This window comes from Arabidopsis lyrata (genome assembly GCF_000004255.2).
Source record: "Arabidopsis lyrata subsp. lyrata unplaced genomic scaffold ARALYscaffold_7, whole genome shotgun sequence".
NCBI classification, from domain to species: Eukaryota; Viridiplantae; Streptophyta; class Magnoliopsida; order Brassicales; family Brassicaceae; genus Arabidopsis; species Arabidopsis lyrata.
The window spans coordinates 20,460,477-20,578,142 of NW_003302549.1; the positions used below are offsets into that span (position 1 = coordinate 20,460,477).

Consider the following 117,666-nt stretch of genomic DNA (forward strand, 5'->3'; position numbering starts at 1 on the left):
TACCAGCATCGACCTCGGTATTTTGCGAGTATCACAAAAGTAAAGCCCACGCAACCGAGGAATGTCGCTACTTGCAAGGCCTGCTTATGGCAAAGTATAAAAGCGGGGGAATCGCCATCGAGTGCGACCGCGTCGCAGAGAACAAAAATCAACGACAAGATTACGCTCAAGCCGAGGAAGCTAAGACGCAAACCGAACCGACTAACGATTCGGCCAAAAGACAACGTACCGGAAAGGCCATCGCCGACGCACCCGTAGTAGTCCGACAGGTTCGGATGATCATGGGAGGGTTACAACGCTGCAACGACTCGGTCCGTTCGATTAAGCAATACCGAAAGAAAGCCGAGCTAGCAGAAACTTGGTCGTCGACATCCGGGCCGCTCATCGAGCATAAGGATGCACCAATCATTTTCACAGGAGACGATCTGAAAGGAGTCGACACGCCGCATAACGACCCGTTGGTCGTCGAGTTAATTGTTGGAGACAGCCGCATAACAAGAGTCCTGATCGATACCGGGAGCTCGGTGGATCTTATATTTAAGGACGTCCTCGCTGTCATGGGTATAACGGATCGTCAAATAAAACCCGTCTCGCGACCCTTGGCCGGGTTCGACGGTGACTTCGTAATGACCATCGGGACGATAAAGCTACCAGTATTTGTCGGCGGAACCATAGCATGGGTCAAATTCGTCATACTTGATAAACCAGCCATCTATAACATTATCCTCGGGACGCCTTGGATCCACCAAATACAGGCTATTCCGTCAACTTATCACCAATGCGTAAAATTCCCGATCCACGATGGAGTCTTCACCCTAAGGGGAAACCAGCAGATCGCTCGAACATGCTTCCTCATCGAACATTAAAACCGAACCGCTAAGAAGTTATAGCAATTAACGATCCCAGCGGCACCCGTGAAGGACGACGAGAAGCCAAGCAAGTCCTTCGAAGAACCCCAGCTTTGTCGAACCGAGCAAGTTAATATCGATGAAACCGATGCAACCAGATGCGTAGCTATCGGGGCGGAGATCGGGGTCGGCCTAAAAGAACAGCTCGTCACGTTCCTTAAGCAGAATGCGACGACTTTTGCATGGAGAATCGAGGATATGCCAGGAATAGACCCGGCGATCGTTTCCCACGAGCTAAATGTCGCCCCAACATTCAAACCCGTTAAGCAAAAGCGTCAGAAGTTAGGCCCCGAGCGAGCTAAAGCTGTAAATGACAAGGTAGACAAATTGCTCAGCGCCGGCTCGATCACCGAGGTAAAGTACCCAGAGTGGCTGGCTAACCCAGTCGTGGTCAAAAAGAAGAATGGGAAGTGGCGCGTATGCGTTGACTTTACAGATTTAAACAAAGCATGCCCAAAAGACAGCTACCCGCTCCCACACATTGACCGCCTCGTCGAAGCCACGGCAGGGAACGACCTCCTCTCGTTCATGGATGCCTTCTCAGGCTACAATCAAATCCTCATGCATAAGGACGATCAGGAGAAGACATCGTTCATTACCGACCGAGGAATGTACTGCTATAAGGTCATGCCCTTCGGGCTGAAAAACGCCGGCGCCACTTACCAGCGACTGGTAAACAAAATGTTCGCCGAGCAGCTCGGTAGGACTGTCGAAGTTTATATCGACGACATGCTAGTAAAATCCCTTAAAGCTTCGGATCATGTACAGCATCTTCGGCAATGCTTCGACGTCCTGAACGGCTACAAGATGAAATTGAATCCGGCGAAATGCACTTTTGGAGTAACTTCCGGCGAATTTCTTGGATACGTCGTCACCCAAAGAGGAATAGAGGCAAATCCCAAGCATATACGAGCATTCCTTGAACTCCCCTCGCCAAAAAATGCAAAAGAGGTCTGAAAGACCCCGATCCGGACTGCCTAAGTCCGGAGAGGTTCTCTCCGACCAAATCATTAAGTGATCCGATCCTTAGTCAAATTTTAGGGCCATTTTCTTAAGACAATCCGTTTTACGATATTCTGAGATTCATTACTTAGAGTCAATATGCGATAATAGAGTAAACAAAGAATCGGATACTTTATTAGATACTTAAAAGGATTCGATACAACTTAAGAGTTTGCATATAAGCTATTACAAGTCATATAATCGATCCTATTCTACCCGATTCATCACCACCCATCTTCCCGGCCTTGAGTCCCTCACGCCTAAGCCAAGTCCTTCCCACGATCACCATCCTTTCCTGAAAGTCAAAGAGGCATAAGTATCCGTTTTACTTATTATATGCAAGTCCATGCAATGCTCTCTAGGCCTTTTAACCACCCGGAACGAAGAACAGATCGGAGAGTGGAAGTATGCGCATCAGTTCGGCCGATTCACGGTAGATCTTCACAGATCCGCCGATCCTCCGCCGAGCCGCATCCCCATTTCAACCGATCCGCCATTCGAACCAAGTTTATGCATGATATGAATGATTCCCCGATACTACAATATCACCCTAATCATTCCGGACTTTTTCTAAGTCATCGGAACAATCCCTAGGCTAGATCGTACGTATCAAATCTCCTTAGGTTCGGACACAAAGTCTAGAACCGTCTCACCTTCGATCGCACCGATCGTAACTCTCTCTTAAGTGTTTTCTCTCAAAATGTTCTCCGAGAGTTTCTGTATTTTTCCCTAAGTTTTTCGTGTCTGAAATCGTCCCAAACGCCTTGTATTTATAGAGTTTCGTTCAGAAACCGTTTCTCTAACCGTTCTCTAGAAGGCGCCCATTCGGTCCATAACCGCCCGTTGGTAACCGTCATCCGTAACCGCCCAACCGCTCTTCCGTAACCGCCCAACCGTCCTTCCGTAACCGCCTAACCGTCCAACCGTCGGACAGTTACCCAAGCTTAGCTGAGCTACCCGGCAGCTGGTCGAGCTAGCTGAGCTACTCGACAGTTACCCGAGCTTAGCTAAGCTACCCGGAAGTACTTCGAGCTTAGTTGAGCTATACGGGAGCTGGTTTGGCTACTTAACGTTCATTATTGTCCTTATCCGAGCTGATGGGCAGCTCCAATCTAGACTTGTCCGAGTTTCTCCTCCTTTTCTCGGACCAAGTCTCATCCGACGATCCTATTGAGGATCGCGGGCGTTACAAGTCTCCCCCCCTTGAATGGGATTCGTCCCCGAATCCGACTCAAGTTGATCTTTACCCATCTCTCTAAACCACTTAGGAAAATCAGCCATCATTTTATTTTCGGTTTCCCAAGTAGTTTCTTTGCGGCCTCCACAATCCCATAACACTTTTATCATGCTTATCTTTTTCCGCCTTGTCCCCTTTTCCATTCGATCAACGATCCGAATTGGATTTGCTTCCACCGTTAAGTTTTCTTTTAACTCCGAAGGAACATCTTCTACTCGCTCCTCGTGTTCACTTAGGCATTTCCTTAGTTGTGAAACGTGGAAAACCTTGTGAAACGCATCTAACTTTGGCGGAAGTTTGAGTTTGTAGGCCACAGCCCCTACTCGTTCGATCACCTTGTATGGGCCAACGTACCTTGGACTCAACTTTTTCCTTGTTGAAAATCGTCCCTTGCCCTTATACGTTACGGCCTTAAGATACACCAAGTCTCCTACTTGGAATTCCAACTCCTTACGACGCTTATCCGCATAGCTTTTCTGTCGATCTTGTGCTTCCTTTAGTTTGATCTTTAGGAACTTCATCTTTTCGGTGGTTTCATCCATAATCTTCGGACCGAACAACATGCGTTCGCCTACTGGTGTCCAACATAGCGGTGTCCGACATGCCCGTCCGTATAACGCCTCGTAAGGTGACATACCAATACTAGCTTGATAGCTATTGTTATAGGCAAATTCCACCAACCTTAAGTACTTCTCCCAATTCCCACCCCAATCTAAGACACATGCACGCAACATGTCCTCAAGGGTTTGAATCGTCCGTTCAGATTGCCCATCCGTTTGCGGGTGGTAAGCAGTACTTAAGTTCACCCTCGTTCCTAAGGCTTTTTGAAAAGCCTTCCAGAAATGCGATGTGAACCGTGTATCACGATCCGACACAATGCTTACCGGCACTCCGTGTAATCGTACTATCTCCTCGATATACCTTGCGGCTATATCTTCGGCTCCATCCGTTTCGGAAATTACTATGAAGTGTGCGGACTTCGTCAATCTGTCCACCACCACCCAAACCGCATTGTGCTTAGACTTTATCCCTGTCGGCAACCCGGTAACAAAGTCCATCGTGACATGGTCCCATTTCCATTCGGGCATAGGTAAGTTTTGTACTAACCCACTTGGTACTTGATGTTCCGCCTTGACAAGTTGGTACGTCGAACACTTGGCAACCCATTCGGCTACATCCTTCTTCATTCCCACCCAATGGTAATACCTTTTTAGGTCTCGGTACATCTTATTGGACCCGGGGTGAATCGAGAACTTTGATTGGTGCGCTTCTTTAAGGATTTCCCCCTTCAAACCTTTGTCATTCGGCACACATACACGACCGTTCACCACTATGGTACCATTGTTCGATGTTTGGTACTCCGTTTTATTGTTCTTTGCCCAAGTTTTCAACTCCGCGTCCTTCTCTTGGGCCAAACGAATTCTACTAAGTAGATCGGCTTGATCAGCCGCACCTAAACCCAATGGTTCAAGATCCTTGGATAACGCATTCACATGCAATGTCCCCATCATGTTAACCAAGTCCACTTGGTTTTTCTCCGCTTCTACGTCGAAACGTCTCCTACTTAAGGCATCGGCGACTTGATTTGCCTTTCCCGGATGATAGGCAATATCTAAGTCATAATCCGCCACAAATTCCATCCACCTTCTTTGCCTTAGATTCAACTCCGGCTGAGTGAATATGTACTTAAGACTCTTGTGGTCCGTGAAGATTTGGACTTTGGCTCCATAAAGATATGATCGCCAAATCTTCAAGGCAAACACCACCGCGGCCATCTCCAAGTCATGCGTAGGGTAATTCCCTTCGTGTTTACGCAATTGCCTTGAAGCATAAGCGATTACACTACCCTTTTGCATCAATACGCATCCTAGTCCCATGATCGATGCATCCGTATAGACCATGTAAGGTTCACCTTCTTCCGGCAATACCAATACCGGAGCGCTTGTTAACATAGCCTTCAACTCGGAGAAACTCTTCTCACATTCCTCCGACCATTGAAACTTAGTATCTTTCCCGGTTAGTTGAGTCATCGGTTGGGACATACTCGCAAAGCCTTTTACGAACCTTCGGTAATATCCTGCCAACCCGAGAAAACTCCTAATCTCCGTGGCATTCCTTGGTCGTGGCCAATCCTTGATGGATTTGATTTTCTCCGGATCTACGGACACTCCTTGTTCCGATACTATGTGTCCGAGGAATCCGATACTCCTTTGCCAAAATGAGCATTTGCTTAACTTTGCAAATAACTTCTGTTCCCTTAACCGTTCTAGCACCGCCCTTAGATGATTTTGATGAGTTTTCCAATCCTTGGAATAGACAAGTATGTCATCGATGAAGATGATCACAAACTCATCTAAGAATTCTCGGAAAACACTATTCATCATCTTCATAAAGGCTGCCGATGCATTGGTTAGTCCGAATGGCATCACTACGAACTCATAGTGGGCATATCTCGTCCGGAAGGCCGTCTTCCGAATATCAGATGGTTCTATCGGAATTTGATGGTATCCCGACGCCAAGTCTATCTTTGAGAACCACCTAGCGCCTCCGAGTTGGTCCAACAGCTCATCTATCCGGGGTAATGGATATTTGTTCTTAATCGTAACTTTATTCAATCCCCGATAGTCAATGCATAGCCTAAAGCTACCATCCTTTTTCTTTACAAACAAGACCGGTGCACCCCATGGTGAACTACTTGGTCTAATAAATCCTTTATCCAACAACTCCTCCAATTGTTTCTTTAGCTCCGCCATTTCTGCCGGTGCCATCCGGTATGAAGCTTTAGATATAGGAGTTGTTCCCGCTTCGAGTTCAATGGTGAATGGATCAGACCGGTCGGGTGGCAAGCCACTCACGGCCTCAAACACATCCGAGAACTCTTTTGCGATCGGAATATCTTTCAACTCCGCATTTGCTCCAACTTCGTGGGTTGTGATCGTGGCTATGTATGCCTCACACCCTTTCTCAAGCATCCTTTCCGCTTGGATTGCCGAGATTACTAAACTTCCCGAAGTTGTCCTTATTCCTTGGAATTTCAACATTCCTTCCTCCCTCTCAAATTGAATCCGTCCTCGGTGACAATCTATGTGTGCCTTATACTTTCCCAACCAGTCCATACCCAAAATAACATCGTGTTTCTTGAGTTGGACGACGATTAGGTCCGTTGGCATATTTACACCGCTGACTACAACCGAGATTTCCCGAACAACACCGGACGGATACATTACTTGTCCGCCGGCTGCTCTAACCATTCCATATTCGGTGTTTGGTTCTTTCTTGAACCCACCTTTTTCAACCATCTCGGAACTCACAAAACAATGTGTAGCTCCAGAATCAAATAAGGTGTGTGTTTCTACATCACCTATACACAAGGTCCCTACACATTCCCCTAGAATGCTAAGTACCCCAATCCGTTTATGCATGATGCGATGCAATTTACGAATTAACATAAAGATCACAAGGACTTACCAGTGATCGCCCTGAAGTTTCCGGCATTGTTAGCATCTTCCGACAGTTCGTAAACTCGTGGTGCTATGGCCTGCCTCTTAGGCGGAGGCGGTAATCCGTTTCCGCTCCGGTTCGCCTTTTGTGCGGCTTGCTTTTCCACTTCCAGCTTCGGACACTCCCTCTTAAAGTGTCCCGCTTTCCCACAATGGTAACAAGTCCTTGGTTCTTCAGCGAGATCTTTTGGTCGCCCCAAATCCATCCTTGGACAGTTTTGAATCCCGTGGTCCTTACTTCCACACCGGCCACATGCACCAATGGCCTTCCAGCAAATCCCACCATGATTCTTTCCACAAGTCAAGCATTCTCCGCGCTTAGCTCCCGACTTAGTGTCATCCACCTTGTCCCATTTCCTCTTCTTATCCGCAGACTTGCTTGGTTGGCTAGAACGATTCGGAAACTTCTCACGATTCACGAGTTTTTCTTCCTCAATTCCGATTTCGATCATAGCCGCCCTTTCCACCAATTCGGAGACCGAATTAAAGGTACGGATTAAGCAATGGTTACGGATCTCCACCCTTAACCCGCGGATGAAACGGCGCACTTGAGACTGCTCATCCTCGAGCTCTCTTCCCACGTATCGCCTAAGGCGATTGAACTCTTCATCGTATTCTCGCACCGTTCGGTTGCCTTGTATCAAATCCAAGTAGGCACACTCAAGCCGATCCCATGCCTCCGGAGGGAAAAACTTCTTGTTAAACTCCTCCTCAAAGTCCGAAAAGGTTTGGATTTAATCACCCTTACGTTTCTCCACGGTCAGCCACCAGTTATGCGCGTCTCCTTCCAAGAAGTGAATCGCAATGTCCTTCCGGTAATCCTCCGGGCACCGAGTGGAGTTAAAGTTTCTTTTGAGCCGAGTCCTCCACTCATCCGCCACGATCGGGTCGGAACTCCCCGTGAAGTGACTTGTTCCCAACTTCGAGACGTGCTGAAGTAAACTCAAGTAGTCTCCCCTCTTCCTTGAAGAGTTCGTAGGCAGATTGACCTCAACAATCCCCACATCTACATCCGCATCTACGTCCGTTTTGTTCTCCTTCACTTGCACCACAGGATCCGGTACAAGTGCCTTAGTCAATGCGGCCATTTGTACCATCATAGCCTTCATCGTTTCCCATTGCTCTTGGGCAGATGGAAGTGTGTTCGGATTCTCCTTCCCATCCGTTGCACAACTGTTCTCCGGAGTTTGATGAACCGAAGACTTTTGTCCAGCCACAGGTCCGGCCGGAATTGCCCCATCAAGCGTTGCTTCGACACTTGTTTCCTTGGTAACTTGTGTCTCCTCGGCAACCAACGTCTCCTCTACGACGTCCTTACCCTTATCCTTATCCTTCTTACTCTTTCCCGTTTTGTTGCTCTTACCCATCTACGAATAACTTCAAAGTTAGTTACGGTAAGTCATAGTAATTCGCAAGAGAGTAAGAAACAACTACCGTGAGGACTCATAAGCCGATGAGTGGTGATTCCCAAAACCCGCACTAATGGTCCTAGAACCAAGCATGCTCTGATACCAACTTGAAAGACCCCGATCCGGACTGCCTAAGTCCGGAGAGGTTCTCTCCGACCAAATCATTAAGTGATCCGATCCTTAGTCAAATTTTAGGGCCATTTTCTTAAGACAATCCGTTTTACGATATTCTGAGATTCATTACTTAGAGTCAATATGCGATAATAGAGTAAACAAAGAATCGGATACTTTATTAGATACTTAAAAGGATTCGATACAACTTAAGAGTTTGCATATAAGCTATTACAAGTCATATAATCGATCCTATTCTACCCGATTCATCACCACCCATCTTCCCGGCCTTGAGTCCCTCACGCCTAAGCCAAGTCCTTCCCACGATCACCATCCTTTCCTGAAAGTCAAAGAGGCATAAGTATCCGTTTTACTTATTATATGCAAGTCCATGCAATGCTCTCTAGGCCTTTTAACCACCCGGAACGAAGAACAGATCGGAGAGTGGAAGTATGCGCATCAGTTCGGCCGATTCACGGTAGATCTTCACAGATCCGCCGATCCTCCGCCGAGCCGCATCCCCATTTCAACCGATCCGCCATTCGAACCAAGTTTATGCATGATATGAATGATTCCCCGATACTACAATATCACCCTAATCATTCCGGACTTTTTCTAAGTCATCGGAACAATCCCTAGGCTAGATCGTACGTATCAAATCTCCTTAGGTTCGGACACAAAGTCTAGAACCGTCTCACCTTCGATCGCACCGATCGTAACTCTCTCTTAAGTGTTTTCTCTCAAAATGTTCTCCGAGAGTTTCTGTATTTTTCCCTAAGTTTTTCGTGTCTGAAATCGTCCCAAATGCCTTGTATTTATAGAGTTTCGTTCAGAAACCGTTTCTCTAACCGTTCTCTAGAAGGCGCCCATTCGGTCCATAACCGCCCGTTGGTAACCGTCATCCGTAACCGCCCAACCGCTCTTCCGTAACCGCCCAACCGTCCTTCCGTAACCGTCTAACCGTCCAACCGTCGGACAGTTACCCAAGCTTAGCTGAGCTACCCGGCAGCTGGTCGAGCTAGCTGAGCTACTCGACAGTTACCCGAGCTTAGCTAAGCTACCCGGAAGTACTTCGAGCTTAGTTGAGCTATACGGGAGCTGGTTTGGCTACTTAACGTTCATTATTGTCCTTATCCGAGCTGATGGGCAGCTCCAATCTAGACTTGTCCGAGTTTCTCCTCCTTTTCTCGGACCAAGTCTCATCCGACGATCCTATTGAGGATCGCGGGCGTTACAAGGTCCAACGTCTGACAGGCCGAATCGCCGCGTTGAACTGATTTATAGCAAGATCCACGGACAAATACCTACCGTTCTACAACCTGTTAAAACGAAGAGAAAGGTTTGGATGGGACGAGGCGAGTGAGAAGGCTTTTGCCAAACTCAAGAGATATCTTACGACCCCCCCGGTCCTAGCCAAACCAGAAGGCGGCGAAACACTTTTTCTCTATATCGCAGTTTCCAGCTCGGTAGTCAGTGGCGTGCTTATCAGAGATGACCGCGGCGATCAGAAACCGATTTTTTACATTAGCAAATCTCTAATAGAAGCCGAGACACGTTACCCCACCATGGAAAAAGTGGCTCTGGCTGTCGTAACATCAGCAAGAAAATTAAGGCCTTATTTCCAGTCTCATGCAATTGCCGTCCTGACAGACCAACCGCTACGCACCGCCCTCCATAGCCCGAGCCAATCCGGAAGAATGGCGAAATGGGCAGTCGAACTCAGCGAGTACGATATCGATTACAGATCGCGCCCCGCGATGAAGTCCCAGGTTCTCGAAGACTTCCTTGTCGAACTGCCACCCGCCGCCTCCAGCAGCGACACTTGCACCAAAGATGACCCATGGACAATATACGCGGACGGCTCGTCTTCCTCGCATGGGTCCGCAGTCGGAATTCGGCTCGTCTCGCCAACAGGTGAGATACTAGAACAGTCCTTTCGCCTCCGATTTAACGCAACAAACAACGCGGCAGAGTACGAAGCGCTAATCGCCGGTCTCCGCCTCGCTAGCGGAATGAAGATAAAATGGGTCCGAGCCTACGTCGACTCGCAACTCGTCGTTAGTCAGTTCGCAGGAGAATACGAAACCAAAAGCGACACCATGGGCTCCTACCTCAAAATCGTCAAGCAACTTTCACAACAGTTCGAAAGCTTCGAGCTCAACAAGATTCCACGTGGGGATAATGCACCAGCGGATGCTCTGGCCGCGCTCGCATCAACGTCAGATCCCATCCTACGTCGGATTATCCCAGTCGAAAGCATCGACCAGCCAAGTATCGACCCGATCGACACGGTTAACTTTGTCGCAGCTTACTCCGACCCCGACCGTACAGATCCGACCGATTGGAGAGTTGAAATACGCGATTTTCTCGCGGATGGGACGATCTCGACAGACAAGTGGGCAGCGCGTCGCTTACGCATAAAGGCAACTAAATACACGCTAATGGAGAATCTCATCCTAAAGCTTAGTGCAACAGGAGCCTGGCTAAGCTGTCTACACAGCAAAGACGCCGTCGAAATTATGAAGGAAACACACATGGGAGCCGGGGGCAGCCACTCTGGAGGACGAGCTCTGGCCCTCCAGATCAAAAAGTTAGGCTTCTATTGGCCGACCATGATATCCGATTGCAAAGATTTCACGGCCAAATGCGAACAATGCCAGCGACACGCACCCACAATACATCAGCCAACAGAACAATTGAAAGTAGGTATCTCGCCATATCCATTCATGCGATGGTCCATGGATATCATCGGACCATTGCCGGCTTCTAGGCAAAAGCGATTCATGCTCATAATGACGGACTACTTTACAAAGTGGGTAGAAGCCGAATCTTACGCAACAATTCGTGCGAACGACGTACAAAATTTCGTATGGAAATTCGTCATCTGCAGGCACGGGTTACCATATGAGATCGTCACCGACAACGGCTCGCAGTTCATTTCACTGACTTTCGAGAATTTCTGCGCAAGTTGGAAAATCCGTCTTAACAAGTCAATGCCCCGATACCCTCAAAGCAACGGGCAAGCCGAGGCAACGAACAAAACAATCCTCGCCAGACTCAAGAAACGACTAGACGAAAAGAAAAGCACCTGGGCCGACGAACTCGACGGAGTGCTTTGGTCATATCGGACGACACCTCGCAGCGCAACCGAACAAACCCCGTTCGCACTAGCCTACGGAGTGGAAGCGATGGCACCCGCCGAAGTCGGCTATACCAGCCTCAGACGATCCCTGATGGTCAAAAACCCTGACTTAAACAACCAGAGAATGCTCGAATGTCTCGACGACCTCGAGGAGACGCGCAACAAAGCTCTCTGCCGATTTGAAAACTACCAGCGTGCCGCGGCAAAATATTACAACAAGAAGGTACATAACCGACACTTCGACGTCGGCGATCTCGTACTCCGAAAGGTCTTCGAAAATACGGCCGAACTCAACGCTGGCAAACTAGGCGCCAATTGGGAAGGTCCCTACCAAATTTCAAGAATCGTGCGACCTGGAGACTACGAACTGCTCACAATGGACGGCACAGAAGTACCGCGCACATGGAACTCTATGCATCTTAAGCGTTTCTACTACTAACGAGCCTAATGCTCTTCAAAAAAAAAAAAAAAAAAAAAGAAAAGGTAGCTCGGCCTTACCGATGCCTCTCTATGTAAAGCGAACTACGATCGGCTTGATCCCTCCGATCAGAGGGTACGTACGCAGCCCCGTTTACGGGGCGCAGCTGCAATATTAATAATATTTATATTTTTTATATCTAAGTATAAAAACGAATCGAAAAAGTACATCGACGCCCTGGCCCGGTATTCGATCGAATACGTTCAACCGAGAATGCACACCCTTGCTTAAGTCTGCCAAAATCGGTAAAACGATCTTGGATAAAACCTACACTTAAGGGTTTGAAAGCCGAGCCCTGCACTCGCACCGTTTTGACGAGCAGATAACATAAGCCAAGGCCAAACTTGTATTTCTGTAATCGCCAAAACCAAAACAGGATAAGCCGATCAGCGCGCGTCGCACCTCACCATGTCTCGAGTCCGTCTCGAATAATCTAATAATCAAAAGCCGAAGTCTAACTTCGCAAAATCAAAAGCCGAAGTCTAACTTCGCAAAATCAAAAGCCGAAGTCTAACTTCGCAAAATCAAAAGCCAAAGTCTAACTTCGCAAAATCAAAAGCCGAAGTCTAACTTCGCAAAATCAAAAGCCGAAGTCTAACTTTGCACTTTAATTACACCCTTAACCTGCAAGGATTAAAATTCGATCCCGCACGAACTAAACGACAATCGAACAAATCAAAAACGTATAAAAAAAAAAAAAATCATCTGAAACAAAGCCATCAGCTGTGGCAACCATTAAAGCCGAATAAACGGCGAACGAGTTCAAGACAAAACAAAAGGCCAACATAAGCGGCAGAAAAGTTTTTAGAATAATAAAACCGACGCAGCGGCTGGGTTAAAAGAAAGGAGCCGCGCACCCATCATCCGACAATGTCAACTTCCTCCTCCTGTTGACCCTCTTGAACAGCAGCAACCTCAACCCCTTGATTTTGAATAACCCCCGCTTGCAGTGTAGACGCTACACCAGCAGGCTGGTCCACCGTCTGATCGTTGCCCCGATCACCATCTCCCTCCTGCTCACTTGGGTCCGAGGCCTGAAAACTTGGAGGAGTGACAGGCGGGACGTCGAATAAAGTACGCACGTCAAAGTCACCATCCATGAGATCGGTGATGTTGAAAGCCCTAACAGAAGTCTCAAGCTCGGCAACAGCAGTTACTAGCTGAGACATTACAGACGGGGACTTGATGACGATCTCGCCGCTCTCCTCAAGCGCCCTCAGCAGACAAACGTTCCCTAACGCATGGTTGTACTCCAGAAGCTTGGGCTGCACAGCGCTCGTATCCTCGACATGAGCCCTGATTCGGGTCAAGCGAGTATCAACGAGCTGCGCTAGCTTAGCCAAGCCACGACTCCGAAGGTAATGACCATACTCCTCCCTTCGCTCTCGGAGTCTCTTCTTCTCAGCCCGGACGTAGGAGACCAAGTCATTATACTGGCCCTTGACGCTCTCCACCTCAGCAATAAGACGATCGCGATCTTCAGTAAGGCACGTGCGGTGATGAGTAACTTTGGCAACCTCGCGCTGGAGACTTCCGATCTGGTCCTTAGCTGTCACCAGCTCCTGAGCTACGCGCTCGGACTTCTCCCTCTCCGCGGCAAGGGCCGCCTCGTAATCACCAGAGTAGGGATGATCAGCAGGCAGTCTTCGAAGTCGGCGTTCATACAAGTGAACCAAACGGTTCATCGCCGAAGTCGCCTAAATAAACGAATACGAGCTCTTGTAAAACCCCAGATAAATAGGTAAAACATGAAAGAAAAGGACCATTATGCGCACCTCACAGGAGCGACGAGCCGCCTCGGTATAGGCCTCCCTCTCCTTGAGATCTTCGATCAAGGGAAAAGTCCCCGGACCATGACCGACCTCGCGGAAGAGCTCCGCACAGGCTAAGGCGTTAGACGTAAAGGGCACATACCGCTCAACGTACCGATATGACCAACGATGATCAGCGACCCGAGATCGTTTCGCACCAGGAGTCGAACGATCCTCTCCGGCACTCGCCGCCCTCTTCCGACCAACAGGAGTCAAGTCCGAAGGAACGACCAGCGTACCAGGTCCCGTTGTCATCGGAGCGACCGCCTGCGAACCAACCAGTGCAGGAGGGGGTACCTGAAGGGCCTCAGTAGCCTGAGAAGCAAGGCGCGCAGCCGCTGCCTCCCTCTTCTTCTCTTTCTCAGACCGAGGACTTAGCGGCCTGGAACTCCCTGCGGCATGGGTATGACGCCCTCCTCGATCCAAAAGGCTCCTCCGACGAGCTTCCTCGATCTGTTCACCCTCTGAGTTGGACAGCTTTTCAGGTTTGCGAGCCGGCCTCTTATCAAATTTCTTCGACAGATCAGGAATGACAGTAAGATCCACCTTGCCCATCGCTACCAAAGAAACGAACCGGAATAAGGAAAACGATCCCAAAAAATGAGTTCGGAATATGAAAGAGTACCTAATTGGGAGGGACGGGTTCGTCTAGCAGGTGCACGGCGAGGCTGATTTGATCTTCGCGGGCGACGACAAGAAACCTTTTTGGTAACGGGCCAGACGTATGGTCCAACTGCTCGAATCTTCACAATATCCACGTGAAGTTGCTCCGGGTACGAATTCAAAAACTTTGGATAATGTTCTGCAAAAAGCAGAAAATAAAATTAATAAAAATATCGACGCGACCTCGGTAGTTGGTAAAAATTGACCGGCTCGCGCTACCGGGTGAAAGTTTCCACTCCGTATAATTCGGAAGTCGAGGATCCTCAACGGAATCCCGTGATATCTTGACGAAGAAGTAATGCGCCGACCAGGCATTGGTTTTGCTCTTTGCCTCCTCAACCAACTTCGGAGTTCCGGAGGACTGAACGTAAAACAAACCCGGCTTCTTCTTCCCGAAACTTTTGAATTGGGTCGTCTCTTCGTAATGGGCACAAGTGACCTTCACTCCACACCGAAGCCCAAGACGAAGAAGACTGATCCCATTCCGGATCGCTGCAACCGACAATTGCGAGAAGGCCATTTTACGGTTTGACGCATACTCGAGCAGGAACTTCGGAAGCGGGAAAAAGAGGCCGCACTCAGTAAAGAACTTCTCGTACACACAGATATAACCCTCCGGAGCGGTCCATGGTCTCTCAAAAGTATCTGGAACCCAAGCCTCAATTAGAGATGACGCGCCGACCGCCAGAAGAGTATCCCTCATAGTGATCGACGTCGTCAAAGTCGGACCGAAATAATCAGGCACGAAAGGAGCCGGTCCCGCCACACCATAAGGCATAGGCTCCGGCTCGTCGTATAGCTCCAGTTCATCTGGCTTGACCTCCCAAACATCCTCGTCTTCTAAACGAGGGATGACGAACTCAGTCCGCATCGAGCTCATCCTAACAGCATCCCTCTGAGAAGACGAGTCGCGACGTCGGAGTTCGGAGGCGGCCGCTCGAGAATCGGCCGTAGAAGAAAACGGCGAAGTCGGGATGCCCCGCGTCTCGTCATCTAGAGACTCGACCAAGAACCGGTCAGCATTAAGCGAGCGGGTCGTAGAACCATCAGAAGTATGGGAGCGAAAGTAGTCAGAAACCGAGTCAAAACTCATACCGGAAGACATCGTAATCAGAAAAGAGCTAGTAAACGACGAGCTAAAAGCTAGAGAGAAGGGAGAGAAGAGAGAGGGAGTATACCTTCGCGGATGGAGAGAAATGAATAGAGAGCAGCGGAAGCCCCTCTATTTATAGGAGAAGGGGGCGGTTCGATTAAGGGTAACAATTAGGTCTACGAAGCGACATAATCATTACCCTAACTCCTGACACGCGCGACGCTTCGATCTCTTCGCATCGAAAACGCCAGCCGACGACTCACAAGCGAGCGTTCCTCCCACGCGCACCTCGGAACTCAGCGACCAGACGATCCGTATTCCGCGACCTCCCACGCTTCAATCAAAGCCCAGAAACAAACCCGACCCATGAAATAGTGGGCCAGGATTGGGGGGCAACTGTTAAGGGAGAAAATGGGCCTTCAGCCCATTTGCCAGTAAAAGCCCGAAAGTATAAACGAAACCTTCTGGAAGGCCCGAGGAAAGGTGTCCGGCCCGGCCCAATCGCAATCACCGCCATCACTATGCCACGTAGGCGCACGGAGGGGTAAAATCGTGAAGATACGTCCCGGGATGCCCTACACTGTTCACTATAAATAGGGGATGTGGAGTCCTGTCACATCCATCCAATTTTTCCGCTGACACGCAGAGAGTACACTTAGGTCATCACAAGGTCTTCAGCTCGCTCCGCCAACAAAGATCCCATCTCGCGCTACTCTCAGATCGCTCGACCAAAGGATCCGACCCGAACTTACCTCAGTCCGTCGCTTGTACTTAGATCGTCATCTGTAACCCTTAATACAATATCAATTGAGCTCGTCCTATTAAGAAGATTCTCTTTACTTCCTTTGAGACCCAAACTTCCGTACTAGTGTGATTTCGTGCACCAACAATATGTATGTGATATAAATAATTGAGATAAATACTATAAAAAATGTAATCAAAATAACATGATTTATATTGAAAACAAGACGATAGAAAGAGGGTTTTTAGAGTCGAGACAAAAGTCTATTTCTTTGATTCAATAATTGTCATATAGTGTGACAGTTTAGATAGTGATTTTAATCCCAAGATATAACTACATGGTTATCCTGTCTAGCACCTCCCAAAATCATAAACTGGTGAACATGATATGTAGCTAGAAATGAGCAATTTTCTGCTAGGAAAAACAAGTCTAGTATTGAGGAGCTTATATGAAAAAATATAAAACCTCGTGGTCTTGCCTTTTTAGCGAGACAATCAACACAGACATTGTTTCAATGTGAAATAGAAGTCAAAGAAAAGGGAGAAAAACCTAGTTTTGAAATACTGAAATATTCAAACTCCGAAGCAAACGCAGACCACTCATCAGGACCTGAGTCAACTCATTGCAATATGTCTAAAAAGCAACATTAGTAATTAATAAGGAAATGAGGGATCACATCGCCCATAGAAGAACTTCAAATTCTCTGTGAAGGAGGGATAAACATTGGCGAAATCTCTTTAGTGCAAGATTAGAGAAATGGCTAATAGAGCCAACAATCCATAAAATTCGGCATACGGAGGCTGAATCTGCCCAAGATTTGTCAACCTGGCAAATTAGAGTTTCAGAGTCGAGAGATCTTACTCCTAAATTGGTGTGAACCGGTTGAAGAAGCAAGGATCAATTCCCGGGCTCTTGCCACCCGGAAGGACTCTGCTTTTTTGCAAGCGAGTTGGATCGTATATGCAGGATGGAAATTATTGTGCTCAAAAACTTTTGAGTTGTGTGCCTTCCAGATAAACCACATGATCTAGGAAAAATCCCTAATTGTCTCTTCTCTTCCGCCTAGCTCCTTCACTCTCTCGTATATAGGATCTAAATTTGCAAAAAGCGAGGAAACAGGGAAGACGCCTGAAATAAAAGGAATATGGGATAGAGACCAAACCTGAAAGGCTGGGGGCATTCAAATAACATTTGATCAATAGTCTCATCACACATCCCACACCGGGATATGTAGCACTCTTAAATAAATAAAAAAACATAAGAGACATGCAAATATATAGGATTTAGATTTTAGGGCTTTAGTTTATGACGAATATAGAATGAGAGGACGAAGAGACTTATCACGAAAATCATGGAGTTATGGGAATATTCTGCATTATATCTGTTATTTTCGAAAGAGGAGTTGATTTTAGTTTGAGTCATTCAAATGCAAAAGATTCAAAATAATTTGGTCGAAAAAGATATATTACTGGATTGAAATGCAAAAGATTCAAAAGCATCTGGTCAAAAAAGATAGATTATTGAGCCAAAGTATATTGAGCCAAATGCAAAAGATTAGAAAGCATCTACCGAACCCAAGTTCAAAACTAGTTTCCGCTTGGTATATGTGCGTAGGTGGTTTTGATTGGATGGGCCTTCTCTGATATCAATAACCCAAGGCTTTTTAGTAGATACTAGATTTCTTTTTTCTATGTTTCTAATAGGAGACAAATGGTATTATCCATTTTTTTTTTGGAACAATCAACTTTAGACATTTTAAGTTTGGATAGTGATTATTGATTATGTTTGGAACATGGTTATTATATTTCTAGTACGTAGAGTTGATCTCCTCACAGAGTAAACTTGTTTAACTCACTTTTTCCTCCTTTTTCTCCAGTATAGTAAGACAATGTACAATGCAAAAACTTATTCAACACCCTCCACCTCAACTTTTAACACTCCACATCAACTTAAGGAGGTGGTTGAGATGAATATGGAATCATGGATCCATAATATGGATTATAGTTTGGAACAAATGAGGGCATAGAAAAATTTGGTGGAAAACCATAATTTGGGACATTTTGAGATTGGTTGAAAGATGGATTTTGAAATTGATAATTGTTGGGATTTGGATTGGGAAAAGGGTAACTAGTAGAATTTTGCGTAGGATTATTGTTGGAATTTGGATAGGGAAAAGGAAAATTAGTAGAATTTTGCATAGGATTATTATTAGAATCCATTTCAAAAAAAAATTAAGGATATAACCAAGAGTTTATGGGAGAAGAATAAGAAAATTATGGTAGAAATTGTGTGTTTTTTTTATGTGTCCAAATGAAATGAACCAAGTCTCTATTTATAGAGTTTAAAAAGTTATAAATTTTCATATAAATATATATATTTTTTTAAAGTTCGTTTGGTATGTAATAATTGATTGTAAATAGATAATATGAAATACAAATCTCCAAAATCTCAATATTCAATGAAAATATAGCAAGTGTCAACATCTCAATAATTTTTTTCTTTTTTCGAAAAATAAAATAAAAAAGGTTTTAGAGAGTACACTCTCCTTTCTCCGAGTTTGAAACACACCTCCCACTCACTTACTTATTGACACGTGGCATGCACGGACCCAAAAAATTTATTTTCAACATGTTGAATCCACGTAAGGTTTTTAAATTATTCAACAGATGCAATGTGGAGATTCAACAGTTGAATAAATAATTCAACACCTGCATTGTAGATAGTCTAAGTCTCAAGAGTTGTGGTTTAAAGTTTGTTCGTTAGTGATTTTTTTAAAAAGAAACGTTTTGGCAAAACCGGATGAATAACACATTGTCCTATCCTGTGTGGCGGGGCAATGTGTTATTCATCCGTGGAAATGATTGTCAGTACACTGTGATCGATTGGACAAATCACGGGGAAATATCACTTGGAAATTTGAAAGATCAGTAAACAAGCTTTTAAATACTCCGAAAGTAACGAACCTTTTGTCTGATAAGGATAGGCCCACGGGTCGAGATAGGACTAATTGATAGGTGGTATAAAAGTCGAACCCAATCGAGCGTGGAGTCAAGATGACTCACACTTTGGGGATGATGGTCTTAAGATGCAACGAGGACGTCACGATCTATTAGTGGGGGTGATTGTAATACCTCTCGATTTCAAAAATTATGATGGAACATGAGAAGAGGTTAAAATAATTGATTTGGCCATAAAAGAACACTTATCTTTTCGGTCAACCATCCTGAGAGAACTCCACATTTAACTTTGTATTGGAGCGATTTCAGGATGGATGGCCTACCTGGAAATGATTATCGGTATCGTATGAGTGAGGAAATAATACGGAAAAAAATCATGTGGTGTTTTGTAAGATCGGTAAATGATTTTTAAAGTTATGGAGGTAATTAACTGGCCGTCAGAAAAAAGAAGGACCCATGGGCCGAGAGAGGACGTAGGACCTATGAAAGGTGGTAGTTGAAACGTTACATGAATGATGGAGAACTTTGCTGCCTTTTATTAGAAGGACATCTTCCTTCAAACCCTTTTCTTTAAAATATCCGATTTGGTTTTGGACCGCTTCTGGCTAAGAGCCAAAACTTGACCATCACTAGTATCTTGGCAAGATGCTCTTCTTCCAATCACGTTTCTATTGTTAACTTGAGCGTTAAAGAGTCTTCGGGAAGACACACACTATTTTGTATTCTCGAGGGTCTCTTGACCATGTTAATAATGTATGTATATATATATATAGTTTGGAAGCTCAAAAGTAACTAGTACAATGACAGGAGGATGATCCAAAAATATGAAGCACATGTTCGCTCTCAGTAGACAAGAATTACGCCTTGTGCTCTTCAGTTGTTCCCAACATACGAAATTTCATAGTGACAAACAAATTCAACTGTCCGAAAGGATCTAGATTTATCGTCAAGACAATTTCTATTTATGTTAGGATATGTGAAAATAATTGTTTTTGGAGTTGTATTAAGAAATCAAGTTTCCCCTAGGTGTGTTTCCAATGAATTTATTTATCAAATCAAACTTTTCTTTGTATAGTTTTTTTTTTTTTTAAATTAGGAGTTGATTGGTGTGTAAATTGTGGGATTGTATTTAGTTGTGCTGCTTGAAAGCCTTTTTCACCCAATCAAATTTTTTGGACTTTTTAAATTTTTAATACTAAGTCTTAAAAATTGAAAATGCTTTATTTCTCTTTGTTTTTTTTTTCCTGTTATATTCTTAAAATCATTAAAAAAAAACTTTTGAATTGATTGCTAAAGACTTTAAAGGGGTTTACATTAAAAATTGTTTTAGAGAATTTAACTTTACATTAATAGGTGTGACTTATAAATTTAAATTCTTATTTTGTTGGATATAAAGAAATAAAGATGATGTGAACAAAAAAAAAAGTTAGATAGTTCGAATTTTACTACTTTAGCAATAAAAAAGTCCTAAGAGTCATATTTGGTAAAAATCCAGTCAAAGATATACATTTATGAATTGTCACAATTAACACGCAAATAACCCCTTAGTTTAAACTTTTCTTTGAAAGATTATTAATTGCAGTTAGTGAGAATTTATTTTACAATTTATCAATCCCTCTCTCGTCATCTACATATAGAGTCAATCTTTCTCGGAAAAATTAGGGTAGTAAGTAGTCATGGATAAACATGATTTACACTCTATTTCTAAAAAAAGGCGGATAAATGATGTGGTAACCGAAGATATCCCAAATCTCAAAGGTGAGCGAGGTTCTAAGGTTGTCGAATCCACCTTTCAGACAACAAAATGTGCGGACAATATAGTCTACAAATTATACTTCAAGGGTTTGGTGAGTGATGAAACGTCGTCAGACAAAGAAATGATTGTGAAGGTTGGATTTAGGGTCGCAATATACGACGAGACGGATAACTTATTCCATGGAATAAATAAATCACTTAATGACGCCGTGATTAACCGTAAAGAAGCAGATATTCTAGCACTGATTACTGGATTAGATGAATCAATTCATTGTGGGATTAAAAATGTCGTGATTTGTTGCGATGACTGTCAAATTTACCAAATCGTAAGTTTTTATTTTCTTCGCTATTTTTTTAGTTAATTTTATTAAACCATGTGGTGATACTTTGACTTAGATAATGCAAAAGATATTTTTTTTTGAATTTGAGTAGTGTTGTGATAGTAATAATGATGTGGTGCAAAATAGAAATGGCCTCGAATTTTATTTAGATATTGAATTTTTTTTCTGGTACAATTTGAATTCTCATTGGACTTTTTACCATTTTTTGTTTGTACCGGTAACTTTCCTATCACCTCCAAACCCTTGTCCACCACTAATTTTTTTGTCGTCAAATGCCAATTGGTGTCATTAGTATTATTCTTAGTCATTGCATTTGGAAATTGGTAGTGTTAATTGGAAGTTGTAGTCCCAAACAATTGATCGTAATGAGAAATAGATGGGTTTATTAACTAATGCTTGGCTTGACTCTGAACTTTGACTGCAGATAATCGGTAGAGAGAAGCCTCAGCAGAAGATTGTTCATCTTTTGGAAGAAGTCCAACGCCTTAGAGAGAAACTAGCCTCTACTGGAACTGTTGTGGTTGCGCGAGATGATGTTAACTTTGCTCTTAGACTTGCAATAGACGCACTGGTTTCTGAAAGCAGCAGTAGTAGTGATGATGGAGAAAAAACTTGTGCCATTTGTATTGAAGAAACCGATGCTGAGCACATGTTCTTTACCGACAAATGCCTTCACCGTCATTGCTTTTCTTGCGTGAATAAGAATGTGGAAGTGAAACTGCTTAGCAGAACAGTGCCCACATGCCTTGAATCTGGATGCAAATCTGAGCTCACTCTTGAAAGTTGTAGCCAGGTTTTGACACCAAAGCTGATTGAGATGTGGAAACGTAAGATGAAAGAAGACTTAATTCCCCATGCAGAGAAAATCTATTGCCCATATCCACGCTGCTCAGTGTTGATGTCCAAAACCGAGCTTTCAAGTGAAGCCGAACAATCCAATGTCCGGGCATGTATCAAATGCTATGGACTCTTCTGCATTGACTGCAAAGTACCATCGCATTCTGATTTGTCCTGTGCTGAGTACAAGAGACTTCACCCTGAACCTCCATTTGATGACATGGAGCTTAAGTGTCTGGCAAACGATCAAATGTGGCGTCAATGTACCGAGTGTAAGCACATGATTGAACTTTCTGATGGTTGCAACCACATTACCTGCAGGTAAATATATTGAATTCGATTAAGCTACTTCATATGAATAGCTTTATTTCACAATGTATGTGTGTTCATTGTGTAGATGTGGATATGAGTTTTGCTACAGATGTGGGCACGGGTGGACTAAGTACCAATGTCCTTCCGGTTGCCCGCTTATGGGCGATGATGGAGATGAAGCTGAATATGATTTTGATGATGATAATGAGGAGGACGACAATGATGACGATGAAGATGAAGCTGAATATGATTTTGATAATGATGATGAAGAGGAGGACGACAATGATGAAGATGAAATTGATTTTGATGACTATGATGATGAAGATGAAGCTGAATATGATTTTGATGATGATTATGAAGACGATGATGATGAAGATTATGAAGAGGATGACGATGACGATGATGGTGGCTCAACATACAGCTTCGAAGAGCTTTGAAGAGAGATTTTGTGAATCATCGAGTCCAATATATGTTGTCCCAAAGAGATTGAAATATGTCAAATGAGCAGAGAGATAAGAGCAGATAAACTCCCAAACAATTTTTAGTTTTAAATTATTTTTGTAATGTTCTATATTATTATTATTTAAGTTTAATACAGTTTGAAGGTAATTTACATATATTGATCCTAAGCCAGTTTATAGTGCAGTAATCGACAACGAAAAACAGAGTCGGGTACGCAGATATATCATAACCAAACTATTAAACCTTTGAAGGTAGATTATAAGTGAACATACAGATTAGTATATAACAAACCTTTCTCTTATGAATTTTGCCAACAGCCCTCTCTCTTCTGAAATCTGCTTTAACCTACATGTTCAGTACAGAGGATACACTTAGCATTTTGTTACAATCGAAACGACAAACCAGACGAAGCAATGAGATCTCTGAGACATACAAACCATAAATGCAGACCTTATCCTCTCATGAATCATTCTTGGTTATGTATGGACCTCCTCAAAGCATCAAACCAGAGATATAACACAATGTAATTGAAGCCTGATTAAGGTAAAAATGTTATCCAATCTCTCAAGCTATGTACAGGTCGAGTAACGCGATAAAAAACTTTGGTCTCCCCGCCATGATGTTTCAGACTGGTTCTGTTTAGGTGCTTTTTTGCCTCAACGTCTTGTTAGGTTAAGCAAAGTCTTCCATTGTTGACACGGTTAGATGACAACTGACAAGTTCTTATCGAATTATCCAACTTCGGCCACAAATCTTTTTAATACCATTCTCGTTCATTTTGTCCCTAAGATGAGCAAGATCCGCCCACCGGTCTAAAGCTGCATATATATTTGACAGAAGCACGTAACTACCGGCACTTTGTGGTTCAAGCTCAAAGAGTTGCCTTGCAACTACCTCTGCTATCTCAGTATTCCCATGTAGACTACAACCACCCAAAAGCGAACCCCAAGCACTAGCATGAGCTTCAAAGGGCATGGATTTGATAAGCTCATAAGCCTCTTTAAGCTTTCCTGTCCGACTAAGAAGATTCACAATGCATGAATAATGATCAGGAGATGCCAAAATTGAATACTCCTTTCGCATTAACTCGAAATACCTTAAGCCCTCCTCAACAAGCCTGGACTGGCTACAAACTTTCAATATTACTGTGAAGGCAACTTCATCGGGAACAATACCTTCGTCTACCATTTTCTCAAACAGTCGAACAGCTTCACTTCCACACCCATGAATAGCCATTCCTTCCATCATCGAACAATATGAAACAAGATCTCGCTGAGGCATCTCTTCAAACAACTTAGCTGCTCTGTCCATGTGGCCACACTTGGCATTCATGTCTATCAAAGCAGGTATAACATAATGACTAGAAAATTTATTCATGCTTTGGTGCAGATAAGAATCAACCTTTTCACATAATTCAAAACAACCCATCTGAGAACAAGCTGACATCAAACCCACCATTATAAACTCATCAGGTTTAACATTCTTCGCACACATTTCGCTAAAAACCTTAAAGGCCTCATTCGGCTGACCGTTCTGTGCATAACCCAATATTAAAGCTGACCATGCCCTAACATCAACACCCCTAGCATTCTCAAACAAATCCCTCGCAGAAACCATATCACCACCTTTAGCATATCCATCAATCATAGAAGTATACGAAATAATATCTCTCTTAGGCATTTCATCAAACAACTTCCTAGCATTAACCAAATCTCCCGATTTCACCAACCCATCAACCAAAGCATTCCAAGTTCCCAAATTACGCTCAGGCATAAGATCAAACATCCTCTTCGCTTCCTCCAACTCCCCAGATTTCACATACGCAACAATCAAAGCCGTCCAAGAAACAACATTTCTCTCAGGCATTTCACCAAACACCTTACGTGCACTACACAAATCCTTACATTTACCATAAAAATCAACAAAACTTGTACCCAAAACAACATCTTTATCAAACCCAATTCTCAAAACCAACCCATGAACCGTTGAACCAACACGAAACTCTGCATTATTAGAACAAACTTTCATAACCAAAGGAAAAGTATACTCATCAGGTCTCGCAAAACCTGTTCTCATCATACGCATTAGAAGCGAAACCGTCTCAAAGAAGAGAAACTTATTCGAGTACCCTTTGATCAAATGATTCCAAAGATACGTTCCAGGGTAAGGAACACGTTCAAAAACAGAGGAAGAGTAAGAGAGAGATGAAGAAGACGAAGAGATAAAGATTGAGATAAGATTCTGGTCTTGTTCAAGACCTTTGCGGATGATTCGGGCATGGATTTGATTAAGATGAATCTCAGATTTGCAGAGCTTTAAGAGTGTTTCGAGTGAGAGCAAAGAAGGATGAGATAATCTCTGGATCATTCGGGATCAAATGTGGCTACGAGGAAACATATGTATGTGTGTAAATGTGTATGCTTTTGTCATAACATGAATATTGGTGGATTCGAATTTGTTAAAGGTTTCTATGAGAAGATGAAACCTTGGAGGAGAAGGGTTTAAGGGTTTATAGATGGCAGCTTGAGGTTTTATTGGCATTTAAAAGAAAACAAAATCAATTTAAATCCGATTGTTAATTTTTTAGGAGGGGACAATATCCATTTCTCGGTTTGAAATTTTTGGTTATCGAGGGTTTTTAGCATGAATCAATTACCATTCGGTTTAGTTTGGTATAATATTTTATGGCATTTTAAATTTTTTTTTATTATATAGCCTATATATGAAATAGAAAAAGACTAGAGAAAATCTCTTTTGGTTTATTCTTGTTGATGAAGTTTTGGGCCATGTGTGTCTTGGATTTCCCCTCGCCGGATCTCCTACTAAAGTCAGTAACAACACACAAAAAGCAGAGTGAATATTTCCGGTGTAAAAGCGTCAGTTCTCTCTCGGTTTTTCATCCTATAGTCCCAAAAGGAAAACATGATTAATATTCGACAATTTGATCTCTATATAAACCTTTATTCGATCCGAGATTATATGGTTTCCTTCACAAGCTTTAGCCTGTCTTTTGTGAACGAAGATCGATTTCAGTACGCCTAATTTCTTCCTTGAGCTCTGGTAAAGAAATAGGACTTGCCTTTGAGTTAAGCGTTGTCTCTTTGTTTGCTAATAAAGCTGAGAGATGCTTAAGACACGAAAGGTATTCAGACTTTACTTCAAAAGAATCTTGCAGCTGAGTTCCATAACCAAACTGCACATAAGAAAGGGAAGGAAAAACACGGAATCAGTGTCCAACAGTTTCTTTGCCCGCTCTATCAAAATCCTTTTTTGTTAGTGACGGATTCTTTGGGGCAGCAAAAGAACAAGGAGATACTAGATTCTAATGAAAGCTGCGATAAAGAAGTAATCTTTAATTAGTTAATTAGTTAGTTAAGAGTGAAAGATTATTATAAATAGTAGATCATCCAGAGTTTTGTTGGGGATTCTCTCGAATAATCTCAAGGTTTTAGGTTCATAAAACAGATTCATATTTGGAGAAGCTATTACTTGTTTACCTCTTTGTAAGCTGTAACACATTGGAGAAGTGAATCTTCAGCTGCATGCAGATTTTCTTCCTGGAATGTCAAGAATCAACAGGTTTGTTCTTTAGCGTAAAGCATCAATACGAAGTCAAGTCAGTGTTCATCATCGAGTCAAGTACATAGAACCTGACGAAATGAGCAGAAAGTTTGTGTCTACATCTATATAAATTACATTTGACGGCAATGAACTCTCGCATTGAAGGACTAACCTTTGGCTCCTGGATCTCATTTTTGCTCATCTCCAAAGCTGCAAGACTCTCAAGAGATTGCAGCTGCAAACAAATAGAAAAGGTCCCAAATGAATAGTTCTTAAGAAAATCAAACACAAATATACGTATAAGTATTGCTTCTATCGAGACTTACCAGTATGACTAACGCCGCATGTTCATAATTCCTAAGAGTTACACTGGATTTTTCGTGTTTCTGCGCTTTGATCTTTTGATTTTTAAGCTTAAGCAGAACGTCTTTCGCTATCCTGGTTTACACCGCAGATATTCTTTTTGTTACATTCTTATACATGATAATTCTTTTACGCTAAGTTTAAAAAAATCAAAGATCAACCATCAGTTTAAGCTAAGCAAAGAGAGGTAGTACAGAAAGATATATAGATACCAACCTAGCTGAGTTTTCAAGATAATTCTTTGCTTTTTCTAATTTGGATAGAGCTTCACTCTTATCAGTTCTTCTCATCTGACTAGCCTGGAGCATAAATGTCTTTGCGATGTGCAGAAAGTTTCCACCTATCTATCAATCCCGGAGAGGACAGAAGATGAATACTCACTCTATATCCAATATACAGATGAACTTTTTAAACAAGAGAGTGAACCTGGATATGTCCTTCTGGAAGTAATTTTTTTTGGGCATTGAGACACCTAACAGGAAAATCATCATAGAGTTAGTTATATACATTTCAGAATCGTCATATTACTCTGATAACTCAATTAAGAGTTTATGAAATCACTTTTCAAAAAGTTCTAGAGCTTCTCCCAGCTGCCCAGATAATCGTAAAGTGAGAGCTAATGCTTCAGCTGCAGTTATTGCCTCCATTGAGTTCCATCCCTGTCATAGATTTTAGCCATTAAGAACTATAAACTAGAATCATAAAAACACAGCTAAAAATGATAAGAGATTTTATACCAATGTTGTTTAGCATAGTTTTGACTACTGGATTGCTACTAGCTACATCTATGTAAGTGATCTCCTCAACTTATGGTTGATGCGTAATAAGCAGTTCAAAAGTATAACTAAGCGCGTTTTAACTACAAAACTATCTTCCCAATTATCGACCTCTCTAACTGCACAATATCTGAAACATTTAAACTTGCCCATTCCACCATGCAGATATTAGGAAGCTAGAACATATTCCTTCAGTACTAGATTAGAGTGTTGGAATTTGCAAGGACAAAAGAAGGATACAGCAAAACTGAAGGATTGCAAGGTGTTAAATTGTTGGAAGAGACTCTTAAAAGAGACAGCTAAAAGAAAGTTAAATAAGAAAAACCCACACCTTTGATAATTCCATCATGTGCAATAATTTCCTTTGAAGCTTTTCAGCCTCGGCTAGATGATTGGATCGTATATAAATCTGAAACAACAAACGAGAATGTAAACTAACAGAATTTCAAAACCAAATAACAGAACAAAAGAGATGTTGAGAATTGTGAGTTGTATAACCAAAATTTTTTTTCGGTTTTTATCCGGAATGGATCTGGTTTAGTTTATGCTGTATAAAAATAGAAGGCGACATCCAAATTACAAGCGTAGTTTAAGGCAAGAAAACCTGTGAAAGATATCTCAGTCTCCTGATATATGTCATGGACTCTCCTTGACCACCTTCCTACATCACAAAACCAAAAATACAATAAAGAAACATCCAATTGACAAATCAAACGTCAAGATGGCACATATATCAGTTATCATTAAGATAGCGACATGCCTCAAGTATTTTAAGAGAATCCAGAATAAGAGCTTCCGCATCTGTATCTTTTCCTTGCATGTGTAATACCTGTCGATTATCGGATCATATGTTTGAAAGAAATTGAAAATGATAGATTCAAATCACACTTCATGAGAGCATGGACATGTCATATTAGATGCATTTTATCACATGTCTGACTGGGCGAGAGGCTATTATAAAGTTCAGGGGGACAATATGATATGCAAGAATCTTTAGAAAAGAAGTGTACCATTCATTACAAGTTTAAATAGCTCATGAAGATTAACAAAATCAAGAAAAATGAAACATGAGAGTACCGTTCCAAGATGATACATTGTCTCTGCATAATCCGGATGATTATACCCCAGGACTCGTCCTTTCAACTATATGGGAATCAAAAGAAACGATAAGAAGAGAACTACATACTAACAATTGCTAAGTGTGAATTGAAAATAAATAAAGATTAATCACCACATCCATACCTTTAAAGCACGCTGCACAGGGAGAGATCAGCAAAAACATTAAGAATAAATTGTTAGCATCACAGAATGTAAATATTTATCATTCAAATTTGGTGGCAGCATATCAATAGATTAAAGATAATATAAAAACAGGCAAACAACAAGAATTAACAAGCAGAAAAGTACATTTTCTGTGGAATGTGAATATTGTAATCTCATGGTCAATTTAGGATCCACCTTTCAGAAAGAAAAAAAAAAAAAGGTAAAAACACACAAATTTAAGATCTAAACTTTATTTGGACCAATTTTGTGATTCTAGCATCTAGACTTTGATATGTAACATCCCGTTTTATCATGACAACTTCAGTTGCGTATACATAGCCAGCAACATTCATGACTCCATTCATCAAAAAAAATTATGTAAGAAAGAACAGCAAACACAAACCTCCTAATCTCCAATACCAACACTACAGCCACCCAGATAGCCTAGAAAGGGACTATTCATGACCAATCCATATTTGGTGCCTTGTTTTACAAAACAGTAATTGTGATTACCTCATAGCAGGCACAAGCTTTCTCAAGTTTTCGCTGGACAAGATAGAGTTGTCCAAGGTTGTGGAGAGTAGCACCAACACTGCATTGTTAAGAATATGGTTGAATGAATGAAGGAACATAATAAGGGTGTCAAATCCGTCACTAAAAATGTATAAAATATAACACAATTCCTGATATTTCCAAACACCGCATGACTTTCAATCTAGCCAGTGGGATTTTCATAAAGATCACTAAGAAGGCCAAACAAAAAATGAACGTAAAGACTTTTAGGGATTTTAAAATTTTCATGTCAGGGAGAGGCATAAAGGGAAAAGTAAGCAATCTAACAGGGGCATATAACTAAAATGTACCAGAAAACTCAGCCATTTTCCAGAAATGTGATGGGTTCTCATATAAACAATGAGATTGATGATAAATATATGAAGTTTCAGAACAATAGTACTAGTCAGGTAGCTTCAAAACTTAAAAGTAAGACTTTACAATATGTGTGCTGAAGTTCAAGCGAATGACAATAATTTAATTAAGTATCAACTCAAAAGATAATAATGATTTCTCACCGCACATCTTCAGGACCATAGAAATCCTCTAAGATACTAACAGCTTCCAAGTATAAGGGCTCTGCTTTGTCGAATTCTTTCTTGACTCTATATAACTCTGCCTTACATAGAGGAAGGAACAGATAGAGCAATAAGTCTAAGCAAACAAGATATAACGTGTTAAAAAGCAGAGAACTATAAGAATGAACATTTTGGGAAGAGATGACTCTCCCAAATAAGAATGGAACTTCTCAGAAAGAAATTGATAATGAAACCATTGTGCTAAAATACATATATCAACATACAGAGAAATTGTAAATTAACAAGGATATGTCTATATTCCTCAGCCAGAAAATAGTAAAACTGTTAAACACTTATCCTTAGAGGACCATACTCAAGATGCTGGTATGAAATGAACAAGCAACAAGCACTATGATCCAAAGAACTAAACATAGAAACTATAAAAGCTGAATAAAGCCCACAGAGACCAACCAGATTGTTGCAAGCAGATGCAACATGTGGATCCTTCTCTCCAAAACCTTCCTTAGCTTCCTGTATTGCCGAACCGAAAAGCCTCTCAGCTGGCTCCAGTTTCCCCTATAAAAAAGAACAAATTATCTAGCAGCACAACCTATACCTTGTTCAAAGTAAAAGAAAAAAAAAACACATATTAAGCTTCATTTATCTCAAACATCAACCTGAAAGAAATAATCTCTTCCACTATCAGTAAACACCCTCCACTTAGATGTATGTATATTCGATACAACGGAACCGTCCTCAATTTTTTCTAGCCCACTCTCATCCATAATATCTCCAGATTTTGACTTCATAGACTCATCCTCTGCCAATACAGTGTTCCCACAAAACCCAAGGATTGCTAGGAACCATATCAAATACAAACACAAGAGTTATAAATTAGAATCATAACGTCACAAAGACATCAACATTGAGCATATATACACACCAGCTTGACCAGAAAAGATAATCCAAAGCCGCGGTTCCAAGAGATTCAAATTCGTTCTATGTCCTCCATAATCATTCTGATATGAAATCCGTGGCTTCCCTGCAATGGAATCGGTGAATTCTTAAGACTATCGAAGATCCAAGTCGAATTATTGCAGGAAAAATGGTCTAAAGAGTTACCGGAGAGTGAATTAGCGAAAGTGGTGCAGATCGGATTCCGGGAAGAAGAAAAGGAACGTGAAGTCCGATGAGTTCCTCTGAGAAGAGTCGACAAAATTCGAAGCAGAGACATTTGGGTTTTTCTTCTTCACTTTTTGTTAGACGCGAAGAATCCTTAAACCCTTGAGAATATAGTGAAGTTGCGCACCAGGTGTTCGACGAAATCATTGGTTAATAGAATTTGCATCTTGGTTTGGTTCTTCAATGGTCCAAATTAACCTGAACCGGAATAACTAAAATGGATTTAACTTGTTTTATATCATGAATTTTAATAAAATATTAATCCAAGCTCAAATGGCATTTGACAAATGCTCAATATCCATTCTCATCTAAACAGATGTTGATTTCATTCATATTAAGAGAAATATACCAAACAATGGGATATTTCATTACTTTCTTTAGTTTATGGAGATAGATTTGAATTTTATTGCTCTTTTACTTGTTTTTTTTTTTAATTTTATTTTTGTACGCTGATGATGCTAAATGAAATTTATGGCATTTCTTTGTCGTGTTCTAAAAAGGATCAAGAATGATGAAACTACAAAAAAAAAAATTATAAATTCCTCGAAAGAGCATTAATGTGATAAAAGGTTGGAGGAGCCCTATTTGTTTCATCATTTTAGATTTGCATTGAAATGGTCCTTTTAGATGATTCATTTGGATGATGCATTTGGATGATGCATTTGAATGATGTTTGTTTTAATATTTGTTATTTCATTCAAATGGATCTTTTTTTGTTTGATCATTTTGTAATTCATCCTAAATCTCATATAGACCAAAATGACTAAAATACCCATGCTTTCATTTTGACAAATAATCACATATAAAAACTAAATAAATTATTATTTTAACATATAAAAATAAATTTTATTTATAGTTATTAAAATATATACAAAATAATTATACAAGTTTGGCCGGAAAACATGATTTTGCGGGTTTTGGCAAAAGATATAATTTTTCTGTTTCGGCGGAAAAATATGTTTTTAGTGATTATTAACGAAAAAATTAATATGATAAGAAATATGATTTGCCGTTGGCGGAAAATATAACTTTGCAGTTTTGGGGGAAAATATGATTTTACGGTTTTGGCGGGAAAATATGATTTTATGGTTTTGGCTGAAAAATGTAATTTTGCAGATTTGGAGGAAAACATGGTTTTGCGGTTTTGGTGGAAAAACATAATTTTGCAGTTTTGGCGGGAAAATATGATTTTACGGTTTTTTCGGAGAAAAATGATTTTATGGTTTTGGCTGAAAAATGTAATTTTGCAGTTTTGGCGGGAATATATGATTTTACAGTTTTGGTGGAATAGCGCTTTCTCTAATTTTACATCAAAAATTATGATTTTACGGTTTTTGGCAGAAAAACGCAATTCCACGATTTTACGATTTTGACGTAAAATAATAATCCGTGATTTCATGATTTTTAGAGTATTTTTGGTTCCAATATGTAATTTTAAAAATATTAAATAAGAAATCTATAGAAAATAATATTATTTAAAATATGATTGTATAAGAGGATATATCTGTCTTTTGTTCTTTTTGAATGAATCATCTACATCCAAATGGTTCAATCAAGTTCATCCAAATGAATTTCATAAATTTGCCTAAATTTAGAAACTCATTCAGATGGATCATCTAGATGATCCATCCCAATGCTTATTAAATTGTCAAAAACAAACATCATTTTTCATCTCCATCTAGATGGATCATTTGGATGGAAATCAAACAGGACCTAAATTACCACGAAAGATTTTAGTCAATTAAAGACAATAATCAGCATAGTTTTAAGTCTCTCCCAAACAAAAGAAGCCAAAGGATCACAGAAAGTCAAACCTGCAAAAAAAAAATGCATACACATAAGATTAACATTCATATTTTACAACTTCGGTAATGGATAATGAAATAAATATTTAGGAGTTAACATACCGCCATATGAACAAACTCTGCACCAAGTCGAGTTTACGACGAATGTATACACATCCGCCGTTTTTACCCCAACATGAACCAAACGAGTCTTGGCATTCCCAGCACTGAACGCCATCAATCGTCACCGGACTAAGCACCAAGAGGAAGTGGCCATAACCTAATAGGTTTGCAGTTGCAATCTCATCCGCAGTGGGTTGGTATATTCCTCCCTGTGAAAAACATTAGAGTAAATATTCTCTCTAATATTTTAAATAATTCAATTTTGTTTCAAAATACCTTTCCAGTTAGAGTTGGGTAGCTCTCAGTCCATGGAACTCTGATGGTTACTCGTGCAATTTCAGTGATCTTCAAAAATATCACTAGCAAACTCCTCACCATATTGAGCTACATAGTCTTTCCAGGTCCTCTGGACATCGGGATGTTAATTAAAAAACACACCACATGAGTGACAAGACATGCACTAAATAAAAAACAAAACATGAGTGACAAACAAGAATATAATACTATTGAATTTTAATTACCTCCGGTGTTTGTTGTCCTGGGCGGTCAAGGGCATATGTCAATGGACAGACAGAATCTAGAACAGTGCCACGTTTGGTGAGATAATATTTTGCAAAATAGCTACCATGAATCGAACCTTCGTACTCCCGGTAACGTCTCAGCAGCATATTGATTAGCTCTTGAATAGAGAGGTGCTCATCCAGACGAATCTTTCCCGCCAACAATTGGTGTATCAAAGCCACCGCCCAACACACGTCACATTGTTGGCACGCGTATGGCGGAAGGATATGAGGAGATTTAGTCCTCCAAGTTGCCATAGGAATCAAAATGATCAAGATAAAAGTGAATAAAAACAAGATACATTGCTTAGAATCAGATATCAGATGGGTACATAAAGACGTCTCATTTAAGATCAAGATAAAAGTCAATAAGAATAAGATACATTACTTAGAATCAGATATCAGATGGGTACATAAGACGTTTCATTTGACTTCTTATTAGCACTAGGCGTTCGGTTTTCTCGAGTTAATCGGTTCGGTTTATTCAGTTTTTCAATTTTTCAGTTAGCTAAAAAACCTATTGAATTAGACTGGTTCGGTTATCTGCTTTAGAATGTGTTCCGAATTTAACCGAATGCTTTTCTATAAATAAACCGAATTAACCCAAAATACAAATAATGGGCCCAAAGCCCATTAACAATTAGGGTTTACCATGAAGTGCTTGACGGCGAGGCTGCGACCGTTGGATACTTGGATCTCCTTGTCCGATGAGGCTTCCCACGAGATCTGCCAAAATAGATAACAATGCAACACTTCAAAACTGGAAAATTTCAGTTCTAAATTTCATGCTTCTAAATTATCATAGAAAGAAATATTGTTGATGGAGTTGTTTTTAGGGTTTAATAAATAAATATGTACTTAGATTTCATCGCATGAGCTTCGTCTTGACTCTTGAGCAAAACTACGAAGGAAATAGCATATGTCTGTTTGCAAATCTCAATCTACAAGATCCACGTCGACTTCATTTCCAAATCTGAATCTCAATTTTTTTTTTTTTTTTTTTTCCGTTTTACGGGAAGCATGATCCGTTCGTGGTAAGAATCTGAGCTTCTCACGACTAGATTCACTGGCCTAGTTGCAATTGGGTCATGTGACCGTTAAGTTGGAGTTTTTGGGCTATCTTACTTTCAAGTGAGGATATATAAACATTTCAAGCATAGGTGCACCCAAAAAAAAAAAAAAAAACATTTAAAGCATCATTTAAGAATCTCTAGATCATTTCTCATTGTCAATTTGTCATGTAATGTGGAATTGTATTATCTACGGAAGATCGTAGAACTAATGGGCAGTTGTGTTTCCCAAGAGAGAGAATTCTATTCGGTAGTCTTCTTATTCAGCTTCTTCATAATTTGAAGCATGGAGGGTGGAGCACCACCTAAAAATAAACCACGAAATGAATTATTGAGAGGTTTTACTCACTACAAGAAAAATCTACATTATTAGCATGAGAGAAGAGCTATAATATGTCATTAATAGCGTTTTCATAAACGCTGTTTCTGCCCCAGTTATTATAGACCCCCACATACGATAGCGGTTGTCGATATGCTATGAAATGTCGATCTATTATAGTGCTAATCGAATGCTATTATATACTTTATTGTAACACACATTTAATGTTGTATTATATAGTATTGTAGCATTTGTTTTTTGTTTTATAAATTTAATTTGATTTATATATAATTTGTATATTTGATCCCTGTTTTGCAATATTTATTCAATTGGATTTATATAATTTTTTTTTTATTGCATAAATTATCAAAAACATTCATTATACAAAACATACATAACCTGTATTACATACAATAAAATAACTAATCTTCATAGCCTAAAGTCTTGGATCATACAAAAGAATAAGCCTTTGTTGTAGAAGCTTTCTTACTTGTAGCGAAGCTACTCTTTTCAGTTGCTCATTTTGCCTTTCCTGATTCGTCAATGACACCTGAAATAACTTACACGAACAAACTAGTTTGCAGAATAAACTCAAAAAATAAGATTAGTTTGCAGAATAAGCTCACATTAGATAAAAACAAGACAAAAAAAATAGACCTACAAAACTCTACAATATAGACATGTATCCCTAACCACCTAATCTTCATAAGTCTAACACTCACAAAGTTCTCTCTTTTATGACGTTCACATCAGAAGTATCAATTACCAAGAAACTAAAAGATCAAAAGCTGAGTTGCAGAGTAAGGAATGTAGAAACATCGAAAAGTATGGTACCATTTGGCACGAGCAGTGACCATGACGGCCATGGGCTGTGCCTCTCTACATGACCCTTCAGTGGCAATCTTTTGAAGGCCGAACAACTCCATCTTAGCTTCAGCACCAATTTCTTCCACTTTCCCGGATTCTTACAAAAGTTTTCCAGCAGCTGCAAAGGCTTTCTCAAGTTCACTCCTCTCAATTCCTTCCCAATCATCATCGTCTTCTTCAATAGTCAACTCTGTTTTCTCTTCATTCTCTGCTTCAGTTTCACTCTCCTCCACCGTATTACTACTCTCTTCAATCCTAAGCTCCTCAGATTCAGCGACTACGACATCTCTACCACCTTCTTTCCTTTCCGTCGCTGTATTACTACTCTCTTCAACCCTAAGCTCCTCAGATTTAAACTGGAGAACTATGAAGCAGAGATATATACACCATTGTGTTATACCAAAAATGAACATGAAATAAAAGTCATGTTCGCAAGTGGAGTTGCAGTAAAACAAATTAAACACAATTGTATCATACTCAGATCTTAAATTGCATTAGATAAAGAAAAACATAAGCAATCACCTCCAATTCAGCTTCAAGCTCCTCTTCTCATGTCCAGTTGCAATGGGCATTACATCCTCTAACTTCTTCTCTACAGGAGTCTCTACTCCAAAATGCGAGTCCATGTGAGCCTTAACTTATTGCCGATGCTGAAGAAAATAAGGGAATCCAAAGAAGAGAAGAAGACAGAAGCTGCAGCAAATAAGGACAACGAAACCCAAGAATCTGAAGAGAGAAGACACAAACAGAATTTCAAATGCTTGACTCCAAATACAACATATACAACTTTCTCTTTAGTGTATGCGGTTCCCTTCACATATTCCCATCAGGAAATCATATGAAAGGAAAAACCTCTTAACACTAAACCAACATTCTGATTCAAAAAATCAAACGCAAAGAGAAGAAAATTCAAAAGAGAAAACGCAGTGAGCTTATGTTAAACACGTTCCATAACACAATTAAGAATCTTTGGATCCAGAAAAACTCAATTGAGGCGTTACATGAGAAACCAAAACACATTCCCTGCTCATACACAATCTTTCATAATTAAGAGTACCTTTTGGTTTTTAAGCCTCCAATTTCCAAATTTTTTTAAGAAAACTAAAAACCCTAAAGTAACCAATTGAGATAGATTACCATTTTGAAAGGAGTATGAAGGCAAAGAAGAAGAAGAGTCATTGAATTTGTGCTTCTCGAAGTAATCCCTCTGGCGGAGTTAGTTAACCAAGAGCTTCGTCATTGGTTTCAAGGAGAAGCCATGCCGTTTCACTGCAAAACCGACGAGCACCGAAGAAAAAGAGAGGAAGCGATGATTGGAGTTGACCGCCATTGGAGGAGAAGCTAAGCTCTCGTTCGTCACAAATCGAAGAAAGAGAGGGAGATCTGAGATCGGAGAGAGAAGTGGGAAGATTGAATGGTGGAGGAGTAGATCGAAGATAAAGAGGCTGAGGCTGAAGGGTAATGACGGAATCGACGCGAATTGAGGCCGGCGACGAGCTTCATGGTGGAGTCGGAGTCGAAAAGGAAGAGACCTAGCTTTTGATTTGGGAGATTTTTTTTTTTTGTAAATATTTGTTAGGTTTTGTCGTGAATAGAAGGAAAGTTTTGTTGGCTTAAAATGTTTTGGATCTGAAACATATGGAGGTTAAGTGAATTTTTTCGTCTAAGTATCGGCGGAATAAGTGATTTCATATTCCCGCTTAGTGATTTTTTATCCTAGCGTTTTCTCGGTGCTATGATATAGTAATCAAAATAAAAAAAATAATCTTTCATAGCAGTTACGAAAAATGAGCTATGCTTAGATGCTATCAATGTGAATATTTCTTGTAGTGACTTTGTTACCAAAGAATCAATGGGCAAAGTCATATACTGGATGTTGGGAAATTTCTTTTGGAGGCGCTTGGCGGCGTGACACAGCCAACTATAATGTTCCATCCTCCCACGTCAAATGATAGCTTTCCTGTAAAAAAAACTCATCATCGCCTTTCCAGGATCAATGTAGTCTCTAGTAAACGGTATCTCCTTAGCGAATACACGCCATCCTCCCTCGACGGCACTTCCACTAAGTTTCAACTGTTGGTTGATATTTACATGTTTATTTATATAAACATTATATTTATGTAAATACCCCTCTACTTGTGAAAATAACATCACGTCTCTTTGAACGTATGTGACTATTAGAAAAGAAACGATTGATCTAAGAGAAGCATCTCTTAGATCAAGCACCGCTTGGATTAATATTTAAAGAGATGTCACGATACAGAGAAAGGGAGAGTGAGAGACGCACAAGATAGAGAGAGGGAAGAACAATACAGAGAGATTAAGGAGAGACAAAGATTGAGATTGATTCTAATCTTCTCCTTCTCCAAATCAATTTCTGAGAATCTCAAAGTAGATTTGCTAGGGTCTCTGTAGAGGTGTGAATACAGAGATCGATTGTTGTATCCTGCAAGATAGACGCCAACAAGAAAGCTACTAACACCACCGTAGGGGCGAAATTCTGTCTTAGGAGATTGCTTATTGCAAGCCTCAATCAAACCAAAACTTTGTTCTTACGTTGAAGCAGAGAAGAGATCGACGGTGTACATAATCGTGTACGTATTTCAGGTTTTAGTTCTCTACTTGTTACTTATTTAATTAAGTGTATGTATTGTGTGTACGTATTGTGATCTGCATCTATATTCCTGAGACAACAAAGGTCCAACATTCTAAGACATAAATTTACATTCTCTCTCTTTGTTGTCTTGAATTGATAGATGGATTAATCTGGTGGGAATGTGAAAAATCACATTGAGAAGCCTTTTGTTTTCAAAGGAATTGATTTCAAAAGATGGCAGCAAAAGATGATGTTTTATCTTACGACTTTGAATCTGGCACAATGCTTGACTTCTGAGGAACCGGAATTACCTGTTGAAGGAGACATTCCGGATGACGTCATGAAAGCATCAGAGGCATGGTCACAGAATGAGTTTTTGTGCAAAAACTACATTCTTAATGCCCTGGATGATTCTCTCTATGATGTTTATCAAATATTCCAAACTCCAAAAGAGTTGTGGGAATCGTTAGAGAAGAAATACAAGTCAGAAGTGGCAAGTGTTAAGAAATTCATCGTTGGAAAATTCTTGAATTTCAAGATGAGTGACACCATCTCTGTGGCGAAACAAGTGGAAGAAATCCAGATTTTTGCTCATGAATTTAAAGATGAAGATATGGGGCTGAATGAGGCTTTTCTCGTTGCTTCGATCATTGAAAAATTGCCTCCAACATGGAAGGATTTCAAGATCTATCTAAAGCATCTTCATGAAGACATGAGTCTTGAGCAATTAATTCTCAAACTTCGTGTCGAAGAGGAGAATTGTAAGAATGAGAAATCTGAGTTTTCTTCTATGGAAGCAAAGGCCAATGTAATTGAGGGAAACAGTTCCAAATTCAAAGGCTTCAAGAGGAACAAGAACGGTAAGAAACCGTTCATTCCACCAAAGGGTTCTAACTTCAAGAACAAGCCACAAGGCGCTTGTGGGGTGTGTGGAAAGCCTGGACATAGGGCCAAGGATTGCCGCCATAAGAAGGAAGGGACATCGGTTGGAGACGCAAGTAATGCGAATCTTGTCGAAAATCAGTTTGTTACGGTCGTTTCCGAAGCAAACATGATGACAAACTCCAATGATTGGTGGGTTGACACTGGTGCTACAAAGCATGTGTGTTCTGATGCGAGTATGTTCTCTATGTACGTACATGGCTCTGAGGGAGAAAAGCTATACATGGGAAACGCAAGTACCGCGAAGATAGAAGGGAAAGGTAAAGTGGTCTTAAAACTCTAAAGCCCAAAAGCCCACTAAGTACAATATAGGCCGTCATAAGGAGAATCTCAAAGAACATGGACATGGGCCTTCTAGGATATGGATTAGGCCCACTACATCTGGGAAAGAACTTGCACTGATGAACGTGCTCCATGTTCCTGAGATTCGAAAGAATCTGATTTCGGGTTCCCTTCTTAGCAACAAAGGATTCAAGATGGTATTTGAATCTGATAAGGTTGTACTCACTAAAGGTGGGATGTATGTGGGAAAAGGCTACTTATGTGATGGTCTTTTCAAACTAAATGTTGTACCAATCGTTAATAAAAACGTAGGCAATAGCGCTACTTCTGTTTATTTGCTTGATTCAAATGACTTATGGCATGCAAGATTGGGACATGTCAATTATCATTCTTTGAATAGAATGATGAATTTAGGATTGTTACCGAAGAACAATCTTAAGAATCTTGAAAGAAGCAAATGTGAAGTTTGTGTAGAATCAAAATATTCACGGCATTCTTACAAATATGTGGAGAAGTCAAATGTATTATTTGGTTTAATACATAGTGACTTGTGTGATTTTCAATCAACTCCAACTCGTGGAGGAAAGAATTATTATATTTCTTTCATTGATGATTACAGTAAGTTTTGCCAAATCTATTTGATTAAGACTAAAGATGACTCATCTTAGATGAGGCTTTGGATATGTTTAAGAAATTCAAAGCTGAAGTTGAAAATCAATTAGATAAGAGAATAAAGATTCTTCGATCAGATCGTGGTGGAGAATACTTGTCGAATGAATTCTCTGATTTTTGTTCTACACATGGAATCATTCATCAAACTACGACACCTTATACTCCAATGCAAAACGGAGTTGCCGAGAGGAAGAATAGAACTCTTAAAGAGATGATGAATTCTATGTTAAACGATTCGGGTGCACCATCTAACTTATGGGGTGAAGCCATTCTCACGGCTAATTCAATCTTGAATAAGATTCCTCATAAGAAGTGTGATAAAACTCCATATGAGATGTGGAAAGATAAGACTCCTTCATATAAAAATATGAAAGTGTGGGGTTGTCTTGCTAAGGTTCAAGTACCTTTACCAAAATGAACTATTATAGGACCAAAAACGGTGGATTGCGTTTACATCGGTCCTGCGGAGAATAGTGCAGCTTATAGATTTATAGTTTATAAATCTGATAATTCTGAGGTAAAGGTAAATACGATCATTGAATCAAATGAAGCTGAGTTCTTTGAAGATGTATTTCCATACAAAGAGCCTGGAAAACCATGTACCAAACGGGTACGTGATGACAATGATCGTGTACGTATTCAAGAAGAGGAATATGAACCAAGAAGAAGTAAAAGAGCAAGAGTTGCTAAAGATTTTGGCACAGACTTTATGACGTATTTGAGTGAATATGAACCTCAAACGTATAAGGCTGCAATGGAATCATTGGAAGCATCTTATTGGAAAGAGACTATTCAAAGTAAAGTTGACTCCATTTTGAGTAATCATACATGGGAATTGGTTGATTTACCACCTGGTAATAAACTAATTGGACATAAATGAATATTCACAAAGAAGTTGAGACCGGATGGTACGATTGAGAAATATAAAGCAAGACTAGTGGCAAAAGGATTTCGTCAAAAGGAAGGTCTTGATTTCTTTGATACCTATTCACCGGTGACGAGAATCACTTCGATTAGATTCCTAATTGCAGTTTCGGCCATATATGATCTAGAGATTCATCAAATGGATGTTAAAACAGCATTCCTAAATGGTGAACTAGATGAAGAAATATTTATGGAACAATCTGAAGGCTTTATAGTCGAAGGGAAAGAGAAGAAAGTTTGTAAGCTTAAGAAGTCTTTGTATGGACTTAAGCAAGCGCCAAAACAATGGCATGAGAAGTTTGATAATACAATGAGGTCGTATGGTTTTAAAATAAATGAGTGTGACAAGTGTGTCTACATTAAGGAAACCAAGAAGGATAAGATCATTGTATGTCTATATGTGGATGATATGTTGATAATGGGAACAAGTAGAGACATTATCAATACCACAAAGAAGATGTTGAGTGACAATTTCGAAATGAAAGACATGGGATTGGCTGATGTAATTCTTGGAATTAGAATTAAGCGAGAGCCAAATGGGTATTCACTTACTCAATCTCATTATGTGGAGAAAGTCCTAAAGAAGTTTGGTCACTATGATGATAGACCAGTAGTTACTCCGTTTGATCCGACGTGTAAGCTTTCAAAGAATGAAGGAGAAAGTGTGTCTCAGTTGGAGTACACACAAATTCTTGGAAGTATCATGTACATTACTAATTGTACGAGACAAGATTTGGCTTACTCATTGAGTCGATTAAGTCGATATGCAAGTAATCCAAATGGAGAACATTGGAATGCTTTGGTTAGAGTATTGAGATACTTAAAGCATACAATGAATTATGGTCTATATTACACTAAACTCCTCCGGTGTTGGAAGGCTATAGTGATGCCAATTGGATCTCTGAAAGTACGGATAGTAAGTCCACAAGTGGTTATGTGTTTACACTTGGTGGTGGTGCTGTGTCTTGGAAATCATCTAAACAGACGTGTATAGCACGTTCTACAATGGAATCGGAATTTATCGCACTAGATAGTGCTGCAGAAGAAGCCGAATGGCTAAGGAATTTTCTTGAGGATATTCCACTATGGCCAAAGCCGGTGACTGCACTATGTATCCGTTGTGACAATATGGCTGCCTTGAATATAGCACGAAATAAGAATTTCAATGGCAAGTCAAGGCATATTCGAAGGAGACATGCCACAATACGACAATTGCTTTCCAATGGGGTGATAGCATTGGATTATATTAGATCAAAGGAAAACTTGGCTGATCCTTTGACTAAAGGCCTACCGAAAGAGCAAGTCGTATTCACTTCGAGGGGAATTGGTTTAAAGCCAACACAATGAGTCAGCACTTGGTGGAAACCTTACCTAGCAACATTGGAGATCCCATGGCTTAGGTTCAAAAGGCAAACTGGCTGAGGAAGACTCAAGAGAGTAATACACATTTCTAATTCCTATGAAGTTAAATGTGTATCCATTGATGATTAAGAGCTGAATATTTATTCTTAATAACATTAATATCTTGTGTTTACAAGTGGGATAGAATGGACTATTCTTAATTAATGTTACCTATATGAGAGTGGTGTCGCGGTCGCACCTATGAGAATTGAGATGGCTAAATTCTCTAGAGCTCTCACGACCAAAATGAACACAACCGTATAAACATGACCAAAATGAACACAACCGTATAAACATGAAATGAGCTGATGATATATGTGTTTCACTTATTGTCTCGATTTACTATCAAACGTGGTTAGTTCAAGACAAGAGTTCACTACCTACAACGTAAATCTGGTAAGTGTTAACTAGGTAAGGTTCAAGTCCAAAAGACACCTTTACCGATGCGTATTGATTCTATTTTCTTAGATATTGTGGAGCTTATTTTCTATTCAAATGTGGGGTATGGTTGAGTTTGAATAGAAAATGTGGGGTATTGTTGGTTGATATTTACATATTTATATTTACATGTTTATTTATATAAACATTGTATTTATGTAAATACCCCTCTACTTGTGAAAATAACACCACGTCTCTTTGAACGTATGTGACTATTAGAAAAGCAACGATTGATCTAAGAGAAGCATCTCTTAGATCAAGCACCGCTTGGATTAATATTTAAAGAGATGTCACGATACAGAGAAAGGGAGAGTGAGAGACGCACAAGATAGAGAGAGGGAAGAACAATACAGAGAGATTAAGGAGAGACAGAGATTGAGATTGATTCTAATCTTCTCCTTCTCCAAATCAATTTCTGAGAATCTCAAAGTAGATTTGCATGCTAGGGTCTCTGTAGAGGTGTGAATACAGAGATCGATTGTTGTATCCTGTAAGATAGACGCCCACAAGAAAGCTACTAACACCACCGTAGGGGCGAAATTCTGTCTTAGGAGATTGCTTATTGCAAGCCTCAATCAAACCAAAACGTTGTTCTTACGTTGAAGCAGAGAAGAGATCGACGGTGTACATACTCGTGTACGTATTTCAGGTTTCGGTTCTCCACTTGTTACTTATTTAATTAAGTGTACGTATTGTGTGTATGTATTGTGATCTGCATCTATATTCCTGAGACAACAGAGGTCCAACATCAACGCCTTCTCTACGGCACCTTTTGTGGAAAATTCAACCAAGGCAAAGCTGTGAAACAACAAAAACAATTTGTTAGCATTTTTAAAATTATAAAATCTATTGAATTAGCCACAAACAAACCAACCTCTTGAGGATACCCTTTTGAAATTTTCTGGGAATATAAATATGTGAGTGATAACGAAAATCAGATGATAAAGAACAAAATGGATTCGAAAGATATAGATTGATAACTTGATACGCGGCACAAACTTCTCATCTACAAGAGTCTCAAGAGAGAAGCTCCAGCAATACGATGAGGAATAGCTTGAGAATTACAGAGAATTCTCAAGAACAAACAGAGAACAAAATAAAGAAGAAGATCACAATCTCAGATTTTAGCATAATGAAGAAGATGACACTCGTTTGCTTTAAAGGAGAAGAACAGCTCCAATCGTTTCCCTCCACGTGTACTGCAGCTCATTACTCCTCACGTGCCACACGTGCCAGTTTCGTTACTTCATTTCTTCATACTTCTTTGAGTATTATGACTATCTATGCTCAGACAACCAAATAATTAAGTATGTATGCATGCTTTTTTTTTAATTAAGTGAATAAGAGAGAGATTGATGTTTTGACAGTTTTACCCTTTTCTGCTACATCTAATTATTTGTCTTTCTCTTTCATGTTTTATGGATCTTCAACATTATTTCCAGAGATTTTTCGTTGTTATTTCCAATCATCATCTCTCTTCCAAACCCTCCTCTTTCTTTGTTGTCACCTCTATTTCTTTACAAACGGTTTCTAAATCTAACTCTCCATTTGGCTCATCAACTTTATCGTTTTTATATGCAACACACAATGATCACTAAATAAATTACAAAAAGAGATACAAAGATAAGAAAAGGATAGAGAGTACTTACACAAGTTTAGAATTGATTAAACTTTTAATTTGAAGAATTTCGGGATGAAAAGTATGGAAAGGACGAAGAGAAAGAGGTGGGAAAAGAAGAATTTTGGGATGGAGTTGCAGGTGACAATGGAAGAAGAAGAAACAAATTTCGGGAGACATGATGACGGAGGAGGATACTTGAGAAGAGAAGAAGATTTTTTTTTTAACGTTCACGATAACACATAAGTTAACTGTGATAAACAAATTATCATGATAAATAAATATGCTAATGTATAAGTTAGCGGTAATAAATAAATTATTAAAATAAATAAACATGTTATTATATAAGTTAGTTGATAACAATCATATGATAAATATTTTAGTACGATAAATATAAGTTAACCATATAACTTTTAAAGTTACCGTGATACAATATGAATTATATTAATAACTAAATAAATAATCATTAAAATCACTATCTTTTTATTGCCTTTCCTGATGAATAATGTTTTCGATGTTGGTTGAACAATGTTTTTACTTTTTAGTTATCGCGATACAATTTGACTTACATTGTTAATAAAATAGATAACCACAAAAATCATTGTTTTCTTATTCGTTTCGATGATGAACAGTGTTTCCGACAACAATAATAATGTTATTTTTACTGTTAGAACTACACTGTTTATCCTGTTATTATTTTTGTTAGCGCTCACAAATAACTGAGGATGGTTTTGGTATTAATTGGGTCAAAGGAAAGAGAACTAATAAAAAAATATGCATGTATAAATTTTTAATTTTTCAGTCCTCTATGCATATAAATTAATATAGCCCTACTTCTTTTCCTATATCAGTGAGATTTTTCCGCATGAAGAGAAATGTTTTTTCAACGCGAGCTTGAGATCATACTCATAGAGCCAAGTATCATATCCCTCAACGCGGATCCTGCTAAAGATACTACCATAACATTTTTGATGATTTAGCTAGCATGAGATATTATTATCAACAACATCGACGAAAAATACATCTCGAATCAATTTACCGGTCTTTTGGAATGTCTGATGCATCACTACCCTTCGATTCAAACCCCTCAGGTACGTACAAAAAGGAAATTCTACTACTTCAAATATTGTTCTTCTTTCTTGTGACGATACAATTCATAGAGAAACAGAGTGCGTAATAAAAAGAAATCCATAAGGAGAAGAAGATTACTTTCATGGTGGATTCGGATTCGCCCATGGTGAAGTTGAGAGGAGCGACTGCTAGGGTTTCCGACCCTCGAAATATATTTAATATCAATGTCCAAATTATCTGACCGATTAATACCGATTTTAAACTCCTTAACTGGTAAACCGATTTGATTCACCGATTTTACTAAAATCGGGATGCCTAGACCGTGTTTTTGAACATTGCTTTTCCTTATTATTTTATATGAACCACAAACCCAAGTAAAATTTGGTTATTATTTGGTGAATGCATTTGTAGAATAAATCAGCCATTTCCAGATAATGCTTTATTCATAAATAATACACAGAAAGGTTTTCAATGGATGGGAAGTAAATAAAAAGCAGAATAAGCAGAGCAAAGCTTTGACTTATTCTGAAACATTGCTTGATAGAAAACACAAACTTTGAATCTTACAAGAAACACAATTAAGTGAAATTCAAGATTTTCTTGATCTTGATCATCAAGGATTCCAGAGGATTGTGGTCTCTGCAATCATGGAAGTGACAATGTAAGGGTCCATGTTCGAAGCTGGCCTCCTGTCCTCAAAGTATCCTTTCCCTTCTTTCTCGGTATCACGTCCTACACGGATCGATGCTCCACGGTTCGCAACACCCTAAATTCAAAAGAATCACAATCACAGGTCGGCTTTTTACTATTCGAAAAACCGCAAAGATGTTAGTTAGTTTACCCAAAGGAAAGTGTTGATGTCAGCAGTCTCATGGTGTCCGGTGAGACGACGCTCATTGCCTTCACCGTAAGCCGCAATGTGTTCTTTGTGTCTCAGTCCCAATTTATCGATTGCCTTCTTGATAATCTCGTAACCGCCTTCTTCCCTCATTGACTTGGTACTGAAACAATTACCATTTTGGTTTTATGAATCAGCAAAAAGACCATATAACAAAACATTTAAGAGATTCTTGACATGTACCTGTAGTTGCAGTGAGCACCAGCACCATTCCAGTCACCAGGAATCGGTTTCGGGTCGAAAGATACCACCACACCAGCAATCTCTGTGATCCTCTGTTTTCAGAATAAGCTTAGTGTTATCAATCAAAAACTACAGAAACAACTATTGACATTTGAATGTTTTGATTGTTAAACTTACCTCCAAAATGTAACGAGCGACCCAAATTTCATCAGCGGCCGAGATACCAACAGCTGGACCGACCTGGAACTCCCACTGTTCTCAACACAAAAGATTTGGTAATTAGTACTTTAAGCAAAAGATTTGATCTTTAAGATCAAAATTGAATCTCAAAGAGAAACAAGATCAGAACTTAATGAATAAGATTTGATATTTAAAAGGTCATAAGTGAATATCAAAGAGAATAAAAAAGACTGAATCTTTATGCAAAAGATTTGAACTTAAGGTCATTAATGAGTATCGAAGAGTTGCGAAAACTACCTGACCGGGCATGACTTCTCCATTGATACCACTAATGTTGATTCCAGCGTATAAGCAGGCCTTGTAGTGAGAATCAACTACATCTCTCCCAAAAGATTTGTCTGCTCCAATACCGCAATAGTACGGTCCCTGCAATACGTTTTCGACTAAAAATTTAGCAAACCCGAACAACGGAAACGATACAAAACTAATAATAAATCCATAATCCTCACCTGAGGGCCGGGATAACCGCCAATAGGCCAACCAACTGGCCACTTCACATCTTTCTGAAGTAAAGTGTACTCTTGCTCAATACCATACCATGGCACTTCAGCTGCAACATCAGGGTGGCTAAAGACCTTAGCCGCAGCGTGTCTTTTGTTTGTCGGGATTGGTTCACCCGCGGGAGTGTAAGCATCACACATGACCTGATCAAAACCATTAAGTTATGATTGATCTAATAGAGTATGGATGCAACAAGAAAATATCAAAACTAAAAAGAAACTCACAAGAATGTTGTTCCCTCTACGGAAAGGATCCTTGAATATGGCTTGAGGGCTAAACATACATATACAAAACATAAAAGATTAATAAACAAGAATCGAAAAACCCGAAAGAGAAGAAACTGGTATAAGATCAAGAAAGAAAGATTATTAACTATAAGATGACTTCACTGTCTTCACCAGGAGCTTGACCAGTGCTTGAACCATCATAGTTCCACTTTGGTAGCTGAGAAGGGTCAGTCACTGGTCCAGGTAGAGTCTATACATATAAACCAGAATTACTACAAAATCTTTACTAAAAATAGAGATAAACCAAAATTATTTAGAGAATGAAAAATTACCCTGGCTTTGCTTCTCATGTCCATTCCAGAACCACCAACCCTGATTTGGTATTTAAAGAACACCAACAAGAGACAATATATTTCAGAAATTTCAATAAAAACAGAGCCCAAAACAGAGCAAAGGGGATAAAAAGTTTTGCAGTATTGGCATTGGCAGATTCATAAGCCTAATAGATTTATCAGAAAACTAAACAGAGATCTGAAGAATAAACAAAACAAAATTGACTCTAAAGGACTAAGAACAACCAAAGGCACAGAACCAAAACTATAATCCATACAAATCCCAAAACAAAACAGAGTCAAAAGTTGAAAAAACAACACGAACCCATTAGATTAAGGCTTGATAAGAGAACATATACATAATCAAAAAGTGATTTTTATGAAAGAAACAGAAGAAGAAGACGAACCATATGTATTCAGCAATGATTTTGTCAGTGATGTCTGAGAGGTTAAGGTTGATGAGATCTGAAACAAGACTCATGGCTACAAATACCAAGGGTTTGGATGATAGTAACAGTAATAAAAATGGAATCAAATCTGTCTCGTGTTTTGATATTTTGGTAGAGAGATATGAAGAGGAGTACTTACTTATAGAAGGAGAAGGGTGCAGAGAGATTGAGGAAGAGGGTGACGTGAAGGCTTAGGAGACTTTTTTTGGCTCTCCACAAGGAAAAAAACAAAATACAGAACTAAATATCAGGAATAAAATCACAAAAGATTCTTCTCCGGCTCAATGGAATCTCATATTTTTTAGGAATATAAAAAGTTAACATATATAGACACACCAGGTTAGAATTTGTATGAGGTAATTGGAATAAAAAGAGAAAGAAATGTAATTTATTTAAGGTATAATCTATTTCAATAAATGTTATAATAAAAGTTGCGAAAAATATGAAAATTCTTAATACTATATTTTCTTAATATGTATGAAAAAACATTATAAATAATATTTTGAAATAATTTTTGCAGTTTATAAAACCTATTAGCTCATATCTCTGTTTTTTATTGGTTTTAAGGTAAATAAAATAATACAATTTTGAAAACTTATACTCCATATGTTCCTGAAAAATTATGTTTTGAGTTTTACACATAAATTAAAAAAAACTTATATTTTTTAATTATTATTTTGTTAGTTTAGTAATATTAGTTTTACTTCTCTCATTTCTTTATTGGTCACAAATAAAAATAAGAAATAATATTTTTACAGAATATCAAACTTGGTAGAACTAGTAAAAAATTCAAAACATCAAATAACCAGAAACAGAAAGAGTATATGATATAAAAACTACTTTATTTGTTCCTAAAAGATCTATGTTCTAGAGTTTTCACATATATTAAGAAACAATCATTGTTTAATTATTTATCAATCACTTTCTTAAACTAAATATTTTTTAATAAATTTGAACCAATAATAATATGAAACAGTTAATCATTATGTCTTGAAATCTACCATTTATTAATATTAATTAATAGAAATAAAAGAAAAACCTAGAAAATCAATTTTTGTGGAACAAACTCAAAACACTAAGGAAAATCAAATATCTAAGAACAGAGGGAGTATCTTTTAATGTGTGAAAAAATCATAAACGATACTTAAAATGAAAGAATATCATTGATACATCATTGAATCGATATAATGTTAATGTAGACAGTGATTAGGTGGAACCACAATTACATACTCTAATCAATTATTTAAATTAATAGAGAAATTGTTAAAAATGCCCCTTTTTCAATACCCCTTTTCAAAAATGCCCCCTTTGAGAGTCCATTTTTAAGTTTGCCCTCTTTTATTTTTTAATGACCATTTTACCCTTATTTGAAACAAAATTAGCTCAACAAAATACAAAATATTTTTTGGCGGGAAAAGTGATCCCGCAATTTTCCCGCCAAAACACTTGTAAAAACTTTAAAATATCTGGTAAAATTTTTCCGTAAAAATTTTTCTCGCCAAAAATTTTTTTTACGGGAAAATTTTTTTTGCGGGAAAAGTGATTACGCAATTTTTTTGGCGGGAAAAATTTACAAGGTATTTTAAAGGTTTTACAGAGTATTTACAAGTGTTTTGTAAGGTTTTACAATGTATTTTAAAAGGTTTTACAAGGTACTTATAAGGTTTTATAAGGTATTTATAACTTGTAAAACCTTATAAATAACTTGTAAAACCTTATAACTTGTAAAACCTTATAAAATAGCTTGTAAAATCTTATAATATCTTATAAATACCTTATAAATACGTTGTAAAACCTTTTAAAATATATTGTAAAACCTTATAAATACCCTGTAAAAAACCTTTAAAATACCTTGTAAATTATTCCCGCCAAAAATTTAGCGCCAAAAAAATTGCGGAATCACTTTTCCCGCAAAAAAAAATTTTTGGCGGGAAAAATTTTTACGGGAAAATTTTACAAGGTATTTTAAAGGTTTTACAAATTGTTACAAAATCAAATTTGTAATTTTGATGTGTGCACATTCTCATGTTTTCCTTATATATTTGTGATATTTTTTATTAAAAGAAAGGTAATTTAGTCATTTTGTACATAAAAAAATGTATTTTTAAAAATGGACAGCCAAAAGGGATATTTTTGAAAAAATGTATTGAAAAATGGACATTTTTGTGAGTCTCCCAAATTAATATTCGTATTCTAAAGTAACCTACTTCGAATATTACTTTTAAACGAGATTCTCTTATTTATTAATTTAATATTAGATCGAAACCATTACCCTCACATCTCCTGTTTCTCTCCAATCAATTTATGGGTTTTAAGGTAATTCATCAAAACACAAGAATCAAAAGAAAAAAATTCCTTGAGGAATTATGTGAAAATATCACCGTGTCATATCGACATCACTAGGTCATCGTTGTTGTCCATCGAATTTTCGATCTTCTTGTATCTATTCTGGAGTTTTTCCACAATGACTTTTGAACACAAAAATATTGTACTTACTTGACAAGAAACTGAGTACCAAAATAAACCATCGATGCTCTAAACTCTGAGCAATACAAAACCAAAATAATTATCTAATACCAAAGATTTTTGTTTTTGTTTTTGTGGTCTATATTTAACTTATATTAAGATAATGAAACTAAAATTGTTCCAATTATATAGTTGAGTTGACTTTTTGGGAGCATGTAAGAGGACGTTCATGACCGGCATCGGGTGACTCAGCCCACCCATAAGAGTTGAAGTCTAAGTTCGTTGACTTTTTTATTCTTAATTCTTTAAAAATTTCTTCGTTTGATTTTTTTATTAACTGTGCTCTGGGAAATATGTAATTATTAGATATATAAACGAGTAAGTTAACCACATTAGGGCATCATCAATCGCACAACTGATCTTAAAATAATTATAATAATAAACAAATGAAGTAATAATATTATAATGAGATAAGAGAGAGAAAGAGAGAAAAATATATATATAAGTCAAGATCAATGCTCAAGACCAGATCTTGCTCAAGACCGTTTCTCCCCATGTTCCTCTACTATTTGAATTTTTTCTATTTTTTTATACCCAAGATCAGTGTAAAAGTTGTTGCATTGAGGATGGTCTTATGTATGAAAGTACTATAATATGGATTTTAGTTCGGTTTCTTTTCCAAATTTTGTGGTTTTTGAATGATAATATGTCCATGGGTAACGATTATGACTTTTGACTATAAAGATTTTGACTATAAAATATATATAATCGATTGGTAAAAACCATGATCATAAAAATTGTGACTTTGAATGATATAAATTATACCGAATTTATATCTAATATAAACTGATTACCTATATTTTTGTTTGATTGTTTTCGATATTTCATTACTAGAGTTGTCAAGCGGGCTTGAAGTCCGCGGGCTAAGCCCAATTAGTACAGTTGCGGGGAGGCCTGGACACTTAAAATTATGTCCATAAAAACGTGGGCATAGCGGGCATGGTCCATGCGGAAACGAGTTTAGCGGGTTGACCCGTTGCGGTTTGGCCGGTTTGCGGGTTGGTCCGCAATACTGAAACCTTTTGTTTCTCTTAGAGGTTTCTGATACGTTTGAGACAAACCTAAGTCTAAAACCCTACAGAACTGATTCTTTTCTATTGTGCTACAAGGAAAGCGAAAAGTCACGCTTCCCAGTTTCAAAACTGTTGAGGGTTGAGTCTTCGATTGATCCTGAAATTGAGAAAAAGAAGATGATCAGAGATAAGAATGAGAAGATGATGAAGAACAAAGAGATTGGCAATTAAAGGAAGAAGATGAAGTGGTCGTTAACGAAGGAAACGAAGAAGCAACGTTTTGTGTGTTGGATTGAAAAGGTGAGTTGGGCCATGTTGGTTTTAGTTTCGGCCCAGTAGAAAAATGAGTTTATGAGTGTAGTTGAAGCCCATTCGGTTAAGTATGTTGTTAGAGTCTTATAACTAAGTTATGTGAGTTTAGTTGAATTAAGTAAGTGGTTTAGGGTTTAGAAACACGTCAAACATATCACCAGGGAGATGATAATGAAGGACAAAGAGGAAGTTTTGGCAATTATGATGTAAGTACTCGTAAATTCTCTGTCTCTTATGAACTTTACAAGTTTCAGGTTATGGTTTGGAAAATAGCACGTTCTGGTTTTGAAAACTGCAAGTTTTGCATTTGAAATTATGATATTATCTATATCTTATGCTCTTAAAAAGTTTCAGGTTTTGGTTTTGCAAATTGTAGGTTTTGCTTTTGAAAACTGCAGGTTCTATCTCTTATGTTTTTAGTTTCAGGTTTTTGTTATTAAAATTGCCGGTGAAAACGGTAAACAAATATGTTTCACAAATTATTCAATTACATAATCTAAAATTGTGTATTAACTTTGTTTTTGTTTGAAATTTGCAGTGGTGGTGGTAGACTCTAATGGTGAAGATGAGACGTTACCTTCTTTTCAATCAATTGTTGATGATGAAACATTTGATGATGAAGATGATGAAGCAGCTTAAGTTTCAGTTTGATTTGATTTTCAGGTTTTAGTTAAATTCAGTTTGAGTTTAAGTATGACTTTGAGTTTTAGTTTGGTTTCAGTTTCAGACTTTAAGTATGATTACTTTTAGTTTGGTTTGAGTTTTAAGTATGACTTTGACTTTATGTTTGAGTTTCAGCTTTGGTTCTAATGTTTCAGACTTTGAATATTTGAGTTTTAAAAATTCAGTGTTTAAGACTTTAAGTGTTCCAAAGTTTCAGGTTTGGTTCCATGGCTTCAATGTTTCAGACTTTAACTTTGTTTAAGTCTTAAGTCGTATCGTGTTTCATTGTTTGATTTTCAATGCTTCAAGAGTTTCAGGTCTCAATTTTTTATGGTTAATGTGAAAACAAATCACACATTTAAAATTACTACACTTTCACTAATCAGTCACTGAATCACACATTCAAAGATCACATTACATGTATGACACATTCAAAGATTACACATTAACATAATGCCCGCGGGCCGACCCGTTTACCTGCTGGACTTTGCGGGGCGGGTATGGACACTGTTTTCTTTGTCCGCGGTTTAGCGGGCGTGCCCGTTGCGGTTTGAAAAAATTGCGGTCAAATGCGGGTCTGTCCAGGCGGACGCGGGCATGCCCGTCTGACAGCTCTATTCATTACCTATATATTATATTACCAATGTTGATATTTTTTATATGAGGAGAATAAATATAGAAAAAATCATCATTTCATCTGATTTTGAGAAAATAAATAACATTAGACGGCTGGGACTGTAGAGAAAACATCAAAAACAAAAGTGTGATCGAAAAATATTAGGTTTTAGAGACTTTATTTAAAAAGACTACAGCCTTTAAAGTTTCTACCAATCAACATAGGCTGTAAATGGTAACATGTATTTGTGGAATTGCTGAGGAATTCATGTAGAAAAAAATACATGTTACATCATTTGTATATGTGGAATTGTTGTAGAATTTTTGATCTGTTGTCATAGTGGTCCCACTTCAATCTTTGATTTATTGAATTAATCAAACCTTCAACAAATAGAAAATAAGCAAACAATATGAGAGGAAATCAATATGAGTGGATTTTTAAAGAACTAATAATTTTTGATATTTTTTTATAATTTATGTTTTTTTGTTTTTAATTTTGTGGATAGCCTTGGATGTTCAAGTATTTGGTTCGGTTTCAATCATGTAATTTTTAGTTTTGGATATTTTGGTTCTCGAGTTTAGTATACATTCAGTTATTTTAGAATTTCGGTTAAAAATTATTTCGGTTTCGAATATTTCGGAAGTTTCGGTTTTTGAATCAAGAACCGATTAGGAACCAAAACTTTTTAAATATTGTTTACTTCTTGTTCTTACCCAAATAACATTTCGGGTATTTTCGAGAAATTTTCGAATACTTTTAGTGTATAGTATTTTTTGGTTATTCGGATTTTTTATTATTCAGTATAAAACTAACTATAATATTTTAGATATATAATTATATTTTGGTTTCATTCAGGTATCCAAAATATTTTGGTTCAGGTTCGTTCGGTAATGAATCTAACTTAAAGTTCAAATGAAATTTTTTTTTTTTTTTGTGCAAATAAGTTCAAATGAAATTTAAGATCCATTTATTTTTATTATTCAGTATAAAACTAACTATAATATTTTAGATATATAAAGTTCTGTTGTTAATAATTTTAGAAATTTATTTGGGTTGTATAAAAAAAATTCAGTCAGATTCAGCAGTTACCATTTGAACTTTAAATTATTCAGCCGGATTCCGAAAAAAAACACAAATATATTCAGCCAGATTCAGCCAGATTCAGCCAAATTCCTCGGTTACCATTTAGATCCATAGTGTACTACGGTTTTCGGTTTGGATTCAAATTTGTCCAAAATTATTTTAATTTTTGTTTTGTTATAAAAAGTGAAAACCTTTTATAAACTAAATCAAAATATAATTTGATTTTCGGAACAATTATTTCAGTTTGCTTCGTATTGGATTGGAACAATTTGGACTGGACATCCCTAGAAGTAAGCACAAGTTGGAGAAGAAAAATGAAATGGAATCGCTGAATTTTGAAAGTGAATTGGATACGTACACGGGACCAATGAATAATGACTGTCAATATCATTACTTGTACCTTCAGAATTGGTGAATTGTCCAATAAGAATTATTGCATTCACAACTTGCATAAGGTACATGTCGATAAAAGGTACATTCATTTTCAACTGTCTTGCATATGTCATGTTTCTTAGACGATCGATTCAATCATTTGTAAATACATAATTATTAGTTTTCTTAAAGTTTTGCATACAAAGATTTACATTTTCTAGTAGGTGGATTAAGATCAGATGCCGTTATGTTTACAAAATCAAGTTTATGACCAAAATAACATGTCTTCTGATAATTATATAAATGTGTTTTTTTTTTTTCATTAATTTGAAAAGCTATTTGATAGAGTTTGAAAATAATATAGTTTTTTTTACTTCATTGCAAGTTTAAAGTTATTATTATAACTACCAGTTAATATATAACTTCATTGAAATCTATATAGCTTTTTTATTTTATTTTTGTGTGTGTGCACTCATATATCTACCAGTAGTTTTTACTTCATTGCAATTTTGAGAAATATCTAGATTCTATTTTATTATGACTCAAGCTAAATGAACATTTGTTTTGTCAAAACCTAAATGACACACATAATTTAAACCTAGTATCTAGATGTTGAAAAGAACTTTTTTGAATATTAATATATATATTTTTAATAATTGTAAGTAAAAGTTTGAAAAATTCTCACTCTACAGCAGCATCCACCAAAGCTAATTTGAATTTTCGTCTAGTAAACCCAATTTATAGATTTAAAGCTGTAGTCCACTTTTTAGAAATGTTTGACTTAACTAGCTTTAGATAAAAGTTCTTTCTTTTTTTTGTTTGATAAAAAAAACTTTAGATATGCGGTTATAAACTAATATATGTAGGCTAATGATTTATGTTAGTATCATTTTCGCATTAAAATTCGAAATCCACATAATGTATTATTGGCAAAAATATTTCGTGATTATACCGTATAATTTTACTAATTAGCTAATTTGAAAAACAAAATGATTAATTTGTGAGCAGATCAACGACGTGCAAGAAACTATCAAATGATAGTACGGAGTGTGTCTGTAAACATATTCCTAAGGTGGGCCAACTGATTGTTACACATTTAAATAAAATGTTGATGATAGTGTAATGATGATGAATTCACATTATTCAATTCATTAATTAGATTAACAAAATTTTCAATCATTAAAATAAAATCTTGAAAACAGCTATGTGAAAATCCGTTAATAAAAGTCATATAATTGTTGTTCAGTTTCTGATGTCAGATCATAGGTCCACTCTCGCAAATCAAGCAGCGGCATTTATGCCTGTACGCATACGGCATACTCAATTTTATTTTTAAATTATAAATTGTCGAGATTAATTAGTCGTAATAATCAAACGCAGCAGAAAAAAAGATGAAAGAAATCAGAAAAGTTCATCAATATATGTACTACAGCTGTTTGAACAATTTGTATCGCCACTAATTGGCTGGGAGAACGGCCAATTCCCCCCCCCTCCCAAACTTAGTTACTTTATCGGATTTATACACATAACTTTGGCTCATACCAAGTTTTTTGATCTTTGTATTAATTTGAAACCTTTTACCACAAAAAAAAAAAAAAAATTATGCGTTGATGATAAAGTATTAGTAAATGTTATGTATTGATGATTGATGATCTGGTTAACAGATTGAATTAAATGGCATATTGGTTTGCCATAAAACAGACGGAAGATGTTTGATTATTGTAAGTTGGTCATAGTAAAGGTTATGCTCAGGCCCATTGAGTTTTGGTATGTCTTAGATCGAAGGCCTAGGTGAAGTCAACTATGTTTAAGCCTAGACTTATAATCTCCCTTTTTTTTTTTTTTTTTTTTTTTGTTATAAACCATATAGATGGACTCCATAACCGGTCCATGGCCCATTAGAATTTTACCTTATTCTCTGTATCCTGCTATTATCCTTGTATATATATCCCCTATCCTATTAATGAAAGACACAGTTCACAACACGTTATCAGCACGATAGCCTCTTACCCTAAAAGTTAAAAATCCCGAAACCCTAAATCTCTCTCACAAAAACCAAAACCAAAACCCTAACCGTCTCTGTAAAAAAAAAAAATTCTAAAACTCTATCGAGATAAGTTTTCTGTTCATATTTGTTTCTGCACGAATTTTGCACGGATTATCTGTTATCAATCCTGTCTGTATTTCTGCACGAACTTTGCACAGATGATCTATTGTCAATTCTGTCTGTAGTTTTGCACGAATTTTGCACGGATTATATGTTATCAATTTTGTCTGTATTTCTGCACGAATTTTGCACAGATTATCTATTGTCAATTCTGTCTGTAGTTTTGCACGAATTTTGCACGGATTATATGTTATCAATTTTATCTGTATTTCTGCACGAATTTTGCACAGATTATCTGTTGTCAATTCTGTCTGTAGATTTGCACAAATTTTGCACGGATTATTTATTATAAATCCTGTCTATATTTTTGTACGATTTATGCACGGATTATATGTTATTGATTCTGAACTGTTTTATGCAGTATATTACAGAAACCCTATTTTTTTTTTTTTTTTTTTTACTAATGTAATAGTCATGTTTCTATGAGCAAAATTTTGAGTTTCTCAGGAATCAGGATTATATATATTAAGATTTTGTAGGAGGTCCCAACCAGCTAAGAGACATAACTGTTTCCAATCTCCGTATCAGATCTCGGGTCTCTGTTTCAGTTCTCCAATTAAGATAAGTGCTATTTATTTATTATGCTTTCTATACATGATCCAATTAAAGTTTGATAAGATAAAATTTGCATGAAAATTGGCACATGTGATTTGATTTATGATTGGAGAATTAATTGAGAAGTTAGTGAATGGAAAGATGTTTAATGGCATGATAGATTGAATGTTTTAATATAAACCCTAGGTTAAACCGAAAGTAAACCGAAACCCTAAATCCTAGGTTAAACCGGTTTAATAAACCCTAAGTCACGGTTTAAGATCAAGCTTCCTATAAATGGAAAGTTTCCAGAAATAGAAAGTTCCATATAAAGAAAGTTTACAGAAATAGAAAGTTTCGTAAAATAGCAAGTTTCCCAAAATAAAAGGTTTCCTAAAATAGCAAGTTTCCCAAAATGGAAAGTTACCAAAATAGGAAACTCCTTCATAAGGAAATATTCCAAAACCCTAAAGTACATAATTGTTTAGGATTTCTTTCTAGATGAGAAATAGAAATTTTCCATAAAAGGAAAGTTCCATATAAGGAAAGTTTCCATAAATAGAAAGTTCCATACATAAAACCGAAATCCTAGCAAAAACCCTAGTACTATAAATCGCGGATGCTAAAACCCTAAAACTTAACCGCGAAATCCTAATATCCTAATCTAGTATGATCCGATTGTTTGGTTGTTGCATACTAGATCAATCTTCTAGGGTTGATTTCATCCATATATATATAACATGATTGTTTAGAAAACACTTGCTGAAGACAAGCATGGCTCGGTCTCAAATACCGCATGACTTGGTCTAACCAATTACATGAGTTCTCATTTAACTCTATATATTATAGATATCAGAAATCAACTATTATGAATACACGGCACTCAATGCCTCTGGTGACAATTATTTAAAATGGGCTTTGGACACTAAGATTGTCCTAAAGGAAAAAGGGCTTGGTGAATCTATTATGGAAGGAAACAATGTCACCAGAAGAGAAAGATATAAGGCGATTACTAACATACGCCATCACCTCAATGAGAGTCTCAAAATCAGTACCTCACTATTAAGAATCCTCTGGACCTCAGGACAGAGTTGAAAAAAAAAAAAAACGGTGCTATTACCCAAAAGCCCGATTCGATCGAAAGAATCTCAGATTCCAAGAATTCAAATCCATGAATGAGTATAACTCAGTACTATTTAAAATAGTGTCAATACTGAGATTCCGTGGTGAGGAAATTACTGAGAATAACTTGCTAAAGAAAGCATTCTCGACCTTTCACACAAACAATATATTGCCTCAGCAACAATATCGTGAAAAAAAAAAAAAAAAAGGTTTTTACCACATATGCAAGTCTAAACTCTTGTTTTGCTACTTGCTGAGCAAAACAATGAGTTATGAATAGTGAAATGAGACCTCCTGGTCCTACCCCATTATCAGAAGCCCGTTGGCCTGAAGAGCCTAAAGAGCCTAAAGAGACTAAAGAGTCTAACCACGTCCAAAGAGATAAGTATCATGGCCACAGTCATGGTAAATGGAATGGACGTGGTAGAAGTGGAAATTATAATTTATATGATCAAGGAAACCATTCATATGGTTAAGGCCACCGACCCGACTTTGGTCGTAATCGAGGTAGGCCACGGTATACCCAAACCACAACACTCAAATAAACTTGTTTGCCACTGATGAGGAATGGGGAAACCATTGGACTAAGACGACGTGCATGACACCTAAGCATCTCGTTGATCTCTATCAAGAGAGTTTGAAAAGAATCAAGAAGCTCATTTAGTTCATCACGATGGTGAAGAAGATTTCGACCATGAGATAGATGATTATGAGAATTCAATAAACGAAATATCTAAAGACATGGTTCATTAGCCAAATTGCGGGTATAGCTAAATTTAGTGAAGGCTAAGGGTAGGCCCATGGCAGGCCCATATTCCCAAGGGCACGCATCTTCAGATGCTTCATATTCACCCAGCTCAAAGGGGCTTGTTGAGTTTCAAAGAAATGTGTTTGAATAGTTTCCACATTGAAACTAAGGGTGAAGGGAACAAAGGATTCCCATATATTACTAAGAGCATCCAAGACCATGAGAAGGTCTTACAGACTATACCCGCGTCATATATCTTTACTATGCCAAGGTCAATATGATAAAGGCTAATAAAGTAAACAAAAGGGTTTACTGAGAAATTCACTAATGGCATGACCGGCTTGGCCAGCCCGGTTCGAATATGATGCGTAAATTAAGTCAAAGTTCTAAAGGGCACACCCTTAAAGAAAACCGAGTTTTCCCTAAGCACCACACGTGCATAGCCTGTTCACAAGGGAAGCTTATCACTCGACCTTCACCAGTCAAAGTGTCTAAATAGACCTTACATTTTCTGGAACGAATTCAAGGAGACATATGTGGTCCGATCCATCCACCTTGTGGAACATTTCGGTACTTCATGGTTTTAATCGATGCATCGACCCGCTGGTCGCATGTTTGTCTTCTAGGAACCAAGCGTTTGTTAGGTTATTGGCCCAAATCATCAGATTGCGAGCCTATTTTCTAGATTTTCCTCTTAAGACCATACGTTTAGATAATGCTGGTGAATTCACTTCCCAAGCATTTAATGACTATTGTATGGCCATGGGGGTAAGTGTGGAACATCCTGTGGCACATGTCCATACACAGAACGGATTAGCTGAATCCCTCATTAAACGAATTCAACTAATTGCTCGACCATTACTCATGAGGTCGCAGCTTCCGGTCTCAGCTTGGAGACATGCAGTTTTACACGCTGCTGAACTAATACGCATTCGGCCATCTAGTGAGCATAGATATTCCCCATCCCAATTGCTAACGGGTCATGAGCCAGACGTTTCCCATCTAAAGATATTTGGGTGTGTCACCTATTTACCCATAGCACCACCACAGAGAGCAAATGATGGGACCTCAAAAGGAGATGGGAATATACGTTAAAAATGATTCTCCCACCATCATTAAGTATCTCGAGCCAAAGGCCAGATACAAGGATTGTCATCTCAATGAATCTGTTTTCCCAACACTGGGTGGAGAGACTAACAAGCTGGTCAAAGAACTTATATGGAATCAAACATCCTTCACATGGCAAGATCCTCGGACTCCATCAGAGATCCAAAAGACTATATATCTACAAAAGCTAGCTAAAACAGTTGCCAAGATTCCTATAATGACCCAAAGAGAGTAACAAAATCATACATACCAGCTTGTAATGCACCAGTACGTATTGATGTTCACAAGGAACACAATCAAGTTGCTACAGAGGCTACAACACGTAAGAAACGTGGTAGACCCAAAAGGTTCCAAAGACAAGAACCCTCGAAAATCAAAGAAAGGTGCAAGGGAAACCGAGAAGGTTCAAGAAACCATAGACATGGCCGGCTAATAGACATAACCCTAAGGTACCAATCAATGAGATTTGGGACGCCGAACCTCAAGGTCCTGAAGGTGTAAAGAGATCTCTATAAACTATATCATGTCTAGAATACAATGGAACCGAAAAGATGTCGACATAAATGATAATATATTTGCGCACAAGGTAGCAACTAAAATGAATGAGGATCAGGAGCCCACGTCTATACTAGAGTGCACTCAAAGACCTGATTGATTAAAATGGTACAAGACCATAAACCGTGGAGCTAAGAATCATTAAGAAGAAGAATGTGTTTGGTCCAATACGAAGGACATCATTCAATGTAAAGCCAGTAGGACAAATGAGTCTTTGTGATTATGTGAAATAAACATAGTGAAAGCGTGATATATCAGACACGGCTTGTCGCACAAGGATTCACACAAAGACCAGAAATAGAGGAGATATACTCCCCTGTGGTGGATGCTAAGACATTTAAATCTTTGCTAAGTCTGGCTATATAAAAGATAAAGATTTGCGGCTAATGGATGTAATGCCTGCATATTTATATAAGTCCACTGGCTAATATATGAGATTACCAGAGGGTATTGAGCTCAAAGATAAGAAAGATTTTCGAGAACAACACTGCATAAGGCTGGACAAATCCTTATATGGACTGAAACAAAGCGGACGTATGTGGTATAACCGGTTAAGCGAATATCTCATCAGAGAAGGCTATAAAAACGATCCGATCAGTCCATGTATTTTTATCAAGAAGTTTGTAAACAAAGGATTTGTAATCATAGCAGTGTATATGAATGATTTAAACCTCTGGGTAATCGACCAAACAGTTGAGTATATCTAAAAAAAAGAATCTCAAATGAAAGACCTAGGCAATAATTAAGTTCTGTTTGGGATTACAACCTGAGTACGTGAATAATGGAATCCTTGTGCATCAAATGGCATACACTGAAAGAGTACTCAAGGAGATTTAATAAGGACCATGCCCGCCCATTGACCAGGCCCAATGGTGGTGAGAAGCCTCAGATTGGATAGTGATCCATTCAGTCCGGAAATGCCATACCTCAGTGCCTTCTAATGAATTTGGCTAGACACACTAGACCAAACATTTGTTTTGCCGTGAGTCTCCTGTCTAAATTTAGTTCATGATCAACCCAAAGGCACTGGAAAGGTTTAAAGGAAGGTTTGATTAAGTTTTAAAGTCTATTCTTCCTGCGTTGTTTACTTGGGTTTATTCTATACTGATCTAACCAAAGAAGGTCCAGTTTGCTTTGGTTTAGTTTGATTTACTAATGCAGGATATTCATAAGATCAGATTATGGTATGGTCAATGAATAGGAACTACGTGTGGCTTGATCCCTTCCAAGGGTACGTAGGCAGCCTTCCTTAAGGCGCAACTACTACTACTACTACTAATACTACTACTACTACTACTACTACATCAAAGACCATCATATTTGAAGACAACGCAACTTGTATTGCTCAACTAAAGGATGGCTATATCAAAGGGGTTTTACCTTATTCTCTGTATCCTGCTATTATCCTTGTATATATATCCCCTATCCTATTAATGAAAGACACAGTTCACAACATTTTTCCAATTCTCTATATGAATTACACTTTTTAAGAAGGAAAAAAGTTCCTTTACAATAAAAAAAAAAAAAAAAAAAAAAAAAAAAAAAAGAAGGAAAAAAGTTGTTCGTAAATATCCATACATCAAACGGTTCATAAATATTCAAATAGAAATCTAAGTCTAAACTCTAAACTGTTCACTAACGTCTAAACAGAAACTATTAATTCTTACCAACTATTGAATAAATGTGACAAATAATATTAGATTTCACGTCTCGTATAGAACATGCGATGATGCCTAATTAATTATATGGGTGGTCAAGTGGAGATGTTCTACACTTGTTGTCTTAAACCTCCATATACATCCCATCTTCATTTTAATTTTTTAAGAAAATTACCCGAACAAATTAATTTAGATCGCAATAGTGATTGCATGAGACAAATCAAAAAGTTGTGCATTTTCAAAGACCACAATGAATTCTTCTGGATAGAACCATCTTGTTGTTGCGACGACAAAGATAAAGCATTGCATTTTTTTTGCTCTTCGAAATTTGCTTACTGTTGTACATTTTACATTGCAGACTTAGTGAAAGAGAGACAATGATAAGTTTGGAGGAAAACTTAGAAGTAAAATAGTTTCTCTCAATTTATACATTAGCAAATATAGGTTTATGTATACAAGGATCATAATTTGATTAACAAGTTCTTTACATATATGATAATAGAAAATCTATCTATTTAACAATAAGAATATATCATACAAATGTTAACTTTCCTTTCAAGTCGATCTCGTAATTCCCGAGATCTCATAACACCCTCCCGCAAGTTCATACTTGGTAACACTTATGAGATTGGACAATCATCAAATCATCGTCACGGTCTTCATATCCACTATATATAAGGTCATCAATGACGTTTATATATCGCTATAAGGTCATCAATTCGATGGAGGATACCGTAGTAGTTGTATATCTCCATCGTCTTATGTCACCATGTGAATTGTATGAACTCATCAATTAGTTCATGCTCATAATTCACAGTAATGTCTCATGTCATCACCCCATCGTATCCGTATATATCCGTTGGAGTTCATCTTAGTGGCTTCCGTCTTGTTCGTAGTTAAACGAAAGTCACATGAAGATTGGTAAAGAAGCACAACCACGTGCTAATGTGCACATGTCTCTCATGAAAAGAGACGAACACCATCTTCCTCATTTTTTTCAGTTGTAGCATCTTGAAGATTTCTTCTTCTCCAAGGAATTAGCAAAATTGCTAGCTCTTAAGAAACCAATCGTTGCCAAAAACTGACCGAATCAACAACGTAAATCAAAAAGTTGATCACGTCTCTCTCCTTCAGTAAGATTGGTAAAATTGTATATATTAATGAATAGAGAGGCCTCTATATATAGGTTTACAAGAGAAGATTCTAGAGGATATACACAAGAGATTTACATAACAAGATTTGGAAGATTTACATTTATCTATTACTCTAACATGCCCCCTCAAGATGGAGAACCACTGGTTACTCCAATCTTGAACCGAAGATCTTGGAAGCGAGCCCGTGGTAGCGGTTTAGTAAGACCGTCGGCGAGTTGATCAATAGAATTGACATGGAGAACACGAAAAACGCCGGCTTGAATAAGTTCACGTACAAAATGATAATCCAAAGCAAGGTGTTTCATACGAGAGTGAAACACAAGATTAGCACATAAGTATGTAGCTCCAATATTGTCACAATAAACCTTGGGAGCTGTTGGAGTCCGGATACGAAGATCAGATAAAAGAGATAGAACCCATTTTACTTCCAAAGCTGCCTCTGTAACCGCTCTATACTCTGTCTCAGTAGACGAACGAGAGACTCCTTTTTGCTTCTTAGACGACCAAGAAATCAGATGTGACCCAAGATAAACGATATATGCCCCCGTAGAGGAATAGTCATCTTTGTCTCCTCCCCAATCCGCATCAGAATAGGCAGATAGTTCTAAGGAAGCATTCACCGAAAACCACAAACCATGTTCAATAGTCCCGACAAGATAGCGCAGCACTCTCTTAACAGCATCCCAATGAACAGTAGTCGGAGAATGCATAAACTGAGATAAACGATTGACCGCAAAGCCAATGTCAGGACGTGTGAGAGCAAGATATTGAAGACTTCCTACCGCAACACGATACTCCGTCGGATCAGGTAATTTAACACCATCAGACACGGTGAGAGTTGTGGAAGAAGCCAATTGGTTTAGAGTTGGAAGACCATGTTAAAAGCTCAAATCTATCATGGGCTTCCAACTCAAAACCAATTGGCTATGAGTGGAGTGGCCCATATCCCTTATATATTACTTAAGATCACTTCCAACTTCCGATGTGGGACATTATGTCTTAATACGCCCCCTCAAGATGATGGCTCTTTGGCCATTAATCTCGGAATGTTCGGGCTTAGATCGACAACATCAATTTTGGGCCTTGTCGATGATTGGACCATCTTTGGGTCGGATCGGGGAGATAATTCATTGATGTCAACTTTGTGATGTTTGACATGTTCACGGCGATGAGAGTTGGGGTTGCACTATCTATGTCAAAGATAGGTACTCTCGAATACGTTGCAACTGACGATGAGACTTCTTCCCTCATGTTGATGATTGAAGAAAGAACCGGTAAAAAGAGACGCTAGGTCTGTAACGGCGGTGGCTAGGTGAGGCGTGAAGAAAAAAAAAATTAGGGTTTTTGTGTTTTGATCGATTGCTCTGATACCAAGTAAGATTGGTAAAATTGTATATATTAATGAATAGAGAGGCCTCTATATATAGGCTTACAAGAGAAGATTCTAGAGGATATACACAAAAGATTTACATAACAAGATTTGGAAGATTTACATTACATTTATCTATTACTCTAACACCTTCTTCTTCTTTCCCTTTTTCTTTTTTTTTTTTTTTTTTTTTTTTAAGAAACGAAAGTAGAAATTAAAAAAACCAATGAAGTATATATATTTTTTTTTTCAACAGCTTATATTAAAGTTTAAAAGAGCCATTCCTGGGAATGTTGTTTACATATGTGATATGAAGCGGTTTGGTACGAACTTGTCGAGCCAATTTATCCGCTTTTACATTTGCGCTACGAGGAATTAAAGATAAAGAAAAGCTTGAAAATTCTTCCCTATCACTCTGAAAGTCCTCCAGATACACTGAAAAAGCCGGCCATTCGGTTGGGGAAGACACCATCTTCACCAAATCTGAACAGTCTGTAAAGAAAGCTACATCTTGGTTGTCGGCACCAAAAATACACTTCATCGCCCAAAGAAGAGCTTCGACTTCTGTATGTAGAGGAGATAGACTTCTACGGATGTTGGCAGCTCCCATGGTTGGCATCTCTCCATTTGATGATGTACAATACCATCCTGTTCCTGAAAAAGTATCGGTTCCTTTCCATGATCCATCTATGAAACAACGATATCCTAGATAATTAGACTCCAGTGAGATTTCCCTCACTCGGTTTCGATTTTCATTACCTAAAAAACCATGGTTATCAGTATGAAGCTCATTTTGAGCTAGCTGCCATGATTGCGCCTCTTTCTCCGCCAAACGTAAAACCTCTAATGGATCTTTATCCACATTTTCAAAAATCTTTTCATTCCTTGCTTTCCAAATGTACCAAAGTATCCATGGATAAGAGGATGAATCTATCTCTGAAGGTATTCTCCAAAATAGGTGATCCAAGTTCTCGTAAATAGAAGACGTAGGGAAAATCCCCGGGACTGAAGGAATTTGAGAAAGAGCCCAAATTTGTCTCGTTGGATGGCATTCAAAAAGTGTATGGTTAACTGTTTCCTCTGTGGTGCCACATTTAACACATCCGGTATCACATTTTATACCTCTCTTTCGCAGATTCTCCGTAACCGGTACACAACCTGATAAAATTTGCCAGAAAAAATGTCGTAACTTAGGTGGACACTGCACCTTCCAAGCATATGCTTTTAGAGGTTTTATATCTGGGCCAAATGATTTTGAACTGGCATCCAAATGCTCTATCCGAGTCGTATGGTAACCAGATTTAACCGTATATTTTCCAGATTTAGTGTAATGCCAACCAAGGGTATCCTCTTTAGTTGACGCACCCAAAGGCAAGGCACTAATCAGCGCGACATCTTCTGGATCAAAGAGCTCCCTCAAGAGATCCATGTTCCAAAAATTTGACCGGCTGTCGACAAGGCTATTAACTTTCAAAGATGGATCAATAATTGAACCATTACTTTTTGCTGGTCTCGGGAATTGAGCTGGTATCCATGGATCCTCCCATACTGAGATGGACGCCCCAGAACTAACTCTTTTAATAAGTCCTTTAATAACCAGAGATCTAGCTGACAATATACTTCTCCAACCATAAGAAGGAGAGTATGATTTTATATTATCCAATGGATTGGATTTCCGAAAATACCGTCCTTTAAAAACCTTTGCAAAAAGTTAATCAGGAACCGTAATCAAACGCCATAATTGTTTTGCGAGTAACGCCGAATTAAAATCATCTACATTCCGAAATCCTACACCACCTTCAGATTTACTACTACATAACTTATTCCAAGCCATCCAGTGCATTCCTCTCGACTCGCCGTTAGAACTCCACCAAAACTTAGCAACCGCACTTGTAAGTTTAGAAGTAATTGTTTTTGGTAACCTAAAGCAAGACATAACATATGTTGGCAGTGCCGCAGCTACCGATTTAATCATAACTTCTTTCCCACCTTTTGATAAGAATTTGGCTGACCAACCATTTATTCTAGTCTGAAGTCTGTCTCTGACAAAAGAGAAGATCTTTGTCTTCGATCCACCAAGACTTTTAGGTAAACCAAGATAAGATCTCATACCTCCAAGATTATGAATTCCCAAAACCGCTTTTATTTCTTCCTTCATAGAAACATCCACTTTATGGCCAAACTGAATCGAAGATTTTGAAAAATTAATTTGTTGTCCTGAAACCGCTTCATATTGCTTTAGAATCCCCAAAATTACTCCGCATTGTTCTTTATTGGCTTTGCAAAAGAACAAACTATCATCAGCAAATAAGAGATGAGATACCTAAGGGCTAGCTGTGGATACTCTAATACCAGTAATTAATTTTTCTTGTTCCGCTTTCCTTATATCCGCAATAAGCACCTCCGTACAGAAAATAAATAACTAAGGAGATAAAGGATCTCCTTGTCTTAATCCCCTTTCCGGAATAATTAGTCCTCGAGGTTGTCCATTAAGAAGAACTCTATATTGGACTGTAGTGATACACCACATCATCCACGAAATCCACTTTTCGCAGAATCCCATCTTCCTCAATAATTCTTCGATAAACTTCCATTCAACCCGATCGTAAGCCTTGTTCATATCCGTTTTAATAGCCATAAATTTTTCTTTACAGGACTGGTTAGTTCTCAGACCATGAAACATCTCCTGAGCTATAAGAATATTATCTGAGATTAGTCGCCCTTCTACAAAAGCCGATTGGGTTTCCGAAATAAGTTTTGGTAGTACCGTCTTAAGTCTTTGGCAAAGAATTTTTGAAATAACTTTATAACCAACATTGCAGAGACTGATGGGCCGTAATTCCGTCATCCGAGTTGGTCGCTCCGTTTTTGGAATAAGACATATATTAGTCGTGTTTAACCGCTTATCGAAAACTCCATCTTGTAAAAAAGAGTTAACGAGGATCAACAAGTCCGCCTTAATAGTAATCCAGGCTTTCTGAAAAAACAAGGCTGTCATCCCATCGGGCCTTGGCGCCTTTTCTGGATGCATCATATATAAAGCCGTTCGGACCTCACATTCTGTCGCGGGAGCCGTCAAAAAAACATTTATCTGATCCGTTATCAATGTTTTCACCTCTGTAGAGACTCCTCAAAAGCATGTGGATTAGATGTAGTAAATAAATTTTAAAAATAAGAGACCGCTATGTTTTGAATATCTTTATCCTCCGCAGACCATATCCCGTTTTCATCATGTAAACCGGTAATCCGATTCCTTGCACGCCTCTGTTTTGTCAGAGCATGAAAGTATTTCGAATTATTATCCCCTAGTTTCATCCAAAAACTCCTACTTTTTTTATACCAATATAGTTCTTCATCTCTGTAAGCCTCTTTCAACCGCAATGTTAATTCCGTAATCTCCTCACGTGATCTCGTATCATCTCTCTGAGCTACATCGAGTTCTGATTTCAGATCCTCTATTTTTTTCCGTCCATAAGGAGATAATTCTTTCCGCCATTGAGAAATAGCCCTTCTACAGTTAGTCAATTTTTCCACAAATTGTCCCTCCTCATCACCGGAATTGAGATTCCACCCACTTGATATTGCCTCTAGTAACCCCTCTTTTCCAATCCATCTTTTATCAAACCGAAAAGATCGTTTACTCCGTGGTATCTTATCTACGATTGTGGCTATAACCGGAGAATGATCAGAAGCTACCATTTGTAAATATTCAACGAAAGAATTGGGGAATAATTCATGCCAATCCTCATTTGCTAACGCTCTATCTAACCGACACCGTATATGTTTTTTATCCCGCCATCCCCTCCAAGATAACCAATCTACGAGATATGGAAAATCCAAAAGTCCACAATCGTTTATCATTAAATTAAAAGGGATAAAGGAAGAAGCATGTCTCAATTTGCCACCTCTTTTTTCATGATTTCCGGTTAATTCATTGAAATCTCCTATCAAAAACCAAGGAGTATCCCGAGATATCCCGATCCGTGTTAACCGTTCCCAAACTTGGTCTCTATTTTTTGGTACCGGATCTCCATAAACAAAAGTAAGATTGATTATTTTTCCTTTATAAATAGCCTCAATATCAATTAAACGATTACTTTCATAAATAATTGAAACATTGTAATCATTATTATAATAAAGAACTAAGCCCCCACTACAACCGATAGGATCTACCGTTTTAAAATTTTTATAACCAAAATGACCAACAAATTTTTCTATAAATAACGAAGATTGTTTTGTTTCCGAAAGAAACAAAAAATCCGGCCGATGTTGCTTCCACAAATCCCGAAGATACCCGATAGTTGCCTTATTTCCGAGACCTTGACAATTCCAACTTAAAACTTTCATTTATCAACCTTTAATATAGGTGGGTTGCGTCCATCCGTGAAGCCCTTCACCATATCATGGTATATCAGGTTCTGACCTTCATTCACTTGATTTGCAATAGACCTCGACGTAAAACATACGTTTATAGCAAGTCCTTTTTTACCAACCAAGTACCAAAGTTCCGAGATAGCATATAACCAGTAATATTTTTCCATGATCTCCATCACCAATACACCATACGAACCAGAGATAAAACAATTCATTCCTTTTATCATTACTTCAATAACACAGACATATATGATCCGAGAATTGAATTTAACATAATAGCCTAAAATAAAAACCTTACAACAAAACCTCTGATTTGCTCCTTGATGATAACCCATACCCACCGGCGGGCCAACAGATTTGGAGGAACTCTTACTCCTTGATGATAACCCATACCCACCGGCGGGCCAACAGATTTGGTAACAACCATGCCGTGAATCTGGTGTATACCTTGTAATCCGTATCTCCTTTTTGTATCTCTTCTAATATGTCCTCAACGTTTAACCCATATTCATCCTCCGAAGAAAAACCACCTAAAATTAATTTCTCCAACCGTGAACAATGTTTCCCCTTTTGATCGGAGATTTCAACCGAAATATTTCGTTCCCGACCCACAAAATTGTGACTATAAGAAACCTTGTAGCTCACCAAAGATCTCTGAAAGAGATCAATCATCAAGAACGGATGATAAATCATCTCAAATACGAGAAGATTTGAAAACCACAAACCGTTTCCTTGTGGAAACCTCTGCCCTATAGCCCATCTCCAAGACTTTGACTGCTCCACCGACCACCCATCCACACCTTCCAAACCCCCATAGAACCAGATGGGAGAAGCTTCTCGATTTGATCCAGAACCTGCATCCAATTTCGAACAAAAACCTCTATAGACCGAAAACGAAAACCTAACAAAAGGAGTACCAATCTCATATATCAACCAATTGAAGACCCAAACCAACACCAGAGAACCACTAAGAATCACCGGAAAACCATTGGGGCACCTCTCCGAATCTTCCATAACCAAATAGATCCGATAAAAACCGAGCCATTTAGGCTCAGACCGGACACCCACATAAACCAATCGAAACTCAATCTCAATCACCACCAGATCTGGCCGCAAAACACCTTCTGGCCGCTCCAATCGCAACGTCATGTTAAAACCCTAGTGTCGCCATGTCTGTCGCCTCTCTCCCATTCGACATTTTTAATTGAATTATTATTATTTCAATGAAGTATATTTGATTTTTCAAAACAAAGACTAAATATATACTAGCAAAATAAAGAGACAAAGCTCAAAACATATATATATATTATTAAAGAAAATCAATGGAGTATGTTTGATTTTTCAAAACAAAAGAACGAAATAGGATCAAAGCTCTGATACCATGATAGATTTTGGAGAAAACCTTAGTAATAGAATAGTTTCTCTCAATTTCATTCATTAGCCAATAGGCTTATTTATACAAAGATATTACTTGCATAGCAAGTTCTTTATATATATGATAATAGTAAATCTACCTATTTAACAATAAGAAGATATACACAAATGTTAACTTTTCTAATAATAATAAGAAAAAAAAATTCAACTCGATCTTGTAATCCCGAGATCTCTCATCCACCGTCGATCTTCTGATCTACGCTTCTCTTTCTCCCCATAGTAATCATAGTTTCCTTGATATAAATAATAAGAATTCCATCTTCTCTTGGGTATCAATTTCATCGATGTTTTATAAGATCCAAAAATCAATACAATATTCATTCACTTGTTAGAAAATTCAATTGATATTGGCTTGTTTTTGCAATGGGAAATGATTTCTTCCATTGCAGCTACTGAAGGGTCACCGGTATTCCGACGAAACATTGTTTAAATATTATATAACTCTTCAACACATACACATGTATATATTGGTTAAAATATAACATAGCATTCATAAGAAGAATATATAATAGAAAGATTTTATTAATTTAAATAGAAGAATATATCAATCTTTAATAAGTTTCACGACGACATTTGAAAGAACAAATGTATACATCAACACCGGCCTTGGAAAACTTAAGAATAGAAGGGAGCTTGCATCTAGCGTTACACACAAAGCAAAATGGTCTACAAATAGAGGTGTTGGATACCACTTCTGTGTTCGTGAATGTTGAACCTGGCTTGATATATGAGAAATCTCCCACAACGCAAGAAATATGTAATGTAGTCCCACAATCGTTGCATGTATAGAACCATTCCTTTGAATTCACTTTTGTTTCACATGCCTCACACCAATATTCACCATTCACATTCATGTCACCAAAAGACAAGAAGAGAGGATGATCATCGTATCTATTATTCATTACTTTTTCCGGTAAAAGAGCACATTTGCCTTCCAAACTATAGTCACACTCATCACATCTAAAGACCGAATTCTTCTTCCCACATCTACTACAATTCTTATATGTATTAGAATAGTAATATAAAGAATGTTGATGGCTTCCGTGCTCAAGTGTATCTGAAATTGCAGCGCATCGTACATCTATAATAACAGAATGGCTAGATTGATACCTGAAACCGCTGAATTCTTGTAAACAAAGCCCACATTGATAAACTTCGCCGTCATTTGTGAGTAGTGTAAATGGCAGGTTGTTGTACACATGACGTTTCTTCCGTGGATGGTTAGCACATTTTTCGTGGAGAATAAAATTACATTGCTTACAACTGTAGAACGGTTCTGATAAAATCTGGAGGACACATGCTTCACAAACAATGTTTTCAGGTAGAATTCGGCCATAGCGATCTTTGTTGATTCGTAAGATATGATCATGGCTAAAATGTTTTATAGTGTTATCGTCAATCACCTCGAATGGCGCAATTTCATCTTCTTCAGGCATCCCTTCTAGCTCTATCATGTCCCATATATCTTCTCTCGTTGCACATCGTGAATGAACAACAAAACTAGGACATTTGACGCAAGTATAACCCCCATAGAATCCATCTACTTTTTGACGGCAAACTTTGCATATCCACTTTCCATGTCCAAGTCGAGAGGTGTAAGAGATGCGATGATCGTGGTGGTTGATGTTTATGACACGTGGTAAATCGATACACTGCCGATGAATCATGATATTACATTGAAGACAGAAATAAGGACTTTGTTCACCTAGCGTCCCACAAGCATTGCAAGTGAAATGGATGCGTCTTGGAACAAGATGAAGCTGATATTCATTGATAACATACATAACATAGTTTTCCATAGAAAAGTGGAGAGTCGCACGTTTTGCACTTTCTCTGTCTAACGCGCTTGGAAGAGTTCCATACATCGAAGAGTTCTAGTGGATGCTCGTGCACATTGGAGTTTTCAAGAATAGGAAGTGGAGCAGCTTCCTTTCGCACAGTGTAAATCCAACTTGAAGTCACACATTGAACATATATAGATATAGCTTTCTTTAAACAGATGTATTCCACATCGATTACATGTAGATGCTTTGTCGTTTAGGCGAAGATTGAGAGGATGATCGGGATGAGAGAAGTGCTTTATTTCTTGTAAAGACTCAGCACACTCTCTATGAAACGCAGGAGTCTCACACCCCAACTCATTGCAACGGTAGCCTCCGTAGATGTAACCATAAGATCCACATCCGTTACAGCCGCGACGAGAAAAAAAACGAGTTATAGGTAACAAAGGATGTTTGTGAATTGGTAGCTTTGCTTTTTCCATGGTGATTTGATTTCCAAAATCGACATCACAGCTTTCTTTCGGATTTCTCAAAGCTATGAGTCTGGCCACAGCTCATACACCACGTGAAATGGTTCTTCCTATAACAACTAACATTTATTAGTAAAAATTATATTTGTAAATTAATCCCAACACCACGTGAAATGGTTCTTGATCTGTTTTTGAAGTTTTAATGCTCTGTTTTGTAAAAGAAAAAAAAAAAACGAGTCTCTTAACAAATCCATAAACAATTGATGCTACGACGGTGAATGATATAGGAGAGTCGCTTATTTAGTTTCCAGTATATTGTTTTTAACAAAATACTTGAGTATTGTCGTATTATTAATTAGCTAATTTAGAAAACGAAATGATTAATCGGTCAACATATCAAACTCATTGGGTTAAGGGTTGGTTTACCCATGTTAACACCCTTAATAGAATCCAAGACAACCAACCCAATGTAAATAAGAAAACCTTAGGGAAAATAGTAATATTGAGCTTTCACTAATAATTTTTCCCCAAAAAGGTTTTTGTTACTTTATAAAATGATATGAGACTCTTGATTTGGGTATCTCCGTACTACCGATTTGGATCGGGGCTACTAAAATTGTAACTCTATCTTTTTGAGGCTCAAGTGGAAATGATCTTATCCATCAAGTTTAAACTAAGGTACACGTGGTGTAGAGTGATTTTCCCAAACATGAAACGAGTTTTAGTCCACACACATGATATCTTGAGTTTAGACAATGTACTTAAACATCCCATTTTCTTGTATTGACTTTTTTGAAATACACTTTTCACCTTTACGTTGATAACTTTTATTCAATGAATGAAAATGTTTATTTAGAGCAACCCCTCATCAAATTTTATTACTAAATCATTGAAAGTTAGTGATTTGAAAATGAAAATTCACTTGGGTTAAATGTACGGATGTGATTTTAATTAAAGGGTCGCATATTCTTCTCATCGAGGTGAATATAAAACTTCAGCATATAACATATATATTCACAAATGTTTTAAGACATGGTAGGAACAAGAAGCACGGCTTAATGATTTAGACAAGAATGATGTAATCAATAGTAAATCATACGTGTAGAATAATCTCTATTTTCTTAATACTCACAAGTCACCGGAAATTTATGATGTTTAAGTTGTCCATTAATGATTTAATAGTTGAAAAAATCGTACACGTTTGAACGATATGGTTTAAGATCTACCTATAAATGTTCTTAAAACCAAATATCTGAAACATATAGAATCATGATACATATATAATCTTTATGGTCTACAATGCATATCACTTTGACTTTGGCTCATCAACGGTAGAGTAAGGGTGACAAAGTGTTCCAAACAACCAATCCATGAGAATCGTGTAATTTCCATAGTTATAACGATGCATGATGTGATGCATTGTATGATAATCAGCGGTCAAGAACGGCCACATCTTGGTTTCGAGACAACCGTGAGTGGTAAATGTCCAAATCCCATTGATGGACAAGAGGATTAATTCGGTCTTGAAGTGCATTGGCACAAAGAAGAGGAAGATAGTGTAAGGTAACGCATCTAGTACTGCTTCAACGGGATGACTTGCCGCTCCTACAAATATTGTTTTTTGTTTCCATTAGTTCTTTTTTTTTTTTTTCATCGTTTCCATTAGTTCATAAGTTGTAAGTTGTACACGCAAACGTTAATGCATAAAATCATTCAACTATATATTCCTAATGAAAATTTAAATTTATTGGAGATAAGCAAGATGTGTATCTTGCGGACCAATTAATATAGACCGTTAAAGTCCATTATGAAGTGAAGCCCAAACCGAAGAATATTCTAGATCTCTATATTACTTCTTGTACAAACTATTTTCTTATGTGTTTAGGAAAGTTTACATTATGTGGGTGTTAACATTATGTTAATGTTAACACTATATATATGTATTTTGTGTTCTTATATAAAACACAACTCAATAATATATATATATATATATTTTTTTTGTCAACATTTGGGCCACAACTGGCCGGCCCATTAGCCTAATTTCTACAATTAAATTGTAGAGTCGGGGACTCGATCCCTGGTGTGATGATGTCTGTCTTCTGTGGACTTATCATTTGCCACTAGACCAAGATCACTTCACACTCAATATATATATATATACTCAATAATATATTATATTTTATAATATTTGACAAAATTTAATAAGTTGTAAATGAAAATAGATAATGACATGTATGTTAACCTGCAAAAGGTGATAGAGAGGTCTTGGTGTTGAAGCGATGATGAACGAAATGAAAATGCTTATAGAGAGGCTTCACGTCATGCAAAGCTCTATGAGTCCAATATATCCAGAACTCCACCAGTATTATGTGAATAATAGTATGAGTGATATAAACGATTGGACCAACTTCGGTTATTGAAAAATAACACTTTGTATAACCTTTTTCTATAAAATATTCAGAGATCGTTGGAACCATTGAGACCCATGGCATCGCTTTCATCGACACGTGAATTTGCAACATTATTGATTTTCTCGAGGGGATAGCTTCTGCAATATGTGATATGTCAATCATTAATAAATGTAAGTGGAACCAACATAGGTAAAAATAATTGTAAGTGGAATGGTTGAATGGTGATGAATATTTTATGGTTTTTAAAACTCAAAAATCTTGTTATTTTTGAAGGTAGTGTCCTTTTGTTTTAGGTTTGTATATGTAGTTGAAAATTTAAAAACATTTTTGGTATGTGTTCCAAAGTTCAAAAACACTAAAAACCAAACACTACCAAAGTACCAATCAACAACTACATCCATTTCCCTTTTAGCAAAATATAAAAAAATATAATACATCCACCCTTTTCGCCTTAACTTTCCCTTTTTAGTAAAAACTATTTAATTTTGTTTTTTTTCTACAAAAAGGAAACTTAAAAACTCAAAATCCAAAATCTAAGAACGAAAACTAAAACTAGATGTTCTACAAAAATCTCTAATACATTCAAACTATATATCTAAAATGTACCTTTAGATAAATGAACATCATGCTTCCAATGGTAGAAATAGAAACACCAAAGAGAGCATATGAGGAAGTAGGTGACTAGAGAGACGATGTAATTACGTGCCCACGTCTGCACGACATGTGGCAATGGCGACCATAAGGCTGCCGGGAAGAAACTTCCGACTAGAGTGTTGTACGACGCCGTTTCTTCCACTAAACGCTGCAAATAGTGCTCCTGCATTATTGCTACTCTGATATCTTTAGAATGATATTTTTTATGCATATATGTATATATATAGTAAGAAGTGGACCAGGCCAACGTTTCTTGAAGTCTAAAGGAATCTCAAAACAAAAGTTTCAGTGTGATTCAGCTCTATCTACCAAAGAATTGTCTTTGTTCCATTTTCCCATTAAAAGCTTTATGACTGGTAGGTGGAGTAATGGAAATGTGAGAAAAAAAAAGAAAAAAAAAATTGAGAGAGAAAAATTATTTCTAGGCATGAACAAAATACCCAGAACCGAAACCGAAATCGACCCAAAAAAAGAGAACTGAACTAAACCTCGAACCGATAAAATAGTCGAAGAGATCCTAGACTCCTATACCCGAAGAACCGGAACCAAATCAAAAACTGAATGAATACCCAAAATAGCCAAAATATAATTTTATATATCTAAATATTAATTATATTTAGACTTAGTATAAATAACCAAAATACTCAAAATAACCAAAGTCTTCGAAAGTTCTTAGTTATGCTTGGTCAAAATTTAACCAAATTTTATTTAAATTTAATCATTTACATTAAATTAATTTTTTCAGATTTAAATTAATTATTCTTATTTTTATTTTTTCCCCAATATTTCAAGTATACTTTTGAACCGAATTTTTAAAATACCCTTACTCTCAAACTTTTTGTATACACTATAGAATGGATATAAATCCTTCTACTTGAAATACCAAGATTTGAATTGTTCCTAGTCGGAACCAAAACGAATACCCAAATGTTTTGACTAGTGGATACATTGACTATTTTTTCTTATCCCATTTCTTTTATTCTATTGATATTTTGTAAATTTTTTGTTTTGTTTTTCATTAAGACTATTTACATTGGTTGAAATATTACATCCCTTTTCCATCTTTTAACATTCGACATCATTTTTCCTCTCTTCCAAAGCATACTTCAACACCCCCATTAATTTTTATTCAATACGTTGATTTTGTTTGATAAAATTACAACATCATACCCTAAAATTTATATTTCATATTTTTAAATTTTTTATGTTTTTGTTTTCTATGGTTACAAATTTTAGGTGTTAAAAGGATTTTTTTTTTTTTGTCATCAGTGTTAAAAGGATTATTATTGGGATCCATTTCATTTAAACAATGTTTTAAGCGAAATACAAAAATATTTTGGATGCTAGTTGAATAAGTATCGATAAAAGATGATTTTTTTCTGTGTCAAAAATAAATGAAACAAGTATCTATTATTGTGTACGAAAATGATAAATTTTGATATAAAAATTACATAATTATAATTATTATGAAATAATTGAGATGAAAAAAAAATCAAGAATATGAGTATCTAATCAATTCGCTCCACATGTCATAATCTATATATTTATCTAAGAAAAATATCTGAACGACAATAATCTTTTTCAGCCCAATCAAAATATGCCATGTCACATAAGAATTTTTTTTTTTTTAACGCTGTTGAATTTTATCAACACTTTAAGTTTGCCACATCATTATTGTGTTTTCAACAAGGAAAAACTACAAAATCTACCACTTATTCCCAATTTCTTTCAAAAGCTACCACATTTCTTCCCTTCTTTCAATTCATACCACATTTTGATGTAGAGTTACCATTTTGCCCTCCCTTTTTATCTTCCTTTTTATATTTCCTCCATAATTATTTCTCCTCCCTATTTATCTCTCCTCCCTATTTATCTTTCCTACAACATTAGCTTCTCTATTTATCTATCTCTCACTCGAAACACGTGCACTTTAACCAAGAAACATTATATCTCCTGAGACTAAACAATTAACTTTCGTTTTTGTCTCCAGATCTTGTCTCCGATTGGAAATTCTCTATTGCGTCTAGATCTTATCCCCGATTTCATCATCTTGCTCTATTATCATGAATTCCACATCTTGTCCACCAATTGTTCTCATTTAAGGGTTTCGAATTTTATTTAGATTTTTCACCATCTATTTTGGTCAACAAATTAGTTGAGCATTATTGTCTTCACCTACCCTGATTATTGAATTTTTTTTTCTTCTATTGCAAAATAACAAAAAGATCCAGTTGTCCCCGAGTACTATTACTCATTCTATTACTCATTCGATATGAACTTGTCCCCGATCTAATTCTATTACTCATTCGATCTGAACTTGTCCCCGATCTAATTCTATTACTCATTCGATATGAACTTGTTCCCGATCTAATTCTATTACTCATTCGGTCTGAACTTGTCCTCGATCTATATCTATTACCCATTCGATCTGAATTTGTCCCCGATCTAATTCTCTTACTCATTCGATCTGAACTTGTCCCCGATATAACATATTCGATCTGATTCTCTTACTCATTCGATCTGAACTTGTCTCCGATCTAATTCTATTACCCATTCCATCTGAATTCGATATGAACTTGTCGCCGATCTAATTCTATTACTCATTCGATATGAACTTGTCCCCGATATAATTCTATTACCCATTCGATCTGAACTTGTCCTCGATCTAATTATATCACCCATTCGATCTGAATTTGTCCATGATCTAATTATATTACTCATTAGATCTGAATTTGTCCCTGATATAACATATTATTTAAATAACCGTGCAGCATTTATTGCAGACCTGCTCCTTCTTTGGAAGCGCCAGACAAAACTGTCTCTGTCTCTGACACAGACTCTGTCCATGACACAGACTCTGTCCCAATCAGGGGTATTTTGGTCCAGCATTCCACATGTGCTATTGAAATATGGTAGATTTTGAAAGCTTTTTGAGATTGTGGTAGATTTTGAATGCCAATTGTTAAAATGTGGTAGATTTTGCAATATTCCCTTTCAACAAACCTTTACAACCATTTCAATTGTTAAAATAATTTAACTGTTGTTGAAAACACCATTGTACATAGTTAATAAAAAAAAATTAAACTAAATATGTATATTTATTTAAATAAAAAAACTCAAATCTATCAATTTAATTTTCAAAAAAAAAAAAAAAAGAATATCAAATATTTTCCCGCTCATAGAAAATTTTGAAACAGGTGAAATAAACAAAACAGATCTAACTCTCACATTCACAAGAGCGTCGTCGATTCGAAAAATTCACCAACACTTTGTTTTTCTCTCCAAAGAAATTTCAAATTTCTCAGCGAAAAATGGGCGAAGAATCCGAAACCGCCATGGCTTCTCCAGATCGAAACCTAACCCAGAAAATCGCCAAGATCCTAAACGAGACTCGCACATCATACGCTACTCACAACAGGAAGCTAAAGGAACTCGCCACAATCCGTTCAAAGCTATCTTCATCTGAATCCGAGTCTTCTTCTTCTATTCGTCAATTCTCTTCGGTGTTTTTCAAAACCCTAACCCCTCTTTTCATCGCTGCTCAACGAAGAACCGCTGCAGCAGAGCGTGTTGTGCGATTCGCGGCGGAATTTGCTTGTCTTCGTAGTAATTCTGATGATGATTCCGATTGCGACGAGTTTCTAGAGGAATTTCTAAGGTTTTTGGTGGTTGGATCTGTGGCTGCGAATAGAAACGCTAGATTCAGAGCGTGTCAGATAATTTCTGAGGTATAAGAGGATTAGAGTTCTTTCTTCTACAAATTATAGGATTCAATTTACTGGGAAAAGTTCTATTAGGTCAAATATAGGATTATCTTCGTGTTTAGCGTAGTTATGTTGGGTATATTGCTCATACTAGGTGAATACCAGCGCTACGTTGCGGGTTCTGATGTATGTTAGAAATTGGAATATAATTTTATGTCACTTATTCTGTACATTGTGTTCGTTACAGATCATATTGAGGCTGCCAGATGAAGTGGAAGTAGCGGATGAACTATGGGATGATGTAATTGATTGTATGATGTTGCGTGTTCGGGACAAAGTTCCTGTTATCCGCACATTCGCTGTCAGATCTCTTTCACGCTTTGTGAATGATCCTGAGAATAGTGACATTCTTGATTTGCTACTTGAGGTGCTTCCCCTGGAACAGAATCCGGTAAAGTGGATATCGTAAATCACATTCTCATTTTTGTCATCATGCTTGCCAAAGTCTTATTGCTGATCTTTTTATTGTTTCCAGGAGGTACGCAAAACAATTGTTTTATCTCTGCCTCCTTCAAATGCAACCACCCAAGCAATTATTGATTGCACGCTTGACGTTAATGAATCAGTACGCAAAGCAGCTTACTCTGTTCTTGCAAATAAAGTTCCTCTTCAGAGTCTGAGGTGAATTTAGGCTTAAAGCTTTGGTCTATTTATTTCTTTCTTCATTTAGTTGACCACTAAATAGAGGTTTTTTTGCTATTTTCTTCTAATAATAACTGTTCTACACTTAGCACTATTGACAAAATTTGGATTTCCTTTTTCCTGCTGTCCTTCTCTTTCTCATGACGTATTTCCTTCATTTTCCTGCTTTAGCATCAAGCTTAGGACCACAATTCTTCAGAGAGGGCTCGCTGATCGTGCTGTAAATGTTTCAGCGGAATGCTTGAAGCTAATGAAAGAGCAATGGCTATCTAACTCTTGTGGAGGAGATCCTATCGAATTTCTTAAATACCTTGACGTTGAAACCTATGAATCTGTAGCAGAATCGGCGTTGGAAGTTCTGTTGAGTGAAGGATTGATAATGCCCACCGATGATAAAAGCATCCAGCAGTACATATTGTCAGCAGATGGTGAAGCTAGAGGTTTGTTGAAGTCTGGACTGTAAATGCAATGCATAAGTTAGCAGTTTCTGCATGTGCTTATATTTTCTTATACCTGTGTTAGATGAGAGCACATGTTCTGCACCCAGCATTCAACTTATGGAGCCAGAGATTGCTCTTTACTGGAGGATTATATGCAGGAAATTACACAAAAGTGCTCAAGTAAGTTTTCAACTTACCAACTATTCATTGCTGAGGTTAGGTGCTTTATGCTTCAAACAAGGTTTTTGTGAAGCCATAAGTTCTGAAAATTTACCTGTTTTGCTGAGTTGGATGATAGTGTGCTTAAAATTGGTTTATCGATGCTCTTGATGAATTCCCTAACTTAGTGCTTGATTCATTAACCAGAGAATGCTTATTACTAGCATTATCTTGGTCGTTGGACAATCTCAATATAAATTTTTTGCGTTGATTTTCTAAACCTGGCTGGTCACCAGATCTTAAGACCAGTACCTAAAGGTGATCATATTCGTGATCCCCAACCACTATACGTAGAATTTCTATCAAAAAGCATGTCCTGTGATTTCAAGTTACACCTTTACTGCAACATTTTTATTTTTTTTATTCACTCATATCTCAAACAAAACAAGGTTACATAGATCAATGCATCTGAGGAGGCAGCACATTATTACCGTCAAAATACTAAAAAACCTATTGTCAGCTTGCTTCACCTTTTCTTGTATTGAATAGCTTTTTGTTTGAGAACACAAATATGTCCGTTAGCTTGTCCCTGGATTCACTCAAATATTGTCTACTATACAGGCTAGCATTTGAAATATAATTTTTGGATCTTGTAATGTTTTCTATGCTTTTAGTGTTAGTATTACATATGGGACATGCTAAGAATATGAGACTCTTACACAGGCAAAGGGTTCTGATGCTGCTACTGCGATGGGAGCTGAGGCAGCAGTTTATGCCGCTGAAGCTTCAGATGCTAATGATTTGCTAGAAAGAATTCTTCCTGCAACAGTCTCTGATTATGTTGATCTAGTTAAAGCTCATATAGAAGCTGGTGAGCCCAATTTTTTTTTTCTAATAACAAAACTTGGTTGTTTTTGTTTGGGAGATACCTCTGCTTACATATAATGTTTTCAGGACCAAATCATCACTTTGCTTCGAGGCAACTATTATTGTTGGGCACGATGCTTGATTTCTCTGATGCTATGCTCCACAAGACTGCGAGCTCATTTGTCCAGGAGCTGCTCCGCAGACCTTTTGAGCAAGAATTAGATGAAGATGGGAACAGTATTGTGATTGGAGATGGTATAAACCTTGGTGGTGATAAAGATTGGGCTGAGGCAGTGTCCAAATTGGCTAAGAAAGTCCATGCTGCCCCTGGAGAATATGAAGAAGTTATACTTGTTGTTATTGAAGAAGTAGCGAGACCCTGCAGGGAAAGGACTGCGGATTTCCTGCAGTGGATGCACATGCTTTCTCTGACAAGTCTTCTCTTGGAAAATGGAAAATCTTTACATTCACTGCAAGGGAAAGCTATTGAACCAGAAGAGATATTACACGCTCTATTGCTTCCAGGGGTATATTTTCTACTCTCCTCTGTTTATTTCTTAGTGTCATATTTCTTAGGCGCCAGTTTATTTTCCCTTAAATTTTGACTTTGAAATTATCTGGATTAGATAAATTTGATGAGACTTTGAGTTCTTCTTACTTGTCATCAAGCAGCTTATTTGTCATTTCAGTTTTCAATTTAAAATGCTGATATTCCATATGACCTCTGCATCCTTTTGTTTCATCGAAAAACTGTCAAAAGGTGTTAACAGTTTTACGGAGTGGTAGTTATGTAGCTAAGATACAGCTTATCATGCAGTTGAATCCCTTTTGCATTAAAACCTGGGCATGATTTTCATGGACTCTGCAAAACAAGCACTCTTTCTGATATGATTAATGTCAAGCAGGCAAAACACACTCACTTGGATGTGCAAAGGATTGCTATAAAGGGCCTTGGTATTTTTGGTTTGTTAGAGAAGAAGCCTAGCGAAGAGCTAGTAAGGCAGCTACGTACAGCTTTTTGCATAAGCCCTCCTCCAATTAGTATTATGGCTTGCAAGGCACTAGTGGATCTTGGGATGTGGCATAGCCCAACAGAAGTTGATAAGGCAATGGGACAAGATCTCTTGTCACAATTTGAGGATGAAAGCATTGATTTTGCACCCATTGACTTATCCAATGCGGAAGAAGATATGAACTTTAAAATGCTCGATCTCTTGTATGCTGGACTTGAAAGTGATGACTGGAGAGCTTTCACAGAGAGCAGTGAGAATGAGTCAGTTAAAGCAACTGTTGGGGAGGGGTTTGCTAAACTTCTTCTTCTAGGAGAGAAGTACCCAAACTTGCCTGCATCTTTCTATCCGTTCGTTTTGGGGAAGCTAATTGCATTATATTTCAGTGAGGAGTCAAAAGAACAACTGAGGTATAGAGATTTTGTTTCTTTCGATTGCTAAATTCTGACACAAGAATAATAGTAATGATATGTTCTTTTTATAATGTCCAGGTTTAAACAGTGTTTATCTGTCTTCTTTGAGCACTATGCGTCCCTCTCAGAAAAGCATAAGGTAACGGAAACCATGATGTGTATAAGAGCAACAGGTTTAAACAGTGTTTCATGGCATGTTTGTATAACACTGCCGAATGATTTGTCATGCAATGCAGGGATACGTGTCAAAGGCTTTTGTTCCTCTTATACGCTCAATGTGGCCTGGGATTGATGGAAACACTAAAAGTTCGACATATGTTGTATCAAATCAACGCAAGCGCGCAGTCCAAGCATCGAGATTTATTCTACAGATGATGCAAACCCCGCTATACAAAAAAGAGACAAGAGGTGAGCCTGAAAGCCAGATCAATAAATCACCAGAAGATTATATCCAGCCTCCACTAAACTGTACAGAAGAAGGGTTGGCCATACGCATGGCCATCGAGGTTAGTTGCATTCCTTAGGCTACTATAACATATTGTTCTCAAGATCAAGGAAAGCTTAGGGGAGAGTGAAAAAAGCAAACATCTGACCTTTTGAATCTATTTTCCCTTTCTAGTTGGCTAAGAGCTATCGTCCTCTCGGGATTAGGAACTGCGGTCTGTAACACTAGTTAACCAATTTTGTTAACCCCTTTGCTAATATTGTTTCTTATAGATGCTAAGCTTCAAAGAAAAGAAGACTGCTGCTGAGAAGGCATATGTTGCAGCGCTGTGCAAAATACTTGTGCTGCTTCATCTGAAACCATCAGATCGAAATGTGACAAAGTTGTTGAAAAAGCTTTTAAGCCTACTCGCAGATTCTGTATGTTCAGAGAAGGAGCTTCTTAAAGAAGTGAAACCGGTGCTTCAACATCTAAAATCTTTGGATGCTTGTCCAAACGAGGATCTGACACAAGATCAAGCAAATTCCATCTTTGGTACATTGATCTTTTGCCTTGTACATTACAGTTTGGTTTATTTACACGTAAAGCTAAATTATTCGAGTTGCCCTTTTTATATGCTTTGGAGAATTTGATTGTTAGTTTCTTTCTATTTGCTAATTACAGAAACACTAGGAGTAAGCTACAACTTAGAGATCACGGCAACTACAACAGTGCCACAGACACCTGCTCCTTGCTCAACAAGACCAGCTCGGTCAAGAAGAAGAGCAAGGACTGAAGATACATCCTCTGATGAAGAAGAAGAGATAGCATCTCCTCCACCTTCTGCTCCTAATACTTTGATGACCCGATCACACCGAGCAAGTAAAGCTGTTGCTTTAGCCAAAATAATGGCAAGCAAAGTGAAAATGAGTAATGTAGACGAGGATGATGAGGAAGAAGGTGCCTCTGATGTTACAGCAGATGATTCAGATGTATCTGATGAATAATCATAGAGAGTTGAATTAGGGACCGGTTCTGTTGTTTGTACGTTTGTTACCAAGTTGATGTGTGTTTTATGTCAGTTGTGAAAAGATCATAGACAAAGATTGTAGCCAATTCGTGTGTGAGTCTCGGTTATGTTTGCTGTCGAAAATCTTTGGATTTGGAGATGACAAAAAGTATGAAAAACTATAAACGCTTAAAAGAAAACATTGATGAAACTGAAAATGGGAAGCTACAAAAGAAACGATGGAGGTACATCATTTTCTTCTCCACATCAAACTAAACTACACATGAAAAGAAAAAACTAGATTCTGCAGAAATCAATTTTCCAAAGGCTCAGGTAGGTTCAGCCAATCAAACTCACTCTTTGGGAGCACTTTAAGATTTTTATCCACTGACCTCTCAATATTAACATTGATTCTCCACAACACATACTTACTTTCCATTTTCATGCCTTTGATCGCGTAGAGCCTCCAAAGCAAACCCTTAAGGAATCGGTATTCGCGAGTCATGTACCAGTCCCATTGTTTCTCCACAATACTTTCAAGATCTCTGAAAGCTCTCCTCACAAGTCCAACTTCCATTCCTCTTTCCACAAGCTCTTTCACAGAATCTATCATCTTATGTGCAATCTCCTTAACGAATCCCGCGTGACTTGTGACCTCTAGCAAGTGAATTGCTGAACAGTAAGCACCCGTAAACGCCAAGACCCAGCTACTGTTATCAACCAACAACTCCTTTGGTGGGGTTAGGTTTCTGTGAATCTCTGGAAGAAGATTAGTTATCGCAGGAACCACAATATCTTTATATTCAAGCCGCATTGTTAAACACTGGAAGATATAAACCGCTTTCTTGAACTCCGCTTTGCTTTCTGAACCAATATAGTCCCATAGATCGAACCACGGGTCTTTTTCGTAGGTGAATGTCTCCTGCGCAACGTGGAACACCACCTGACCAAGAATCTTGTATATGTTCTCAGGCATTCCTTCTTCCTTAAGGCAAGTGATAAGCAATGGCTGAAGATCTCTAATCTCTGCAACATCTATTTCAAACAGGCTTGAAGTATGATCACAAAGTGAATCATAGAGTCTTTTGATTGCTATCTCTCTAGACCTATAATCAGAACCAGATGTTGCAAAGAAACTCAAGACTTCCATTGGAGTACGTTGCCAAAAGTAGTAGTACAATTCACGGTCAGATTCCACTCCAAGATCTTGATTATCAACCGAAAAATGTTCGAGTTTCAAGGCCGGATTCGGAACATACTTGTCCATATTCGTAACCATTACAAAGATCTTCTTAGCATCTTCCTTTGTATTTGTTCCAACTCCTGCGATCCCATACGCAAACGCTGCCACGAAACCGCATTGTTTGCTACTCCATTTACACGATTTCGCTTCTTTCGCAAGGTACTTATCGATATATTGAAGCCCTCTTATCAGAAACTCTCTTTCCATCCCCATCCACATAACATCAAAAGCAGATTTCATAACATTGTGAAGAATCTCTCTCCTCAAATCGAATCTCGTTTCCGAATCCGAAATCTCAATCCCCATTTTAACAGCAGATGTCAAAGCCAAAACCCATTCTTCTTCTTTATCTTTCTCAGGATGAAGCAAAACCTTATACACTTCCTCACGTAACTTCTCCAAGAACCGGTTAATGAAATCCCCGTAAAGCAATGGCAATTCGATGAAGTAATTAAACGCCCTAACCGGATCTTGATTCACAAGCAACAGTATATACTCACTAAGCTCTTCCCATCTTCCATTATAAGAACTCATAACATTCTCAGCTACGAAAGAAACAATGACTCTTAAGAAATTGGTATCACATTTTCTTGGATTTTGCCGTGTCAAGCAAGAAATCAAAAGCGGTTTGATTTCATGGAGAGCGATAAGAGAGAGTTTGAAGTTGCGATTTGTTAAACCGGGGAGAGTTTCAGAGAGGTAACAGATTGATCGGAGTCTAAGGACTTCATCGGAAGAATGAAGATAGATCTTGAGAAGCTTTAGGGTTAAGCAATTTGGGAAGTTAGAGACGAAGAAATCGTAGAGAGTACGAGCTGTTTTGTATTCTTCGGATTGTTTACGTGTGAAGAGTTGATCGATGATCATTGTTAAACCTTCGTGGCTTGGAGTCGCAAGAATCTCTCTGGCTTTCATGGAGAGATTTGGTGGAGGATCAGCCATTGAAGCCTCTTTTATTTTCTTGAATTTTTTTTGGATCATTAGTTCTTCAGAAAATGGGGTTTAAGGAAATAATTTGAAAGTGGTTTCGTTTATTGTGCTGAGTTTGAACCCGAAAAACCGGATCTAATCCAAACCGGAACCCAATATTTACTGTTTTGATTTATTTATCTTTGTTTTGTTTAACTTCCGAGTATACTGTTGACTCTCATCTTTGGTGGTTTTCATTTGAACTGTTTTTTTTTTCCTTTTTGGTGAATTCGTTAAACTGTTTCTGAAAATACAATCTTTTTTTTAGATGAAAACACGTTAAGTTATTCTATAATAAAAGAAACAAAAGATATGAATATCTTATAAATAAATAAAAACTATGCAGATGTTTTGGGCGTTCAGTTTTTGGAAAATTCGAGCCTGAAAATTTGGTAACCATATAAAAACAAAACTAAAATTTGGTTTGGTTCCTATATTAGTACTTAAAAATTTGAACTGAATAAAACCCATTCGGCTCCAACATATTCGGTTTTGAATGGTTATTTTGTAACCAAAAGTAATCAAACTACCTGATTTAACCGAAAAAATCGAAAATACCCCTACAAAACGTCAAAACCAGAACAACATAATCAAAACCACTTGAATCCGAACTGAAACGAGAACCGTGAATAATGTTTTGTATAGTTTAGGTTTTTAGTAGGTAACATTTGGTTCTTGGGTTTTACCCGAACCGAACCAAGAAACCGGTTCTGTAAATTGGAGCCGTTTGGTATTGTATGTGGGGTCCGGTTCTATAATTGGGTGTCAAATTAAAAGTGACATTTGCGTTTGGCTTTTACCCACATCGGTGCTGGGAGAATCAATGGCTAGAAAGCCACTATCTGAGGAAAAAAATGCTGGAATGCCACCCTCTAATTTCTAATTTCATTTAACATTTTTTTTTCAATCAAAAGCGAAGGAAATGTCTAAAAACCCTTTCAAAAGGTCAACAATTACAAAATCCTACCTCAAATTTACTATCTCCACAACCAAACACTCCCAATCAATCTCCAATTATTCTAAAAAAAAAAACCACCGCTCCTTCTCGTCTCCTCCTCTTCCATATCCACACTCGCTCTCTCCGCTTCCTCTTCTCTCTATTTCGCCAGATCTATCGTCTCTTCTCCACTTCTTTATTATTCATCTCTCTCTCACATATGTCTCACTCTCTCTTCTAAATCTTTACCGGAGAGCCGTCACGTTTCTCCGTTCAAAATTGAGATTCTCAAGTTTGCGATCGTATCCGATGATAACAAGTTCACTCAGTTTTCGCCTCTCTATTCTACGATCCCGCCGGCTCCTCCTCAGTTTCCGCCGTCGCGACATCAGAGGACTGCTCTCACTTCTACTGCAACGATTGTGTCTCTAAATATATAGCTGCAAAATTACAAGACAACATCCTCTCAATCAAGTGTCTTGTCTCTGGTTGCGAGAGCTCTGGTCGGCTCGAGCTAGATAAGTGTCGTCAGATCTTGGCCAGAGAGGTTTTTGATCAGTGGGGTGATGCTCTTTCTGAAGAAGTATTGATGCGTTCAAAGAAATTCTACTGTCCTTATAAGGATTGCTCTGCTTTGCTTTTCATTGACGAGAGTGAAGTGAAGATGAAAGATTCAGAGTGTCCTCATTGCCATAGAATGGTGTGTGTAGAGTGTGGGACTAAGTGGCATCCAGAGATAACTTGCGAGGAGTTTCAGAAGCTAGCGGAGAACGAAAGAGGAAGAGATGATATTTTGCTCGCGACGATGGCAAAGAAAAAGAAATGGAAAAGATGTCCTTCTTGAGAAGTCTCAGGGTTGCTTATACATGAAGTGCAGGTATATGTATCTTCTTCTTCTTATCGCCTGTGATGCAAATTTGTGAAACAAAGGTTTTTTTTTTAGTAATTTGTTTAACACATTTTGTGTTTTGCTACAATAGTGGAACTCCGCCGATGGACCATTCTCATTATTGTAATTATTGTAAGCGTTGATTTAGCATTAGTATTTCCTATTATAGGTCTCTAAAGGTAAAGCCTAAAGCTAAAAATTAAGCTTTAAGGATATGGATTTCTATTTGGTCTTGATGCTTTGTACCTATTTTCTTTTCTTTAAAACTATCTTGATAGTTGTTCTGAAGAGATTGTGACTAAAATGATTCAATTTGCTTTCAGACTTCAAGGGTTTTGCTTTACTCTGACATTGCTTTGATCTAGAGGATAAAATGAACAAGTTTTGATTTCTTGACTTCCAAAGTAAAATGAACAAGTTTGAGTTTTCAAGAAACCAGATTGGTGATTATTTGTGTATTTTGTCCTTGTTTATTTGTATAGGCACTTCCATATATTCGTTGTATTGGGAATCTTAGCCAATAACGAAAAAAAAGAGTTTACTTTGAAGCAACAACTATGAGAAAGCATGGAAATTTATCTACTTTGGAGCTATAATGAGCAGAAGATTAAATAGTTGCAACTATACTATTTGATTGTTCGGATAGTTTTTTTTTTGTTTTTGGTGCAACTGATAAATTTGGATATAACTACGTGTAAAAAAATTGGACCTTTTGTTTGTGTATGGTAAAGTGGATCTTTTGTCTATGTACTTTGGTGGTATTTTGGTACAACTGGAAATACTAGGTACAACTGAGATGTAATTATTCGGTTTAACTGGGTAAACTATGATGAAAAAAAGTAAAAAGAAAAAAATATTTAGATTATATTTATGTTCAATTGGTTTCGTAGGTACAACTAGTCTATTTAGGTACAACTATGTGTATGGGTTACTTATAAGAAAGTACAACTAGATCACTTAGGTACAACTGAGACAATTCAAAATAACCTTTTTTTTTTTAAAAAAGAATTAAAATAAATTTAAACGAAGTAAAAAAAAAATATATTAAATATGATCCACGTAAGCATGATTTTTGACGGCAGGATATTAATTTTAAATCATCACACATGGTAAAGTGGGCCAAAGACAGCATGATATTAAAAAAAAATTGTTTTGTTTTAAAAATAGTTGTACCTAGTTGTCCAGTTGTACTCTCATATTCATAGTTGGACTTTAGCGATTTTTGTGTATTTCTAGTTGAACTTTAAGGAAAATTAGTCATTTATAGTTGGACACATGATGTTACACTATTAATTATCATTTAGGAGGTTTTCATAATAACATGTTCAGAAAAACTTGATTTTCACCTCTTTTGATTCATATGTAGTGATCACTTACTAAGTCTTCCTTATATTGGAAGAAGTGTGTTATGTGAAAATAAAAAAAAATTTGTTACAAAATTGTGAAATTCTCGTTGTATTGATTTAAAATAGTTTATTTATATTTGAAGATGTTTTTCGGAATTTCTTATATAAATCTTAATTTATAATTTAATAAAATTTATAATACAATGAACTTAATTGAACTAGTGAACTAATAGTATAGATTAGGAAAATGATAAATTCGAGTTTTAATTATTTAAAATTGTTTGTTTATAGTTCAAGATGTTTTTGGGATCGTTATTAACTCTAATTTATCGTTTTCATATTTGTTGTATAGAAGAAATACGTATACATTTATGGTCTTAGTTGTACTCAGTCGAACCTAGTTGTACATATACGACGAATACATACATATACAAATATGTTTTTAGTTGTACCTAGTCAAAGCAAGTTGTACAAATTCAAGTACACATACGTATACAAATATGTTCTTAGTTGTATCTAGTTGAACCAAGCTGTAATAATCATTTATCTTCCACAATATCATATATTTACTTTGAAATTAAAATACCCAAAGTACAACGTCGTTAGCAATAATATAATAACCTAATCTAGTCTCTCTATCTAACCAACGTTACTTGGTTTTCACCATTTTTCTCACTACAATAGCTGTGAACCCTGCTACACAAAGAGACGCCAACCATCCACCGGCTATACAAACATTTAATTCAACATTGACATCAGATGAGCTTCGAATATAATACAGAACAGAGCAATTAGACCAAATTACCACAAAAGCTACCAAAGAACAAGAGTATATAAACCAAGTTTTGACTTGTAAGTGAAGATTAAGTTCATCGATCGCGTGTTGAGTGAGAATATATACCTACAATGTAACAGATTTTGACACCGGAATTAAGCAGCCGAAATATCTCTGACAGAAAGATATTCCTTACAGCAGCAGGAACAACCGAATCAAATATCATAAGAACAGAGAAGATATAAAACATCCCAAACAAAGCACTTGGGAACTTAATAGGCGCAGCTACAAAAACAATGTTCCTTACTTGTCCATTCTATTCACTTTGTTCTTGTTTCCACAATGAATCTTCCTGGATCACTCCGGATCACCATGGTTCTTCCCTTTTGATTGACGCAGAATCAAACAACAATAACAATAACAAAAACTGAGTTCATTTCACAAAACTTGCATGATATCACGAAGAATCCAAACCCGTGATCCAACAACGCAATAAGAGATCAAATTACACAAAAAAATCAATAACTATGCTAAAAAGATCACGAAATTTAGCTAAACCATACCCTCAATCCGTCGAGAGAGTACTCAAAGCGAAACAGAAACGACTTTGCTCGTCGCGTTGTTATTCTTCTTCTAGTTAGATCTGACCGGTCTTCTCTCGTGTCCGGAGCTCTTACAACCTAACTGAAAGACGGACGCAACGCCGAAGGAGGCAACGGCCGGTGATATGGACGAGGCGAGCTGAGCTGGTTTGGGGAGAAGCGCTCGGAGCTAAATCAAGCAGAAGAGGAGAAGGAGCTCTCGATGGAGAGCCGATGTCGAGAAAATCGAATTTTGTTTTATTGCTTTTTCTTTTTTTGTTTTTAAAAAATTAAATAATTTATAAAGCTTTATTAAGGGTAAAATCGAAATAACACATTATTAGTGGCATACAGACTCCAAAATGGCAGGCGTGATTAAAATTTTCGGTTCAGTGGCAAACTAGCCTGTGTCTCGTGCTGGGATTTATTTAGATTTAGTGGTTCCTAATGAACTTAATTTTAGGGTCAACAGGCAAAAATTGAAGATGAATCTCTTCTGTTTACTGTTTTAGTATGTCCTTAGGACTTAATAGTACTTTTCTCGGGATCTAATATGTGACTTGATTTTTGGAAATCTGCGGTTTTGTCTCCTCTTCTTTGTTCTATCGATTATATTACACGTATAGCTATTTTCCTGGGAAAATGTCATCCTAGTGTTGCTTGATTATGTATGGTATTTTGGGTATCAGAAATGATACAAGCAATTTTCAGATGTCAACTGTGTATAATTTATTAGGATTTATAGCTCTTGCATGCTCTTTAGTCAAGATCTAGACATTTACATGGGTGTTGAGAAATTTTTGGGGTTTTCTTGTAGACAAGCTTTGTCATTTTTGATATTCATGTATATTAGTTGTGTTCATTAGCTGACTGTCAACTGTTTGATTTACCCGCAGTTTTTTTGATCGATTCGTTTTCTGTTCAATTGAATTCTTGTTCAGTTTCTCCGTATAGTTCGGTTAGGGAATGATTGATTTAATCGGAATAGTCATCATAGTTGATAGAGATGTGTGCTCTTCATATTTTTATTTTGTGGAAATGAAACTTCTTCTGCAACTTCCTGAATTATTGCACTCTTTGTTTATTTATAATCAATGATATTTTGTGGAAATGAAACTTGTTCAGCAGTTTCTGAATTATTGCAGTCTTTGACTTATTATTTTATCATCTATAGGTATGACCGTATGATTGTATTCCTCTTTGCAGTGAATATTGTTTGGTTTCTGAAAATTTGAGCAAGATGGGAGGATGTGTATCACTACAGATAGCCTGTGATCAAACACTGAGCCGCACCTGCGGCTGCTTGTTTGGTGATGGAAATTACATTCATTTGATGGAGGCTAATCTTGATGCTCTGCAGAAAACTATGCAAGAGCTTGACGAGAGGCGTGATGATCTGTTAAGAAGAGTTTCCATAGAAGAAGATCAAGGTTTGCAAAGGCTTGCTCAAGTCCAAGGATGGTTTTCAAGGGTAGAAGATATTGGGTCTCAGGTCAATGATTTGCTTAAGGAGAAATCAGCTGAAACTAAGAGATTGTGTCTTTTTGGATACTGTTCTAGCAAGTGCATATCAAGCTGCGAGTATGGTAAGAAAGTATCGAAGAAGTTGAAAGAAGTTAAAGAACTTCTATCTAAAGGAGTTTTTGAAGTGGTGGCGGAGAAAGTTCCTGCAGCAAAGGTGGAGAAGAAACAAATCCAAACCACAATTGGTTTGGATTCAATACTTGAAAAGGCATGGAACAGCCTCATCAACAGTGAACGAACAACTTTCGGTCTTTATGGTATGGGGGGAGTTGGCAAAACCACCCTCCTAGCTCTTATCAACAACAAATTTGTTCAAATGGTGGATGGATTTGATGTTGTGATATGGGTCGTGGTCTCTAAAGATTTGCAAAATGGAGGCATTCAGAATCAGATTCTGGGAAGATTACGTCTTGACAAGGAATGGAAACAAGAAACAGAAAAGGAGAAAGCCTCTTCCATATACAATATCCTTACTAGAAAGAAATTTGTGCTGTTATTAGACGATTTATGGAGCGAGGTAGATCTGAACGAGATAGGAGTTCCACCTCCAACTCGAGATAATGGATCAAAGATCGTTTTCACCACTCGTTCAAAGGAAGTTTGCAAAGACATGAAAGCCGATGATGAAATGAAAGTTGAATGTTTGTCACGGGATGAGGCATGGGTACTGTTTCGAAATATAGTTGGAGAAACCCCATTAAAGTGTCATCAGGATATTCCCACACTAGCAAGAAAAGTGGCTGAGAAATGTTGTGGCTTACCCCTTGCACTCAATGTTATTGGCAAAGCCATGGCATGTAAAGAGGATGTCCACGAGTGGCGTCATGCGATTAATGTTCTCAACTCGTCTAGCCACGAGTTTCCGGGTATGGAAGAAAAGATTCTTTCCATTTTGAAGTTCAGTTATGATGGTTTAGGGGATGAAAAAGTCAAATTGTGCTTTCTATATTGTTCTTTGTTTCCGGAAGATTATGAATTAAAGAAGGAGGAATTGATAGAATATTGGATCTGCGAAGGATTTATAAATGGAAACATAGATGAAGATGGAAGTAACAACCAAGGTCATGCTATTATTGGTTCGTTAATTCGTGCACATCTATTGATGGATGGTCAATTTACAACGATGGTGAAAATGCATGATGTTTTACGCGAAATGGCCCTTTGGATATCTTCTAACTTTGGAAAACAGGAAAAAAAGCTTTGTGTCAAATCTGGCGCGCAGTTATGCAATATACCAAAGGACATCAACTGGGAAATTGTGAGAAGGATCTCGTTGATGAGTAATCAGATTGCAGAGATATCTTGCTGTCCTAACTGCCCCAATCTTTTGACCCTACTACTCCGTAATAACAGTTTGGTGGATATTTCTGGTGAATCCTTTCGTTTTATGCCAGTCCTTGTTGTCTTGGATCTTTCGAAGAACCATAGTCTTTATGGATTGCGAGAAGAAATTTCCTGCCTGAGTTCCTTGCAATACCTCAATTTATCATCCACATGGATAAAATCGTTACCAGTTGGTTTGAAGGGGTTGAGTAAACTAATAAGGTTGGATCTGGAGTTTACTTTTGGACTTGAAAGCATTGCTGGGATAGGAACAAGCTTACCAAATCTTCAAGTGTTGAAACTATTTCATTCCCGTGTTGGTATTGATACAAGATTAATGGAAGAGCTACAACTTTTACAGGACTTAAAGATTTTAACAGCAAACGTAGAGGATGCTTCGATTTTGGAAAGTATCCAAGGAGTAGAAGGACTGGCGAGTAGTATTCGAGGTTTATGTCTACGGAATATGTTTGAAGAGGTTGTAATATTAAACACGGTAGCTTTGGGTGGTCTTCGACGCCTGGCTGTTCAGAACTCCAAAATCTTAGAGATAAATATAGATTGGGAAAACAAAGAAAGAGAAGAGCTTCTATGTACAAGTTCTCTAGGCTTCAAGCACCTCTCCACTGTTTCTGTATACAGTTTGGAAGGTTCAAAAAACTTGACCTGGCTGTTGTTCGCTCAAAATCTCAGGTACCTAACTGTATCGGATTCATCATGCATAGAAGAAATAATAAATTGGGAGCAGGGAATATATATTAGCAATGTGTGTCCAGATATTTTGGTTCCATTGGGGAAGCTAGAATCCCTTGAAGTAACTAATTTGTATGCACTGAAGAGAATTTGCTCGAATCCTCCAGCTCTTCCAAACCTGAGACAATTTGTTGTCGAAAGATGCCCCAACCTGCCGAAAGCTGCCACTGAGTTTCTGAGATATGAACAGGAATAATGGATGGACAGGCTTGGAATTTGGAGGAGGCTCCTGAATCCAGGGATAGTCTCCAGTTTCATGTTAGGAAGATGAAGCCATTGCATATGTGTGAGTGTGACTGTTTCCACAGTTCTTAATTTTATTTGGTTTTATGTGTTGCTTTTGCTGAAATGACATTGTTGTCAAGTTGCATTCCTCAAGTTGGAAACTTTCATTGAGAAACTGTGTAAATTCAAAGACTTTTGGTGTGTAACTGTCATTAAGAAACTGATGCTTGAACATCTAAAATCTTTTGGATGCTTGTCCAAGTGAGGAGCTTTTACAAGATCAAGCAAATTCCATCTTCATTGTGTTGATATCTTGCCCTGTTCAACATTACAGTTTGTACCTTGTACATGTATAGTGAAACTTTAGATTTAAAAGCTAGATTGTATGGTTGATCCATCCAGAAAACGAATACCATGATAATATCGCACGCATCAGCTCTTCTTCTGGACTATGAAAGTTAGAAGAGTCGTGCCCATGAACATCTAGAGAATTTGATGTGTCTTGTATAAATGTGCCTATTTACAGAATCTCTAAGAGTAAGCTACAACGTAGACATCACTTGCTCGACCGGACCAGCTCATTCAAGAAGACGAGTAATGGTTACCGAGACATCCTTGTGGTAACCAAGCAGAGTAGTAGTTAGCAGTGCAGGTGGGGATGCAGAATCTGATGGATGAATATAGACTGAGTTAGGGATTTATTTGTTGTTTTGTACCAAACCGTTGCTTGGTATGTGCGAGTCTTAGGAAAGCATAAGTGAAAGATAATGCACAACTAACTTTGAGCGAATTATTTTTTTGAGAATTAGGTACAACATTTCCTTCTCCAAAACAACCTAAAACTACATGATAAAACTAGATTTAGAAATCAATTTGTCCAAGTCTCACAAGTTGGTACAGTTTGTACTTGTACTCACCACAACACGCATGATCTTAATTACTAATACTTTCCATGCCCATGCCTTTGATTGCATACAGCCCACAAAGCAAACCCTTAACGAATATCACATACCACTCCAATTGTTTCTTCACAATGCTTTCTAAATCTCTGAAAGCTCTCCTCAGAATCCCAACTTCCATTCCTCTTTCCACAAGCTCTCTCATTGATTCTATCACCTTATGAGCATCTTGCTAACGTACCAGCATCTATTGATGGATGGTCAATTTACTCGAGAAAAATTTGGATCTTTGGTTCACAGAAAATGGGGTTTAATTAAAGAAAGAGTTGGAAGAAATTTGAAAGTGATTGTTGCGTTTATTATGGCGAAACTGATTCCTAAAGACCGGACGTAATCAAAACCGGAACCCAATATTTTTGTGCTTGAAAAGAATATGAAAATACATTTGAAAGTTAGTAGATTAACCCAAATTATGAGTTTAATTACTAGAGTGTCTCAAAAATTTTGGGGGTTAAAATGAGTTATTTTCATGACCATTAAATATATTCAAAAAAAACATAGAGAAAAAATATTGGGAAAAAAAAATTATTTGAAAAGTCTGTTGGATTAGTTGTGATAGGTTTATTCTCCACGACAGACTTATTTGTCTACGACAGATTTTTTACGGAAGATTTTTTTTCTTCCACAGACTTACTTAAAATAGGTTACGGCAGATATTTAATTTGTAACAGATTTTTTCCCCACGACAAACTTATTTTATGATGACACCACATAATTTTGTAATTTTGACATATTATAAAATTGTGTGGCAGATTTATTGTTTCGTTGGCGTCAGAATTATATTTTCGATAAAAATCTGCCATAATATAGGAAATTTATTTTATGTTATGATAGTTATTTTTTTTAACAAAAACATGGAGTCTAATAGCAGATTTGTTATATAAAAAATAAATTGCTAGAATGACATATACTCGCAACCGAAATATTTTATGTTACGACAGATTTTTTTATATTACGAAAGATTTCAGATAGGTTATAAAAAAATCTGTCGTATGATGACAATTTTATTGATGAAGATAAAATTTTAATCTTCACAATAAGATAACGACATACATATTCTTATCGCGACAAACTTATTTATATTAGATGACTCATGTGTGGCTGTTTGTCTGTCTCCTCGTTAATATATGATTAGGTTAAAAACATTTTCGTTATTTTTTCAATTTTTTTTTTTTTCGTTTTGTATTTTTTTTCTTTTTCTATTTTTTTCTATTTTTTAGGTGTTTTTTTTAGTTTTCTAGTTTAAATATAAAATAAAAAATAAAAATTATATTTTCGTTTTCGTTTTTGTTTTCTAGTTTAAATATAAAATAAAAGATATGAGAATAAAATACTTAGATTTAGGTATTTTTTTCCTAATTTTCTATTTAATTTAATTATTATATGTTAATTAGTTTATTTTAATAGAATTGAAAATAATCTTTGAACACAAAATTTGTGTTATTCTAGTAAACCACAATATTTAGGTGTTAATCTAGTTTTTTTTTTCTAAATTTGTGTCAAACTAGGTAAATTTTAGTTAATAACAAAGTGTTATAAAAATATTTAATATTTTCATGAAATGAAAAAACTTTCTAAAATCTAATTCAAAATGCAAATATTACATCATAATAATAAATCCTAAAACTTTGAGGACATAAACATGCTATTTTCATTATTGATCAATAGATGTGCCCGGCCTCTACTGTTATTTGGTCCTAGGTCTCACTTATGAAGAATTTCAATGGAGAAACACCAAACTACGTTATATTAACCAAGTTGCTAATATTACGAATAAACACAAAATTAGAAGTTCCAAAATTACTTAGTGGACCAAAAGAGGCCAGATTTGAAGCAGTGAAGTTGTTGGTAATTGGATACGTCAGAATTCGTTGATGAATGAAGTGAAATTTATATTTTCCTAGAAATTATTGATGACAATAATTCATATTTGGAAATTTAATCGTTGATTATATTTTGAAAAAAAAACAAACACCAGGTTTAAGATGAGTTTAAGTAAGCATAACTGAAAAATGGTGATATATGGTTAAACAGGAATATGATAGATGAATAGAGAGGTGATGAGATCTTTGAGCTTTCCATGCGAATTGGAGAATTCATCAACACCATCCTTGCAAAACACATCGATCAAGCGTGCAATGTTGAGGCAACGCACCAGAACTTGTCGTGGCACATCAGTTGTCGTCAACAACTCCTCCATGACTATCTTATAGTTATCTCTAGCCATCTTACTCAATTCTTCAACCGCTTTTTCTTTAGTAACACCGTGTTGATTCATGTAAGAGTTGACCCCATTCACCACCTCTCCTTTGCTCATCTCTCTCTGCCCATTGTATATATATACCCATAGTTTATAAGTATGCAAGACTAACGTCACATAGCAAAGAAAAAGAATACACAAAGACCTAGTCTTAATTATTCCTTTAATCTTTTATTTGGTATAATACCTCGTAGGTGATGATGTCGTTGTTTACACGATACATATAGCACAAAGCTTGGAATATTTTTGACTTGGAGTTGAACCATTCGTACAATTGTTTCTCATCACAATCTTCCATCGCGATAAAGCTGTACAAAGCAAAATCATCCATCCCTGCGGTGACCAGCCCAACCTCCATGTACTCATCAAAGGTTGGCACATGACCTTCACTTGCCCATTTTGATAATGCTAGGTACGATCTCCCTAGGTTCTTAGTCTAAGGATTTCATTTGAAAAAAAAAATCTTAATTATATTAGAAATACGCACTTATTTTAATATGTTTCTTACCCTTTCCACAACACTTAATGTATAATTTTTTGGTATATTATTTACCTCCTCTATCGTCTGTTTTACACAAGCAGATCTTCCTCGGGGCATCATTTCTCTTTCAATCTCTCCCATAGTTTCACTCACCAAAAAAAAAATCTCTCCCATAGTTTCCAATATTAATCGGACGACTATTCTCGAATAGCTTTGTAGTTCGTCAATCCCTTCAAGATCCCACCTGCCCAATTTTGCCATTTCATATAAATCTTATTAAAGTTATTTTTAGTATAAGACAGAGCGAGAGAAATAAGTTTTTCCATATCTTATGTTAAATTACCATATAAACTATATCGTTGTGCTAGAACATACCTCAAATAATAAAATATTTGAATCTTATATATGCACTTTATGTTTTGTACAAAATCATATATACGCCCTAAGTCTCGACTATGTGGAATCCATTTATGCATCTACGTGGATTTGTTTTATGCGAGTTTGTGGAGAAATTGGCTTGTTCATACCTCCACAAGCAATCTATTAAATTCATACATAAACTATATTATTGTGCTAAAACATACCTTAAATAATTAAAATTTTAAATTCCATACATATACTTCATGTTTCAGAATAAGACGAACACTCGAAATCACAAGCTAAAACAATGTAGTATTCTATTAATTGAATGAATTTAACGTCCTTTTATGGTTCTATATTCTTCTTTTTCTCGAATGAGGAATAGGCTTGGGCAAAAAACTGAATCTAAAAATCCGAACCGGAGCCAACCCAAAAATTGGTTCGAGTTAGTTATGGGTATAATTAAATTACCTATTGGGTCATGTCCATGTCTGTCCGTGAGTATTGGTTCGGGTCCGGATATTACGGGTAATTGAACGGGTATTCGATTACTAAATATTTCCCCAAGCAGATATCCGAATATCCAAAAATACCGGATACTCGTACGGATTACCAGTTAATGAAGATTATCCGAACGAGTACCTGAATACCCGATATATTTATATATTTTTGGATTATTTTGTACCCGATTCTATCCAATCCTAGCAAAATTCTTGAAGTTTAATTCAAATCTCTGAAAAACATAAAAATATTTTGGGTATTTGGTTATATTAGGTACAAAATACAAATATTTCACAAGTAAATTAAATTTACTTGCAAACTCAAGAAAGAAGAATGAAATAAATTTGTATGGAATTTAAATTTTTGAGTATTTAGTGTATGTTTTAGCGCCATAGTATAGTTCGGATATGAATTCAACGTATTGCAGTTGTGGAGGTATGAAAAAGCCAATTTCTCCACAAACTCGTATAAAACACATCCATGTAAGTGTACACCAGATTCCACGTAGTCGATATTTTAGACGTATGCATGATTGTTTTTTTTTTTTTAAAAAAATTTTATTTTGCACAAAACATAAAATGCAAATTTGAGATTCAAATGTTTCACTACTCGGGATATGTTCTAACAAAATGATATAATTTAGGTAATTGTGGGTATCAAAAAATCGATTTTCCGACAAATGATGACGGAGAGTTAGTTTTTTTTTTTTTTTTAAAAAAACATTCCACAAGGCATAAATAATAAAAATAAAGATAAAATCCACAAGGCATAAACGATAAGTGGATGCATAAAGTACCTTTGCAAAGAATCAATGAGACTTTTAGCTTGGGGAAAAGTTGCATATGAATCACAGGTGTCGTTCAAAGCAACCAGGACGATGATAATTTTAGCCGCTATAATTCTCCCAAGTGAAAATCGTGGCTCGAAATGTATTCCCACTGCAGGGAAATAGGACTCCACAATTCTATCCCTCACGTAAGGAAGCTTAGTGGGGATATCTAGATCTTTCCACCATCTGCAAAGAAGAAACAAAAAAAAAAAGGTTCAAATATTACAAGGACGCACGCATAGAGGTCAATCATTATGAGTTCCTTCACTCACACGGCACAAGAATCTAACAAACCCACAAATGACAAATCTATTAGAGATAGACCAAAAACAGTGTCTATAATTTTGAGGTGACTTAATAGAAAGAACATGTAACCTTATCAGTTATAAATAGTCTTGATTTTTAATAAATTAACAGAATAATAAAAATCAAAACCATAAATCCTAACACTTAATCTAAAAAAGTAAAGAAAAGAGTGTAGTATAATATGGTGGTCACATACTTGGTGAGTGTTTTGAGCTCTTGTATGTAAAGCAAACGGCAATAGTTGAAGTTGAGCTTTGCAAACTTGAGAAGCGTCAGGTCATGACCTTCTTCTTGGTCATAGAAAGAGATGTATTCTCTTGCGACTAGTATTTCCATGTTATGATATCGAGCTCTGTACAAGGCGTTACGAATATGTGATGAGAGATGTGGAGGAATAGTAGTACTCGTTACCAAAGACTCCAACTGGTTCCTAGTGAAACTCTTTGCTTCCTCCATTATATCTTCAGAGGGTGTCCCAAGATGCGCTGCTTGGTATAATTGTAGCATTCCTCTAACATCCGCGACTAGACTCTCCTTGAACCTCCCATCTTTACCTTTGAATCTTACGAAGGTATCTATAATGAAACCGATAGATATATATAGCCAATTATCATGTTATATATAGATTCGAATGTGATGATTCAAGGAAAATTATATTGTTACCGCATGAAATCTTGTGTTGATACAGTCGAAAAACCTCAAACATGATAGAGATTGTTTCCAAATCGTCTTCCTCGGATATTATCCCGTCCAACTCTTTAAAAGTCTGGTTTAGGATCATCTCGATCTCGGTCTCAATGTAATGCGAGATACCGAGGCTTATAAGCAAATGGATTAATCGAATCTTGTCCTTGTTACTGTTGTGAGAAGAGATGAGCTTGTCTCTCACGTTTGGCTTCATCACCGATTCAATCTCTCTCTCTATTTTATCAAATTCCTACGAAGATAAACAAATATATGATCAAGAATCATTTTACCTTTTTTTTTGTATGAATGTAAAATTATATACAATAAATAAATGCGACTTTTGTTTTGAAAAGCATGAAAAAATTAAAATAACTTAGATATTGTTACTACTACGAATCATTTTCTCTGCCACAACTTAGAAACAACTTAGAAAAAAAATCATTTTACTTTAAAAGAGAAGAAGTAAAAAAGAATCATGTTCTCTGGATACAAATACTTACGGAATCGTCGACGGAAAGTGAGAGGAAGTAATCTCCCCAAAAAGTGGGAGCAAAGTGGGTCAAAGGACGACCACTCTCAAGATCATCACTAGTCGAACTCTTAGTATTAGCCTTAACGCAGAAAAAGTTGGGTTTCATGGGTTTTAGAGAAAGAGAAGGGCGAGAAAACAGAGAGTGGCTGGTCTTAAGAAACATAGGAGGTTGGTGAAGGTCAGAGAGAGTTCCGAGCCCAAAAACTGTTTTTGCTGCTTCCATTCTGTTTCACTTAAGTTACTCTGTTTTTAGGTTTCTTTCTTTTCAAAAAGCTTTCTCATTTCTGCTGTTCTTTTTCCCCTTAAAGTAAACAAGAAAGCTACGTCACGTGATTCACGTGGTCAACGACCAGGAAACGTTTAATGAATACTCCTTCCGTTTCAGTTTAATTGTCGTTTTAGGATTTAAATTTTGTTTCATAATAGTTGTCGTTTTAGGTTTTCAATGTAAATGTTTGGTGAAAATTCCAGTTTTAACCATACTGTTTTAATGTTTTGGCCAATGAAATTTTTTATAAAATATATTAATAAAGGGTAAAACAGAAAATTAAAAGCTTTTCTTAATTTGTGTGAAAAACCTTAAACGACAACTAAAACGAAACGGAGGGAGTATAGTGTAAAAATAAAAACTTATCTTCGGTTATGGTTTTTTGGATACGACGGGAAACATGGTAGGGAACAATGTCAGACGAACAATTATTAATTTGATTTAGTGGGAAATCCAAACTATCATGTTATTCAGTTTACCGGTCACGTGACCTATTCAATCTCTCTTTCTTTCCGAAGTGCATTCAATTCCTTTCAAATTACGACGTAACATGGTTTATGTTGAATAGTACTCCCTCCGTTTCATATTAAATATTGTTTTAAACTTTGAATTTTGTTTTAAAATAAGTGTCGTTTTGTGTTTTCAATGCATATATTTGGTAAAATTTTCATTTTTATCCCAATTAATTTAATATATTGACCAATGAAAAATGATATAGTATACAGATAAGGGGTAAAACAGAAAATTTAATTGTTTTCGTAATATGTGTGCAAAAACCTTAAACGACACTTAATATGAAACAGAAGGAGTATATTATTATTGGAAATTATACTAGATTCTTTAATAATTGGTTTTTTGACTTGTAGAATAAAAAATTTTTTTGGTCAAATCTTGGAACTATATTATTGTTTGCCTTTTTGTCATTTTGTGTGTTTAAAGAATTATGTGTTTCTTTACATATACATGGAATTGTGCTTAATGATTTCGTCTCTAACGTTAACGTTGTGATTGTTATTTATGTTATTCCTTATTAGAAAAGGAAAGAGACGTTGTCTTGTTTGTTATAATGAAGAAGACGTGTTCTTCATTGGAAAGATACACAAGAATACAAGATTGCTGTTAAAACAGAGAAACCAGAAAACAGAGTTGTGATAACTTGTGTGAAGCTTGTGTTGCTTTTGAGTTTGGTGAGAGATCACCTTGGAAAGAAATTGTTGTTGGTGTGAGGTGCACAAAGTAAATACTTCTCCAAGAAAAAATGCATAAATGATTAAATGGGAATAGAATGAGTTTACTTGTTTAATCATAGTTCATGTTCTTAGATACATGAATTAGAATTTATGTAGAAATTCTAAGTCTATCTTGTACTTCTCAAAATGATCTTATAAACTCTTGTTGCAGCCGAGGGTTAGTTTGAAAAAGAACCAACGATAACACGTTAAATCTCGTGTCGTTTCTATATTGTTTATTATTAAGCTTCCTTACTATTTCAATATCTAGTCTCTCTCAATTTTTTTACAGTTTATGAATCGTGTTCTGCAACAAGAACCACATCGGGTCGACTGTGGTTTTGGTCCGTGTACATACGGAGGTTCGTCTCTTAAGATAGACATCACTCTGAACGTCACGTTAGCTAGGTTTTTTGGGCCCAAAACCCCTTCTTGCTGCTGCCACGATTTTAGTTCGCAAGTAATGGTATTTGTTGAAATATGACATTAAGTTTCAAAAAACACAATAGTAAAATGCAAACCTGAAAACACACAGAGAGATGATCACAACTTAAATGGTTCACAAGAAGCAAAGACCAGAGATCGAACTAAAGGGACGTGTTAGGAGATTAGATGCGTTGAGGATATGATCTGTTGATACAAAATATCAGAGCAATGTAGCTAGCAAGAGCCATCAGAGGCGCTGCCTTATTCCGATGAAACCTTAGAAGTTGTTCCTCTGCTTCTCTGTTCAGTTTCTCTGCAACTGCCCTCGATCTCTCCAAACCTATTAGCCTTGGATACGTCAGCTTTCCGGCCATTAGAGCAACCTCAATGGAGGTTTTTTACAAGGTACTTTAACATTAAAATATTAAAAAAATAAAAAAAGAAGAGAGAGAACAAGAAATATACCTTATATAAGGAATGTTTCTAAACATTTTAGAGACCTTTTGTACATTTGTCTTATTTTTAGTGGTCTATTTATTTTTATATTAAAATATTAATATTTAAATTATAAGAAACTCAAAACTTATTTCTAACCATTGTGGTTGCTCTTAAGTCTTTTCCGACAGTCTTACCCAAATCCTCAGTAGATTCCGTTACGTCAAGAATGTCATCAACCACTTGAAACAGTAGCCTAATACATCTCGCATACTTTCTAAGCTTCTCGATCTCCTCCTCTGTTCCATCTCCCATTATGACCCCTAAAATAGCCGCTTCCTCCAACAATGCCGCCGTTTTGTGGAGATGGATTAATTCTAGACGCTCCAATCCAGCGTCGTGTGGATTCAATCTTTCGCTGCTTAGGTCAGTTACTTGCCCTGCTACTAACCCTTTTGTCCATGAATCATCCTCTCGGGAGCGACCAACCCACTCGACGCAACCGTCATGTGCTCAAACGCCAAAGCAAGGAGTGCATCACCGGCCAAAACCGCCATGTCTTCTCCAAATACCTTGTTTGAGCAAAAATTGGTTCATCGCTAGTGAACATTAATCAACATCAATGAATGATTCAACTATAGTGAGCATTTCTCTAAGCCTCCATATGATTTAGCAACATACTTGTTAGAGAGAGTCCATCTTTCCATCTACTGCATACGTGTTAGAGAGAGTCCCATTATTTGAATGTTAATCTTTACAGGTTCAGCTCATCAAGAAACTTCATCAGCATTTCTTAAAAAAATCTGAATCGCAAATCTGAACTAAAATCCGAAGAACACGATCGATCCCTTTGATGAATCGATGAAGATCAGCGGAAGTGGAATGAAGAATTTTGATTAGGCTCTGATACCATTTCAACTTTTCCCATGAACAAGAACAAGAAAGATAAACAAGAATCTGGGAAAAGATAATTTCTTCATTCAAGTGTAAAATGAGATACAAATCAAGGTTAAATACAATTGAAACTAAACCACTATACTAACCGAACTATAAAAGAGAGTAAACCAAGGTAAATCAACTATATACATTCTCTAATACTTACTAACTTGGTTTTGTTATGAAGAGTCATGCAAGTGGTTAGCAGTGCAACAAACCAATCAAAAGTTTCATCAGTATGCTCTGTACCTGTCTTCAAAGCCATCTTCATATCTCACAGACTGGCTAGACAAATCGGTTAAGCATCCACAGCGGTTAATCTGCGTCGAGATTTTGTAATCAGTGTTAGCTTTTGGAAATACTGAATACCTTGAACTAGACCTACATGGTTCAAGTGGTGAGTGTTCTGTTAAGGTAACTTCGCATTGACAGCAAAACCTACAAATAAACTTCTTAATTTGGTTTGGTTTTATGTGCTCTTTTTTTGCTCTGTTTTATGTTATCTCATCCACTTTCTCACTAGCTTTATTAGGTAGCTTCAGAAGAATGGAAAGAATGTCACTTATCAATTCAGAATCTCATTATGACAGCAGTTTCTAAAGCCAAGGTCCAAATCTTTGGCCTTATCTTGCTCATGACCTTGTAAGCTGGTCTCTGCAGAAATCAGTAGAATAATCGAGGAACTAATGGATCATAGAAAGACTTGGGATTTGATAACTTACTCAAGAACCATCAGCAACAAAATCATAGCCAAAAAAATAGAATCTAAGAAAGCAGAATACAACAAGAATCCAAAGAAAATAAGCGACACATCAAAATGAAAAACATATGTTGAATTACAATGGTTCACTGATATAAAAGAAAAGAAGACAAATTAATTTGATAAAACAGATACTAAACTTTCGAAATAATAAACAAAATCTCCATGGGAGGTAGGCTGGTAGACTAAATCATAAGATTTGGTATGGAGATCATGTATCACGAGTGGGTCTGCGACACCACAACCTTGAAGCAATAACTTTTTCTTCTCCAGGATCGCTATTGGTAATGCCGGATCGCAGGGATCCCGAAACCAAGACATACTTTTGGTGAAATCTAGCGAACACAATTTCTTCCATGTCCCCGAATCGAACGACCATATCACTTGTTGGAGCCAACTTAACTCGGAAACGCACAAGCGGTTATCAAGAATGCACATGTTGATTTTGTCAGGGTTAGGTAGATGGTCAAATGGAGCTTTAGAGATGACTTGAAAAGTTTCCGTGTGAAGATCGAAACGTAGTATTAGTACATTGGTTTCTTCTTCAGTTAACCAATAAAGTGACCCATCTAAATACACTGGATTGTGGTAAAGAATCCGATAAGGAGAGGCAGGGACAACGTACCTCCAAGCGTTAGTGCTAAAATCGAAAACTTCACAAGTAGTAACATTGTCTAGGCCACGTTCATGTGAGTTATACAAATCAACCAGTTACAAGTAGTACCATGGCCTTGCGAGTAGTAGCTAAGAGGGATCTTGTTGATCGTAGTAACAATGGACGACCCCAACTTAACTCTCGTTCTTGGATAATCAAAATCTTCAAAGGGTACGAATAAGACATCTGGATCTTGTGATTGCATGCGACGGCTCAACTGTTCTTGTTGGAAACGTTGGGACTCGATTGTTGATTTCCATGTCTTGGATACGGACTTGAATCTTGACAGAGGTTTCACAGGAAGTCTTTGGAGGATTAGCTCTACGACATGGTTTGGTAGTAATTCCATACTCGAGCACATAATTGTCTTGTCTCAAAACTGATCAAGACACGATGGATCTACGCTTATATTTATATACACGAGCTGAGCCAGAAACCGGGAGAAAAAAAAGGAAAACTTCAATTCTTTCGATTTAAAAAGGAAAATCTCAACACTTTCCCTTTTTTTTTTTAGAAAATTATTTATTACGTTTGTGAATAATAAATCTCTCTCAAGAAAATAAATATTACGGATTTTTATCAAATCAAACCACAATAACAAAATAATAACAAATAATGATAGTGGGCATCAAACATTGGCTTTTTTTTTTTTAATCCACCAATGCCTTTTTTTTTTTTTTTTAATTCAGAAACTAAGCTGATCTTCTTCTAGATAATTTATTGGAGTTATGCAAAGTCGCTCTTTTTCTCCATGCATGATCTGTAGAATTTGATCTATCTTTTATATTCAGAAACAGTCCACGTGAACAGTGCCTTGCTCAACAAGAAACAGTAGCATCACTCTACCTACAACAGTGCCTTGCTCAACAAGAAACAGTAGGAGTAAGCTTTTAGTGAAGTGATATGAGAATTAAGGTACATAAGTTTCTTCTTCAACGCAAACTATACAAGGAAAAACTGAATTGCCTAAGTGTCATGTTGGTTCAAAATCCATTTTTATCGTTGAAGGTAATGGTGATCTTGAATGTGACATAATTTTGGAAAAATCCTTTGCTCAAATTAAGAAATAACATCATTATTTTTTAACCCTTAATAGTTTGAAAACGTTATCTAATTTTAAAACTTAAATGTTGGTATCCGTATTGCATGCAAAAATTCAAAACTATTAATAAATTCACATTGCTAATTTCATAAATTTTAAAATACTTTTTAATTGACATGAAGATGCCTTAACTTTCATAACAAACAAAAATATAGAAAAATATTTTGGGTTTCTGGAAAAGAAAATATTAAAATATTTTATATTTCTATCAAAATAAAATAAACCGGTCTCGTCAAAAAAATAGAAAAAACTAGAGAAATTGCCTCTAATAGTCCCAAATCAAGTTTTTGGCACAAGAATAGCACTCAAAAGTTTATTGGACAAAAATAGCACCTTATTTTTGATTTTTTAAATTAATAAATAATTATAAATAAATACCAAAAATTAAAAATTCATCGTTAATATTTTCTCGCCAAAACAAAATCCCGTCAAAATTTTCCAGCCAAAAAAAATATCGTCAAAAATTTTCCGCCAAAAAAAATTCTGTCCGACTTTTCCTGCAAAAAAAAAAATCCAAAAAATTCAGGAAGGATTCTACGAAATTTAGGAATGATTTCACGTAATTTAGGAAGGATTTCACGAATCGGGAAACTCTTCCTGAATTACGTGGAATCCTTCCTAAAATTCAAGAATTCATGAAAGCCTTCCTGAATTACGTGGAATCCTTCCTGAATTTCGTTGAATCCTTCCTGAATTTCGTGTAATCCTTTTAGGAATCCTTTCCTGAAATTCAAGGAATTTTTCCTAAATTTCGTGAAACCCTTCCTGAATTTTGTGGAATTTTTTTTTTGCGGGAAAATGTTGAAAAAAAATTTGGCGGGGAAATTTTGATAAAAGAATTTTGGCGGGAAAATATATTTACGTGGCGGGTAAATTTTTGGCGGGATAAAAATATATATACCTTTGTAGTTTATTGATTTGATCATGAGAAATCTTAATTAGTCAAAAATTCTAAAATCTAGTTGAATATATATATATATTTATCTTTAGAGTTTATTGATTTGCTCATGAGAAATCTCAATTTACCCAAAAAATTAAAATCTAGTTGACTATGCATTGTATAGAAAGGTTGTTACTAATTTAAAGAAAGATAAGTCACTTTTATTATTGTTACAAATTAAGACCTATGAACAATTTAATAACTGAATTTAATAATTAAAAAAAATGTCATGAGAAATATCAATTAAGTAACAACAATTTAGAATTTAGTTATGAATTGTATATAAAGTTATTTTCAAATATATATATGAACTATCGCCAGCCGGATATAATTTAACCCGCATGTAAGAACTTTTAAGGACTCGATGCTCCTAAGACCATCTCCATTGCAAGGTTTTTAACCTTGTTTTTAGCTTAATTAAGACCTATGAACAATTTAATAACTGAATATAATAATTAAAAAAGAAATATCATGAGAAATATTAATTAAGTCAAAACAATTTAGAATTTAGTTATAAATTATAAAAAAAGTTATTTTCAAATATATATATGAACTACCGTCTGCCGGATATAATTTAACCCGCGTGTAAGAACTTTTAAGGACTCGATGCTCCTAAGACCATCTCCATTGCAAGGTTTTTAACCTTGTTTTTTTAGCTTAATTATGATAAAAATTAAATTTGTAATTAGTTTATTAGGTAAGAGTCGATTCTTATATAAGAGTCAAAACTAAGGTTAAGAGACAGACGCGCGTCAATCGTCCATAGGCTAAAGAGAAAATATAAAAGGAAAAAAAGAGAATCGTGTGTTTCTCTCTCTTCTCATCCTCTCTCTCTCTTTTTAACGCGATTCTCTTCTCTGGCGACCATGGAGGAGATTTCGTGCTTAATCGGAACATCGGATACTCCTCCGCTGTTTATGACCTCCGGCCGTTCTACCGCAGTTATCTCACCATCTCCACAGACGCGGGGTGACCACAGCGATAAAGAGAAGCTCTAATCGGCGAATTTGGGATATCGAAATCGAAGAGTAATTTCACAAGATTTCCGATTTTTTCAACAAATCGGAGTTAATCCTTCACCAATCGGTTTGTCATGGTAGGAATCTCTCTATGCATGTATGAATTGATGTTGTTTGAGTGTGGGAAAATTAGGGTTCATCGTATTGGGGAAATTAGGGTTTTGTGGTTTTTGTAAAATTAGGATAATTTGCATATTTAATCTTGTTTGTCTGTATAGTTAGGCATGATTTTAAATAGGGTTTACACCAATTACTCTTCGATTTAATCTGATTGTTGGCGTAGATAGTTTTGTTGCATCAGTGTTGATGATTGTTTCGATTAACACTTTGTGGGATCTTAATTTCATTATATAATTTGATTAGTTTTTGTTGGTATACGAATGAGTGTTAGGTTTCTTTGAGATTTATGTGTTGAAAATGATGAGATTTTGATCAAAAGTTCTCTGTTTTATTTCGAGGTCTATATGGAGATGAATTGAGATGGAATATGGTACATATTCACCATTTAAGAAAGGTAATGCATCGTCATGTTCTTCTTTGAAGTTTTTAACACATAGATTAAGTAAGAATGGAGTTGTATTGATTGTTTTGTCTCTGTTTTGTGATTAATGCATGTTAGTTTTCCTTGTATTGATTACTTTCTCTCTGTTTAGATGTCAATAAGTCTTTGTCTACATCATACTTACCATCATACATCATAGATGGTAATTACGACAGCAATTTGATTAATATTTTTTGTTTTATTTTGAGGTTATATGAAGGAACAAGGACACATGAATTGAGATGGAAACTGCAACCTTTACACCACTACAGACAAGTAATAAATTGCTTCCCTTGTATTTAGTTTTGAGATATAGATTAGGTTAGATTTGAGTGATGTATTGATTGCTTTGTCTTTGTCTTGTGATAAATGCATGTTAGTGTCTTTCTATTGATGTATATGTGTCTGTTTTGTGAGTGGTTAGTAGATGATGATTAGAAATGTCTCAATCAAACATAATGACTGATTAGTGTTCAATGCTTGGTTGTTTAGGTTTAGGTTAAGACTTTAGTTTCTTGGATTGAATGCTAACAACACAACTTAAACTTTCACCTACCAGAAACTTAACTTGTAAATTAGTTTAACCCATCAGAAACCACAAACATTATATAACCGCAGCTAGTCCTAAACCTAACACAAAACACAACTCTTTCATTCTCCTTTTTAAACACTCAGAAAACCGCAACTCTTTCATTCTACTTTTAAAACAACTCTTCATGAATCCGTATACTCAATCAGCCGGATTCATGGACCTTTTAACCAGTAAACAAGAAAATCCTAGCCTTCATCATAGTCCTTTTGAGAGTGATTCACCAAGTATTGTACTTGGTGAATCTGAAGTTCCTGTCTTCAGCACCCAATGGTCTGAAGCTCCAAGTCAAGGTGAAAACACCAATGCTAACCGCATACCAAGAAAGAGGAACAAGTGGACAGCCAAAGAAGATGTGGTGCTAATCTCTGCGTGGTTAAACACAAGCAAAGATGCCATAGTAGGTAATGAGCAAAGAGGAGAAGCTTTCTGGAAGCGCATTGCAGCCTATTTTGTAGCTAGTCCCTAGGTTTCTTGTCTGAAATAGAGGTTGCCAACCATTTTAAACAAAGATGGAGAAAGATTAATGAGACTGTATGTAAGTTTGTGGGATCCCATCTAGCTACAACAACTCAGATGGCGAGTGGGCAGAATGATAATGATCTGATGAAGCTAGCCCACTAAATTTATGAGAGTGATTACAAGAAGAAGTTCACCATGGAGCATGCTTGGAGAGAGTTAAGACATGATCATAAATGGTGTGCATCACAGTCTACTAAAGAGACTGTGATGAGTAAAAGAAGAAAGGTTGAAGATGGTGTTGCGCATTCTTCAGGCTCTAATCCAGTAAGCCATGGAGAGGCTGAAACTTTCCAAGCTCGTCCACCTGGTGTGAAGGCTGCCAAGGGTAAAGACAAAAGGAATGCCAACAATTCACCAAATGTGAAGTAGAAGGGTAGACATTGGAAAGGATCCAAAGTATATGGGAAATAAAGCAACAAGATTTTGCTTTGAAAGATAAGTTTAGCAACAAGAAATTGCTTGATAGTCTTCTAGCAAAATCAGATCATCTTAATGAAATCGAGGAAGTACTGAAGAACAAGCTAATTAGAGACATTATGTCAAGCTAATTAGTTTTGGAATAAGTCATATACTTTTGTGCTAATGTCTTTATGTATTTTTGTTTTCAATTTCTGTTTAGTATTTCTGTTTTCTATTTATATTTATGTTTGGCTATTCTACTTAATCCAAAGATTACTTTAGTTAAACACAATCTAGTTCATGTAAATGTCTTTGTATATTTATGTTTGTTTGATGTGTTTGATGTGTTTTAAATTAAATAGTTCATGTCATTTTTCCCGTGATATTGATGTCTTTGTGTATTTGTGTAGGTTACTCAAATAGAGGAAGGATATGTTCACTCACGCGAAAAGAATCTGAAAAAGACAAAGCACATGGAGACAAGACCACATGGTTCACAAGTTGAGGAACAAAGACAAAGGCTCCGAATGGAGAAAGCGGATCGAGCGGAGAGGATCAAGCGGATCATGCAGATCAAGCAGAACTAGTGCGGATCAAGCGGATCTGACGGAACAAATGCAAATCAAGCGGATCTAGCGGTTCAAAAAATATGTGAATGGTGAAAGCGGATCAAGTAATGCGGTTCAAATATTTATATAATAAAATATTAGTTTAAATAAAATATTTTACAGAGTACTATACATATTATTATAAATTATAGAAAACTAAATTTTGATATATTAATTTACCATATTTTAAACATGTATTTTTCTAGTTAACTTTGAAATTTGTGATAAATTTACTATCATTATAATTATTTAGATTGAGAATTATTAGTATTTTAAAAATTTGAATTACCATATATTTAATATTACATGTATAATATTATATAACAACAACTAGGGGTGTCAAAATGGTTAACCCAACTCAACTCATTACCCAATGAGTTTGAAGTTTAATGGAAGTTAAATGAGTTCATGGGTTGACTCAACTAATTTGATAGGTTAGATGGTTAAATAGGTTGACCCATTAATGTAATAAATAAATTAATAATTAAAATAAATTAATAATTATTAATTTATATTTTTGGCGGAAAAATCACGAATTTACGTTTTTGGCGGGAAAATCACAGATTTACGTTTTTGGCGGAAAAATCACGAATTTACGTTTTTGGCGGGAAAATCACAGATTTAAGTTTTTGGCGAGAAATCACGAATTTATGTTTTTGGCGGGAAAATCACGGATTTACGTTTATTGGCGGGAAAATCACGGATTTACGTTTTTGGCGGGAAAATCACGGATTTGTTGTCAACAACATTTAATTTTTATATATAATATCATAAATTATGTAATTAAGAACGATATTCTTTTATAAGAAACAAATATTCTCAATTTTGGAAATAAAAAATAAATGAGAAAATAGAAAATACATTAGAATGAAGATGTTTGGATCTATAAAATAAAGAGACGAAACGCAAACACTCTAAGGGCCTGACTGGTTTAAACGCAGCGGGTGCGGTTGCGTCTGCGGGAGTTTGCGGAAGCGGGCGGTTGCGGTTACAAGCGTTATGATGCATTTTGAACGACTGGTTAAGAGGTTGAAAATTGGTGCGTTTGCGGGAGTTTTATGACTGGTTAACCAGTGGATGCGACAACGGTTAAATCGAAAATGATCAAAAGAAATATAATTTATAATTATATAATATATAAAAACACTAAATATTTATATTATTATGATAAAATACAAAACAATTTATATATAATTAATAATAATAAAATATTTAAAATTACTAAATTATTATTTAAAATAATATATATCATAGTTAAGTGCTTATTACTTCGTGCATTTGGTTCATAAAAAAACCAGCATCAAGTAATATAACAAATTACAGAAAAAAAAAATATGACAAACCAAAAAAATAGATGTTTTGAATTCTTAGATCTTCTGGATTAATAATTTTATTACAATACTTAATTTGTATTTTATCATTTTTGAGTTTAGATTGACACCATGATTTTGGTAAATAGAAAAAATTAGGGTTTTGAGAATTAACGTTAATATATATAGGGTTTGATAAATTTTTATAATTTATTTGTTATTTATGTATTTTTTTAATATATATAGGATTTGAATTTTAAAAAAAAAAATTTTGCCAACCGCTACCGCCCGCAACCGCAAACGCTTGCGGGAAGGAGCTTTTGAATTCAGCGGTTCGGAGCGGTCTAGAGCGGTTCGGAGCGGTATAAAACGTTTTTTATGATTGGTTTTAAACGCTACCAACCGCAACCGCCCGCAAACGCAGCGTTTGCGGGTGGTAGCGGGAGAACCAATCAAGCCCTAAAAAGGGTGTGTTCTAAACTATGTGCGGTTCTTTTATGTTTTCTTCACAAATTTGTACCGCAACAGTATAATTCTTTTTTATTAATTTAAAATTATAAAACACAAACAGATATGTCATTTCAGTGAATGGCAACTTAAAAACGGATCAAACCGAACTGCCTTTGATCTACTTTTTTTCCACTCCCCATTCAAAGCCAAAGAACAAAGACAAAGTACATGGAGACCACATATTTTTATGCTTTGCTTGTATACCACATACGTTAGACCAATAATTTGTTGGACCAATAATTCATGTTTGTGATGCTATATATTTCACCTTGTATGCCACTAATAATAACTCATTCTCTCTTGTTCTCACAAACTCATACACTCTTGTTCTCAATCCACAAAATCAACAAAATTAAAGCTTTTCTATTTCATCATATTTTCTACTTAATCCACAAAATCAAATCTTTTCTACTTCATCAAATTTTTTACTTAATCCCAAATTTCATCTTTTCTACTTAATCCACACAATCAAATATATTTGTATTCTCATATTTTCTACTTAAACCCAACTTTCATCTTTTCTACTTAATCCAAAAATTCAAATCTTTTTTACTTACTCCAAATTTGTTTTAGAAAATGGCATCTTCTTCCCGTGATAATTTCGACGAATGGTTGGAAGAAGAATTTGAAAATATTTTCGAGCAAGAATTTGAAAATTCTTTATACTCTTATGGTGATAGTCAACAAACAACAAAACCAAAAAAAAAATTAAAGAGCTTATATTGAAAGACATTGTGAACAAGGACACATCCAGTTGTTGAACGATTATTTCAAAGAGAATCCAACTTTCTCTCATAATCTATTCCGACGCCGTTTTAGAATGAATAAGCCCTTGTTCATGCATATTGTTGATCGACTCTCCAATGAAATTTCATTCTTTCGACAGAGAAGAGATGCTACCGGTTTGGTTCGGTTTCTCTGCACAACAGAAGTCTACAACAGTAATTTGTATGCTTGTATATAGTTGTGCGGCTGATGCGGTTGGCGAATACTTCATGATTGGTGAAAGCACTTCGATGAAGTGCATGGAATATTTTGTTGATGGAATATTTTTTTGTTTGGAGATGAGTGCCTAAGAAAGCCCACAGCTGAAGATCTCCAATGGCTACTCATTATTAGAGAGATTCGAGGACTTTTCGGGATAATAGGAAGCATCGATTGTATGCATTGAAAGTGGAAGAATTGCCCAATCTCTTGGAAATGGCAATCTACAAGTGGCTCTGGAAAATCAACAGTCGTTTTAGAATCTATTTCAATTCCATATTTGCAACCAATCAAGAAACTTGTCGTAAAGATGTCGAGCGTGATTTTGGAGTATTGAAAGCTTGAATTTTCATTATCAAAAATCCGGCTCTTATTTGGGATAAGGTAAAAATAGGGAATATTATGCGAGCATGTATAATAATTCACAATATAATAGTAGAAGATTGACGAAATGGGTATACTCAGTTTGATGTATCCGAATTCGCACAAACGGAATCTGCCAGAAGTTCACAAGTGGATTTCACATATTCTAAAGACATGCCTTCAATTCTCGTAAATATGATGGCCACTCGAAGTCGACTTCGTGATCGAGCATCAACAATTAAAATCTGATTTGGTTGAGCATATATGGACAAAATTTGGCAACAACCAAGTTTAAAACTATTAAGTTTTATGTCATGTATGTTATAAATTGTATGTCATGTATGTTTCAAATTTTATCATTTGCAATAATTATAAGTTTTCTAAAATTAAAATATTTATATTATTTCTTTTTTAAATTAATTTTTTTTCTCTAAGAACCACAACTTAAAAATCTACCAATTGGAGACACGAAAAATTTATAACCTTTACACAACCTCTTAAATATAAATTTTTTAACATTAATATTAAATCAAATCATAAAAGTTAAGATTAAGAGCTCATTGTTGAGGATGGTCTATAGATCTTAAATATTAACCACTTAAACCTACACATGCAAAATATATAGGCTCCGAATGGAGAAAGCGTATCGCGCGGAGCGGATTAAGCGCATCAAGCGTATCAAGCAGAACAAAAGCGGATCAAGCGTATTTGGCGGTACAACTATGGATCAAGCGGTTCGAACGCTTTAAATATGTATTGAATGGTGAAAGCGTATTAGGCAGTGCGGATGAAATATTTATATTATAAAAAATATTAATTTTAAATAAAATATTTTACATAAACTATACATACTAAAACAATTATATTAAATAAATTTGTAGTACGGTTTTAACATATTTTGAAACATCTAATTAAAAAATATTTATAATTGCACTAAAATATCTATAAATTAATTTCAGTTTAAGATAAAATATTTTACAAAGTAATATACAAATTACTATAACTCACAAAAAAAGAGGAAATAATGCTAGTAAATATATAAGATATGTAATTCAAATTGCTTAATAGATCGAATAATGATCAAATTCCATTCATCTATATATATATATAATGGGAGAGTTTTCCCTCCATCTAGGCTATCCACATCAGTGTCCACCTAAGCGTATATTTAATTAAAAATTATAATTTATTTAAAATATTTATTTAATACATACTTATTTGTATTTATTATTATTTATGATTAAAAATTAAGTTGAATTCAAATGAA

At 36.8% G+C, this 117,666-nt stretch overlaps 13 protein-coding genes, 2 long non-coding RNA genes and 2 pseudogenes across 24 annotated transcripts; 5 read left to right on the plus strand and 12 right to left on the minus strand.

Annotated features, from left to right (window-relative positions):
- Positions 1 to 12,647: 12,647 nt before the first annotated feature.
- On the minus strand, positions 12,648 to 13,871 carry LOC110226552. The gene has a single exon (XM_021018493.1). The coding sequence runs from the start codon at positions 13,470 to 13,472 to the stop codon at positions 12,648 to 12,650; it is 825 nt and encodes a 274-aa protein (XP_020874152.1). The 5' UTR covers positions 13,473 to 13,871.
- Positions 13,872 to 20,729: 6,858 nt separating this feature from the next.
- LOC110226949 (probable E3 ubiquitin-protein ligase rbrA) lies at positions 20,730 to 22,612 on the plus strand (the record flags this gene model as incomplete). The annotated part of the gene is made up of 3 exons (XM_021019957.1): positions 20,730 to 21,134; positions 21,574 to 22,307; positions 22,384 to 22,612. Coding segments are annotated over exons 1-3 (1,368 nt in total), but the record flags the coding sequence as incomplete, so codon positions are not given.
- Positions 22,147 to 25,287, minus strand: LOC9306611 (putative pentatricopeptide repeat-containing protein At5g37570). Of its 4 annotated transcripts, none has more exons than XM_021019955.1 (3): positions 23,211 to 25,287; positions 23,052 to 23,105; positions 22,147 to 22,301 (listed from the first exon to the last, which is right to left on the minus strand). In XM_021019955.1, exon 1 carries the CDS (start codon positions 25,125 to 25,127, stop codon positions 23,484 to 23,486), a length of 1,644 nt encoding a protein of 547 aa, XP_020875614.1. In that variant the 5' UTR covers positions 25,128 to 25,287; the 3' UTR covers positions 22,147 to 22,301; positions 23,052 to 23,105; positions 23,211 to 23,483. The 4 variants fall into 4 exon arrangements, with proteins under 4 accessions (XP_020875614.1, XP_020875615.1, XP_020875613.1 ...); XM_021019956.1 differs by having other exon boundaries at positions 23,198 to 25,287; XM_021019954.1 differs by having other exon boundaries at positions 23,194 to 25,287.
- A 305-nt stretch (positions 25,288 to 25,592) lies between these two features.
- On the minus strand, positions 25,593 to 31,174 carry LOC9306612 (nephrocystin-3). 3 transcript variants are annotated; one of them, XM_021019672.1, is made up of 18 exons: positions 30,916 to 31,167; positions 30,737 to 30,835; positions 30,471 to 30,649; positions 30,265 to 30,369; positions 29,794 to 29,894; positions 29,237 to 29,315; positions 28,703 to 28,714; positions 28,538 to 28,603; positions 28,221 to 28,289; positions 28,065 to 28,121; positions 27,792 to 27,869; positions 27,246 to 27,343; positions 27,111 to 27,156; positions 26,901 to 27,028; positions 26,648 to 26,759; positions 26,494 to 26,556; positions 26,258 to 26,317; positions 25,593 to 25,953 (listed from the first exon to the last, which is right to left on the minus strand). In XM_021019672.1, exons 1-18 carry the CDS (start codon positions 31,025 to 31,027, stop codon positions 25,759 to 25,761), a joined length of 1,659 nt encoding a protein of 552 aa, XP_020875331.1. In that variant the 5' UTR covers positions 31,028 to 31,167; the 3' UTR covers positions 25,593 to 25,758. The 3 variants fall into 3 exon arrangements, with proteins under 3 accessions (XP_020875331.1, XP_002870541.2, XP_020875332.1); XM_002870495.2 differs by lacking the exon at positions 30,916 to 31,167 and having other exon boundaries at positions 30,733 to 30,824; XM_021019673.1 differs by lacking the exons at positions 25,593 to 25,953; positions 26,258 to 26,317 and adding an exon at positions 26,324 to 26,410 and having other exon boundaries at positions 30,916 to 31,174.
- Positions 31,175 to 35,166: 3,992 nt separating this feature from the next.
- Positions 35,167 to 36,269, minus strand: LOC110226141 (acyl-CoA-binding domain-containing protein 3-like). The gene is made up of 3 exons (XM_021016795.1): positions 35,843 to 36,269; positions 35,666 to 35,708; positions 35,167 to 35,381 (listed from the first exon to the last, which is right to left on the minus strand). Exons 1-3 carry the CDS (start codon positions 36,109 to 36,111, stop codon positions 35,268 to 35,270), a joined length of 426 nt encoding a protein of 141 aa, XP_020872454.1. The 5' UTR covers positions 36,112 to 36,269; the 3' UTR covers positions 35,167 to 35,267.
- A 9,781-nt stretch (positions 36,270 to 46,050) lies between these two features.
- Positions 46,051 to 48,703, minus strand: LOC9306616 (glutamine synthetase cytosolic isozyme 1-1). 2 transcript variants are annotated; one of them, XM_002870499.2, is made up of 11 exons: positions 48,612 to 48,703; positions 48,431 to 48,506; positions 48,024 to 48,063; positions 47,838 to 47,941; positions 47,689 to 47,737; positions 47,413 to 47,607; positions 47,201 to 47,329; positions 46,901 to 46,975; positions 46,724 to 46,815; positions 46,484 to 46,643; positions 46,051 to 46,408 (listed from the first exon to the last, which is right to left on the minus strand). In XM_002870499.2, exons 2-11 carry the CDS (start codon positions 48,502 to 48,504, stop codon positions 46,256 to 46,258), a joined length of 1,071 nt encoding a protein of 356 aa, XP_002870545.1. In that variant the 5' UTR covers positions 48,505 to 48,506; positions 48,612 to 48,703; the 3' UTR covers positions 46,051 to 46,255. The 2 variants fall into 2 exon arrangements, with proteins under 2 accessions (XP_002870545.1, XP_020874342.1); XM_021018683.1 differs by lacking the exon at positions 46,484 to 46,643 and having other exon boundaries at positions 46,288 to 46,360; positions 48,431 to 48,684.
- A 3,376-nt stretch (positions 48,704 to 52,079) lies between these two features.
- On the plus strand, positions 52,080 to 53,180 carry LOC110226925. The gene is made up of 2 exons (XR_002330803.1): positions 52,080 to 52,529; positions 52,862 to 53,180. It is a non-coding gene; the product is annotated as an uncharacterized LOC110226925 (long non-coding RNA).
- Positions 53,181 to 69,568: 16,388 nt separating this feature from the next.
- Positions 69,569 to 71,118, minus strand: LOC9306617. 3 transcript variants are annotated; one of them, XM_021019942.1, is made up of 3 exons: positions 70,824 to 71,118; positions 70,408 to 70,699; positions 69,569 to 70,160 (listed from the first exon to the last, which is right to left on the minus strand). In XM_021019942.1, the coding sequence occupies exons 1-3, from the start codon at positions 70,888 to 70,890 to the stop codon at positions 69,815 to 69,817; spliced, it is 705 nt and encodes a 234-aa protein (XP_020875601.1). In that variant the 5' UTR covers positions 70,891 to 71,118; the 3' UTR covers positions 69,569 to 69,814. The 3 variants fall into 3 exon arrangements, with proteins under 3 accessions (XP_020875601.1, XP_020875600.1, XP_020875602.1); XM_021019941.1 differs by having other exon boundaries at positions 70,408 to 71,107; XM_021019943.1 differs by having other exon boundaries at positions 69,985 to 70,699; positions 70,824 to 71,106.
- A 667-nt stretch (positions 71,119 to 71,785) lies between these two features.
- Positions 71,786 to 73,684, minus strand: LOC9306618. The gene is given in 3 exon segments (XM_021019302.1): positions 71,786 to 73,081; positions 73,083 to 73,205; positions 73,207 to 73,684. Coding segments are annotated over 3 exon segments (1,710 nt in total). The 5' UTR covers positions 73,543 to 73,684; the 3' UTR covers positions 71,786 to 71,830.
- A 991-nt stretch (positions 73,685 to 74,675) lies between these two features.
- LOC9306619 (delta(7)-sterol-C5(6)-desaturase) lies at positions 74,676 to 77,255 on the minus strand. Its single transcript, XM_002870502.2, has 3 exons — positions 76,548 to 77,255; positions 75,773 to 76,078; positions 74,676 to 75,135 (listed from the first exon to the last, which is right to left on the minus strand). Exons 1-3 carry the CDS (start codon positions 76,804 to 76,806, stop codon positions 74,837 to 74,839), a joined length of 864 nt encoding a protein of 287 aa, XP_002870548.2. The 5' UTR covers positions 76,807 to 77,255; the 3' UTR covers positions 74,676 to 74,836.
- A 2,468-nt stretch (positions 77,256 to 79,723) lies between these two features.
- On the plus strand, positions 79,724 to 85,483 carry LOC9306620 (condensin complex subunit 3). Its single transcript, XM_021019450.1, has 12 exons — positions 79,724 to 80,323; positions 80,547 to 80,750; positions 80,835 to 80,980; positions 81,173 to 81,441; positions 81,524 to 81,621; positions 82,324 to 82,471; positions 82,555 to 82,994; positions 83,373 to 83,887; positions 83,969 to 84,029; positions 84,127 to 84,396; positions 84,608 to 84,869; positions 84,999 to 85,483. Exons 1-12 carry the CDS (start codon positions 79,907 to 79,909, stop codon positions 85,319 to 85,321), a joined length of 3,153 nt encoding a protein of 1,050 aa, XP_020875109.1. The 5' UTR covers positions 79,724 to 79,906; the 3' UTR covers positions 85,322 to 85,483.
- Positions 85,484 to 85,542: 59 nt separating this feature from the next.
- LOC9304601 lies at positions 85,543 to 87,576 on the minus strand. Its single transcript, XM_002870503.2, has one exon. The coding sequence runs from the start codon at positions 87,545 to 87,547 to the stop codon at positions 85,637 to 85,639; it is 1,911 nt and encodes a 636-aa protein (XP_002870549.2). The 5' UTR covers positions 87,548 to 87,576; the 3' UTR covers positions 85,543 to 85,636.
- A 1,212-nt stretch (positions 87,577 to 88,788) lies between these two features.
- LOC9306621 lies at positions 88,789 to 89,588 on the plus strand (annotated as a pseudogene).
- Positions 89,589 to 91,206: 1,618 nt separating this feature from the next.
- LOC110226654 lies at positions 91,207 to 92,312 on the minus strand. Of its 2 annotated transcripts, XR_002330596.1 has the most exons (3): positions 92,046 to 92,312; positions 91,609 to 91,865; positions 91,207 to 91,433 (listed from the first exon to the last, which is right to left on the minus strand). It is a non-coding gene; the product is annotated as an uncharacterized LOC110226654 (long non-coding RNA). The 2 variants fall into 2 exon arrangements; XR_002330595.1 differs by having other exon boundaries at positions 91,225 to 91,865.
- A 182-nt stretch (positions 92,313 to 92,494) lies between these two features.
- LOC9304602 (probable disease resistance protein At1g15890) lies at positions 92,495 to 96,188 on the plus strand. The gene has a single exon (XM_002868484.2). It carries the CDS (start codon positions 93,304 to 93,306, stop codon positions 95,857 to 95,859), a length of 2,556 nt encoding a protein of 851 aa, XP_002868530.1. The 5' UTR covers positions 92,495 to 93,303; the 3' UTR covers positions 95,860 to 96,188.
- Positions 96,189 to 98,814: 2,626 nt separating this feature from the next.
- Positions 98,815 to 103,026, minus strand: LOC9304603 (terpenoid synthase 30). The gene is made up of 7 exons (XM_002870504.2): positions 102,772 to 103,026; positions 102,248 to 102,521; positions 101,781 to 102,159; positions 101,246 to 101,464; positions 99,661 to 99,832; positions 99,295 to 99,543; positions 98,815 to 99,170 (listed from the first exon to the last, which is right to left on the minus strand). Exons 1-7 carry the CDS (start codon positions 103,024 to 103,026, stop codon positions 98,874 to 98,876), a joined length of 1,845 nt encoding a protein of 614 aa, XP_002870550.1. The 3' UTR covers positions 98,815 to 98,873.
- Positions 103,027 to 104,908: 1,882 nt separating this feature from the next.
- Positions 104,909 to 105,742, minus strand: LOC9306622 (annotated as a pseudogene).
- Between the last annotated feature and the right edge of the window lie 11,924 nt (positions 105,743 to 117,666).

What these genes read in the sequence shown, in the direction of transcription:
- LOC110226552 (XM_021018493.1), bottom strand. Translation starts at nt 13,472, where the DNA reads ATGAACCGTTTGGTTCACTTGTATGAACGCCGACTTCGAAGACTGCCT.
- LOC9306611 (XM_021019955.1), bottom strand. Translation starts at nt 25,127, where the DNA reads ATGATCCAGAGATTATCTCATCCTTCTTTGCTCTCACTCGAAACACTC.
- LOC9306612 (XM_021019672.1), bottom strand. Translation starts at nt 31,027, where the DNA reads ATGTCTCTGCTTCGAATTTTGTCGACTCTTCTCAGAGGAACTCATCGG. An exon ending in CATCTGCTTGCAACAATCTG is followed by an intron (nt 29,895 to 30,264) that starts GTTGGTCTCTGT and finishes CCTCTATGTAAG; the next exon opens with GCAGAGTTATATAGAGTCAA. An exon ending in ATGAGATCCAGGAGCCAAAG is followed by an intron (nt 26,318 to 26,493) that starts GTTAGTCCTTCA and finishes TTGACATTCCAG; the next exon opens with GAAGAAAATCTGCATGCAGC.
- LOC110226141 (XM_021016795.1), bottom strand. Translation starts at nt 36,111, where the DNA reads ATGTTCATTTTTGGTATAACACAATGGTGTATATATCTCTGCTTCATA. An exon ending in GATTGGGAAGGAATTGAGAG is followed by an intron (nt 35,709 to 35,842) that starts GAGTGAACTTGA and finishes GGTCATGTAGAG; the next exon opens with AGGCACAGCCCATGGCCGTC. An exon ending in GTCACTGCTCGTGCCAAATG is followed by an intron (nt 35,382 to 35,665) that starts GTACCATACTTT and finishes AAGTTATTTCAG; the next exon opens with GTGTCATTGACGAATCAGGA.
- LOC9306616 (XM_002870499.2), bottom strand. Translation starts at nt 48,504, where the DNA reads ATGAGTCTTGTTTCAGATCTCATCAACCTTAACCTCTCAGACATCACT. An exon ending in ACATGAGAAGCAAAGCCAGG is followed by an intron (nt 47,942 to 48,023) that starts GTAATTTTTCAT and finishes TTATATGTATAG; the next exon opens with ACTCTACCTGGACCAGTGAC. An exon ending in GGTGCTCACTGCAACTACAG is followed by an intron (nt 46,644 to 46,723) that starts GTACATGTCAAG and finishes TAATTGTTTCAG; the next exon opens with TACCAAGTCAATGAGGGAAG.
- LOC9306617 (XM_021019941.1), bottom strand. Translation starts at nt 70,994, where the DNA reads ATGACGTTGCGATTGGAGCGGCCAGAAGGTGTTTTGCGGCCAGATCTG. An exon ending in ATCTCCGATCAAAAGGGGAA is followed by an intron (nt 70,161 to 70,407) that starts ACATTGTTCACG and finishes TCATCAAGGAGC; the next exon opens with AAATCAGAGGTTTTGTTGTA.
- LOC9306619 (XM_002870502.2), bottom strand. Translation starts at nt 76,806, where the DNA reads ATGCATAAAAAATATCATTCTAAAGATATCAGAGTAGCAATAATGCAG. An exon ending in TGATGTTCATTTATCTAAAG is followed by an intron (nt 76,079 to 76,547) that starts GTACATTTTAGA and finishes CACATATTGCAG; the next exon opens with AAGCTATCCCCTCGAGAAAA. An exon ending in CTCTCTATCACCTTTTGCAG is followed by an intron (nt 75,136 to 75,772) that starts GTTAACATACAT and finishes CAATATTTGTAG; the next exon opens with GAGCGGCAAGTCATCCCGTT.
- LOC9306620 (XM_021019450.1), top strand. Translation starts at nt 79,907, where the DNA reads ATGGGCGAAGAATCCGAAACCGCCATGGCTTCTCCAGATCGAAACCTA. An exon ending in AGCAGATGGTGAAGCTAGAG is followed by an intron (nt 81,442 to 81,523) that starts GTTTGTTGAAGT and finishes TACCTGTGTTAG; the next exon opens with ATGAGAGCACATGTTCTGCA. An exon ending in GAGTCAAAAGAACAACTGAG is followed by an intron (nt 83,888 to 83,968) that starts GTATAGAGATTT and finishes TATAATGTCCAG; the next exon opens with GTTTAAACAGTGTTTATCTG.
- LOC9304601 (XM_002870503.2), bottom strand. Translation starts at nt 87,547, where the DNA reads ATGATCCAAAAAAAATTCAAGAAAATAAAAGAGGCTTCAATGGCTGAT.
- LOC9304602 (XM_002868484.2), top strand. Translation starts at nt 93,304, where the DNA reads ATGGGAGGATGTGTATCACTACAGATAGCCTGTGATCAAACACTGAGC.
- LOC9304603 (XM_002870504.2), bottom strand. Translation starts at nt 103,026, where the DNA reads ATGGAAGCAGCAAAAACAGTTTTTGGGCTCGGAACTCTCTCTGACCTT. An exon ending in TAAAACAGACGATAGAGGAG is followed by an intron (nt 99,544 to 99,660) that starts GTAAATAATATA and finishes TGAAATCCTTAG; the next exon opens with ACTAAGAACCTAGGGAGATC. An exon ending in ACGACATCATCACCTACGAG is followed by an intron (nt 99,171 to 99,294) that starts GTATTATACCAA and finishes TACAATGGGCAG; the next exon opens with AGAGAGATGAGCAAAGGAGA.